This window comes from Pinus tabuliformis, chromosome 9 (genome assembly GCF_031772625.1).
Source record: "Pinus tabuliformis cultivar Carrire ecotype Pingquan chromosome 9, CPIR1, whole genome shotgun sequence".
In the NCBI taxonomy this organism is placed as follows: Eukaryota; Viridiplantae; Streptophyta; class Pinopsida; order Pinales; family Pinaceae; genus Pinus; species Pinus tabuliformis.
This window is the reverse complement of record NC_142307.1, coordinates 1,839,270,364-1,839,414,542: the sequence shown is the minus strand read 5'-3', so window position 1 is coordinate 1,839,414,542 and position 144,179 is coordinate 1,839,270,364. Positions and strand designations below refer to the sequence as shown.

General features: G+C 37.8%; 1 protein-coding gene and 1 pseudogene across 5 annotated transcripts; one reads left to right on the top strand and one right to left on the bottom strand.

Annotated features, from left to right (window-relative positions):
• Nucleotides 1-50,929: 50,929 nt before the first annotated feature.
• LOC149156157 (uncharacterized) lies at nucleotides 50,930-103,358 on the bottom strand (annotated as a pseudogene).
• A 4,109-nt stretch (nucleotides 103,359-107,467) lies between these two features.
• Nucleotides 107,468-112,118, top strand: LOC149156156 (uncharacterized). Of its 5 annotated transcripts, none has more exons than XM_089437953.1 (3): nucleotides 107,468-109,381; nucleotides 109,598-110,088; nucleotides 111,575-111,690. In XM_089437953.1, the coding sequence occupies exons 1-2, from the start codon at nucleotides 107,959-107,961 to the stop codon at nucleotides 110,083-110,085; spliced, it is 1,911 nt and encodes a 636-aa protein (XP_089294079.1). In that variant the 5' UTR covers nucleotides 107,468-107,958; the 3' UTR covers nucleotides 110,086-110,088; nucleotides 111,575-111,690. The 5 variants fall into 5 exon arrangements, 3 of the variants coding, with proteins under 3 accessions (XP_089294079.1, XP_089294078.1, XP_089294077.1); XR_016262209.1 differs by having other exon boundaries at nucleotides 107,470-109,381; nucleotides 109,598-110,408; XR_016262208.1 differs by having other exon boundaries at nucleotides 107,470-109,381; nucleotides 109,598-111,358.
• The last annotated feature ends 32,061 nt before the right edge of the window (nucleotides 112,119-144,179 follow it).

Genomic DNA, 144,179 nt, shown 5'->3' with positions numbered 1-144,179 from the left:
CAGGCTGCAACCTGCAGAGAGCTACAACCCTCTCTCGTTCTCCAGCTTCTCCTGGAAGGGAGCTACAACCCCCTTAGCTCTTGTACTAGTTGAGATACTAGTATGTAGGTGCTGACCTACAGAAGGCTACAACCTTCTCTTCTCTTCCAGGGACCACGTTTCATCAATTTTCAGACTGGATCCATGAATATCAAACAAAAATCAAGCATATGTGCATCAACCAATCTCCTTTCCACAAACAACTACTGAATCAACCAATAACATCTCATAATGTTGTAACCAGAAAACAATACTAGTAACCAGACACCAATTCTGAACTCAGAACACTGCAGCAATCCACAGAAGCAGCTAAAACATATTTCAAGAGACGTACACTAATTCACTATGAATAAACCTGCGTACATATGCAGCTGAATCAAGGTCAACCAGCGTATACGCTTTCTTCTCTTGCTGAACCTGCGTGTATACGCGCCTTTGCAAAACCGAACCTTCATATAGATCTATAAAAGACATTTCACCCTTTACACTTAAACAAACTTCAGTTATACTTATATTATCAGATTTATAGATCTAATTATGCACCGATTATAACAAATCAAATCATAAAAAGATATTACTATTCAAGCCTTGAGATCTCGACCCATCAATAAAACTTATCTATCTTGTAATGCTCAGGTTCCTCCTTGATTCAGATCCAGCCACACAAACCAATAACTTGCACGTCTTCAGATATTCAATACATCAGATGATCCTTGCCTAATGATATCCTTCCTCTTTTATAGTCTTAGGCCTTTCACAATACCACAGTCCAAAACCATAAAAAACCAATACCATGGACCCAATACTTGGGATCAACACATCTGACGAGATACTATGGTCCAAAACCATAGGTTCAAATACCAAGGACTAAATTCCATGGACCAAAAATAATTTCTCCCATATGTATGCGCTTTTCCTTGCGTGAAAGTGCGTGTATACGCATACGCATCTTTGGAAACGTCTAACCCGTGTGTATACGCCTCTTGGTCAAGGTGAACCTACGTATATATCTTTTTCCTTCATTCTAAGAGCCTGAACTGAGATTTGTCATCAGAGTGAGTTGCCATCAAGGACAACATCTGTGCCATAGTTCCAAGCCTGAGTCATAATGCCAACAATCTCCCCCTTTGGACTTGATGGCAACCGCAAGATCCTCAAAGTCATTCTTCCTCTTTGTCATCAAGGGCAAAGGGTTATGCTCCCCCTGAGTACATGCTGAAATCTCTACTCTGTTGTGCTGACCATGCTCCTCCTAACTGTAGGCAAGATCTGCAAAAAAAGGTTCTTCAAGAATAACCATGACTTATACATCATAAAAGACCTTCCTATCACCAAAAGACTCTATACAAACATCCTTCGCTCAACCAAGTGGGGATTGTTAGCGCTTGAAATTTCACCTCAGGCTGAGAAAGGTAAACCTCAAGGCAACATCAAACCACTTAGCCTCGTAGCTAGCCCTACAGGGCAGGAGAGGGCTCTCTCCGGTCTATCTCGATATAGATCTTCAATGGGCGAGATAACCAATAGGGTAACACTGATTTTAGGCTAGTAAACTGATCAAAAGGGTTGATTTGGAATTTTTAGGGTTTTTGGTGGCAAATTGAGGAAATGGCAATTTTAGGTGCGGGGATTGGACACAGTTTTCGCAGGGGGTTCTTTGGGGCGAGGTAGGAAACAGTATTGATGCCTTTAATAGAGATGGATGGATGAGAATGACCGGTGAGGAGTTAAAGAGAGCAAGAAATAACCTTGAATTCCCCTTAAACAGTTGAAAACATTGATATTAAGCAAACTTAAAAGCAGAGCACGACAGTCATGAATTCTACTTTAACACTTCATTTGCCTAATTTGCAGAAGGAAAAGTAAGGAAATGATTCACATAACACACTTACAAGTACAAAGAGAAACACACCATCAATACATGTGACCACAAGAATCCCAAAAAGGACTGCACAACCCTGGTCTTCCTTTGCCAAAAATTGCAGAGATACAGTGAATAATACAATGATAGCTTTTCCCTCAAGAGTCCAACCATGAAAATGAGCAAGAGAGTACATAATATAGATCATCTAACATCTTTCCCTGCCTCTAGGGGTCGAGCTCACTATCCTAGGAGCTGTTTCAACCACTTCTAAACTAAGCACTAAAAACTAGGCAGTCAAAACAACTTGCCTCTATAAGCTAGGAAACCAATTCATTCATTTAATTTTCACCTATTTCATGAATGAATCTTCTAGAAGAGATAAATAAGTGTAAAAGTGTCATAAAATTACATTATTTACATCAAGGAGGATGAAAATCCATTCCAAAAAGTCAAACAGGGTCAAACTGCGTTTTTCTAAGCTGTACACTGAAATTTGGAGAAATTTGCCTGACGGGTCGCGCGCCTCTGCCTGACGGGTCGCGCGCCTTTGGGACCACTTTTGGGGCACTTTCAGGTGTCCAAATTGAGCACGAGTAGGCTTGTTGGAAAGGTCTGTGAGTCTACTTTCCAACTCAACTGGAATTTTTGAATTTGGTGGTCATTTGCCCCTCCAAAATTGCAATCTCCCAAGACTACTTTCTGTGTCTCAAAAATGTGGCAGAAAGTCATTTTTTGCTTGTTTTTTGACTTTCTGGAGGCCCAAAACTTCATAAAATCTCTTGGCCATGGATGAGCATATGTAACTTCTCATGAAAAATCTGGAAATGCTGAGTTTTTGCAAAATGGAGTTGCCAGGATGAAGGGTCGCGCGGGGGGTGAGACCCGTTAATGGAGAAAACCTGTAAATTGCCTGAAAAAACCAAAATTTACCAAAAATGCTCAAAATTTCTTGGGATTTGTGCTGTGGCTAGGCTATTTAGTGCCTTGGTCCTTCAGTGAGGCCTCGACCAAGATATGGAGGGGATCGGGCCTCTTTCTCCTTTTTTGTGCCTTGGCCAACCGCCTTTGGAACATCTTCATCTTTGCCTTGCACACGTGCATTCTCGCCCAATAATGGTTCTTCATGTTTCTCAACAATTTTTTATCTTGGTTGGCCTTAGCCAACAACCTCTCCAAGTGAGCATTGAGCTGGATAAGCATGGACTCTCGCTCAGCGGGCAATGGATCACCGGGTCTTCTTCGATTCAAGTTGCGGTCACTACGGATCCTCCACAACTCATCAAGAGCTTGCTCATCCTCCAACTGTTTGTTGCGTTTCTCTAGATATGAGATTGTCCATTGTACCCCCTCTAATATCCTCTGCAATGCATCATTTTCAGCTCTAAGGTGCTGAATGATCTCCTTCGACTCTAGGCTAGGAGAACTGACATCAAGATCAATAAGCTCGATAGCTGGAACACCTGATGGCCCCTCATCAATCTTGGGCTGCTTGCCCCTCTGTGCTGCCTATGCTACTGAAGAAAGCAAGGCCCCTTCCACCTTATGTGGAGATAACACTCGCTGAGCTGATGAAGAAGGCGAGACCCCTTCCACATGCTGTGGAGAAAGTACTCGCCGAGCTGCTGCAAATAAGACCCTCTGGCCTCTCTGATAAGTAACCAAAGGTGAGGAGCTGACATGTCTAGTGACGGGGATGTCATGCTGTTGTGATGGTCCTCCCTCCTCGTGAATAACCTCAGGATGTGGCGGTGGTGGTGCTGTGAAAAGCTCACGAGAGATGAACTCCTCCCATGAGATGCCCTGCTGAGCCAACTGATGTAACAACACAAGCTGAATCAAACCATAATGGTAAAGGCTCCTATACTGCTGTGCCGGGCTCTTCCTCTACATCATGGACACCATCCTCTCAATGTTCTGATAGAAGAAAACAGGGATGTTCATCATCTGTACCCGTGTGAAGTGCATCAATAGGCGAATATGGTACGAATATACCTGTGAAAATCTGCCCTCACAGGTAAAATAGAGCATGATGAGCCTCATCATGGGAGCATACTCACTCCTGAGAAATCTGAAGGGAAACACTCCTGTCAAGTGTCTCATGAGTGTTGGTCTAACGAAAGGCTCAAAATGAACACTGTCCAACACTTTGCGCTTATTCCATACCTCTCCGACATTAGGTATCCCTGTGGCCTGTGCAATCATCTCGGGTGTGAATGTAAAGTCCACCCCGGCAAGGTTGACATGTCCATCATGCAAGTGTAAAACAAATAGGTGAGCCAACTCTCTGTGGTGCTGAATCCGAGAGATCCTCTCGCAAAACTCATAGCAAGACATGTACTAGAAACATGATACTGCCATAGGACAAGCCTATAAATCTGTCAAAGAAGTGGGCTCCTCTCTCTTATGATGACCACCCTTTCCACCCTTATGAGACCTCCTCTGTACCTCAATCTCTGAAGCTGATGCCTGGTCATCACTCTGCTCATAGGTTTCGGTTTCTGACATTGTTTAAGGAGCAGAGTGGCCAAAATGTACTGTTGTTTCTACCTTGTAAAATGCTGATTTATATGCTGTTTCAAGGGGACAAGGAGCACGAGGGGAATGTTAGGGGAGGGACACCTTTAAAGGGAAAATGGGAATAAATATATAAAACAAGGATTTAAGGGAAATAACATTGCAAAAATCATTGCATATGCATCATTATATACATTGTTTACATGGGTATAATGAGAGGTAGGGTTAGGGCTTGATTCTTCATTTTTTAGGGAAAAGGGGTAGGGTTTAGGTTTTCTTTACACATTTAAAAGGGAAATTTATATAGAAAGACAAGGAAAATGACATGGGAAATGGGAAAAATGATTTACAAGGGAAAAACCTTAAAACAGCATAAAACCCTAGGCATATTTTACAATTTTAAACCACAGCCATATAGAGCTTTTTCTCTTGCACAATGAGATCTTTGAAAATGTATTCATGATGTCTTTAACCATAACAAGCAGCAATTTGTAAGTTGGAGGGCCTACCTTAGGCAATTTGGCGATTTTGTTGGCTCCTTGGATGAATTTGCAGGTGATTTGGTAAGGAGGGCACTGACGGGTCGCGCGCCTCACCCAACGGGTCGCGCGCCACTGACGGGTCGCGCCCGTTAGAAAATAACACTGCTGGAAGGCACTTGACGGGTCGTGCACCTCTGACGGGTCGCGCGCCTGGTCTGACGGGTCGCGCGCCTGTCAAGCTCCCAAACTCAGCTTGAAATCACTTGCAAGCACTTGCTCAACGACTTGGATACACAATGAGGGTCGATGGAGGGAGATTGGGCTTTTATAACTTTGATTTGAATTAATTTCATGCCCAAACCCACTTTATAATTTTTTTCTTTGACACTTTATAAACTTGATGTTTTTGGTTTCCTTTTGTCGTGAAATTGACTAATTTGATGTTTTTGCTCGATACTTTTTGCAGGGATAACATCTGAGTGATCTTGGCAAGGGAGCCAGGGTTACATGCTGTCCTTTGAAGCCTTTTGAAATTTTACCATTTTTTACAAAATTTCGAAAAATGACCTTGGCTTTAAAAACAGGGTTTTTAAATCCAAGGTGAAATTTAACTGTACAAGATAGAAATTTTCAAAGAAACACTTTGAAAAACATCCCTCTGGCTTGCTGGGCACCTATTGACCTTCAGAGACAATGACCTTGAAGACAAACTTGACCAGAACCCTATACCTAGGAATTTGACCTCAAGACAAGACAAGACAAGCTTGAAAGAGATTAAGGACTGAAATGACTTTGATCCAGCAATGCCAAGAGGGGGACAAAGACACCAGCTCCTCCATCAGGGTTATGGCATGCCTAATGGAATGCAAAAATTGACACTGATGAGACACCTACTTATGCAAATGCAAAGAGCTTTGATCGCTGATGGAGGGCTACTAGACCGACTCTAACAGGGATCATCCACCCAACCAAGTGGGGATACATCAGAAATTTACATATGAAAACCAAGTACATTACATCATTCATCCCAGGCATAGTGGGGAAACCAAAAATAGGTCGTTACATGACCTTGATAATAAAAGATATACATGACATAGAGACGAAAAATTTAGATCCAGACTATGAAGGTCACCAATAACTAATATCAACAGCACTATTCAGATCAGCAACCATGTTCTCCTTCTGTTCTCCTTCTGCAGCTGATCCACCTGAACCCAAAACAGCTTGTGTACTCAAACCAAGAGCTTCTAATGTAATGCCAACAATGCATTATTAGAAGATTATCTGCTCCCCCTGAACCTATGCCAGATGGTCTCTCGTCAGACCCATATCAGACTCTCTTCAACCAGAGTTTGTCCCCACTGATTTCCTTCAAACCACCATATACGCGACTCTATCTGCATAAATTGGCGTATGTATGCGGATCCTCCTCATGCAACTCGCATACAACCACATTTCTCTGAAACAGACAGGTTTCAACAGCAAGATGATGCATCAACTACCCCAGCTTCTGTCTGAGGTATTCAAATGTCTCCCTAGGTAGTGGTTTGGTGAGAATATCAGCAACTTGTTCCTTAGAGGGAACATACTCCAACTTGACCTTTTGTTCAAGCACTTGTTCTTGAAGAAAATGGTATTTAATAGGTATGTGCTTGGTCTTTGAATGCATGACAGGATTCTTTGAAATGTTGATTGCACTTGTATTATCACAAAAAATGGAAATAGGTGGAGTACAAGTGATTTGAAGATCTTGCAATGTTTGCATCATCCAAAGGAGTTGTGTGCAGCAAGATGTAGCAGCTACATACTCTGCTTCAGCTGTAGATAATGCAATGGAACTTTGTTTCTTGTTGAACTGTGATACTAATCTAGGGCCCATGAAGAATGCACCACCACTAGTGCTTTTCCTGTCATCCACGCTACCTGCCCAATCTGCATTTGTATATGCATGAAGTGTGATATTTGTATCTCTAGGATACCATAAACCATAGTTTTGAGTCCCTTGAAGGTATTTGAAAATTCTCTTGACTTCCTGAAGATGAGTTTCCTTTGGATTTTCCTGAAACCTTCCAACTATCCCTACTGCATGCATAATGTCTGGTCAGGTACCTGTTAGATAGAGTAGACTACCAACCATGGATCTATAGGTAGGTTGATGTACAGCTGCTGATTCATCATTTGTGCTGAGACTGCATCCTGTAACCATAGGAGTACATACTGGTTTCGAATCCTCCATCCCATATTTCTTCAAGATCTACTTGAGATACTTGGTTTGTGATAGAAAAATGTCGTCTTTGTTTTGTTGGACTTGTAAACCAAGAAAATATGTGAGCTCACCAAGCATGGACATTTCAAACTCCTTTTGCATTACCAAGGAAAAATTTTGACTCATGTCTTCTTCATTGCTGCCAAAGATGATATCATCAACATACACAACAAGTATTAGCAACTTTTCATTGTCAACCTTTATATATAGATTGTTGTCTGTTGATCCTTTTGCAAAACCTTGTTGATGAAGGTACTCATCCAACAGAAAATACCAAGCCCTTGGAGCTTGTTTAAGACCATAGAGAGCCTTTTTGAGTCTGCAGACAAGATTTGGATCATTTCCAAGGATGAACCCATCTGGTTGTTCAATGTACACTTCTTCATTCAAGTCTCCATTCAGAAAGGCAGATTTTACGCCCATATGAAATACTTTGAACTTTTGAAAGCTAGAGAGAGCAAGGAACATTCTTATAGCCTCAAGTCTAGCCACTGGTGCAAATGTTTCTTCAAAGTTTATGCCTTCTTGTTGCGCATATCCTTTACAAACAATTCTTGGCTTGTTTCTAACCACATCTCCATTTTCATTCAGCTTATTTTTGAAAATCCACTTTGTCCCTATGACATTCTTATCTTTTGGTCTAGGAACCAACTCCCAAGTGTTATTCCTTTCAATCTTCTCAAGTTCTTCATTCATTGCCTTGACCCAGCATTCATCTTTGCATGCTTCTCTTACATTTTTGTGGTTCGGTGGAGGAGAGCAATGCTAGAGAGCTTGAAGCTTCTGAAATGGTTCTCCTTGTTTGTACACCTGCCTCTTTCTGCCCCAAAATTTGAGATTCTGGATGATTCTTCTGAACGTATTTGGATGGAGTCTTTTCTTCTATTCTTATTTGTTCTTCTGGTGCCTCATGGGTTTCTTCATCATGAATCTGATTTGATGTTGAGGGATAGTCCTCATCATCTTCGAAAACTTCAGATCTTTCCTGCCTAGAGGTATTTCCTTCTTCATCAATCACTACATCAATACTTTCAATAATTTTTCCAAGTCTTTTATTGTAACACTTATATGCTTTGCTATGGGGAGAGTAACTAAGGAGAATGCCTTCATCTACTCTAGGTTCAAACTTGCCAAGATTTTCATTAGTTTTTTTAATGTAGAATTTGCTTCCAAAAATTTTGAAGTATTTCACTGTGGGAGTCTTACCATACCAAAGTTCATGAGGAGTCTAAGTGTCGTTTACCCGAACATTTGTCTTGTTAAGAATAGTTACTGCAGCAAATGCGGCTTCACCCCAGAAGGTTGTGGGAGTTCCAGATTCGTCGAGCATAGCACGAGCCATTTGTTGAACCGTTATGTTCATCCTTTCCACTACTCCATTTTGATGAGGTGTCCTTGTAGCATAAAATTCCCTTCTTATGCCATGTTCTTCACAAAAATCGAAAAATTCATATGAGGTAAATTCTCCTCCTCGATCAGATCTGAGACATTTGATTCATTGATCTGATTCGTTTTCAACTAAGGCTTTGAATGATTTGAACTTTTCAAAAACTTCATCTTTATACTTCATGAGTCCTAACCAACACATCCTTGAAAAGTCGTCAATAAACAATATGAAGTACTCTTCACCTCGAGGTGACTTCTTCCTAGTTGGCCCACATATGTCAGTATGGACAAGTTCAAGTGGCCTGCTAGCTGATCCTTCCTTCTCAAGGAAATTAGTTCTGGTTTGCTTACCAAACTGACATGATTTTCATATTGTATCTGGAATTCTGATGTCAGGAAGATCACGAACCGCTTGATATTTACTTGCTTTCCTTATCTGAGAAAAGCTAAGATGCCCCAATCTTCTGTGCCATAGCCAATGTTTATCATTCTTGCTTAGATAGCATTGATGTTGTCCTTCTTTGAATATGTATAAATTATTTGGAGTTCTTATGCCTTTGATCACTGTTTTTCTTGTATCAAGATCACGAACACTACATCCATTTGATCGAAATATTACCTCAGTTCCTTGATCGCACATCTGACTGACACTCAATAGATTATGCTTTAAGCCATCAACATACATAACATTTCCAGCTTTGACCTTTTCTTTCAACTGAACAAAACCTTTACCTTTTATGAACGCAGGGGTGTCATTTCCAAATGAGACCTTCTTTGCCTTTTCTAAGGCACTATATGATTGAAGTTTTTCTTTATCACCTGTCATATGTTTCGAACATCCACTGTCGATATACCATTGATTTTCCTGTCCTTCTGCATATAAGGCTATCCCACATCTTTCCGGTTGCAGTTCTTTCATTCTCCATGTTTTGGCACTTGAGACTTGTTCCTTCTGAGTTGTCTGCCGAAACCTGCTCCTGCATTCAAAATCTTCATGACCGAAGTTGTTACAAATAGAACATTCTATTTCATTTTCAAGAGCAGAAAAGTTATTGTAGGTCCTTTTCATGATCCCAGCCATACTTCTTTGTTTTTGAGCTTCTCTAGTCATGATTGTCTTATAGGCAACACATTGAGCTGCTTTGTGACCAAAGCTATGACAAGAGAAACACTGGCCATTGAAGAAACTCTTGTGATTATCAAATCTACCAACCGAATGATTGCAGTTTCTATTGACATCCATTCTTGAGGCAAATTGAGAATGTTTTACCTGTGGCTGGTTGTAGCTTCTGTTCATCCTTAAAGTAGATTGCCCCCGATTTACCTGGTAGTCTCTGTTCATTCTTGAGGTAAATTGTCCCTGATTTACCTGGTGATCTCCATTGTGCCTTTGCTATCGATTGTCAATTTGTTCACTCCTTGCTGCATCAAGATAACTTTTGGAGGTGGATGGCTCCTGCGCTTGAGATGCTTCTTCATTATATCCCAGACCTGTCTTGATTAGTGGAGAACGCTGCACTTTGATAATCTCATCTAAAGTTTCAGATCCTTTAGCAAATCTGAGATTAAGGGCTTTTGTTTTCTCAATTTCTTTTCTAAGTCCCACAATTTCACATTCTAACTTTTCATTGTATTTATCTTTTTCGGCAAGTTGGAATGTTAGAGTATCTATAATCATATTCTTTTCCTCTAAACAAACTTTAAGTCTAGAAATTTCTTCATAAAGACCTTCTTCATTTATAGCATCCAAGAAATCATCATCTTCAAAAGCCATCAAAAGTCTATCATCATTACCTCGTTCATCTTCATCACTATTTGACAATCCATCACTGTCTTCATGTGTGTAATAGCCCTTCTTATTCTACTTTCTATTCCATTTGACAGGTTCCTTACCTTTTTCTAGTTTATCTTTATGAGGACATTTTGCAGCATAATGACCGACTCTTCCACAAGCAAAGCATTTGAAAGGCAGCTTACCTCTGAATCTTCCAGTTCCCCGTTGGAGGTTCTTGACAAAATTTGATTCTTCCTCTTCTTCTGACATATGTCCTGACTCATAGTAATCTCCTTTTCCTGAAGCCTTGAATGCAGCTTCTCTCCTGTCTGATGGTCCTCCTTTTCTCATTTCGTAAGCAGTTAGAATTCCATGCAGCTGTGACATGGTAAGGCTTTGTAGATTCTGCTTTTCTTCTATGGCAGAAACTTTTGATTCAAACTTAGAAGACAAAGATCTTAGAACCTTTTCAACCAAAACAACCTCTTTTATTTCTTCACCCAAGTTTTTCATACAATTAACAATCTCATCTATATGAAGGAAATAGTTAGCCACACTTTCATCATTGTGCATTCTGAGATTTTCATACTGAATTCTGAGGGTTTGAAGTTTTGCTCGTTTTACCTGTTCATCTCCTTCATAGCTCAGAACGATCTTGTCCCATATTTCTTTTGCAGTTTTGAGCTGCATAACCTTGACGAATTCTGTTTGAGATAGACTCCCTAATAGAGTATTGACAGCCTTTGCATTTGTTTCATACTGCTTCTTCCCAGCCGGATCTGTAGGAGTTGTTGATGGAAATGTGTACCCTGTATCTATGATATCCCAGACTTTTGTACCAAGAGATTGAAGATAGGCTGTAATTCTTACCTTCCAATAGACGAAGTTGGTCCCATCAAAAATTGGTGGCCTGATTGAGGCTTCTCTCTCGTAGTTGCTCATGATGATAGATCTTCCTTCAAGCGATCAAGCTTCTTCTAAAGGACCTGCTCTGATACCAATTGTTGGAAATAATACTGAGAGGGGGGGTGAATCAGTATTATTAAGTCAAATATTTTTATTTCACACCCAGATCATATACGCTACTTCAGTTAGAGAAAACTGCGTATATACGCAACTTCAGATAAGAAAACCAGCGTATACCATGCAGACTTATAATTTAATGTATTCTACAGATGTTGATCATTAATCTGTGCATCAAAGTCATATAAACAGTAACCAGGAACAATAAAAACAGAGTAGAAGACAATCACACACAAGAACACAAGATATAAGGTGGAAACCCAATGTGGGTGAAAACCACCTGCTGCAATTCGTCTCTATCTTCTTTTAATTAGAAAATTCTTTTTACAATGATTCTGTATTGGTGCAGACTTATACCAGTACGCAGGATACAACCTGCAGAGAGCTACAACCCTCTCTCGTTCTCCAGCTTCTCCTGGAAGGGAGCTACAACCCCCTTAGCTCTTGTAGTAGCTGAGATACTAGTACGTAGGTGCCGACCTACAGAAGGCTACAACCTTCTCTTCTCTTCCAGGGACCACGTTTCATCAATTTTCAGACTTGACCCATGAATATCAAACAAACATCAAGTATATGTGCATCAACCAATCTCCTTTCCACAAACAACTACTGAATCAACCAATAACTTCTCAGAATGTTATAACCAGAAAACAATACTAGTAACCAGACACCAATGCTGAACTCAGAACACTGCAACAATCCACAGAAGCAGCTAAAACATATTTCAAGAGACGTACACTACTTCACTATGAATAAACATGTGTACATACGCAGCTGAATCAAGGTCAACCAGCGTATACGCTTTCTTCTCTTATTGAACCTGTGTGTATACGTGCCTTTGCAGAGCCGAACCTATGTATAGATCTATAAAAGACAATTCACCCTTTACACTTAAACAAACTTCAGTTATACTCAGATTATCAGATTTATAGATCTAATTATGCACCGATTATAACAGATCAAATCACAAAAATATATTACTATTCAAGCCTTGAGATCTCGACCCATCAATAAAACTTATCTATCTTGTAATGCTCAGGTTCCTCCTTGATTCAGATCCAGCCACACAAACCAATCACTTGCACGTCTTCAAATATTCAATACATCAGATGATCCTTGCCTAATGATCTCCTTCCTCTTTTATAGTCTTAGGCCTTTCATAATACCACGGTCCAAAACCATAACAAACCAATACCATGGACCCAATACTTGGGATCAACACATCTGACGAGATACTATGGTCCAAAACCATAGGCTCAAATACCAAGGACTAAATGCCACGGAACAAAAATAAGTTCTCCCATATGTATGTGCTTTTCCTTGCGTGAAATTGCATGTATATGCATACGCGTCTTTGGAAATGTCTAACTCGCGTGTATACACGTCTTGGTCAAGGTGAACCTGCGTATATATCTTTTTCCTTCATTCTGAGAGCCTGAACTAAGATATGTCATCAGAGTGAGTTTCCATCAAGGACAACACCTATGCCATAGTGCCAAACCTAAGTCATAATGCCAACAGATTAAAAGTTATCTTGAGGACAAATGAATCAGTTTCCTCACTTTTAGAGGCAAGTTGCTAGGATTCCTATATTCCAGTTTCTTGTTCAGTTTTGGTTAGATTAGCTCCTCATCTTAGGGATTCGACCCCTGACGATGGGAGGAGGTTGAATTAATGTCTATATCTTCTTCTTCTTTCTCATTGTAAAGGGTTGGACTCAGTGGGATGCTTAGGCTTTGATAGACATCAATTTGTATCGGTTACAACAAGAGATTAATGAAAAATTGCAGCTATTTCTTTGGGATCCATGTGGTATGATGCTCAGTTTAGTTTTTCTTATGTTTTCATGTGTTAAAATGTATTTTTGATTCCATTTCATCATTTCATGCTCTTTAAAGTGGATGTTTTCAAGTTGATAGGCAAAACCCATAATATTTATGCTCTGTTTTGGGAAAATATTCACAGTCTATGTTTTCTTCAGTTTAGGAAGAATCCATGTTGCTTACATGCTCTTTCTAGCTCCTCACCTGTCTTGAATCACCTCACCCATCAAACCCTAGAGTGTTGAGCCTTGTACCTACCTTGCCCCATTAAACACCCTGCAATTTTGACCTAATTTCCTTGCCCTAACTGTTTGGCTCTTCCTGATCCAGCGAAACCCTTCAAAATCAAATCAAACCTTGTGCTACTATACCTAGCCTAATACCATTTTCTTGATCCAGTCATCTTGGCTGAGATCCTTATAGAGAGAGCCCTCTCCTAGCATAGTACGGTTAGCTACTTGGATAAGCGTGATTTGTGGTTATCCTGGCATTGCCTTCCTTCAGCCTGAGGTTCAATCCAGGTGATAACATAGTGGCGACCATACTAAGGAACGAAAGATCAGAAGTTAATCACCGCAGTAAGATGTTTCATTGAATTCTTAAGCTTGTGGATGATGAGTTTTAGAATTTACTAGGCTGAATTGGAAAGTTGTAAAGCAATATATAAAATTTCAAAATTAGACATATTGGCTTCTTGAAAGTACACCAGATCCAATCCAAATCTGAATCCTCCAACCATTGTCAGTGATCCTCATAAAATTGGGTGAAATCTAAGAAAGTTGTAGAGAAATCCAGTTTAGCCGAAGAAAAATCAAGTGAGGATTTCATTCCTCGTGTTAATTCACTCCCGGGAAGGTTAGACACTTTGCAAGATATTGAGTTTGATGTTAATTTTGAGAAAAGTTTATTTTGCAGTAAATATTTAAGTTGGATTGATCAGACAGTTGTTGATTCTTCTATATCTTTTTACAACCCCATTGAAGACTTGATTTCACAAAATAAATGAGGGTCACAACGTATTCATACTCTTCATCAGTTGCAAAACCTCTCTTCAAATTTAAACACTTGGGTGCAAAATAAGACTCTTAGGCCATCTTTTGATTTTTGAAATATCTCCTTTGCATCTACTGCCACCCAAACCATCTCTCACCCCCTGCCTTCTTCTTCACAGATTGTTCACACCACTCAAGCTATCGTTAATCCCCCTTTGAGTATACTGAGTATCCCAATCCTTGCTTTAAATCCACCACCTCCCCCACCTCCAGTTATGGCTGCCCGATATGCACCCCTGGTCTTACCTCAAAATCCTGGTGCCATGCCCACTAATTATCAAACCAAAATACCTTTCTTTGATAGTACTCAAACCAATACAACTCAACAACACATAGACAAGATGAATGATTTCTTTGACCTCCACGAAGTTGAAATTGAAGATGTGACAATGAGGTTGTTTGTGGAAAGTTTTGGAGGAGAGGTTCGGAAATGGTTCAAAGCCCTACCAGAAGCTTCTATCACTACTCTACCCGTCCTCCATAGGCAGTTCCTAGATCGGTGGGAGGTGAAGAAGAATCCCCTTCAGATTCTGTCCGAATATGAGAACATCAAAAGAAATGTTGGCGAAAGTGTGGAAGATTATTGTGTGAGATTTAATGCAGTGTACAATGTTATCCCTACAAATATCAAACCACCAGAGGGATTGGCTTTACTTAAGTTTCCTAATGGATTTGATGCTGATATGGCATATTACTTGCATGAACATGATCCTATAGCTCTAGAAGACATTCAAAAGGATGTTGTGAGCGTAGAAGCAAACATGCTGGCCAAACGAGAAAGAATGAGATCAGAGAAAAGAGCGACCGTGAAAGAAGAAGCATCCACTTCAGATGTAAAAATGGATACATTGATTCGAACAATGGAAAGGATGGTTGACCGGTTGGCCATCACAGACAGACCTGAACCTCAGTTCCGGAACCCAAACTTTAGAGGGCACTAGCAGCCCCAATTCTGAATCAATCAAAGAGAGTACAAAGCACCAGAACAACCAGCGCAACAACAACAACAAACCAGAACCCCTTTACAGCAGAATTATGTTCAAGGATTAGAAGAAGAAGATGAGGAAGATCCAGTAATCGAAACAAATCACTTTTTCACTGCTAATGGTATGCCTATATTTCTGATCGAAGATGAAGAGTATGCAGAAAGTTCTGACATTCAAAAGGATGAGGATTACATCTTGGCAAATGATGTTGTTTTGGAGGCCGAATCTGATGATTATCAGCGTGGTTACATGAATGCTTTGAGTGCACAATAGAGACAGTATCCTTTGAGGAGAAGAGATGTACCGGTCAATCCTATTCAAAAGAGGAAGGATGTTCAATCAAAGAATGATCCCCCAAACAATCAGAAAAAGGGAAAGGAGCTTGCCGATCAGAATTCCAGCAAGGTAAATCAGCCATCAACAAGTACAGCTGCAAAAGAGAAAGACAATCAGCAAAAGGATAGTGCAACGAAGGAGAAAATAGATAAGAAGGACATCGGTGCCAAAGAGGTAGAAAAAGTCACACCTTTTAATTTAGAAAGTGAAAATACTAAATTGAAAGTGTCCATTCCTTTGACTAAGCTTGTTAAGAATAGCCATTACAAACACCACGTGTCTAGAATAATGCAAATTGATGCTTTGTTTGACATGGTGAATGTTGAGGATGATCACCCTGAACTTATTTTTGGTCTAACTATAGAAGGTTAGCTAGAAGATAGCAAAGTCCCGCCCATTTATTTGAGTCTTAGACTGCATGAGTATATTCTTCATAATGTTATGCTTAATTCTAGAGCTTCCCACAATTTGATGCCTTCATGGAAAAGTTGGGCCTGGATATCACCTGAAAATATCATGATTTGTATTCATTTGATTATGGTAGAGTTCACTGCATTGGTCTCATCAAAGATTTGGTGGTTTCCTTAGATCAAATCCTAGCCAAGAATGTCTTGATGGATGTGGTAGTAGCTAATATACCACCTCGATTTGGTATGTTGTTGTCTAGATCGTGGGGATCCAAACTCAAAGGCACTTTACAACTTGACTTCTCTTATGCTACAATCCCTGTTTTTAGTCAATTGAGGAAGTTGTACCGGGAAAAGAAGATGAAGTATATGATCACTAGTAAATAGAAGCCCATAAATCATCCAATAAATGTTGTACATACAGATTTAGAGTCTTTTGTTTTGTACACTGATAGTGGATTAAATGATGTAGATATTTAGCTTGTAGAAGTAGATGATGTACCAGAAATTTCTGAGAGTTTTAGAGCAGTTCTTAATCAAGAAAAGGAAAAAATGGAAATTCCTTCTGAGCAGCCTCCACAGGAGCATAAAGTCAATGAAGAGCAGGCAAATGAAGCAACCAGCAAAGGTAAGATTGAAACTGAAGAAGAATTCCAACATCTGGAAGATAAAGCCGGCCTTTGGAGCATAGACTTCGATGGTGCTTTGGGTAAAGATGAGGCAGGTATTGGAATTTGGATTCGAAGTCCTATTTTTCAGCCAGACAAAGTCCCAGGTAATGTTAGAGTGTGTTACTATAAATTAGCTTTTGATTGCTCTAATAATGAAGTGGAGTACGAGACATTGATTACAGGTCTAAAATTTTGAAGAAGCTAGGCGCAAAAAAGATTTATGTTTATGGTGATTCAGAGCTAGTGATTAAACAAGTAAAAGGAGAATATCAAGCGAAGCATCCACGGATGAGAGCTTATAGGAATACAGTCCTGGATATCTTGAAAATGTTTCCAGAATATACCTTGTCACCGGTGCCTAGAAGTCAAAACATCATTTTTGATTCACTTGCTACAACAGCGAGCAATCTGAAAATTACAATGAATTCTAGAAATAAATTTGAAATCCATGTCAAACATAGGCCTACTGTTCCTGATAATCTGAGATATTGGCAATTTTTTTGGGATGACAATGAAATTAATTCCTTTTTGCAGAATGAAGGGAAGTTTAAGAATGCTTTCATTGATGATGTTAGTGATTCTGATGAACAAGACATTGACGTAAATCAGATGGATGTTTTACCGCTGAAGGATAATGTTATTCTTAGAGGTCTTATACCTTTAGAGAAGTTGTTTGATCAAGATGATGTAGCAAGAAAACCAACCTTGGTTCCTACTGACAAAGGAGTTGAAGATGTAAACATTGGGACAGCGAACCAGCCCAAGCTTGTTAAGTTATCAAAAACATTATCTCCTGAGTCAAAGGCTAAGTATGTTAAATTTCTTTATGAATTTTCTAATGTTTTTGTGTGGGATTACTCAGATTTGAAGGTATATGACAAGAACATCATTCAACATACCATTCCTATCAAGCCGGATCAAAAAAAAATTAGACAAAAGTTGAGGAGAATCAATCCAAAGCTGCTGCCATCCATCGAGAAAGAGGTAAATAGATTGTTTAAAGCTGGTATCGTTGTTCCAATTAGATTCTCTGATTGGATTTAAAATTTGGTCCCAGTACAAAAAAAGACTGGAGAGATAAGGTTGTGCATTGATTTCTGGAACCTAAATAAAGTATACCTGAAAGATAATTACCCTCTTCCTAAGATGGACCATATTTTGCAAAGAGTAGTTGGAGCATCACGGATGTCACTACTAGGTGGCTACTTAGGTTACAATAAGATCTTGGTGCACAAAAAATACCATGACAAAATTGCCTTCACAACAAAGAATGTAAACTTTGAAATGGGAACTGTTACTGTTACCCATTTTGTAGAGATAACAAAAAAGTGACCTGATTTTGAAAAGGGGTGATGCAGAACACACATGTTTTTTTTAGAGCAAAGTTTTTGGCACTATAGATTTTTTTATGTACATTGCGTTTTAGAATGGCAGTGATTTTGATGCTGATTTAAAAAAGTGGTAATTCTACACCATGTCCTTTTTTTACAAGGCTTTTTTTTTTACTTTTAATTTTCTAATGTATGAAATGTAAAATTTAATAATTTTTGAAGTGGTCTTCTTCTTCCTATTTTCTTGTTTTTATTTAAAAAAAAAAAATTGTAATGAGGTTTTTATTGTTTTGCATATTTAAAGAAAAAGGTCGATATTTTGAATTTTCAATATTCTACATATTTATACTGTTGTAGATCTAACCAAGAAATATATGATAACAGAAATAAACCCAAGAATAATAAGATTGAAATAGATAGAAATGATTCTTTTTATTGATATCAAGACCCTTATGGTAGGGCAACACCATACGTTCACTCCTTAAGGAAGGAGAACATTCCACAAGCCATATGCTTGTTCATACAATAATCCTTCTCTATCTCCCAAGTGGAGTCTCTAGCCTCTATATAGGCCTCATACATACAATACCATGGGTCATTACCATGGTTCCCTCATACCATCAACTAATACCATGGGCCCATTACATTATTATTAACTACTTGTGGTCCCTTACATGACATGGGTTAACCACCTTATTTATTACTATGGCCCATCCCATTATTACATTATTACCTTGGGTACCTCCCTTGGTACCCCATATTATCCCCCCTAGGTATATAACATTCCACCCCCCTAAGCATGTTTCGTCCCCGAAACATGGGAAGAACATAAATAATAAGATCTACTCAAAAGAGTAGTCCACTGGTACCATGCACGTGCATCTAGCCATCCAAGAGAAAGGTGAACCCTCGATCTCGCTGGTGCCTCGCTCGCTTGAGATGGAAGTTGACTGTGGTAGCTCTTTTGTGTGGATGTGTAGTAGGTGGATCTTCGCTCCTCTCGATCTGTCATGTGGGGGTTGTTGTCCATGTGGCTAATTAGTTGCCATCTTGATGGTTGTCTTGCGGGGTGATGTGGGTGATGATATGTTGAAGTTTTAACCCACGATGGCTTTTTCTTTACTTCACCCTGCTGTGGTGCCTGTTGTGGTGTCTTCTTTTTCAATATGACTTCAACCACTGAGCCCTCCTCTGATGTATCATCCCCTCTAACCTTTTCTTCTTCAGCCTCTGTTTTTGTTTGATTGTTGATCATCAAGGGCTCATCATCTGATATGTCAGTCCCTGGAACATCTTCTGCTTCCGCCTCCATGTACTCTACCTGTTTATTGATGGAAATATCCTGTAATGTAATTTTCTTCTTTTTATACCAGAGCTTTAGGAATTTCTTCTGCACATTAATATTGAGAGTACCCGCAGATTCCATCCAAGGATATCCCAAAACAACATCCATATTATCCATCTCTGAAGTATAAAAATCACCATGCAACACATACTTATCCATAGAAAGCTTCAAATCCTTATAAATTTGAACATCCTCATCATCAACCTGTGTATTTTTAATTTGTTTAGCTGGAACTTGCAATTTGTTTGCCAAATTAACATTGATGAAATTATGCTTGCAACTAGGATTTATAGAAACAATGATTTTCTCTTTCTGAATCAATCCATGAACCTGCAATAAAGATATACCAGTAGGAAATAACCCCACATGTTTCCCCTTATCTTGTTTTCTAGTCTGAGACCATTTGTCCATAAGGAGTTTTTCCATTTCTTCATTCAAGAATTTGGACAAGGCTATATGGTCCAATGAGTTCCACTATATGGTGGCCTCTTCTTTCAAAAAAAGTGGTACCATATACTTCCATCTCTCCTCAAATATTTTCTTTATGTTTTGTATGAATTCTTCAATAGTAGGGCTATCATCTTTTCCAGTAAAAGTTTCCATGAAGAGGGTTTGAAAAAATTTCACTTACTTGGCGAAAATTTGAAATTGTCACAGTTTCGTCAATATTGCTCAGAATCTCTATTATAACCTGTTTTTAGAAATTGAACAATCATTCTGCATCTGCCCATGTGGTAGAAATCTTGATCCAGACACTTGAAATTTCAGATTTGTGCTGCTACTCTCCCGCCGTCACCAAAATTTCTGCAAAAAGAGCTGATTTTAAATCAGCGATATCTCCCTCATCCGGACTCCGATTCAACTGTTTTTTTTTTTTGAAATTGGGTATTTTTTCCCAAAGAATCCATATATGCAATTAGATTTTTACAGATCTTGCACCAAAATTTACAGATCTGACCTGTAAAGTCGCCGCCCTCGAAACCCTGCAAAAAATAAAAATAAAAATCTCCACTTTTGTGCCCAAGAAAAAGCTCCGATACCAATTGTTGTAGATCTAACCCAGAAATATATGATAACAGAAATAAACCCAAGAATAATAAGATTGAAATAGATAGAAATGATTCTCTTTATTGATATCAAGACCTTTATGGTAGGGCAACACCATACATTCACTCCTTAAGGAAGGAGAACACTCCACAAGCCATATGCCTGTTCATACAATAATCCTTCTCTATCTCCCAAGTGGAGTCTCTAGCCTCTATATAGGCCTCATACATACAATACCATGGGTCATTACCATGGTTCCCTCATACCATCAACTAATACCATGGGCCCATTACATTATTATTAGCTACTTGTGGTCCATTACATGACATGGGTTAACCACCTTATTTATTACTATGGCCCCTCCCATTATTACATTATTACCTTGGGTACCCCATATTATCCCCCCTAGGTATATAACATATACATTGTTAATTAATTTTTCAATCCACATGAAATAATTGTCTCTAAAACAAATATTTTTTAACAATTGACATAAAAATAACCATTTTTAACATAAATATAACTAAAAAACTACATGTTTGATAATTTTTTGCTAGAAATGACCTGTCAAAATCACAATTTTTATAGGAAATTTTTAACTAAAAATGGTTAAATAATAGTTTTTTTAAATGAATTTCATGTCAAAAAAATAATAATAATCACCTTTTTTTTCAAAAAATGATGATTAACTTAAAAATTAATGCGAAAATCACATAATACAAATATTGAACACATAACAACCTTAATTGAGTGTATATTCTTCTCATAAAATGTCAAAGTCAAAACATTACAAGTATAACTAATTAATAGTTACAAAAAATGAGCTTAATTTCCAAACATAACTTAAATTTAATCAACAATGTCACGTAATCCAAACTCTTCATCCTCTAGAGTTTCATCATTATCTTCTTCCACAATATTTTCTACTTCATTTTGCTCATTTTCCTCTTTTAATGGATCTTTGATGTCTGTGAATCTCCCAATATATGCTTTTCCAATCATTCCGTGTAATGGTGGTTGGGGTTCCTTTACCTTCTTTGCCGCACGTAATTCACTAAAGTCCCCTTTCTTCAACCCAATTTCTTGCATTGCATCTGGAAGAAATTGAAGAGCATTAATTCTTTGCTGAATGAAATTGCATTGTATTGGATCTTTTTCAATTTCAATGCAATTTCTTCCTTTTTGAAGGCAACATGATAGTGTTGTACCTAATTATCAAGCACAAAATAAATATTGAAGTAAATTAGTACAATGACATATTAATTAAGAAATAACATATTGAAATTCAATTCCATATAATAAAACTTACATGAGCTAGAAAATAAATCCAGAACCCAATCTCCTTCATTTGAACATGTGTCTATAAGATAGTTAATCAATAACTCTGTTTTTTGATAAATGTTAACTATCTCTCATTTTGCTTCTTTGTCTTCATATGTTAGTTTTCTCACAACAGCATCATAAGTCAGTATTTGGCTATGACTCTTTCCATCTACCTGATTAAAAATCATAGACATATAGCTATCATCTTTTGCCCAACTATCAATATGGATGAACTCACAATCATTTATAAATAGTTGATCTTCAAGGTTAAGAAGATTTGACTTTTGTCTGTAACATGAAATAGTAAAAGTTCAATTAACTCGTACATAAATGAATTTTTCAACATTAATCAAATATACATTTTAAACATTTTACCATGTAAGCTGCATCCTTGAATTTGTTTTCCCCTTGAAGCTTGACAATAACATTGCCAATTGTGTGTCTGAATGAAATGTCATAAATCTCCATAATGGTGATGACGTGACTTCTAGAAATCTCGCAACCACTTTACTAAGAGCTTGATAAGTATAAGGGTCACTATCATATTCAATGTTTGGAATATTGAAACCATGGGGAATATCTGCAATAATTAGGGCATAATCCCTTGTAGGTATGAGTTTAGCAATGTCTTCACAGTCGCCTTGTATTACTTGATATTGAATAGTGTCTAGCCTATTCCAAATGAAATGAGTAAGATTTGGATCAAGTTCAACATTCTTAATACGTTGCTTATTCAGTCTTTCGATCTTTATTTTTTCAATAAAGGTTATGAAACTATCTAGCGCTCCATTATCATCCTTCTTCATCTTTTATAAAATAAAAAATATTTATGTGTAAGTTATAAATTAAAAATAGTACACAGATGAATAAAAATGAATGTATAAATCAACATACCTTTTTAAATGAAAGATAAAAAAACTTTTAATGTTGACGTAGAACTTGAATCTGGATAGTTGCATACAACATCATCCCAACTATCTTCATTCAACAATTTAACCATTTTTTCTTGAATTTTCATGTAAAATGTGTGACTGCATAGATAAAGTAAAAAAAATTAATATAATCATATGTATAACAAATACTACCAAGAACAATATGTTATATTTAAAAGAAAATTATAATCTATAAATGAATAAAAATAATTCAACAAACTTATTTTTGAAATTCCTCAAACATTTCCTCCAATGATAATTCCCCTGACCTCACACGAGATAATATTTCTTTGACAATTTTTTCATCCTTCAGTCCTTACAATGCTCTCCAAGGTGTGATAGTCATATCTTCTGGAAGCTGTTTCATTTCACGACCTGATTTACTGTTGCTACATATCAATGGCTTAGACTTTTTGACCTTCTAGTTTTTAATGCCAATGTTTTCCCACATGCTAAAAATCTCATTAATTAACTCCCATATCTCTCTAGTTCTAAATGCTAACTGGAAAATGTTATCAACACCTCTAAATAAATCACTAAATTTTCCGCCTTTGCCACCTTTTGAATTGATTTTCTCTTCAATTGGATAGCCTATTTCCATATAAAATTCCTTTCGGAAATCTACAGGAACATTTATCCTATCCCCACCACATTTTTCTTCAAATTCACTATGATTAAATCTGACCCTTTAGATGAAAGTCATAGACATCCTATATTCATTATCTGAATTATGATACCATGCCACTAACTTTGCTTCTGTATCTGTTAAACCAGCATAAATGATACATTTCATTATTTCAAAACGTGGGTTATTGGGATATTCCTCCATCAATTGTCTTTGAGATTCTACAGAATTGCTCCCCCCAAGCACATAATAATTGTATTCAAAACATTTTTACTTATCAATTTCTTCTTTGTTGGGAACTTGAACTGGATCAACAAGAAGCATATAACTAACCACATGAGCATATGGATTGTACCTCATCAATGTCTTCAAATTGTGAACATGCAGATGATGTGGATTTCTGACTTGATATTGACATTGTCCTTCACTTGCCTTATAGATTTGTCTGACATTAAGTTGAAATGTGTGACCACCCTCAATTAAGTTTCTCTTTGTCAAATTCTATCGTATGGCATTTTGTTTTGTTTTGATAATGCCATTCTCTAAATCAGCTCTTGGTGTAATGATTTCTCTATTTTCTTTTGAAGTTTCACTAGGTTCTTGATTGTTGGTAATGACTACTTCAAAATCTTCAACTTTACATTTCTTCTTCATAACATTCTCATCATTAACTGTAACAGATTTATTCTTAGGCATTATTACTTTTGGTCTTTTACAGCTCTTCTCAGTTCCAATGTCATCTTCAGTAATGACAACATATTCTTCACTATCATTTTCAACTTCATCGCCTTCAAAAGTAACTTGTCTACCCTTGCTAGATTTATCCACTTGAGGCCTTTTTTTCTAATCCCTTGGATGTGGTTTTGTAGCATCATCAATTACTACATTTTTCTTGTTTGTCATATCTTCATCTGACACTGAGTAGAAACTGCTGACAACTTTCATAATATCATGCTATATGAAATGAATGCCTCCCAACCTAATTGAACAACTTTCAACAAAATTCTGCCAAACAAAATATCATATGTCAATAAAAACAAAGCTAAAAAAATATAGTGAGACAGTTACAAGAACGCAAAAAAAATATATAAATAACAATACTTACAATATTTTGTTTCATTTCATTTACAATTTGTTTACACAACTTTGTAGATACCTCTCTCATGTCATACAATGAATATGATAACTGGTATTTAATCATTTCATGTGACTTGGGAAGTTTTGTAAGTATGTAAACAACTTCACTGTTCGGTACCGAACACATGTCTATGACTCTTCTCATCACGTCATAAATTCCATTATCATTTGGTATATCAATATATAGATATATATTCACATTTTGGCTTTCTCTTTCTTTCACATACCAGATTCTTGATGGAAGTTTCACTTCTTTTGATTTCTTCCAATATGAAATCATCTTCTTATCATTTGAGGCACTTGAAAGATTTGTAGCCATCTACTCAGGTGGGGTTCGTTCACCAATGTTTTTTGAAGATACGCCTTTAAGAGTCTTTGGTCCAGAAAGATTCACAGATATCTTCTTTGATGCCATTTTTCTGAAAAAACACATAAATCAGTAAATGACGAAAACATATTAACTTAAATTAACAATGAAAACGATAAATGATAATAAATTTTATAAATCATAACAATTTTGAAAAAAAAAAATTAAAAAATACATCACCCTGCCGCCGCACCCTGAAAATCAGTCGACTCAACCACTGCCCTCCACCCAACCCCTCTCGCACCACCTTGGCGGCCCGCCTGCCCCCGGGGTGGCAGGGTGATTCTCGGAATCGCCCCACCACTGCGCAGGTGGGCTGCTAGGGTGGCACAGGGGGAGGTGGAATCGCCCCTCCACCCTGCGGGCGAGCGAGTCACTGAGGTGGCGCAGGGGGGGTTACGACATCGCCTCTCCACCCTACGAGTGGGTGGGCTGCGACAGCCTCCCCACGTGCCACCCCAGCGGCCCTCTCACCACCCTGCGAGCGGACGGGCAAGCCGCCAGGGTGGCATGGGGGGGGGAAGCTGTGGTAACCTCCCCCTGCGAGCGGGTGGGCAACCGGGGTGGCATGGGGGGAGGTTGCCGCAACCCCCCACCTCCCCACACCCCCCCCCCCCGGCTACCCCGGTGACCCACCCGCCCGCCCACGGGGTGGCGGGGCGGCTGTTGTGTTTGGAAACTATGCATGTTCTTTGTGTGGTGTGTTCCTAGCCGAGTTGGGACTGATCCCTTTCAACCTAGAACTCACCTTCACCTTTCTCTCCCTTTGAAGTGTTGGAACCTCTCGTACACATTCCTTGACTCTCTGCATCAGTCACGCCCTTGTTATTGAAAGAGTTGTCTTACTTGCCTCTGTGCGACATCGTGGTCAAGGCATTACCTTAGGACCCACTATTAGGACTCCTACACCAAAATGTCTAAGGTCTAATTGGGACTTCTTACCGGGGAGATCCCCTTGACATGTTGGTGGGTCCAGCACCGTCAACAAAACCCTAGCATGATGTGTTAAAATCTTGGAGAAACTATTGGTAGCTGCTACTAGGCTCCCGCCATTATCATTTAAGCAATTTTGTTTAGTTATTTAAGAGTTCCCATCTCCTAAAGAGATGAATTTATGGCTACTTTTAGTGAATTTAGTCTCTGTCTAATTTTATTTGTTGTATTTGTGAGGGGTTAACCCCTTTTTCAACATGTCACTCCATTCTTTCGCTTCCCCGTGTTTCTTCTTTCTCTACATGCTTAGGAAAATGTTCAAGAAAATAAGATGGATCATTTTCAGTCTGTGTAAATATAATAACTCACACATTTCCTTTTTAAATATTTGTCACGACTAGGATATTCCATGTGAATCCCTTCCTGTTTTGGTTTATCCCTTTGTTTATTCCATATAAATATAAGAACTCACACGTTTAATTTTTTAATCTTTGTCATGGCCTTAAATTATGGGATATTCCATGTGAATCCCTTCCTATTTCTGTTTATCCCTTAGTCTATTCCATATTTGCTCACAAGATTGATACCATCACGTAGGTCTATCTTATCTTTTTTAAAATGAAAATTAACTGATAAAGAGGAAGGATTATGTACCATGGTACACCACCATGTGTTTCCTACTGCAAATAAAAATGCCATCTTGGGGTCCAAAAGAAAACCCAATTCATAAATCGAGTTTTCCATGGCCAAAGAAAAATCTCTTGGGTTTCATCGAGGATTTTATTCTCCCTATCATGCCTTGTCGAGTGGTGGATATTCTTCTCTTGCTTTCTGATTCGTATAGATCACCTCCCTTTTTTTTATAAAAATCATTTTACTCGTACTGATCGCTTATAGGTATATTCTATTGGGGAATTTCACTATGGTAAAAAATCACTCTTTGACTTCATGCAATTTTGTACTCTATTATACAAGTTTTCTGCCACGTAGGCAATCTCTAGAAAATTGTATCCCCTATCTCATGGACCAATTATTATAGGACATCAATCCTTGTCTCAAGCTAAAAGAAAAATATGTATATCAAGCCTCCATTCCTCCCTTGACATTGAAAACAAGTAGAAGCATGAGAAATAAAAGCTTTGAATCATATAGCCATTTCATACAAAGTTTACGAGACAATATATAAAAGGTTTGAGTCACATATCCATTTCATATGGATCTTATGACAAATTATAGTAATTGGATCTGTTAGCATTCTTTCATCCTCATAGTCTTCCATATTAGCACTTTTCACCTCCCAAAGCTAATCTGAAATCCCCTGGCTCACACCAATGATTTGGTTATCTACCTAAAGTGCTCAATTGAAGTATAGCATGTATTTTCTTTCCACAAATTAAGCTTGTATATGCTATTTCAAGCACCCAACATAAAAACTTGATATAATCATTCTCATTTGTACAAAGGGATCACATAGATTACTTCATTTCTCCAAAAAGTTAAAAATTCCCTCTATTGTGTTAAAAAGAGTGAAACAGGGGCATATGTTTCTCCATTGCACATATGACTTCTAGTTGATTTTCCCTATTGTTATTTACACGGGCTTTCAAAGACACGTGCCATTGTTTTTGTGTTGTTAGATCAAGATATAATGAGTTGGTTAATCATGCATGGATGCCTTTCTCTATCTCTCATTATAACTCTCTTTTGTTGAATTTTTCAATGTTGATATTCATCCACACTCTGCTATAGTTGTAAATAAATCAATGGCCCAATAATACTTCTTGCATGTTGATAAATTTGGAGACTTTTGAAAGTCAAATGGGACCATTTAGTTCTGTGATAGTCACTTTTTTACCTATAAGTTAGAATTTGTTATAGCTTTCATATTTTTCTTGTAAAGTCTTAAATGAAAGAGTTGTCTAAGTTATTGGCATGGGTGAATGTCGTCCAGCCATGAGTTCCTCTCTATCATGATACATGTTACAAAATAAATTTCCTTGGACAACATAGTCCCTTTTTCATGCATGATCAATTCCATTCTTGTATATTTTATTGTTCCCATGTATTTTTATCAAGCACTTCAAAATTTACATAAAACGAGATATCAAACAAGATTCTAGTTTGTTGATTGTATGCTCACATTTTGAGATTAATTATTACACAACAATTCTTTTTTGGCTATTGTGCATAATGAGTTTCTTTAGCAGAGGCTCTCAAGGTGACCAAAAAGTTCATGGAAAGAAAACAAATGTGTCCTCGGCAGAGAAAAAAAACAAGAGGATCGGGTTTTCTATACATGTTGATGCACACTCTGAGTTCAACAAGCTAACTCAGATTGGCCATATTTATCTTGGAGGAACTTCACCTCATCCTCCTACTCTATACACCTCACAAAATATGCCTCTACTTCATCCCAGCTTTGTGGAAATATTGAAGCCTCAACCACCTCAATAGCAGGACATGCAGCATGATGGTTGGGATCCCAATATTGTATGATCATCTTCTGGTTATGCACATTGTTGGCATTGTTTTGTGTTGGAATTGATGTTAATGATGATAGCATTAGATCATTGGATATGGATCATGAATGCATCTCCATAACCTAGTTTTCTAACAGTAGTTGATGCAAGTAAATGTTTGGAGCTAGCAGCATTTACGTTGGCTAATATTTGGAGCTTTGCTTAAATTACGTTGAGTTGTATTGTATAGAACGTATAATTTACACTTGGTTCCTAGTTTTAGTCCACGTAGATATTGGTAGGAATTGAAAATGATTTGGCTCGAAATATGTGGTTTTTGATTCATCTTTTATGCTTAGATTTGGTCATACCCATGGTTTTGCATTGGCTTGATTCCTATCAAAGCTTCCATCGGTTTTCCCATAGTATTGAAGATCAGATAGATTCATCAAAGAGGATTGATGACTATAAATAGATCATTATTGATATTGGAAGGGTGTGCATTTTGAATATATTTTGTATGGAGTGGTCTAGAGTTTGGTTTCATATGAGCATTATGGAAAATAACATTCTATGAATCGGTGGTGTGTGTTGCATCTATCCAATGCATATTGACCGATGACATGAAATTCAGGCTTGAGAGGAACAAAAGTATTTTCTTTGTTTTGTGAACACGTGGAATGAATTTATCAGTCTCTAGATCGATGCATTAGCATCTGACTTAGTGTGTATGGGTTCTCAAAGCAAGGTCATGATATATTTGTAGTCGATCTCTTGAGTGTGTGCTCTGGTGTGATCATGCTTGTTCCATTTGATATGGTATGATCAAAGGGCATGAGTGAGAAATCAAGTTCTATATATGTGTGTTAATGGTATCATCTTTAACCTAGTGCATGAATGGTGTTATGTTTGACCTAGTATGTTTATGTTGTTTTCCCTGAGCTCCTACATTAATGGAACTTTATTTGCTCTGATGCACTAGTAGAGTTGATATGGTTTAATGGTTATCTCTAATCTAGAGAAAATATGTTTGGTTGGTGCATTTTTTCCTTCTAAATTGCATATTGATGTGATGAGCGCAATGTGCTATGAATCGATGTGTGCAGATAGTTAGTAATGAATTAGAGTAGAGACAAATTTTAGTCTAAATTAGAACCTCAAAAACTAAGAAAAGCTATGTTTTGGCATTGTGCAAAGATAAACTTTTCAAGTTGGTCAAGGTGATGACATCTCTACAATTATCATTCTTCTCATGCATGTGTGTTGAAATTCTAAATTGAATATTTGTGATTGAAAATTCACCTCCATGAAGTAGAATATAACTTTGAATGAAGACATACGTCATATACTTTCATCTGTAAACCTTGTAGTACTCATTTGTTTTAGAAAGGAGTCATTTTCTTAAAGCTATTGTGTGATGGTGTGAGAGATAACGGATTAGCACGATGAACAATCCTTAGGGTTTCCATGTCACTGGAGCTGATTTATCTAGAACTATTGTCTATCATACTAGAACTAGTTATACCCTACTTATATACGAAGTGAAGATCAACTGAGTTGTTTTGAATTCATAATCTATAATTGTTGTATTTTTCAATAATGAACCTATTCATGGGTTGAGTTGATCCAATCCAAGAGGCCAAGGCTATTATTGCATCGGGGTCAATTTTATCTTCTTTTTTTAATATTAAGTTTCCTTTTAGGCGAAGATTTCTTATTGTGACAGGGTTGAAACTTTGACCAAATAGATGGACAAGATGAGAAATTCCTAGTATTAATATACTGAAAAATGAATTTTGTTTTCCCTAAATGAAGTATAATGCCATAAACATGAATTTTTTTGAGTTATATAACATATGTATAGTTTTTTTCACCATTATGAGACTGGGTTTGCTCAAACGCCTAATCTTCTGAAGATGATTAGTAGTGATTTGAAGCTTGTTTGTGGTTGAGCCTGCAAAGTTGGTTATCCATGGAGTACTGAGTAATGAAGTTTGTCAGGATTGATTTAATCAAGTATGATATTCATGAAATTTATTGTTTTTCTATGCTTTTGTTGATTTAAATCTTAAGTATAATGATTGTTGAGTGTGGCAAAGGTTCATTAGAGGTTTGAAGTTATTCTAACCATTGTATGTCTAGGTTTAAAGTCATTACAGGTTTGAAGTTATTCTATCAATTATATGCCTAGGTTTTAAAGGGAAGGTTGCCATAGGTTCAGATAGGAATGTAAACCCCCAATATATTTGAGCAATGTATCTTTGGAATTCAAATTCACTCCTAATAACAAAGCCCTTTTCCTAAACTCCTGTGTATAATCTTGGATTGTTTGGCCTTTAAGCTGCCTAAAATTATGCTAACTCATAATGGATTTTTGCATATAGGTTAAAGGATAAAACTGTATTTTAATTACATAAAAAAATTCAACCCAAGTGATGGATATCTTACCATGGATTCTCATTTCCTCTTGAGTCTTTGCTTCCCACCAAACTAGTGTAGCTCCTTCTAACCATATTGAAGCCAATTGTATCTCTATGTCATCTTATTGAAGGTTCTGAATTCTGTAGTATAGCTCCAACTGTTGAATCCAATTGTCCAACTTTTCTGCGTTTACCTCTTCATTGTACAGGGGAAGTTCAAATTTTATGTCCAATTTTAGTAATGGAGTCTTTCCTTTTGGGGTTTTTGAATGAGTATGGGCAGTTTCAGTGGTGGTAGTGGAAGATGATGTCGTGTGAGATGATGGAGATGATGAGGAAGATGATGAGGATGGTGGAGATGGAGAGACTAGTAAATGCAAGAAAAAATTGTATGCTTCTCATGATCAAGAAAACATATGATATTGATTATGAATCTTTTGAAGGTTGTGATGATAAATTGAAATCTGATTTGTTTGATGTGGTAAGCAAGCATGGCGAGATGTTTTAGGAACCAAAGGGGTTACCTCCCAAGATGGGAATTTAGCATGAGATTCAGTTGCAACAGGATGTTCCTCTTCCGAACATTGGCATGTATCGCATGTATACTATGGAGAGCTTGGAAATCAAAAATAAAATTCAAGAATTGCTGAGCAAAGGTATCATATGCCCATCTACTTCATCATGTGGTTCGCCCATTGTATTGGTGCCAAAGAAGGATGGAACTTGGCACATGTGTGTGGATTTTCGTGCACTGAACAAAATCACAGTAAAGAATCGTTATCCACTCCCAAGAATTGATGATTTTTTTATCAGTTGAGGTATGCAAAGTATTTCACTAAGTTATATTTATGAAGTGGTTATCATCAAGTTAGGATAGCTGAAGAAGACATTTGGAAAACTACATTTAAAACTAAACAAGGATTGTTTGAGTGGCTTTTTATGCCTTTCGGTCTTACAAATGCTCCAGCGACTTTCATGAGGGTAATGAATGATGTGTTGAGACCATTTCTAGATTATTTTTTCAATGTCTACTTAGATGATATCCTCATATTCATCAAGTCAAGAGATGAACATGGCATGCATGTAAACAAATTACTTGTTGTCTTGAGAAAATAATAGTTGTTTTTAAAGATGTCGAAGTGTAAATTTGGCAAGACTTCTTTGGTGTATTTGGGACACATTGTTGGAGGAGGTGAGCTGAAGATCGACCCCTCTAAGGTTGATTTCATTTTGAATTGGCCCAAGCCCAATACAGTTATAGAGGTAAGAAGCATTTTAGGGGTATCACAATATTGGAGAAACTTTATTGCTAATTTTTCTTCCATTGCAACTCCATTACATGCATTGACAAGCGTCAAGAAAGTCTTCCAATGGGGAGATGTACAGCAGAAAGCATTTGATGCTTTGAAGCAAAAGATAAGTTCAGCACTAGTATTGGTACTGTCGGATCTTAGACAGCCATTAGAGATTCAAACAGATGCAAGCGATTATGCCATGGGAGCAATTTTATTGCAGCATGGCAAGCCCATTTCATTTCATTCTGAAATATTTAATGGAGTTGTAACTAACTACCCCACATATGACAAAGAACTTTATGAATTGGTACAAAGTGTTAAGAAATGGAAGCACTATTTGATGGGAAAGGAGACCATCATCCATACCGACCATCAACCGTTTTAGTATTTACAGTGACATTCAAAGTTGCAGCAGTCACGACATTTCAGATGGATGGGTTTCCTACAACAATTTCATTTGGGCTTGGCTTAATACGTGCTTAGCTTCATCCTGGCTTATGAGTTGATTAGGGGAGGGGGCTTGAGAGGAAAGGAAGGGAAGGGAAGGGGATTGAGGGAAGGAAGAACCAGAGCGACGAAAGGGAATCTACAATAAGGTAGTTGATATGATTTCAAGGCCTATTGTAAATTCATCTATTATACTCAAGCATAATTTTGTTTTGCATGAAAGTTTCATAGAACAATATGCAAATGATAGTGACTTTCAAGACATATATGCAAGCTTGAGTCAAGGAAATCAAACTGAAGAGTTGGATTATCATGTACATAACAGTCTGTTGTATCACTTGGGAAAGTTGTGTATTCCACAAGGAGAAAGAAATAGTATCATAAGGGAGGCGCACACTTCATTGATTACTGGACACTTTGGTGTAGGCAAGACAATAGCAAATATTCAAAGGTATTATTATTGGACACGCATGTTGGATAATGTTTCTCATTTCATAAGAGGATGTTCTTTATGTGCTACAAGTAAGCCTAGCAATAGGAAACTTGGTTTATGCACTCCACTTCCAGTACCTTCATGTCCATGGGAGAGTATCTCAATGGATTTTGTAGAAGGTCTTCCATTATCAAGGAAAGGTCATGATTACTTGTATGTAGTTGTAGACAGGTTCAGCAAGATCTGCATATTAACACCATGTAAAAAGAAAATTATAGTTGAACAAACAACTCATCTTTTCTTCCAAAACATTTGGGTTCATTTTGGTCTTCCTATTTCTATTGTAAGTGATCGAGATTCTCGATTTTTTGGGAATTTTTGGTCAAATTTGTGGGAAATTATGGACAAAAAGTTGAAGAAGAGTACATCCTTTCATCCACAAACAGAGGGACAAACCAAGGTGGTCAATCGAACAGTTATTCATCTTCTTAGAGGATATTGCAGAGGGATGAACAGTTGCATTAGATACAACATGCATACAACAGGGCAAAGTGTTCTTCAACAAACACATCATAATTTGAGGCATGTTATGGGTACTTGCCAAGATCTCCATTGGACTTCATCTTTGAGGAATATGTCGCCATCGAAGGTTACAGTGACATAAATAAGGCAAGGAAGTTCATAGGGAAAATTTAGTTGATACATCATACAGTGCAAGAACAAATTTAGAAAAGTCAAAGAAGCTACAAGGTAAGGCATGACAAACACCAGGTTGATCACAAATTTCAATTTGGCGATGAAGTTTGGTTATATATTAGAAAAGAGAGAATTCAAGGGGATGTAAAAAGCTTAAACCAATCCGTTATGGTCCTTTTAAAATTCTGATTTGGTAACAATGCATTTAAGCTTGATTTGCCTCCTTATATGCAAATATACTCTATTGTTAATGTTGAGAATTTGGGATTGTTTGAGCCTCCTTTGATTAATGATCAAGGAGAGCATGTTTATTTTCCATCAATAGATGATTTATCCCTAGAATATCTAGATGAGCTTTAGCAAGATATCATACTTGACAAAAGAATCAGAACTTCAAAGAAAGGGGATGTTGAATACCTTAGAGTGGGACTCAAGGGACAAAATCCTTCTCAAGCCAAATGGTTGTAGACCGAGAAGGTGAGGGAATTGTACCCTCACCTGTTGAACAATTGATAGTATCTTTTAGGGTCCAAAAGGCTTCTAGTGGGGAGGAATGATTAAGTGCTTAGTATTTAGCTCAAAAATCAAAGTTCTCAGAATGGCTCGAAACCTGAACGACCATGTCTATCTTGGAAAAATGATCCTAATGCAACTTGTTTCGTCGAAAACCAAGTTCATATGAGAAAGTTATTGTGTTCTGATCGCTTTACTAAATAGGTGAAATTTTCAAAAAAAATGTCTAGTCACTGCACAGTCGGTAGTCCATACTGCTAATGTGGCAGGTGACTAGGCATGGTCAACCCAGGTCAATGTCGAATCAGGGATGGACAAGTGGCATTATCTAGGTGGGTTGTATAGGTGATTTTTTGGCACATTCTTATTGGTGCATTTTTGGACCAATGGAAGAATGCCACGTGGCACCTCCCAAAGGCTAGGTTGGAGGTCTACGTATTGGAGAAAAATTATGGTGGGGGTCAGGTTCGAACCCACGACCTCCGGCACACCGTCCGTGATTCTTACCAACTACTCTATCGGGTGTTTCTTAGCACATTACAATTTCGTTTGTATTTAACATTATATGGTTTGAGTTTGGGCAGTTAGGGGAGGGCCAGCCCTCCCTCGATGTGAACACAATATCATAAACCACAAATAGTTGCGGCTTATTCGATGGCTCCAACCATACAAACCCGCAACGGTTAACATTATCCCATGTGAACGTTGTTACAAACCACATGGTGACAATTGAGTTAACCTTAGTGGTCAGTAACCACACCACTCTGTGACTCCATGTGAACGATATCATTGTAACTGTAATGGTCAGTCGATAGTTTCGGTAATGCAATAGTTATCGCATGTGACTAGGCCAATAAAAACCGTTGGAAGTAAAGAATGTGGTTGTGCTAATCACGAGGTTTAACTCTAATTAAGTGTAGTTTAAATATTAATTAACTACAGTTTAGTATGGCAGTAAGTTTGGCGGTGCCCCCAAATTCGGGCCCGCCACCAAATTTAGCGGCGCTAACTAGAGATATTCCAGAATTAGAGGAGAAAATGTAGGAAAAGACTAACTGAGCTCTAGAGAAGTCAATTTTCGACCAAATTGAGCTCATAAATAGGTGTTCTTGGCTAATTTGGACATTCTGAACACATTGGTGCAGGTATCAAGAGCCATAGAGCTTTGTAAAATAGAATTTTTCCACATTGAGCTAATACAGAGGCCCAAGCCATGGAAGTTGGACCAAGGAGATGTAGCCCAGGAGGGGTGAACTCCTTCATCAAAACATTGTGTTAATGTGTCTCTTTGATGGTTTGCTACATTGTGAATGTTTTTTGTTCATTATTTGTTTCTAAAGCCATTTGCTTATGAATTTATTTTTAAACTTAAGGAAATTTACCTGATTGTATGCACAAGCAGCTAATGAAAGCTCAGCACAAGAAGCAATAAGCAAGCACATGTTTATAAATCTGTAATGGTTATTAGCACAACAAAACTAATCATACAAAAACAGATCAGTTGCCCTTTGTTTAAGTGATTATTTTCCTTAGTTGTCATAGTTGAGTCATATTATGAACGTTGAACTTATGAAAAGGTATTGATTGTAACTATGCCAGAAATATTGTTTGGCATCCAAGATCATAGTGGATATGACAGTGTTATTAGTTATTTATTCTCATCCATTTGACAATAAGAACTAATTAACAATGTTTAAGCTCAGAATGTATATTCTAAGGACATAATCATATTTAAATTACTATGACCACTTGTTATCATTAATGATATCTATAGTTTTCTACCGAGAATTAATGCTTGATGATGTGTTAAGGTATCACTGCTCCAAGAGTGTATTATTTTGGAATAAATGTTTTGCTAATATTGAAGACTAAGTATTGCTACTGCTAGGGTATGAATTTTGATGACATGATCAGTTGTTGTTGTTTTTATAGGGTTTGAATTTATGACCATGAGTATGGATGCTAATGAGAGGGTTTAGATTGAAATTAGAATACTGACATTGTGGGATATGTTGAGGGTTCTATTGTTCTGAGTTTATTGTAGGGATGTGTGCATGACAATTACAGGAGTATGTTTATTGATATGTTCATCATTATTCTTATGAAGCACTCAAAGTTGTTGGGTTGAATGAATGATAAGATTTTGTTGTGGCCATAATGCCCCCATAGATATTTTTTTTTAAATTATGGAGACTCTTTATTGATTTTGGTTGGTTTCACTTCTTCCTTGCATTAGTTTTTTATTGTTAGCGGTCCTTTTACCTTGCATTTTGGAAAATTTCCTCCTTTTGTTATACTCTTGACTTGCGAGAATTCATAATACTATAAATACAAAGAAATATAGCCCAAAACACAGAATTATGACATGAAATGAGACAAAATGCAAGATATTTTATTATTCAGAAGCGGATTACAATGTTCACTTGCTTCTTCGAGGGGGAAACCTCCAACAAAGCAGAGCTCAATTACAATAAGACTCGATGATATTTCCCTTACTAACTAAGATTATTTATAGTTTAAATATGACATCCAAAACCCTAACTGCTAGTGGTCCCTTGCATAACACCGGTTAACCACTTTATTTATTAACTATGGCTCGTTTACAACTAATTGTGGTCCCTTTTCTATAATGTGGTCAACCACTTACAATTATTATTAATGAAGGATTTATTGGCTCTTTAACTAACTAAGAATTTGACTTAGACCCTTGGGTTTAGTACATAAATAAAGGGGTTAGGGTTGGACCCTAACATGCCCTCACCCATCAAAAGCAGCGTTGTCTTCAAGGCTGAAGTTGTGGAAACTGTTGAAGAATAGTGGTTGGTTCCCAGGTCGCATCTTCTGGATAGGTGAATTTCCACTTGATGAGGACTTCCTTAATCATGCGACCCCAGAGATGTCTTTCGCAAGTATCGAGGACATGTTCTGGTTAAAGCCAAAGTGAGCCTTCCTCATCCAGTTTTGTTAGAATTGTTTGAACCCTGACATTGTTCTCCACCACTTTCTTGAGGCACGCTACATGGAAGACTAGATGGATTTTTGAAGTAGGTGGTAAGTCTAGTTTGTAAGCGACTACTCCTATGCGTTGAAGTATCTGATAATGTCCATAGAATTTTGGTGTTAATTTCTGGCATCCCTTTTCTTTGGTAGATGTTTTCTTATGTGGTTGGAGTCATAGGAATACTTGATCCCCTTCTTTAAATGAGCGCTCGGAATGATATTGGTCAACCTGTTGCTTCATTCTATTCTGAGCTTGACGTAGATTATTTTTTAGATGAGTGATCATGGCGACACGGTTTTGTAGGAGCTAATCACCTACCTGTACTTTAGAACATCCATGGATATAAGAAACTATTGAAGGTGGGAGTTGGCCATACACTGCCTCATATGGAGTCATCTTGGTAGCCTCATGATAGTTAGTATTATACCACCATTCAGCTAGAGGTATCCACTATACCCATTGATGATGCTTGTCTAAAGTGAAGCACCATAGATAGGTCTCCAAACATTTACTGATCGCTTATATTCGACCATTAATTTCGGGATGATAGGAGGTACTTAGTTGGAGTTGCATGCCCTATAGCTTGAAAAGTTCATGCCAAATTTTTTTGGTGAAAGTGGGGTCTCGATCAAACACAATGGAAGTTGACATGCCATGTAGTTTGAAGATTTGTTCCAAGAAAACTTGAGCCACCAAATTTGGGGTAAATGGGTGTGATAAAGCGCAAAAATGAGCATATTTGTAAAGTCTATCAACAACCACCATGATGACTAATTTGTTGCCTAAATTTGGGAGACTAGTAATGAAATCCATGGAAAAATCTATCCAGAAAAAAGTAGGGAGTGGCAATGGTTATAAGATTCTCGATAACTTGATTTTTTCCCCTTTGTTGAGTTGGCACACATCACATTCAGCTACAAAAGTAAGAATGTCATTCTTCATGCTAGTCAAAAAGAAAGAACGACATGATCATACATAAGTCTTCTAAAAGCATGAATGTCCTACAATCGAAGATGAGTGCAACTCATCCAAGATGTAGTTTTTGAGGGTGGAGGCTGGGGATAGCACTACTCAATCCTTGTAGCAAATAATCTCATCCTTCCAAGAGTAGTTTGTTGAGTAATTAGGATCTTGTCTTAAGTTACTAATGAGTTGGGACAGAGAAGGATGGAAGAACCATTCATTACGGGCCTCTTCAATCCAATCTGGTATGGGTAGAGAGAGTGATAGAAGGGTGCTCTCATCCTCAAATTAGCACAATAAGGCATCGACCATTACATTGTTATGCCCACACTATGCCCCTTCTTGTAAATTATCTCATAATCATATCCTAGCATTTTGGCAAGCCATTTATTTTGTTGTGGCGATGATAGATATTGCTATAGAAAATATTTTAGGCTATGATGGTCCATGTGGATTTGGAAACGTCGCCCCAATAAGTATGGTCGTTAGGTGTCTACTACATGTAAGATGGTCATCATTTCTTTTTCATAAGTAGATTGACCCTGATGTTCTTTACCACTTACTTATTAACTAGTGAAAGCCAATGGTCTACCTTCCTGCATTAATATGACGCCAATACTTGTACCTGAAGCATCATATTCAATCACAAAAGATTTGGTGAAGTTGGGTAAGGCCAATACTGGAGTGGAGCACATGGCCTATTTGAGAGCCAACAAGGCATGCTGAGTTGCGTCAGTCCAGAGAAATTATTTTTTCTTGAGAATATTATTGAGGGGTCTGGCAATGCATCCATAATTTCAGACAAATTTATGATAGTAGCCAGTGATACCCTAACTACTAATGGTCCATTGCATAACACAAGTTAACCACTTTATTTATTAACTATGGCCCATTTACAACTAATTGTGGTCCCTTTTCTATAATGTGGTCAACCACTTACAATTATTATTAATGAAGGAATTATTGGCTCTTTAACTAACTATGAATTTGACTTAGACACTTGGGATTATTACATAAATAAAGGGGTTAGGGTTGGACCCTAACATGCCCTCACCCATCAAAAGCAACCTTGTCTTCAAGGCTGAAGTTGTGGAAACTGTTGAAAAATAGTGGTTGGTTCCCAGGTCGCACCTTCCGGAGAGGTGTATTTCCACTTGATGGGGACTTCCTTAATCATGTGGCCCCAGAGATGTCTTTCACAAGTATCGAGGACATGTTCTGGTTAAACCCAAAGTGAGCCTTCCTCATCTAGTTTGGTTAGAATTGTTTGAACCCTGACATTGTTCTCCACCACTTTCTTGAGGCACGCTACATGGTAGACCAGAAGGAATTTTGAAGTAGGTGGTAAGACCAGTTTGTAAGCGACTCCTCCTATGCATTGAAGTATCTGATAACGCCCTTAGAATTTTGGTGCTAATTTCTGGCATCCCTTTTCTTTGGTAGATGTTTGCTTATATGGTTGGAGTCGTATGAATACCTGATCCCCTTCTTTAAATGAGCGCTCAGAATGATGTTGGTCAACCTGTTGCTTCATACTATTCTGAGCTTGATGTAGATTATTTTTTAGATGAGCGATCATGGCGGCACGGTTTTGTAGGAGCTAATCATCTACCCGTACTTTAGAACATCCAAGGATATAAGAAACTATTGAAGGTGGTAGTTGGCCATACACTGCCTCATATGGAGTCATCTTGGTAGCCTCATGATAGTTAGTATTATACCACCATTCAGCTAAAGGTATCCACTATACCCATTTATGATGCTTGTCTAAAGTGAAGCACCTCAAATAGGTCTCCAAACATTTATTGATTGCTTCTATTCGACCATTAATTTCGAGACGATAGGAGGTACTTAGTTGGAGTTGCATGCCCTGTAGCTTGAAAAGTTCCTGCCCAATTTTTTTGGTGAAAGTGGGGTCTCAATCAAACAAAATGGAAGTCGACATGCCATGTAGTTTGAAGATTTTTTCCAAGAAAACTTGAGCTGCAAAATTTGGGGCAAATGGGTGTGATAAAGCACAAAAATGAGCATATTTGGAAAGTTTATAAACAACCACCATGACGACTAATTTGTTGCCCAAATTTGGGAGACCAGTGATGAAATCCATGGAAACATTTGTCCAGACAGAAGCAGGGAGTGGTAATGGTTATAAGATTATCGATAACTTGATTGTTTCCCCTTTGTTGAGTTGGCACACATCACATTCAGCTACAAAAGTAAGAATGTCATTCTTCATGCCAGTCCAAAAGAAAGAACGACATGATCATACATAAGTCTTCTGAAAGCATGAATGTCCTGTAATCGAAGATGAGTGCAACCCACCCAAGATGTAGTTTTTGAGGGTGGAGGCTGGATATAGCACTACTCGATACTTGTAGCAAATAATCTCATCCTTCCAAGAGTAGTTCGTTGAGGAATTAGGATCTTCTCTTAAGTTACTAATGAGTTGGGACAGAGATGGGTGGAAGAGCCATTCATTACGGGCCTCTTCAATCCAATCTGGTATGGCTAGAGAGAGTGATAGAAGGGTGCTCTCATCCTCAAATTGGTGCAATAAGGCATCAACCACTACATTATTATGCCCACGTTATGCCCCTTCTTGTAAATTATCTCATAATCATATCCTAGCATTTTTGCAAGCCATTTATTTTGTTGTGGCGATGATAGAAATTGCCATAGAAAATATCTTAGGCTATGATGGTCCATGTGGATTTGGAAATGTTGCTCCAGTAAGTATGGTCATCAGGTATCTACTACATGTAAGATGGTCATCATTTCTTTGTCATAAGTAGATTGACCCAGATGTTTTTTGCCACTTAGTTGTTGACTGGTGAAAGCCAATGGTCTACCTTCCTGCATTAATATGACACCAATACTTGTACCTGAAGCATCATATTCAATCACAAAAGATTTGGTGAAGTTGGGTAAGGCCAATATTGGAGTGGAGCACATGGCCTATTTGAGAGCCAATAAGGCATGCTGAGCTGTGTCAGTCCAGAGAAATTATTTTTTCTTGAGAATATTAATGAGGGGTCTGGCAATGCATCCATAATTTCGGAAAAATTTGTGATAGTAGCCAGTGAGACCCAATAATCCCCTCAAACTCTTCAAAGTTTTTGGTTAGGGCCAATCTTGCATTTCCTAAATCATTTTTGGATCAACCCTCACTCCTTCATGACCCACAATGCATCCCAAATACCCTTCTTCTTCCACGCCAAAGGATCACTTAGATAATTTGACAAATAATTTATGATCTTGGAGCATATGCAATATCTGGTCTACATGTTGAAGATGTTTCTCCCAGGTTATGTTGTAGATGAGAATGTCATCGAAGAAGACCAGGATAAATTTTCTGAGATATGGTTTCAGAAGGTGGTTCATGAGGCTTTGAAAAGTGGATGGATCATTAAAGAGACCAAATGGAATGGCTAGGAATTCATAATGGCCTTCATGAGTTCAGAAGGTTGTCTTGGGAATGTCTACTTCCTTCATGCATATTTGGTGATAGCCTGAGCAGAGGTCTAGCTTGGTAAATAATTTAGCACCATGTAGTTCATCAAGTAGATCATCAACAACCAGAATAGGAAATTTGTCCTTGATAGTGAGCTTATTAAGGGCCTGAAATTGCAGACACATTCATCATTATCCATATTTATTTAGAACCATGACCATTAAAGATGAATAAGGGTTGATGTTGGGACAGATAACATTGGATTCAAGGAGTTCCTTGATGATGTTTTTAATTTCATTCTTTTGGGCAAAAGGATATCGATATAGGCAGACATTAGGCTGTTGGGCACCCGGGACCAAAGGGATTCTATGATCATGTTCATCCCTAGAGGGTGGAATCTCTATAAGTTTGTCAAAGACATGCTGGTGTCGATCTAATACATGTTTCATATGAGGATGAATATGACGAGTAGTCGATTCAATAACCTATATGGCATTAAATTAGGTGACTACTCCATGATGGCCCTTTTTTAAAAGCTGCTCCATTCGATGCGAGCTGATGACAATAGGAGCACCTACCTGGAGCCCCCTCAATGTATGAATGTGGTCATTCTAGTTAAATCTCATATATAACTCCTAGAAATTGTGATAGGGCCCAGTGCGCGAATCCATTCAACACCAAGGACAATGTCGCAACCACCCATTTCAATGGAAAACATGTGGGTTTTTAGGCTACTGCATATATATCTCTTCCTCCAAATCCCCATGGAGAAAGGTTGTCTTTACATCTAACTGCTCAAGATGAAAATCTTTAGCTACTACTAGACTTAGAATAGTTATGATTGAAGTCATTTTCATAACAGGAGAAAATATTTCATCAAAGTCTATACCCTTTTTCTGTGCAAACCCTTTCATCACAAGTCTAGCTTTATACCTTTTTCTACCTCCATCTTCTTCCTTCAACTTGTAAACCCATTTATTCTGCAATGATGTTTTACCTGCAGGCAACCTGACTAAGTCCCAAGTCTAGTTATGTGCTAAGGAGTCCATCTCTTCTTTCATGGCTTGCTCCCACTTCTTCCTGGTTTCTACCCGCACTGCTTCTTCATAACATTCTGGTTCACCAGAATCAGTCAACAATACATAATATAATGAAGGAGAGTATCGTTCAGGGGGTCTACTCATCCTAGTAGATCTTCTAACACCACTTTCAAGTGTTTGAAGTGCTTGTTGTTGTTGTGGTTGTTGTTCTGGCTGTTGATCATTATGATTTTCAGGCACCATCACTTTTCTTGTGATCTCATCAAGCACTATGTATTCTCTGTTTTCTTTTTCCTGTAGCTGATCCTTATACAAAACCTTTTCATTGAATATGACATCTCTGCTCCTAATGATTTTATGTTTTTCATAATCATAAAAGCGATAACCAAAATCATTAACACCATATCCAATAAAGGTACATTTCTTTGATTTTGCCTCAAGCTTTGTTCTATTTTCTTTATTAATGTGGACAAATTCTTCACAACCAAAAGTCTTTAAAAAAGAGTAGTTTACCTTTTTACCTGTCCACGCCTCCTCTGGAATACCAGCATCCAAGGAACTTGAAGACCCTCTGTTTATTAGATAAATAGCAGTATCTACAGCATCTGCCCAAAATTGTAAAGGCAATCTTGCATGCAATCTCATGCACCTTGCACGCTCCATGATTGTCTTGTTCATCCTTTCTGGCACACCATTTTCTTGTGGTGTTCCTAGAACTGTCTTTTCTCTGCGAATTCCATTCTCAGAACAGTACCTATCAAACTCTTTGCTGCAATATTCACCTCCATTGTCTGATCTGAGACACTTCAACCTTTTTCCTGTCTCATTTTCAACCAAAGATTTCCATTTCTTGAAAGTATCAAATACATCAGATTTATTTTGAATACAATAAGTCCAGGTTTTTCTGGTTGCATCATCAATAAAAGTAACATAATAATGAGAGCCACCAAGAGATGATACCTGAGCAGGTCCCCATACATCTGTATGCACAAGCTCTAATTTTTCTCTCTTCTTTTCTTTCCCAACTCTAAGGAATCTAGCTCTCTTCTGTTTTCCATAAACACAATTCTCACAGAATTTTAAATCAACATGCTTCAAACCTGGCAACAAATTTCTTGAATGAAGAATCTACATCCCCTTCTCATTCATGTGGCTGAGTCTATGATGCCACAATACCGTATCTTCTCCTATAGAGGTTAAAGCATTAACAGATTTAGAAATACCATTGCATAAATACAATGTACCAACCTTTCCTCCTTTCGCTATTACCAAGGATCCTTTTTTGACCTTCCAGGTTTTATTTGTGAAAGTAGTTACACAACCTTCACCTCCCAACTGCCCTGTTGAAATCAGATTTTTCTTCAGATCCAAAACATTCCTTACCTCCTTCAATAGCCACTGACTTCCATTCTGCTATTTTATGAAAATTGTGCCCATTCCAATGATTTTACAGGGTTTATCATCACCCAATCGAACCTGTCCAAAATCTCCTTGAACATAATCATGAAAATGTTTCTTATCAGGTGTGGCAGGGAATGAGGCCCTCGAATCTACCACCCAGGCATCAATAATATTTTCTAATGAAAGAATCAAAGCATCTTGCAACACATCACCTGTTACATTCGCTTCATGATTAGTTTCTTGCTGCGCGTCTCCTTCTTTTCCCTTCTGAGACTTGCAGTCTTTCTTCAGGTGTCCTTTCTTCCCGAATTTGCAACACACTATCCCTGATCTGGACTTAGATCTAGCTTTTCTTGACTTACTGCAATATCTTGGGCTCTTTCCTCTTTCCCCTTTGATCTGGACTTAGATCTAGCTTTTCTTGACTTACTGCAATATCTTGGGCTCTTTCCTCTTTCCATTTTTCTTCCCCTAGTCTCTGCAATCAAAGCATTACCCGATGTCTCACCAGAGCTTTTTCGTTGCATTTCCTCACTAAGGATTGCACCGACAACATCATCAAACTTTAAAGTACTGATCCAGAGACAAAGTTAACTAAACCATTCCAACTTTCTGGCAATGAGCACAAAAATAATAGAGCCCTAACTTCACCATCAAAAGTTACCCCTACAGAACTTAATTGACTGGTAACTGTATTAAATTCATTTAAATGATCAGCAACAGATCCACCTTCTAACATATTCATATTAAATAAATGCTTCATAAGAAATACCTTATTTGAGGCCGAGGGTTTTTCATATAGTTTGGCTAATGCCGACATTAAACCCTCTGTTGTCATTTCCTTTGAAATATTAAATGCTACTGACGCCGCTAGGCACAGCTGTATTGTTCCAAGTGCCTTTCTGTCGAGAATATCCCATTCTATGTCTGTCATACTCATTGGCTTCTTTGTTTTTCCACTCAATGGTAGGTAGAGATCTCTCTGATACAGGTAATCTTCCATCTGCATCTTCCACAGCTGGTAGTTTTGGCTGTTGAATTTTTCAACCCTAAACCTACCATCTTTCGCCATTGCTCCCACTCGAACTAGGAACCCTTCTCTCCTGCGCATTTATCAGCCAAATAGACCTTCGGCTCTGATACCAGTTGCTAGTAAATTATATATTACAGAGCAATGGAACACAAAAAATATTGCAGAAATATAAACACAGAAAACGCATAAAACAAGAGAGACACAGATATACGTGATTCACCCGGTTTGGGCTACGTCCACGGGGAAACAGCCAGTCCTTCTTTTATTATATTATCCAACAAACTGAAAAGATACAACCTACAGTAGATCTATTGTAGGTTGTATCTTTTCAGTTTGCTGGATAATATAATAAAAGAAGGACTGGCTGTTTCTCTGTGGATGTAGCGCAAAGCGGGTGAACCACCTATATATGTGTCTCTCTTGTTTTATGCATTTTCTGTGTTTATATTTCTGCAATATTTTATGTGTTCCATTGCTCTGTAATATATAATTTACTAAGAGTTGATGTTTAATAAAACCTTGAATTTTGAGAGTCCGGGGTAAAGGAATTCCAACCAAGGCATGTAGCAATATAACCAGCTCATCTCGCACAGTTATGAGATCATTGTTTAGGTCGGTTTGGGTTTCACCTGCTTCTTCCTTGTGCACCTCAAGGGATGAAGCTTCATTTGCTAAGCTATTATCAGTAGCATCAATTTGAAATAATTTTGGTTCTTGCATTTATGCCTAGGCGAGGTACTTGTCATCATAGTAGTAGCACAATCCTTGTTTCCTTCTTTTGGCCATTTCTATCAGTGACACCTTTTGAACCTTAAGTGTTTGGGTAGAGCCTGGAGCCTAGGTGGGATGTGCCTTGGCACAAAAATTTGGATGATTAGACTAGGCATTTGAGATGAATTTCACATCTAAGGCCTTGTGGCATGCATCCAACCAAGTAGTTGGGTGATGCATCCGGACATGGGATTGGATGGCTTCCTTTAGGGCACTAATGAAACATTCCAAGTAAAATTCATCTCGTATGTCATTAGTTCTAATGGCTAATTGTTCAAAGACTGCAATCTAGTCCTTTACTGTACCTATTTGTCGGAGCTTAGTGAGATGGCCCAAAAAATTAGATTCCCGATCAAAGCGATCACATATGGCTTTGGAGAACATGTTCCAAGTTGCTCTCCCTAGATAACATTTCTGATGCCACTGCCGCCACTGTCATCTATCTTGGTCCAAGTAAAGTTCTCCCACATTTATTTTAGTTCCATCATCGTAGATATCATTAATGAAGAAATATTGTTCCATTTTTGTTACCCATACTGTAGGGTTAGAGCCATCAAATTTACACATGTCCAACTTGGGTGTCCGACGGCTCGAAGAGTGGTAATTTCCATAGAAGTGAATGTGATGGTTGGATTCTCCTTCTATGTGTGCATCAACACTAGGCTCCTCCTTAAGAGACGTATTTATAACATTTGCTAGTTGTGAGATTTGGGCGGAAATTTTCTCCTCTAATTCCTCGAATCTTTTCTTAAGTTTGTTGACCTTCTCAACTACCCTTTCTGCAGCCATAGCTTGAGATCTGGTACCGAGCATACACCAGCCCCACAAATTTTTGAGCTTACTTAAGAGTAGTATGCTTGGAAAGAGGGCAATCTCCGGAGTCTAGTAGAGTGGGTCACTTAAAGTTGCGTTGGGAAAAAATTGGGACCACCAAAAAATTTGTTGGCTTACAAGTTAATGGTACCACTGTGACCAGCTCATCATCCTAAAGCTTATGGGATAAGTCTCTTGCAAGTGCCCTGGGATGACCTCAAACTTATTTTTTTATACTTCAAAAGGAGTTCTACCCATCTAATCAATACTACAGTGGCCAAATTCTAGAATGCTTAATACTACCAAATATCCTGCAAAATTTGGGCCTGGACTGTAGTAACAGAAACTCCAAGGTCTTGGTACTACAAAATGTGTTGCAATAATCTGATCTGGACTATGGCAGTCAAAACCATCACTGCACAAAGAGTTTGAACAATGTTGTGAAAACCATAACTATTGAATCTGATTTATATGGTGACAACAGAACCCCAACTTCTAGATCTGATCTGAACAACGGCAGTCGAACCCCAACAACTAAATCTAGTCTGGAAGATAAGTTAAAGGGTGATCTTCAGATAGCAGAGGGAATTATGGTCACAAAGGAGTGTCAGGTGCTACATATCGCAATATATGCAAGGGTCCAACAATAGTACTCGGCCCAATCTTTCATTGCATTAACTAAGAAGGATTGATCGTACCCTTAGTTATACTACCTGACTACCTTATTATACGTGTGATTAATCTCCCCGAGTGTTTTTCTTAGTGTACTGTAGCAGCAAGACAACTGACGGCTTATCTAAGGTTAGGTTTTAGGTTATCCTAGGGGGCTTCTGATATACCCAAGGGTATGTGGAAGACTAGTCTGTGCGCGACTCTATCTAATGCACTCGAAGGGATACTCATAGAGATTACAAGGGAGTCCAACAAGCGTGACCACCTCTTGTAGTTCCTGCATGCATGCCTCCCCAAATGTGTAGGTTTATGCACTCAACGATAGATCTCGTGGTTTAAAGACGCTAGAACACGTCTCTAGCCTAAAAAAACTGCAAAAATTGGAGGTACGTTTGGCCCTAGAAAGTAATTTGATACCACTTGTTATACTCTTGACCTACGAGAATCCAGAATATAGAAATATAAAGAAATATAGCCCAAAACACAGAATTATCACATGAAATGAAACAAACTGCAGGATATTTTATTATTCAAAAGCATATTACAATGTTCACTTGCCTCTTCGAGGGGGCAACCTCCAATAGAGCAAAGCTCAATTACAATAAGACTCGATGATCTTTCCCTTACTAACTAAGACTATTTATAGCTTAATGACATCCAAAACCCTAACTACTAGTGGTCCCTTGCATAACATGGGTTAACCACTTTATTTATTAACTATGGCACGTTTACAACTAATTGTGATCCATTTTCTATAATGTGGATCAACCACTTACAATTATTATTAATGTGGGCTTTATTGACTCTTTAACTAACTATGGCTCTAACTAGACCCCTTGGGCTTATTACATAAATAAAGGGGTTATGGTTGGACCCTAACACCTTTCTTGGTGTTTGGGTAACTCATGACTTTATTGCTTGACTTTGGGATTTTTTCAGAGGTTGATTTGTCTTAGTTGTTGTAATTAGCACCTTTCTTGCTTGATAGTTATCTTTTGTGTTTATGACAACACTAGACAGGAAAAAGTGATGTGGCACCTTTTGTTTCCACATCACTTCATTGTGTTTCGCATGTTATTTATCTGCTAACATAAGAAAAAGGGTGGATCAATAGTTAAGATATAACATTGTAATCACATTATAAATTTATTATAATACACTATAGATTAATTGAAATTTTATTTTAAATTAATATATATTGCAAAACATTTATAAAATATTGTAATATCATAACATTGAAAAATGTTATTTTCTAAATAAGTATGTATTAAAATTATAACATAATAAATATTATATAAATTAATTTCGCAACACATTGTAACATATAACATAAACAAAACTAAGAATTTCTTTGTATTATATGAAACACAACAATACAAATGACATGAATAAGGTCAAGAAAGTTGCATAAGATAATAAAAGAATTATGGTCCTGATGATGAACCACACTTGTTGGTTCAAAACACTCTCGCCAAAAATTTCTCTCATGTAATTTCTACCGAAAGACTTTGCTTAATTTTATATATATATATATATATATATATATATAACCCACTGTAACATAACACTAATAAAGTCAAAAAAATAGCGTAAGATAATAAAAAAAATTCATAGATATAACCCACTATAACATGCTAATGCATAAAAGAACTTTATTTATATATATAACCCACTATAAAATGCCAACGCAAGAGCAACCAAAACATCAACATAAAATAAATATTATAAATGTAATATTAATGCACATAAACAAAACTAACAATTTCTTTGTATTATATGAAACACAACCATACAAATGACACGGATAAGGTCAAGAAGCTAAGGCAAGATAAACAAAACTAATAATTTCTTTATATTATATGAAACACAACCATACAAATAAGGTCAAAATGGTAAGGCAAGATAATAAAATGATATGAATAAAATAGTCGAAATATAATAAAAAGACTTAAAATATATATATATATATATATACACGAAAAACGAATAAAGTGTATTTTGAACTCTTAGTTTGTCCAGTGATGTTATATGAGTTTGAATTGTGCGCTAGCAGCACCTTTGTCTTAAAATGGAAACAAATTGAGAAAATCCAAAAACACTTTATCATGACCAAGTTCAAAATAAAAAATTCAGTACCTTATGAGATAATATTGAGTGAAGGACAACTCTCATCAAAGCAATTGCTATAGTGCAGCTCATAAGATATCTAAAATTAATTGAGCAAATAAGGGTAGGTAGATGGCCTAATGTTATCTTCAATGAAGGCATGAGTGAAAAAAAGAAAACATGGATGAAACAAAACTACACATGGATGCAATAATGGAATATCTACCTCAATGTCTGTCCTACAAATAGCAAGAAGCTAAAGGATTTTGTTATGGAGAAGTTTTGTAAAAAGGTATAGGGAAAAGAGTTGGATAGAAAAAAGAAGTACTACATTGAGGAATTCAACCCTACGTTTGATCTACAACAAAAAGAGTTCACTGGAGCTAGCATTTCATGGAGGGCAAAAGTTCTTATTGCTCAATTAAGGACCAACTCGCATCAACTTCAATGGAAAAGACAAGACGATGGAAAAGGCCTAAAGAAGCTTAGGAAGAATGGGTGTGTACATTTTGCACGTCGGGTAGTGGAATCAGAAAAACATTTCATTTTGGAATGTGATGCATTCAAAGACATGAGAGAAAATTATGAGAACATGTTAGCATCAGTTTCTTGGCATTGTCTTTTTAGCGAGGGGATTGTTAGAAGGTTAGACTAACTCATCATCAATTTAAATCGAAAAAAAAAAAAAAAATTAAACCTTAAAATATCATTTTATTTCATATATAACCCATCCTTTTAACGAGGGGATTGTTAGAAAATTGAACCAACTCATCATCAATTTGAATTAGACAAAAAAAATTATGCGAAAGCAAGAGCCACCAAAACCCACCGCAACACAATTATGCAAAAAAAACCAAAATCCAACCAAACGGTGATACTTTCGAAATAAACTCAAACCAAACGCATACAAAAACCAAACTGTTAGATTCGCCGGTGATGTGCGATAATTCCATAAAGTAAGAAACAAAATTAATTGGAATTCATTCACGCTGATTCATAAGTCAAGGCAGCACATGCCATTACAACAGCACGACCTCTTAATCATGCAGAGAATAGGCAGCTCGGTATCAAGTCATAATGAATTGGATATAAAAAATTTAATAGGCCAATTCCGTGAGATCTCTCCCTCGTTTCGTAAATTTGTTTAACAAACGGTTGTATTATTATTTCTTCCTTGATTCATGAATCAAAAATATGTTTCTGTTAAACCATTTATAATTATTGGTTATGTGGGCGAAGCGAAGTAGATGAAGAGATGTTATGCTGGGTAATGGGGCTAGAATGACTACAAGGTGTGTTTTATTGACATCTCTGGTGGTGCATACTTAGTTGGGCTCTACTATCTCAAAGGACAGCGCTTATCAGTTTGGGAAGGCGGTTTTAGGATACGACTTTGTATTGTGCTCCGTTTTGTTAAACATATAATCATGCTTCAGTTCAGAATGATGCTTTTTCTGCTGCAATGTGATGATTCAATTCAAAATGATGCTTTTTCTGTTGTAGCTCATCTTGCTGAAGCTAAGACTCCAGTGGCAAAAATTCAATGTTTCTTGTACATTTTTCAAACAAGTTTGAATGTCTGGACAATGGCTTTATCAATCATAATTGTATTGTCTATAATAAAATGTATTAGAGTATTCAGTAATTCTAATACAACACCTATTCTATCCATTTCACAATAATATCACCGCAAAAAAAAATTGATTGGCGTACAACTTTGTTTTCAAAAATCTTCAAGTATGTAGGCTCTCATTATACCTCCATATACCATATGACATATTTTTTGCCATGAACATATTCCTTCATGGGTTCCACTCCAAATGCTGATGTTGTTGAAGATCCAAAAAGAGATGGCGCTGAAGAACCTGTCCCAAAAGGGGTGGATGAGGAGGTTGCTCCAAACGGTGAATTAAATGCAGACCTTGATGAAGATGAAAATGTGCTACCACCAAATCTAGGTGGTTTATTACCAAAAGGACTGGAAGAAGATGTAGCCGAAAAAGGATTTGCAGCAGATGCTTGACCAAAGGCAGGTGTTGTTTGACCAAAAGAAGGTGTTGTTTGACCAAAGGGATTAGACTGTCCCGGCTGGGAAAAGATACCGCCCCCTGCAGGTTGTTGGCTTGCCGGATTTGGGCCACCTTTGTCTCACAATTGATAATCCTCCCATCTTAATTCTTCATGACTTTTATCCTTGTATTGTTGCATAGCATATATGGAAATAAGTTTCCCCGATACCTGACCACCTACAGTCTCTGCCTCATTTGTCCTTGTATACGGTGCCACTCTACTACCTCCACGTTGTCCACCAAAGGTAGTTTGTCCAAATCCTGGGCTGCCAAATGTTCGAGTTGTTGACTGAGCTCCAAAAGCCGAACTCTGACCAAAAGGAGATGGAGTGCTTCCAAATGTTGTGCTGCTCCCAAATGTTGGAGTAGATGTTGCACCAAATGATGGAGCCGATTGACCAAAAGTTGTAGTGCTTCCAAAACCAAAGGAAGGAGTACTGGAAGCCCCAAAAGATGGAGTACTGGAAGCCCCAAAGGCAAGTGTAGTTGTTGACCCAAATGCAGGGGTTGTGGTACCAAACGCAAGCGTTGAAGTAGATCCAAATGCAGGTTGGCTACTTGCACCAAAAAGTTGACTCCCAAAAGCTGGTTGCGTCTGTCCAAAAGTGCTTCCAAAAGGACTTGATTGAGCAGGACTTGGTGATCCAAATCCTCCAAATGCACGCTTTTGTCCAAATGTAGATGTTCCACCAAATGGAGTAGATGTCGTAGAACCCAATGCTAGTGTTGAAGTTGCACCAAAAATTGGTGTCGAAGAGGTGCCAAACGCTAGATAGGAGGTGCCAAAAGTTGTATGAATAGTGTTATATGAGTGCGGGGTTGTATGTATGACTAGGGATTAGAAGCGATGCCACAACAGAGAGCGATGTCGCAACAAAGAGCCACGATGAGTTATACCACAACATAGTCAACACAATGTCAGGTTCACCACAACGTATACCACACGCAACAAAATACCATTCAACGCACCGCAACACAATATTATTGCACTAGTCATGCCATTCGTACATCAATCTGATCAGGATTTTACATGTATGGAGGAGGTAAAAACTACACCATAACACCTTCAGGAGGGCAACAAAGCGGAGCAGCGCTTATGTGACTGGAGGACCAAGAATGGCGGAAGTTGGTGAAGTTGAGACCTTTGCCTTCAAGGCTAAGATCAACCAGCTTTTGAGTCTTATTATCAACACTTTTTTTATAGCAACAAGGAAATTTTTCTTAGAGAGCTCATCAGCAATTCCTCAGATGCTTTGGACAAGATCTGGTTTGAGAGTCTCACGGACAAGAGTAAGTAGTCTTTTAGAAGCTAACACTTCCCTCTGAGCCAATCCACCTTCAACAATGCACCGGAGTCAGGGGATGGCCATCTCCTTTGATCGCCATTGAATGGGAAAAGATCAAGAATCCCTCGAAGGTCTATTACAGGGCTCGATATAAGGCACAGGAGAGTGATAATACCCCAGCGGTGTTGGTAAAACACAAGCGACAATTTGGAAAAAACCCAAGGATACAAAAAGCATGAATTTCTCTGTATTCAAAAGAGGAATATTTTCAAACACGACAAAATATGGAATCAAAGAAATTCCTGGACCACAGAGAACAAAATAAAGCTGGAAAGAACGCAGTTCAGTACAATAAAGCTGCTGCAAACCTATGCCAATCGCAGAGGCATATTTGAACTTGAATTACAAGGATTCATGCGTTACAGGAATTTCTCTAGCTGGGTACAGTGCAAACCAAAAGACAGTATTCGTGATTTCCACAGACAAATGCGTTTCTACAAGATGGTGTAATTATGCAGGGAACATTTCTTAGAGCTCCTACAGAACTGGGCAGAAATGGCAACTAGAATTTAGCTGAAAACATATTCATGAAATGCAAAATTGACCTGTACAAAGATGCCACAAAACAAGTGGCTCAAATTGGAGAAAGGCATGTGTACATCCGCTCTGATACCATGTTAAACACATACATGGCAGCGACAGAATATTAAATATAAGCATGAGAGTATATCTATTATTGACAATGATATACATTTATAGTACATTCATATGACATTTGGTTTTGTATTCCAAGGTCTCAGCTTGGACTTCCTTAGACTATTCAGCGTCCACACCAACCCTTAGAGGATTAGGTGTCTAACACGTTTTTTCTTATGTTTCTACCATTATTGATTTTAGGGTGGATATCGGTGGGGTTTTTGCTGCTATTGGATCTTTTTTTATTTCCCTGGTTTTCATGATTATCTTGGATGTTTTCTCATAAATTATTCAATCGGAGGTTGTCCATATTCCGGCATTGTTCATGATTGCAATCTATATATTAATTTGTATGTTTAAAGGTTGGCTCCATCATACCTACAAGTGTTTTGATGCCCTTCTAGACTGACATTCTTAACATTGCTTTCCCATAATTTCGTGTGGGGTGGGATCCTGTCTATATCTCACTGACTACTATACCATATGGAATCGGTGGATTAATTCCTTCATCATATCTAGCGTGCAAGGAATTTGGTTTTAGGATATGCAACTAGTGGCGGACATGTCTCAAGTGTTGTTGTTGTTACTGCTCTGAAGGGTTAGATGGTTGGGTTGGTTGATGGGCAGTGATCTGCATATTCATGGTCATATTGCTTGGTCTGGTTTTTCCTTGTGCTGGGATACTTTTCCAACCACCACCTTTTTCCCTTCCGGTGAGTAATTGAATTTTTCATGTGGCAGGACGCGGGGGTAGCTATTAATTGATTGGACTTGGGTTGTTCATTCATTATCCCTGGTCGTATATTTTCTGCTTTTTTTGGCATTGGACGACATGTTTAGTATGTCCATTTCTAGTTTACTATTTTTCTAATATATGCATCTACTTCATACCTCTTTCGGGTTTATTTTCAGCAGCAGCATTTCTTGTTTGACGATATGTGGGCTGCATTTGCCACCCTGCGGGCGGGCGGGCCACCGGGGTGGCGCAAGGGGAGGTTGCGCAACCCCCCCCCCCCCCCCCCGGTGCCACCCTAGTGGTCCGCCCGTCCGCGGGGTGGTGGATCAATTCCGAGGGCCCGCGGGGGGGGGGGGGGGGGGGTGTTGTAGCCTCCCCCTGCGCCACCCGGAAACCCGCCCACCCGCGGGGTGGCGGGGCCACTGTTGTGTCGGCCGGGCCCACAGGGTGGCAAGGTGACTGTTGTGTTGCCCAATAATCGCCCCGCCACCTAGCAGGCAGGCGGGCCGCCAGGGTGGCACAGGGGGGGTGTTGCGGCAGCCTCCCCCTGCACCACCCCGGCGACCCACCTGCCCATGGGGTGGCGGGGCGACACAACAGTCACCCTACTACCCCGCGGGCGAGCGGGCCGCAGGGGTGGTGTGTGGGGAGGCTGCCACAGCATCCCCCCACGCCATCTCGGCGACCCGCCCGCCCTCAGGGTGGCAGGGTGATTATGAGAATCGCCTTGCCACCTTGCAGGCAGGCAGACCAACCATACTCATCGCCCCTAACCTACAGGCCTGTTTGGCCGTCGTGAGCATTACCGGGCCCATTTGGCCGTCGTGAGCTTTACCGAGCCCACCATGCTCACAACGGACGTAGTGGGTAAATTTGGCCCGCAAAAAGTTTTAATTTAAAAAAAAAAATCTACTTCATTAAACTTATTTAATATTAAAATTTGCAAGGAAAAAAAATTAACTAACCTTTCAATTGCGAGAATTCTCCGTTGAATTACGGAGATATTTTACTGTACGGTTAATGTGAGATTAATTTGTCTTTAAAAAGAATTAACATGTTAATTTTTTTATGGCGATATAGGAAACTATAATAAAGCGAATATTATGGAATGTTTTACAGCGGGTTGAATGTGGGATTAATTTGTTTTAGAGTGTATTATAAAAAATTTAAAAAACATTCAATTGTTTAGTAAATATTATATACTTTAACTATTAAAATAATTTAGGTAAAAGTTGTAGTTTACAATTTTAACTTTAAAGATTTATTTCATAAAAAAAATTAGTTTACATTTTTCAATAAATTGTAGAATAAAATAATGAAGGGAAATAAATCTAACAAAATTTTTGGAGGGAAATATTTTGGCGAAACTTTTTGGAGGGAAAATTTTTGGAGGGAAAATTTCATTCTCTAAGCTATATAATATCTTTAGGAGACTTTGCATTTGTATCATTCAACCTCTTCTATTTGAAAGGGATGGATTCTCCTGATAGTGAAGTTTCGCTTTGTATAGCATCAACATCTTCATCGCGTAACAACTCTATTCATATTGATGAATATAACGGGAATTCTTCCACTATGAATAGAAAGTCAATTCTTCCACTTAGTCCTAATCCTAAGGACTATGAGAGCAGCACTGATGAAAGAGGGGATGGAGAATTTCAAATAAATAAAGAGTTACGGATTCCACTTAGTCCTAATTCTAAGGACTATGAGAGCAGCAGTGATGAAGAGCATAATGACAAATTTCAAAAGAATGGAGTGTCATGGTGTCCACTTAGTCCTAATCCTATGGACTATGAAAGCAACAATGATGAATTTCAAAAGAATGGAGTGTCACGGTGTCCACTTAGTCCTAATTCTAAGGACTATGAGAGTAACAGTGACGAAGAGCATGATGATGAAGTTCAAAAGAATGGAGTGTCACGATGTCCACTTAGTCCTAATTCTAAGGACTATGAGAGCAGCAGTGCTGAAGACATGATGACGGATTTCAAAAGAATGGTGTGTCAGAGTGTCCACTTAGTCATAATTCTAAGGACTATGAGAGTAGCAGTGATGAAGAGCGTGATGACGAATTTCAAAATAATGGAGTGTCACGGTCTCCACTTAGTCCTAATTCTAAGGACTATGAGAGCAGCAGTGATGAAGATGTTCAAAAGAATGGAGTGTCATGGTGTCCACTTAGTCTTAATTCTAAGGACTATGAGAGCAGTAGTGCTGAAGAGCATGATGACGAATTTCAAAAGAATGGAGCGTCAAAGTGTCCACTTAGTCCTAATTCTAAGGACTATGAGAGCAGCAATGATGAAGAGCGTGATGACGAATTTCAAAAGAATGGAGTGTCACGGTCTCCACTTAGTCCTAATTCTAAGGACTATGAGAGCAGCAGTGCTGAAGAGCGTGATGATGAATTTCAAAAGAATGGAGTGTCAGAGTGTCCACTTAGTCCTAATTCTAAGGACTATGAGAGCAGCAGTGATGAAGAGTGTGATGACGAATTTCAAAAGAATGGAGTGTCATGGTCTCCACTTAGTCCTAATTCTAAGGAATATGAGAGCAGCAGTGATGAAGAGCATGATGATGAAGTTCAAAAGAATAGAGTGTCACGGTGTCCACTTAATCCTAATTCTAAGGACTATGAGAGAAATAGTGATGAAGAGCGTGATGATGAATTTCAAAAGAATGGAGTGTCACGGTGTTGGCGAGATAAATCAATCTTGCGGACAAGATCGATCTCCCTAGTATCAGAAGATAGTCTAGCAACAAACAGACAAACAAACCTATCTTTCTCTAGACATATGCGATTTATAATTATATACTACACAAATGCTAAGATCCTACCTTAGATCTAGTGCTTGTTCGTAGTAGTCATCCTCCAATCGTTTGAAAGCGTTACCTTTGAAGACCTGCAATCACAAACAAGCAAACATTAAATAGCACCTGCATAAAAAATATTATAAATCATGTCTATTATGGTGATCAAGGAATCCATAAAATAAACCATGAATTAACAGCTTATTGAGAAAAACAAATATATTTGTATTAACTTTGAATAGTAGCAGAACCTTACAACCTTTTAAGCCTTGATGTTGAACAAGCTCTTCCTGGGATCCGAAACAGGAATTTCTCTTACTTTGACAAGTCTTGCACTCTTCCAAATGAGATAAATAGAGGTATGTAATCTCTCCTCATCAAAACTCAACTAAAGAAGACTAAGTTCCAGCAGCATTTTACCTCAAAAATACTAAGCTTCTCCCACCAGGTAACCAGACCAATGCTTCTTTTCATAGTGCAGAGGAAGAGGTTACTGGTCCACCAATGAAGGGATAGAATCCTCCTTCAAAGGAATAAGCTCCTCACATCAAGGGGTTAGCTCCTTAAGGTATGGGATACATGAACCTTAAAAGAGCGAACTTGCCACCTCAAGATTCCTTCCAAAAGCTTCTGAAATCACTAAAAGTGAGTTTTTCAGAGTATACTCGCGCCTTTTTTACTTTTATAGGGGTCCGCATCTTTAACACAGAGACAGTGCGGTTAGGTGCGCATGAGACATGACCATTAGGTGTGCGAACAGGTAAGACAAAGAGAAAGTGCGGAACCAGAGTTTTAAAAACTTTTGAGGGATTTTCTCTTATTTTCCAGGCTTGATATGAGAAACTGACATTTTAGACTTGCAGAGGAGGAAAGTATGAGTGGTAATGATCTCACACAGATAGTAGAATGTCAAGGTGACAATTTTTAGTGCAACAGATTGCCCCCTAAAGTGCGAAGTCTGTAATAGATGAAGATAGAGTCTGTCATGTATGAATAGTGAATTACTTTATCATTTCAAGGATCATTTTGTGGACACCCCAGTTGGAACCTGTAAAACATTCAATGCAATATATATATATATATATATAGACATATCATCACTGAGGTAGACATTCCCATACTCAGATCAAAACTGACTAGAAAACTGACTAAACTGTTTTGATATAAGAATGATTTTGAATACATCAAGAGTATAGACATGTGTAGACACAGTATGGACGTAGCATTATGTTTATGAATAGTCCACTGTATAATGAATAACAAAATTTCTCATAGCCTGGATGGTAGAAACTAGATCCAGGGTTTTGATTTCCGCTTCCTGAACTAGTACGATTCTATCCATGTGAATGAATGTGTCAAAGTCGAACATGGTAGAAACCACTTGATTACCAGTGAATGATGTGGACCGTTAACAAGTGTGAGAGAAACCACCAGTAATGTCAATGGCTCTCAAAGTACCCAGTACAATCCATGAAATGTGAATAAATGAGCTAAAGTCGAGCATGTCATAGAATCATTCGGTCGAAGATCAATGATGCAACCTATTGTCGAAAGCGAGAAATCTGCCATTAGGGCATGTAGTTTTCAAGGTACTGACGATTTCTAGATCAACTTCCTAGATAATGAGCTGAAGTCGATAGAAGGCGATCCGTCGTAGGCAAGCCCACAACACGAAATCATAGATCAAGTGTTGAAAAAATATATTGGCAAGGACTGACTCAGGGATGGTCAAAATGGATGACAGATATCTTGCATATGAATGGTTTGTTTGAACTATTCTCTTAAACACATAACGACACTGCAGATGGCTTGGTGACAATTGACCCAAAGCTAATACCCAAAAACCAGTTGAAGACTTTCAATGTGGTTTGATTAACTGTTAGGCAAAGGATTTTCCCAACCCGGGTGAACAAAAAGTGTCGTGTTCAAGAGTGGTTGACGACTTTTTTTAAAAACAAAGTGTAACAAACAGGTTCATTTTTCTCTCTTTTCCCCCACTATTTCTAGTAAGTACCTCTTTATTTTTGACAAGATTGAGGAGGATAAAATTTGCTTGTTTATAAGCTCATCCTTCGGATGATTCCAACTTAGTTTAAAATTCAAACCCTAAGAAGGAGTGGTTCGTTCCTGTTTAAAATTGAACAGATCCTTCACTGTTAAATTTTAACGAATCCAGTATAGGAAAAACTCGGTGTTTTTCAATTTTAGGGAGTCAGAAGAAAAACTTAAGAAAACTCCATGGGGGTACTTTTTCATAAATTAATCCCTCAGGTCCGAAAAAGGATAAAATAATACAGGAGGGATGACATTTCCAATACTTTAACGAGCTGGAAAAGACAAGCGCTCGACAATCTTTTCATATTTAACGAGTCTGAAAAGGGTTTAAAGAGGACTCTATTGACCATAATTAGTCAATGTATACCTTTTTCGTAAATAGTCCATTTCAGTCCGTAAAAGGGGTAAACTTATACTGAAGGGACGATTATTCATTTATTTTAACGAGTTCAAACAATCAAGTGCTTGGCAATCTTTTCAATTTTCGAGAGTCTGAAAAGAGCTTAAAGAGGACTCCAATGTTTCGCTTTTTCATAATTTTTGAAAGAGTCCAAAAAAGTGATACAATTATGCTCTTTGTTGAAAAATGATCAATTTTCCCGAAAAATCCAATATTCTGCACAAAAACTCAAAACATTGCACATACCTGTTTAAGACAAATAAAAATGTTTTTAAAGACATACCTTTTTAAAGTGAAAAATAAATAAATTAAAAATTCATTTATTTGAAAAAACTTATAAAAAGGGCTTTTCTAACTTCATTTTTACCATTTGAGTTCAGAGTGAGAAGTGAGAGATTTTGGTTTAAAAAGTTCCTGTGAAGATTCTGGAAAATCCGTCTGTCGAAATCGAAAACCGTCAACTCCAGGTAATCCACGTCTCCTTAACTTGCATTTCATTCATTTACATTTTGCTTTTAGGCTTTAAATTTGATTTTTAAAGGAAAAATAGGTTTAAAAAATCCCTCGCAGGGGTCCATAGGTGCAAAACGCGGGCCCTACAGACCTCAACTTTTTTTTATAAAGAAAAAAGTCGTGGGTCCGCACCTATTGCTCACAACCCATGCAGACCTGCGCACTGTTAGTAAGCAGCGGGTGCGGACCCCGCGCAATGAATTTTAAAACTTAAATTTCTCCATTTTTGCCAAAATTTTTCGAACAAGCTTGTTCTAATATGTCTTTTTATGCATTGTAAGACATTCAAAATGCTTATTTGGCAAGAACACGAGCACAAGGATGTAGATTATGCCGCAATGAATGATATTCCCACATTGCAAGCATTGAGAGCATACAGATTGTATAAGTTTTGGGCCATGCAGGGCATGAGGGCCCAAGTAGACCTCTTGACATGGCTAGTAGACATATGGAACACACAGGACTAGTGCTTTGTGATTGGTGGCCACCGGCTCGAAATCGAGCTGGAGGAAATATACTTTTTGACTGGTTTGTCCAAAAGGGGCGAACAATTATCTCTTTTTGGAACTAGGCCAAGTGGCCAGTCTGTCGCTAGTCTCCGATTGGAGTTTTGCGATGATCAAGCAAACCCCAAGGATAAAAGGATTGATATTAAAACTATCAGCAGTACTGAGCTTAAATTTATTTCATTCACTGTTACCAGACTATGCGGGAGTGTAGCATTGCATGTGGCTACTAGATCCCAGATGTAGATGGCTGTAGACTGTTTTCGAGGCACCATATACAACTGGTGCGAGGCTGTGTTGGCAAATGTGAAAGGCCAACTAACCAGAGCAAAGAATGGACAGCTGAAAAACTTTGGATATGGATTTATCGTAGTCACCTTTTCTCTAGAGAGGATCCCCATGTTAGCCCCGTAGCATATTCCTGTTGATGTTGGTCTTCCTCGAGAGCCTAGAATGGTTCGTTGGGTTGCTTTGATGGCCCGTCACTCTGAGGGCATAGAGGTTGTTCGATTTCCACCTGAATATTTTCGTTGGTTGAACAACCAACTTTTTGTGATTCAGGACTTTCCATACACCGGGATGGATTACCATGGCGACCCAGACATGATTCTTCCACCAGGAGAGCAATGGGATGATTCAGGTAAAAACCATTTTCAACACTTTCTAAGTTTTAATTTTTTTTATATTTTAAATCGTCCAAAACTGACAATCAAAAGTTTAAATGCAGATGTGGGTCCACGACGACCAATTGCTCTCCAGCATTATGAGAGGAGACAACCAGCTATAGCAGCACCAACCCCACAGGACCAATTAGCAGAGATCCTGACCAACTTGGAGCATCATCTAGAGCGTTTGACACTAGATATTCCAGAGACTGATATAGATGACATTCCACTTAGGTTACAGAGATATGTGATTGGGGTCCCAAGACCTTTTAGGAGGTTCCTATGTAGGGTGGCTTGAGCAGTAGTTTCTTATCGTGATCATCACCAGGGATAGGATGATCGATTTTGTAGACTCACGACATTTTGTCTTTTTGTATTATCATTTTTTCTGATCATAAGGTGTTTTTCAACCTATGATCGAAGACGATGTACATTTTGAAACACACTTCTATGCTATGATATATCATTATTACCGGCTATCTCGTGTAACATGTTATCGAATGTTATTAAATTTATTGTTTTGATTATTGCAAATGTTTATTTATCATACTAGAAGCAACTGCATCTACTAATGTATTTAAATGTCTTGGAATATGCTGATATTCAATGTAATCAAATTCACGTTCCAAGAGACGAACTCTCAAAAATAACCTTAATAACACTGGATTTCTAATGGCATAAACCCTGTTAAGTTGTAATACAACGAGTTCAGAATCCAACCTAACAATAAAACTCTGAATCCCAAATGAGATGGATTCAAATAATAAATCACTTCACTACACTCTGCAATGTTATTCGTTGTTTTACCGAGGTTTACCCCATGCATAAACACTAACTCATCAGAGGGTGAATAAATAACCCAAGCTGCGGAAGAAATGTTTCGTGTACTACGACAAGCACCATCAGTAAAACCAATGTATGTTTGAAGAGACATCGACATCTGCAATATCAAGAGTGAAATCAAGATAAGTAGGAATAATGATAAGAGCACTCTCTAAACTAGGCACACTTTTTTAATCTAAAATACACCAACTATCAAGAAACTAATCTAACAAAAAATCTCCACACAGAATTTAAGCATAATATCTATTCAGATAAAGTCCATTTCTGGGTTGACACCGTCAAAATCTATCAATTCATAAGCCCCTTTTGTCAGCTTTCGCTTAACAATGTAAGGACCATGCCACATAGGTACAAATTTTCCAGCCCCTAGCTTATCGTTCACTTGATCATATACTAAAACTAGGTCTCCTTCTGAAAAATTACGAGGTGTAACACTTCTGTCGTACTGAGCTTTTATTCGTTTCGCATGAGTCTCGTTTGCTATTGCAACAGTGCGTCGATTCTCATCTAGCTGAGCTAAGTACAAAAAACTTTTCTCTTCTTTAGAAGTAGCTGGGAGTAATTCTATGGCTAATTGTAATGACGGAATTTCGCATTCAATAGGTAACACTGCTTCCAAATCGTAGACCAGTTGAAAAGGAGTGAAACCAGTCGATGTTTTCACTGAGGTCCGATATGCCCAAAGTGCTGAAAATAGCATGGTATGCCAATTTGACTTATGAATACCAATGATTCGTTTGATCATAGTGACTAAAACTTTATTGATAGCTTCAACCAGACCATTAGCCTATGTGTAATGCGGAGTAGAACTATCGTGGCGCAGGCCAAGTTGATCTGTCAGTCCAGTCATCATGATATTTCGAAAGTAACTTCCATGATCAGTAATAATAGCTTGAGGAACACTGATCCAGAAATTATATGATTGAATACGAAAGTTGCAACAGTTTTTCCGTCTACCGAAAATGTAGGCATTGCCTCGTCCCACTTAGTAAAATAATCTATTGCTAGGATAATATATGCATGCCCCTCGACCGAGTGAGGGTTACATGTAATAAAGTCAATACCCCACTTTGCGAAAGGACCGATAGCAATTATAGGGTGAAGAGGAGCAGGTGGAGCACACATTTTACGATCAAAGATTTGACAATTGTGGCATTTCCGGATTGCATAGATACAATATTTGAATAAGGATGGCCAGAAATAACCAGCGTGCAATATCTTTTGGGTTGTGGCATACCTAGACATATGACCGCCACATGCTCCAGAATGACAGTGATTCAGAACCTTTTCAGCTTCTTCATGAGTTAAACAACATTGGAAAACAGAATCCGCTCCACAACAATAAAGTGTATCACCAATAATATTGTATTTTTGGGATTGGAAGCGTATTTTCCATCGCTGAGATTGTGAGATTTCAGGCTAAAAAGATTGGGCTTGGAGATAAACAATAATATCTCCATACCAAGGATCAAGAGTATTGATAAGAAACAAGGATTCATCCGCAATGGGTTGTTCCACCACAGTTTTAGTATTAGTACGCGGGAAATCACACATCAGTTCGGCAAAAAACAAAGATTTCTTTGCCTTGTATTTTTCAAATTCCAAGTCAAATTCCTGTAGGATAACTATCCATTTGGAATACTGCCCCCTAGCAATTGTTTAGTCAAGATATACATCGTAGGGTTACAGTCAGAAATTACTGTGGTTTTGCATAATAAGATGTAGTGACGAAATCTTTGGACAGCTTGGACAGCTGCCAATGCCAATTTCTCCACTGTTGAGATTGCAACAAGATGATGGAGCTTAGTGAAAAGAGTCGCCTTCACTAAGTGGACCCGCAGGAAAATTATGGTGCAAGTTCTATTTTTGGATCCCAGCAAGGATGATCACAACAGGAGTGACCACAGCAGGGATGATCACAGCAGGAGTGACCACAGCAAGAGTGATCACAGTAGGAGTGACCACAACAGGAGTGATCACAGCAGGAGTGATCAAAGTCTATTTTTAGACTGGCTATCCAAAATAGAAAAGTCAAATATTATTGTCTCATAATAATATTTGGACTATAAACTTGCTCTTATTCTCTTGGTGCACTTCAGTTTGAGCTACAGATGTGGCCCATGTAGCTGTCAGAAGGAAGTACGCTTTTCTTATGAGTCAATTGAGTTGTTGCATGCATGACTTCAGTTAGAACTCAATCAGTTGAGTTTGGTGGAGTTGATTGTGGAGTTGATGGAGTTGTGTTCAGTTTGACTTGGTTAAACTAGTTGTAGTTAGTCTAACTGCAAATAGACTAATGATGAGTTTTTAAACTAATTATTAACTCATAATAAAACTATAGAATACATCAGTTAACTCAGTTGCATGTCAGTGTATGTTTAGTTCAACAGGGACAAGTGTTAGAGGATCAGATTGCTATCAGTTGTGACTATAGTTGTGCATGAGGATTTTCACAATCAAGGGATTGATTATGCCAATGAGTTTGCTCATGTATTTTCCCAGTATCATAGCCTCTGTTCACGTCTAACATAGTGTGAGTGATTCTTTGGAGGTGAAATACGAGTTTGGTAAACCATTCTCATTCATTCTTGAGCAGGTATTGAGCTGTGGGGGCAGGCAAGCAGCGGGGGAGATTTGGAGATCAGATCTGAGCTGTATTGTGTGTAGCATGTGGAGATAGTACTGAGTACTTGGGATGAGTATTGTACTATGTATTGTTACATGATTCAATCACTATAATATACAGATAGTTGGGGTTTTTAGCGAGATTCTTTCCTCGGGAAAATATTGTGTTGATATGTGTGATTGATGCTTCTATATACGTCTGTGAATGTTTCTGCTTCTGTAAACTGATGATCAACATAGAGGAGGTTATGTATTATGCATGCTCCACTTAAAAGTGTATAATCGGGATAATATCTGTGAATATGTGTCATATTATTCAAAATTTCTACATGGTATCAGAGCTAGATAATTGTAGAAAAAGTTTCTACATGGTATCAGAGTTGTTGATCATCAGATCTACTATTCAGGAAGTGTTTACATTCTATTTCTTCAGGCAGAGTCTATAATCGGGTCAAGTAGCCTCTAGATTCATCCTTCCTTCGGAAGGTGAGATATCCGGTGAATGCCCATACAGTCAATATCTGTACGAGAAATATTGTGTTCTCACGAATCTTAGATCCGAGGCAGTTGAATTGGTTGTTGGTGGAATTTGAATTTGCAGCAGTGTTGTTGAAATGTCTTTCAATGGATTGCGAATGTTATTCCAAAGCAAGAGTGACTTGGCGCTCAAGGATAAACTCAGAAACAATAAGTATGAGAATGGATGTTCATCAAAGGTATCTGATGAAGAGAATTGCACTTTGGCTACCAAAGCAAAGAAGGGGAAGAACAAGAAAGCTTCTCATTCTGGTGCGAAAGGAAAGAAGTAGGACATGTCCAAGGTGAAGTTTTTTCACTGTCACCAGCACGAACACTATGCCACTAATTGTCTGCAGAAGAAGAAGAACAAGCAGGCTGCTGGATCGGCAGCAGGAGAGGCTCTAGCCTCACACTTTGAGCTTGATTTTTCATTGATCGCATGCTTGGTTTCAAGTGTGATGGGATCGGTGTGGTTCTTGGACAGTGGTGCGTTTTTTCACATGACGGGAGATAGAGATTTGTTCTCTGATCTGGAGGACAAAGATCTTGGAGTGCACATCGAGATGGGCGATTATGGTAGATACAGTGCGACTGGTATCGGTACCATTTCCTTTGAGAGGGAGTCTGGTAAACCCTTCGTATTGAAGGAAGTCATGCATGTTCCAGGATTGAAGAAGAATCTTATCTCAGTGGCGATGTTAGAAGACAAGGGGTATGATGTTGTTTTCAGCGAGGGAAAGGCTTTCCTGCGCAGCAAGACAACTGGTGAGACCCGCAAGATAGGGGTTCGAGTGAGGAACCTTTATCAGTTGCATGTAGATGGATGCGCAGCAATGGCAGGCAAGGCAGAAGGATTGGTGAGCCGGGATGATGGCGAGTTGAGGCACAGGAGATTGGGTCACCTTCACCATGGAGCCTTGAAGATACTGCAGCAGATCACTACAGGGCTTCCTAAAGGCACACTTGCGCAATCAGATCAGTGCAAGGGGTGTACTTTGGGGAAGTTTGTGAAAGCCACCTTTCACGAGAAGGATAGTCACGCCACGACGATCCTTGAGAGAATTCACACAGACGTGTGTGGACCTTTCTCAGTTGCTTCGATAGCAAAACACAGGTATTATGTGATTTTTGTTGATGATTTCTCTCGTAAGTGCTGGATCTTCTTCATGCAAAAGAAGAGCGAGACATATTCAAAGTTCTGTGAATTCAAAGCACTGGTCGAGAAGGAGTCGGGAAAGAAGGTGAAGGCTCTTAGGAGCGATAATGGTGGTGAATACATCTCGGACGAGTTCAAGGATTTCTGCAAGGCAGAAGGGATACGTAGAGAGCTCATAGCTCCCCATAACCCACAGCAAAATGGGGTAGCTGAGCAAAAGAACAGAACGATTGTGGGTGCTGCACGGGCAATGTTGCATGATCAGAGCCTACCCCTTCACTTGTGGGTGGAAGCATGCAATACAGTAGTTTATGTGCAGAACCGTTGTCCTCATAGGATACTTGGCATGAGTACACCCGAGGAGGCTTATTCTGGTAAGAAGCCTGATCTTTCTCATTTGAGGATTTTTGGTGCTAACGTTTACATGCATGTGACGAAGGATGCCAGGAAGAAGTTGGAGCCGATCGAAAGGTTGGGATATTTGTGGGGTACACTGATACGCCCCACAACTATCGTGTGTATTTGCCAAACAGTGGTAAAACTGTTGTGCGACGGGATATAAAATTTCAAGAGGAGAAAGCCATGAAGTGTTCGCTTGAGAGGGAGCTACACTTACATGCAGATGAGGAGCTATTAGTTCCTAAGGATGAGCTTCAGGATTTGGATCAGCCACAGGATGAGGTTCATGGAGTGGAAGAGTCCACTCATGCAGCGCCAACCATCAGAGGGCGAAAGCGCTTGACATAAGCTGAGCGACTGGCTCAAGATGCAGAGAAAGTTGTAGGACCACCTACAGCCCAACACAGGCAGAGACAGTCACCTGATCGGTACACTGGATACATGGCTCTTATGAGCAAGTGTGTTGTGACTAAGCCATCCTCTTTCGAGGAAGCTGTGGAGGATCCCGCATGGGTAGACGCCATGGTGGAAGAGTATGATTCTATTGTCAGAAACAGTGCATGGGAGATTGTTCCTAGACCGGAAGGGAAATCAGTGGTGGGTTCGAGATTGATCTACAAAGTTAAGCAAGCAGCTGACGGGAGTGTAGAGAAGTACAAGGCAAGATTTGTTGCCCGAGGCTTTTCACAGATAGAGGGGATCGATTATGAGGAAACCTTTGCACCCGTCGCAAGGTATTCTTCCATACGGACGATTCTTGCTCTCTCAGCGCAGATGGGATGGCACATTCATCAGATGGATGTGAAGACTGCGTTCCTCAACGGAGTCATTGAGGAGGAGGTATACATTGAGCAACCCGAAGGCTTTGAGGTATTCAGCAATGAGTCGCATGTGTGCAGGCTCAAGAGAGCGTTGTATGGGTTGAAGCAAGCACCACGTGATTGGTACACACGGATAGACAGCTATTTCACAGGACTTGGATTCTCCAAGAGCGAGGCGGATCCTAACCTATACCAGATTGTGGTGGAGGGTAAGTTGCTTATCATTGTACTGTATGTTGATGATTTGATTCTAACGGGTGATGAGATGTTGATACTGTCATGCAAGAAGGATCTTGCTACAGAGTTTGAGATGAAGGACTTGGGCCTCCTTCACTATTTCCTAGGATTGGAAATATGGCAGCGCAGTGGTGGACTATTTGTTTCTCGGAGCAAGTATACTCGGGAGATACTCGAGAAGTTCAACATGCATGGTTGCAAGCTTGTTGATACTCCTCTTCCTAGAGGTTGGAGGAAGGAGGATGCCACTTCAGGAGAAGAAGTGGATGCCACTGTTTATCGACAGTTGGTGGGATCGCTGATGTATTTGGTCAATACATGACCCGATATATGCTATGCAGTTAACCAGCTTTCACAAGCTATGGTTAAGCCTACCAAGCTCTTCTGGAAGGCGGGCAAGCATGTATTGCGCTACTTGAGAGGCACATCGGGATATGGATCTTGGTACAGACAGGAGGATGCAGATTGGGCAGGGAGCTCAAGAGGCCGAGTATATGGCAGCAAGGACATCAGGTACCATCATATCAGAGATTGTGTGCAGCGGAGGATCATGTTGCTTTCATACATTTCAACGAAGGATCAGGATGTTGATATTCTGACAAAGGCTCTCACCGAGAGCAAATTCGAGTACCACCGAGGCAAGATAGGGGTTGCTGATAATCCATATCTTGTCGAGAGGGAGTGTTGAGATTGCAACAATATGATGGAGCTTAGTGAAAAGAGTCGCCTTCACTAAGTGGGCCCGCAGGCAAATTATGGCGCAAGTTCTATTTTTGGATCCCAGCAGGGATGATAACAGCAGGGATGATCACAGCAGGGATGATCACAGCAGGAGTGACCACAGCAAGAGTGATCACAGTAGGAGTGACCACAGCAGGAGTGATCACAGCAGGAGTGATCAAAGTCTATTTTTAGACTGGCTGTCCAAAATAGAAAAGTCAAATATTATTGTCTCATAATAATATTTGGACTATAAACTTGATCTTATTCTCTTGGAGCACTTTAGTTTGAGCTACAGATGTGGCCCATGCAACTGTCAGAAGGAAGTACACTTTTCTTATGATTCAGTTGAGTTGTTGCATGCATGACTTTAGTTAGAACTCAATCAGTTGAGTTTGGTGGAGTTGATTGTGGAGTTGCTGGAGTTGTGTTCAGTTTGACTTGGTTAAACTAGTTGTAGTTAGTCTAACTGCAAATAGACTAATGATGAGTTGTTAAACTAATTATTAACTCATAATACAACTATAGAATACATCATTTAACTCAGTTGCATGTCAGTGCATGTTCAGTTCAACAGGGATAGGTGTTAGAGGATCAGATTGCTATCAGTTGTGACTATAGTTGTGCATGAGGATTTGCACAATCAAGGGATTGAGTATGCCAATGAGTTTGCTCATGTATTTTCCCAGTATCATAGCCTCTGCTCACATCTAACACAGTGTGAGTGATTCTTTGGAGGTGAAATACAAGTTTGGTAAACCATTCTCATTCATTCTTGAGCAGGTATTGAGCTGTGGAGGCAGGCAAGCAGCGGGGGAGATTTGGAGATCAGATCTGAGCTGTATTGTGTGTAGCATGTGGAGATAGTACTGAGTACTTGGGATGAGTATTGTACTATGTATTGTTACATGATTCAATCACTATAATATAAAGATAGTTGGGGTTTTTAGCGAGATGCTTTCCTCAGGAAAATACTGTGTTGATATGTGTGATTGATGCTTCTATGTACGCCTATGAATGTTTATGCTTCTGTAAATTGATGATCAACGTAGAGGAGGTTATGTATTATGCATGTTCTACTTATAAGTGTATAATCAGGATAATCTCTGTGAATATGTGTCATATTATTCAAAATTTCTACATCCACATGCCAATATTTAAGCTCAGTCAGATGCAGATTTCGACTAAGATAGTAAATCACATGTTCATTGTTGAATCCTGAACTAAAACCGTGCCAATGGTGGAATGAGAAGCGGCGAGATACAAAAAGTAATCCTGGTTGTAATTGGTAGGATGCAGTAATGGTACATGGGTTAACGCATGTTTAAGTGCATCAAAAGATTTATCAGCGATCTCATCCCAAAAGAATGGAATATTCTATTTTAACAACCTGGTAAAACCTTTCGTTATCTCGACGTAGTTAGGAATTAAACGACGTAAAAAGTTCGCTTTCCCTTGCAAACTTTGGAGTTGGCAAAGAGTCGAAGGAGGAGGTATATTGACGATAGCTTCAACCTTCGAGGGTTCGACACGAATGCCAGCCTTTGACACAACAAATCCCAGTAAGCTACCCGTTTCTACACAGAAAAACATTTGTGTGGATTCAGCCGAATTTGATATTGCCTACATCTCATAACGATAGCTCGTAAATGAATGAGATGATCAGCTCTATGCGATCAATGGGTAGGTAAATCATCGAGATAAGGCTACAAAATGTGCTTGATGTCATGAAATGCGTAAGACATAGCCCTTTTAAAAGTTTCTCCATCGTTCTTCAATCCAAAGGGTAATTTGCAATAAGCAAATGTCCCCATGGGCAAATGAAAGTTGTTTTAGGTTGATCAGCAGGGAGTATGTTGATTTTATTCTAACCGAAAAAACCATCCACAAAGGAGAACATTTCACTGCCGGCACAATCATCAATAATTTGATCGACATAGGGGGTTGGATAATTGTCTTTAGGACAAGCTCGATTAATATCCCTATTGTCGATACATATTCTTATCATTCCTTGTTTTTTGTTGACATGAACAATATTTGATACCCAATCGGTTAAAGGAATTGGATAAATGAAACCTGCGCGAAGTAATTTCTCAACTTCGGCTTTGATAGCAACGGCTTTTCTCAGATGTATCTGACATAAGCATTGCCGGACAGGTTTAGCATCTGGGTATGTTTTAATTTCATGGAAAACAATTGATGGATCGATTCCTGACATTTCTTCATATGACCAGGAAAAAACTTCACGGAATTCTTGAAATAGGGCTTTATAAGTTTGGATTTCATCGTCCGAAGTACCTATATGAATGTTTTCAATATCCTGGCTTAACTAAAATTTCAATAGGAACCATTCGAGAGATATTTTCCAAATTTAATTCAGAATCATAATGTTGTAATGGATTCTGTGGTTCTTTGACATAGTCAATAGTAAAAATAGAAGAAAAATCATTTTCAAAATGATCAAGCTCAGGTAAAAACAAAGATCGGTGATGAAGATCTTCCCACGGTAAATCATCAACAGACAAAAATTCATGAATCTGCTCATCAGCATGAACAAGATCAGAAAGTGTTGATGGAGCTGAGGTTGATATCGAAAGTGATTCTCCATGGACCACATTCATTGGATCAGTTTTGGTTGAATAGGAATCAGAAAATGACTGTACAGCTTGATATGCAATTTTAAAGGGACTCAAAGGAATTGAGCTATCAAATGAATCCACCTCAGAATCAGAAGGTACGATCCAAGGATCATGAAAAGTAATAGTATTTGATGAAATCATATGAATATTTGCAATAAAAGGTGATACGTTAGGAGGAGGGAAGGAAAAAGTTCCCAATAAACCAGAATCTTTAATCAAACCTACGCCAACATCCTTGTAAGGGATAGTCGTTTTACCAATGAGCTGAATATTATCTATAGAGGCTGAGTCGAATGAGAAATAAGTCAGCTGGTCTATCGTAATGATCTTTCCAATATGACGAAACTTGATAAGCCGAAAAATCGATGAAACAATAGCAGTCATAGCATAAGACCAACTGCGACCCAGGAGAAGGTTGTAATCTAGAGGGGCATCAACCACTTCCACATCTAGATTTACGGTTTTGCCTTTGACCCCTATAGGTAAATCCTGCAAAATACCAAAAGGATGGAACCCACGGCCATCAAAAGCCTTTAGAATTGTCGGAGACTAATTGAGTGTGGGAGAACCAAGCGATTTCCAAGACTGTATCGACATAATACACGTAGAAGCCCCTTCATCAATCACAGTTCGAAAGCAAGGTCTATTTTTTACTAAAACTAGAATTTGGAAAGCCATTTGATGACATAGGTAGGGTGTACTATTCTCTAAATCGAAGATTATTAGGTTCGAATCCTGAATATCGACAGCTCCTATAGCAGACAATAGAAATTTACGTTGTGCTAGGCATAATTGCAACACTTCCAAAGCTGATATTGCTGAAGGGGAAATAACTAAGTCTTCAAAAATGTTGTAATTCTGAGCAGCTCTCGCATGTGGATTGAAAGCTGATTTACGAAGTACACCTTCAGCAGGTGGTTTGATTACTAAGTCAGGGTTGGGTTTCTCGATCTGTAGTGGATCAGAACCAGGAGAAGGTGTAGTTGATGTGCTTGAATTAGAGGATTCTGCTTCTTTACCACCAACAGGATTTTTACTACTATAATCTTGTGATCACGTCGCAATCCTGACATGAGACATCATCATAATGGGTTCTTCTGAGGCATTCGAGGAAGAACCAATCATCTTACTATCTTGATTAAGAAAAGGATCCTTCAAGACAGCAGGCGTTTGAGAACCTTTAATGAATTTTGAAACTTCTGCTCGATGTGGGCATTATTTGGTAAAATGATCCTCATCGCAAATGAAACAAGGATAGCGGAGTTTCCGTTTTTCATCAGTAGATTCATTTTTATCTGTTTTATCTTTTGAATTTTGTTTGTTTTTCTTCTTCCGCTTCTTTTTACTACCATATTTTGATTTGGTCGTAGATGATTCTACGACATGGATGTCAGCATAAATTTCAACAGAAGAATCTCCTTTCGAGGAATCACGTAAAGTTATTATAGGAGAAGAATTCTTTGAAGATTTCTTCTTACTTTGAGTACTAACTGAACCAATCATACCATCAGCGACATGAGACCCTGAAGGAGCTGCAGTTATTTGACCATGTTTTGGAAGATCAGGGATTTTTTCATGTAAAGTACCTATAGATGAGGTCAATGTACTGAGCCTGAGCAATGACTTGCTCTTTAGTGACAACTCCTCCCTTAGCTACAACTTCAGTGATTTTTGGTAACAATTATTTAATGAACCATTCCGCTAAAATTTGATTCGGAATAAATGCCTTTTACGTCGCCATTCATGAATATGATCAGAAATATATGTGGACGTGGATTGTTTTAGTGAAGTTAACAATTCTGTGCCATTATCGTATTTGACAGGCAACTGAAAATGAGTTAAGAAAGTAGTGGCTAACTGATTGAAATTATTAAAAGAGCCTCGTGGTAACTCAATGTACCATTTGGTGGCAAGACCAATAAGAGTTCGTTGAAAAAGACGCAATCAAATTGAATCATCAATGATTGAATTAGATGCACACCAGAGGTGATAAGTCATAACATGATTTGATGGATCCTCTCCTGACTTACCCTCAAATTTTGGGATATCACTGGGCAACTTACTAGGCATTGGCGGCCAATATGGAAGATAGTAAATCGGATCGTTCGTAAGGCGCGACAAATTAGGTAAATCCAAAGTTGCAATAAATGGTAACTGACGATTAGGGTCGCGAAAACCTTGAGTAATGAGACCAGTTCCAGGAGGAGGATATCCAGGATAACCTGGAATCATATTTGCATTAGGAATGTTATAACCTCCTGGAAAACCAGGATTAACTGGACCAAACTGAGGTTGTTGAGGCTATTAATAAGTATAGCCAGGATACGGTTGATACTGATAAACTGGGTTTTGTACAATAGGACCGAATTGATATTTTCCCTGGTACGGTTGATAGATGAATTATGGTTGACTTATGGCAATCGTACTTGTACCATCTTTTCCTAGAGGCATCTGGACCGAAGTCTGAACTATAGGTCCTGACTATGGCACAGAGACTTGAGGAATTTGCACTAATGTAGGGATAGTAGAAACCGGAGCTACAAATACTCCAGAAATAGGTGTTGTAGGTTGAACAGAAGTTGCAGTAGTTGCAGCAGTTTGAGGCGGAGTACGAGGTGTGCTAGGCCTAGGCTGCTAAACTAAACCAGGTGCAGGGATTTGAATAGTAGGTTGGACAGGTTGCTGGGTTGGACCAGAAACCAAAGGCTTTCTAGGTTGATTAGGTAACTGCACATTCGATTGCATAGTCTGTTGAGTTTGAGACAGATTCCACACCATGTTCATTCCAAACTATGGACCCATAAAAGGTTGTGCATATGGGGGACCATAACCTGGTTGAACATAGGGCTGATAATTAAGCCGTACCATTTCTAGCTCCTTGTAAAAATGATTGACCAGAAGGTGGTTGGAAACTTTGAGTTGGTTACTGACCTTGAGGTTGATAACCCTGAGGCACGTACTGAATTTGGGGTTGACCTTAGGGTATGTACTGAGACTGCGGTTGACCTTGGGGTATGTATTGTCCTGAAGGTTGAAAACCTTGAGGTAGCCCTCCAGGTCGTAACTGACTACCTTGAGGTTTCCCCCCAGGTGGTAATTGACTACCTTGGGGTTGCCCTCGAAGTGGTAATTGACTACCTTGAGGTTGAGGATTTGGAATACTACCAGACATCATGTAGAAATTTGAATAATATAACACTTATTCACAGAGATTATCCTGATTATACACTATTTGCAGAATGCATGCATAATACATAACCTCCTTTACCATTCATCATCAATTTGTGGAATTAAGAAACAATCGCATGCGCACATTGAAACATCAATCACACATATCAACACAGTATGTAATGGGGAAAGCATACAGCTAAAAACCCCCAACTATTTGTATATTATAATGATAGAGAACATGTAACAATACATAGTACAATACTCCTCACAAGTACTCAGTACTATCTCCACCTGCTACACACAAACTAGCTCAGATCTGAACAAGTCATGGGTTCAAATCTCCTCCACTGTTTTCCTGCCTCTACTGTGCAATCCAAGTTGAGAATAGATCAGATCCAAGTTCGAATTCCCTTGGCTTGTACTATTCAATCCTCATTGAAAATCTCAATCAATGATTGTGCAAATCTCATGCACAGCTATAGTCACAACTGATAGTAGTCTCACCCTTTCACCCACCTCTAACACTTGTCTCCACTGAACTGTCCATGCACTGAGTTAACTGATGTATTCTATAGTTGATTTATGAGTTAATAATTAGTGAATTAATTAATAATTAATTCACATCACTCATCACTAGTGTATTTGGTAGTTAGACTAAATATAACTAGTTCAACTAAGTCAAACTGAACACAACTCCATCAACTCCTCAATCAACTCCACCAAACTCAATCACTTGAGTTCTAACTGAAGTCCATCATGCAATAGCTCAACTAACCCATAGGAAAAGTGTATTTCCTTCTGGCAGTTGCATGTGCCACATCCATAGCTCGCACTGAAGTGCTGCAAGAGGATAAGCTAATGTTTATAGTCCAAATATTATTAATAGCTAATAATATTCGACTGTTCTATTTTTAGACTGGCAGTCTAAAAATAGACTCCGCCCATATGTCTAAAAATAGAAGTCCATCTATTTTTACCAACATGACCAATCATCCATAAATAGCATCCTACAACTCATAGACCATGATCCATATGTCTAAAAATAGACTTTGCGCCAAAAATAGCCTGCAGGCCCACTTAGTGAAGGCGACTTCTTTTCACTAAGCTCCATCATCTTGTTGCATTTTCAACACTCCCTCTCAACAAGATATGGATTATCTACAACCCCTATCATGCCTCTGTGGTATTCGAATTTGCTCCTGGTGAGCGCCTTCGTCATGATATCAGCATCCTGATCCTTGGTGGGAATGTATGAAACTAACATGATTCTCCGCTGCACACAATCTCTGATATGATGGTACCTGATGTCGATGTGCTTGGATCTATCATGAAATACTGGATTAGCCGAGAGTTTAATGCAACTCTGGTTATCACAATAAATCACAGTAGGCTCCAAGTGTGACCCGAACAACCCGACCAGGATCTTCCTCATCCATATAGCCTCGCATGCAGCCAAACTTGTTGCCATATACTCGGCCTCTGCTGAACTGAGTGCCACGGATCTCTGCTTCCTGTTGTACCAAGAAACTGTTGTCGACCCGATACTGAAGATCCCTCCAGATGTGCTCTTTCTGTCCGTTGGGCTCCCTGCCCAATCTGCATCCGTGAAGCCACATAGCTTCACCTCATCCTCCTGTTTGTACCACAATCCATATCCCGATGTGCCTCTGAGATAATGCAATACATGCTTGCCTGCCTTCCAAAAGAGCTTGGTTGGCTTAACCATAGCTTGTGAAAGCTGGTTAACATCATAGCATATATCGGGTCGTGTATTGACCAAATACATAAGCGACCCCACCAACTATCGATAAAAAGTGGCATCCACTACCTCTGCTGAAGTAGCCTCCTCCTTCCTCCAACCTCCAGGAATAGGAGTATCAACAGGCTTGCAGCCATGCATGTTGAACATCTCCAGTATCTCCCGGGCATACTTACCCTGAGAAGCAAATAGTCCATCACTGCGCTGCCAAATTTCCAATCCCAGGAAATAATGAAGGAGGCCCAAGTCCTTCATCTCAAACTCTATAGTAAGATCCTCCTTGCATGAAAGTATCAACAGCTCATCTCCCGTCAAAATCAAATCATCTACATAAAGTACAATGATCAGCAACTTACCCTCCGGTCTTGGGACAATCTCCCATGCACTATTTCTGACAATCGAATCATACTCTTCCACCATGGCATCTACCCATGTGGGATCCTCCACAGCTTCCTCGAAAGAGGATGGCTTAGTCACGACACATTTTCTCACAAGAGCCATGTATCCAGTGTACCGATCAGGTGACTGTCTCTATCTGCGCTATGTTGTAGGTGGTCCTACAACCTTCTCTGCATCTTGAGCCAGTCGCTCAGCTTCTGTAGTGCGATTTCGCCCTCTGATGGTTGGCGCTGCATGAGTGGTCTCTTCCACTCCATGAACTTCATCTTATGGCTGATCCACATCCTGAAGCTCATCCTTAGGAACTAATAGCTCCTCATCTGCATGCAAGTTTGGCTCCCTCTCAAGCAAACACTTCATGGCTTTCTCCTCCTAAAATTTGATATCCCGTCGCACAACAGTCTTGCGACTGTCTGGAAAATACAAACGATAGTTGTGGGGCGTATCAGTGTACCCCACAAATATCCCAACCTTTGCGGTTGGCTCCAACTTCTTCCTGGCATCCTTCGTCACATGCATGTAAACAGGAGAACCAAAAATCCTCAAATGGGAAATATCAGGCCTCTTACCAGAATAAGCCTCCTCGGGTGTACTCATGCCAAGTATCTTATGAGGACAACGGTTCTGCACATATACTGCAGTATTGCATGCCTCCACCCACAAGTGAAGGGGTAGACCCTAATCATGCAACATCGCCCGTGCAGCACCCATGATCGTTCTGTTCTTCCACTCAGCCACCCCGTTCTGTTGTGGGTTATGGGGAGCTATGAGCTCTCTTCGAATCCCTTCTGCGCTGCAGAAGTCCTTGAAATTGCCAGAGATGAATTCACCACCATTGTTGCTCCTAAGAGCCTTCACCTTCTTCCCCGATTCCTTCTCAACCAGTGCTTTGAACTCACAGAACTTTGAGTATGTCTTGCTCTTCTTCTGCATGAAGAAGATCCAGCACTTTCGAGAGAAATCATCAACAAAGATCACATCGTACTTGTGCTTTGCTGTTGAATCTACTGAGAAAGGTCCACACACGTCTGTGTGAATTCTCTCAAGGTTCGTCGTGGTGTGACTATCCTTCTCGTGAAAGGTGGCTTTCACAAATTTTCCCAAAGTACACCCCTTGCACTGATTTGACTGCGCAAGAGTGCCTTTAGGAAGCCCAGTAGAAATCTGTTGCAATATCTTCAAGGCTCCATGGTGAAGGTGGCCCAATCTCCGGTGCCACAGCTCGCCATCATCCCAGCTCACCAATCCTTCTGCCTTGCATGCCATTGCTGCGCAGCCATCTACATGCAATTGATAAAGGTTCTTGACTCGAACCCCTATCTTCTGGGTTTCTCCAGTTGTCTTACTGCGCAGGAAAGCCTTTCCCTCGCTAAAGACAACATCATATCCCTTGTCTTCTAACATCGCCACAGAGATAAGATTCTTCTTCAATCCTGGAACATGCATCACTTCCTTCAATACGAAGGGTTTACCAAACTCCCTCTCAAAGGAAATGGTACCGATACCGGTCGCACTGTATCTACCATCATCGCCCATATCGATGTGCACTCCAAGATCTTTCTCATCCAGATCAGAAAACAAATCTCGATCTCTTGTCATGTGAAAAGACGCACCACTGTCCAAGAACCATACCAATCCCATCACACTTGATACCAAGCATGCGATCAACGAAAAATCTAGCTCAAATTGCGAGGCTAAGGCCTCTCCTGTTGCAGATCCAGCAGCTTGCTTATTTTTCTTCTTCTGCGAACAATTTGTGGCATAATGTCTGTGCTGGTGACAGTGAAAGCACTTCACCTTGGACATGTCCTGCTTCTTTCCATTCGCACCAGAATGAGAAGCTTTCTTGTTCTTCCCCTTCTTTGCTTTGGCAGCCAAAGCACAATTTTCTTCATCAGATGCCTTTGATGAAGATTCGTCCCTGGTATTCCCCCTGATCTCCTCTTGCACAAGATCAGACCAAAGTCTCTCCCATCCTAGCAATTTCTCCCGACCATTGACAGAGTCCTGATAGGAATGCCAAATATTCGGAAGACCAAAGAGAGCCAAGCTCACCAAGTCCTCATCATCAACAGTCACCCCCACACTTCCCAGCTCATCCCGGCATTGGGTGAACTTCATGAGATACTTGGGTATACTGTCCCCTTTCTCACACTTAATGTTTCTGAGTTTATCCTTGAGCGCCAACTTCCTCTGGTCGCTCTTGCTTTGGAATAAATCTGTCAACACTTTCCACATCAAGTATGGAGAAGCCTTTCCATGCATGTTGGATAAAATGTGATCCTTCACGCCCTCCAACAGAATCCTTCGACACTTTGTTGTCTTCTTTTGCTAAGCCTTAACTTGAGCAGCATCAGTAGGCTTTGGGACCTCAGCATCTATGAACTCCTTCAACCCATTGTCATCTAACACCACCTCCATCCTATCTTTCCATGCAATATAATTCGAGTTGCCTTCAAGGGAATACTCCAATCGCAATTCGTTGAAAGACATTTCAACTTTGACACCAAGAAAACACTACTGCAAATTCGAATTCCACCAACTCAAAACTCAACTGCTTCTGATGTAAAATTTGTGAGAACAAAGTATTTCTCGTATAGAGATTGACTGTATGGGCATTTACCGGATATCTCACCTTCCAAAAGAAGGATGAATCCAGAGGCTACCTAGCCCGATTACAGACTCTGCCTGAAGAAATAAAATGTAATCACTTTCTGAATAATAGATCTAATGATCAACTTCGCTCTTATACCATGTAGAAATTTTAATAATATAACACTTATTCACAGATATTATCCTGATTATACACTATTTGCAGAATGCATGCATAATACATAACCTCCTCTACCATTCATCATCAATTTACGGAATTAAGAAACAATCGCATGCGCACATTGAAACATCAATCACACATATCAACACAGTATGTAATGGGGAAAGCATACAGCTGAAAACCCCCAACTATTTGTATATTATAATGATAGAGAACATGTAACAATACATAGTACAATACTCCTCACAAGTACTCAGTACTATCTCCACTTGCTACACACAAACTAGCTCAGATCTGAACAAGTCACGGGTTCAAATCTCTTCCACTGTTTGCTTGCCTCTACTGCGCAATCCAAGTTGAGAATAGATCAAATCCAATTTCGAATTCCCTTGACTTATACTACGCAATCCTCATTGGAAATCTCAATCAATAATTGTGCAAATCTCATGCACAGCTATAGTCACAACTGATAGTAGTCTCACCCTTTCACCCACCTCTAATACTTATCTCCACTGAACTGTCAATGCACTGAGTTAACTGATGTATTCTTTAATTGATTTATGAGTTAATAATTAGTGAATTAATTAATAATTAATTCACATCACTCATCACTAGTGTATTTGGCAGTTAGAGCAAATACAACCAGTTCAACTAAGTCAAACTGAACACAACTCCATCAACTCCTCAATCAACTCCACCAAACTCAATCACTTGAGTTCTAACTGAAGTCCATCATGCAATAGCTCAACTAACCCATAGGAAAATTGTATTTCCTTCTGGAAGTTGCATGTGCCACATCCATAGCTCGAACTAAAGTGCTGCAAGAGGATAAGATAATGTTTATAGTCCAAATATTATTAAGAGCTAATAATATTCGACAATTCTATTTTTAGACTGGCAGTCTAAAAATAGACTCCGCCCATATGTCTAAAAATAGAAGTCCATCTACTTTTACCAACATGACCAATCATCCATAAATAGCATCCTGCAACTCATAGACCATGATCCGTATGTCTAAAAATAGACTTTGCGCCAAAAATAGCTTGCGGGCCCACTTAGTGAAGGCGACTTCTTTTCACTAAGCTCCATCATCTTGTTGCATTTTCAACACATCATAAGGATTTGCTCTGAATTTAACGTTTGAGTTCCATTACTACCAGATGATAACTATTGTTTAGTCGGTCGAGGAGTTGCTCCCGAAAAAATACCAGAGAGTGACTGGTACCCCGAAGGAACAGAAGGACTGCCGGATAAAAATGTTTCCAGTGATTGGGAAAACATAGATGGCTGTCTTGACATGATCGATGAAGGATAATAACCTCTTGGTGTAGGATGAAAAGGAATTCGAGGTGGTGAAAAACTAAGACCTAGGTTTTCTAAAAAATTTGTCAATGATAAATACCAAGTGTCACTCCTAAAAGGACTGTAGAATATTGATTCACGCTCACTAATATTTAAAGTCTGCTGGTTTTCGGGAAGAGTTACGTCTTCGTCTAGACTAACAAGTTCTTTAATAGAAATGAGGCTAGAAGGAAGATTTTGAGTAATGGTATTTCTTACCCTAGGTGAACCAAGATCACTAGAAGTTGGAGTAACAAATCCTGAAGATGGTTCCAAAACAACAGGTTCAGTGTCAGGCTCAGAAATTTCAGGTTCTTTAGCTAATTCACTAGAAGGAGAAATACTACCAGTAGCTTTGGAAAATGAAATTGGATCTTGAATATACTTTGTTGTTTGTATTTTATAATCAAGATGAACAATTAAAGATGAGTCTCTAGCTTCTGGTGATCCAACTCTACTGTCACTAGGTGATATGAGAGCTCATAGCCCTTCAAGTTGGCTTGGTGTATACTCAGGAGGTTTCCCCTAAAGTCTACGAGATTGTCTGAGTAATTCGGCCATGATTAAATATTAATTAATCACACGCAAACAAAGAAAATTTCAATAAAAGCACCTAAAGTCTCTAAAGAAACAAATAGCTGAATCACACACCTAAAAAATATAAGAGTTCAAACCACGCACAAACAGTAACTTCCCGTACTAAAAACACTAGTTGGTGATGAAATCCAACTTAGTATAAGTTTAATATAGAAAGGGTGGTTGGAATAGTTACCTCGATGACCTGCTTAATGAAACAGATTGGCACAAGTTTCTTCACAAAACCATCTCGAGTGAAGAGAACCCCCCAGAGAGTCCAAGTGAGTCTAGTCGATGTCTGCTCTAGGTACAGTGATATCTTTCCTTCACCATCACTTTAGGAAATAATCTTAAGTTTATGGACACTAAGGTTACCAACAATAAAAAATACAATTGGGGGAACAGTGTACGATCCGATCTACGTGCAAGGGCAGAGTAACAAAGCTCAATCCCCTTGAAGGCTCCTTGACATGGTCAATCCGAGGTTTACCAACAAGTGACCCCAGGCTCCTCGACAATAGTTAATCTGAGGTTTACCGTTTATAATACGCGCAGATCTTCTATCTTTCCCAATGAAACAGAATTGATTGTCTCAAAGGTTCGGACATGATCTCGTGATTGACTCCTTTAAGAGAAGCTTCCCAGAATGTATCAATTACAATTGGATTTATTTCCTACTACAAGATGTATCTACTTGTTTTTTTTAACTATCTTGGAGAGTTGACTACTCCCTACTCCAAGATACTAGCCTAAGCTATATTGGTGATAAGAGCCCTAGAAATAGAAAAGATTACTAGATCAATTTTAATTAAGCGTTGCTTTTATGGGTTGTTCTTTAAGTCGATAGGTATGGAAATGAAACTTTGATGGTGTGAAGACTCGACTCCAAACACACTAAAAAATGCACCTAAAATGATAAGCAATTCGTTTTTCTTCCAATGAAATTATAGCTAAAATAAAGAGTTCGAGAATGCAATTCTTTAAGAAACAATTCTTTATTTCAACATGGAAATGGAAAAAAAATCTTTTTGTTGTTCAATAAGAACTCAAAATGAGACAAATAATTAATGCTCAAAATAAATCCTTTTCCCTTTTTCAAAACTTGAAACTACAAAAAAAAACAATTTGCTTCAAAAGAGATCTACAAGTTCTAGAAAAACACTCAAAACTACAAAAACTAATTTTGAGATCTCAAAACTTTTAAAAATCTAATTAAATAAAAGTTTCAATTTTTTTTTAGGACATTTTGCTTAGTTGTTCAGTAAACTAAGGATTCATTTGCACAGAATAACAAACCAATCAAAAACATCCAGATATGTTTTCTTTTGTAAAAATGAAATTCAGAACTTATAACAAAGTTTGTTCAAAGATTTGCAACAAGAAAACTAAATCTATTTCTCACGAAGGATAGATTTCACAACCAAGTCAGACTCATCAAGAAAACAAAAAGACACCAGGGTGATCTAAGGTTTCTCAAGCTTCTGGTCTTTGAGTCACTATAGAGACAAAGTGAAAACCACTCCAAGCATGCAAAACTTCTAGAAAATCATTCAAAACAAAAATACTATCGGAACTCACTCATAAAAGATTTTTGATAGGAAAAATACAGATCTGAGTAGACACTAAAAATCCTAAATCAAACCTAAACTTAACTAGAAGAACATATCTTAAGTTTTTCAAAAAAAATTACAGGGTCCACAGGCTCCAGAAGTAACAGGTGTGGTTCCGGAGATGCCTGCACTGTCTGTAAAGATAAAGTGCGGTCCCCAGAAAACTTAAAAACAAAAAAAAACAAAAAATACTTCTAGATTTTGAAAGCTACCCAAGTCAGTATACATCAAGCAAAAATTAGATAAAAAAAAAAGGGAAGAAGAAGAAGAAAAACAAAACAAAAACAAAAACAAAACAAAAAAACAAAAACAAAACAAAACAAAAAACAAAACAAAACAAAAGCAAAAAAACAAAAAACAAAACAAAAAAAACAATTTTCTCAAGTCAAAACAAAGGAAAATCAAAAATTAAATACGATTCCCCAGTGGAGTCGCCAATTTGTTGGCCGGATAAATCGATTTTGTAGACAAGACCGATCTCCCTAATATCAGAAGATAGTCTAGCAACAAACAGACAAACAAACCTATCTTTCTCTAGACATATTTGATTTATAAGTAAATACTACAAAGGTGTTAAGATCCTACCTTAGATCCAGTGCTTGTTTGTAGTAGTCATCCTCCAATCGTTCGAAAGCGTTACCTTTGAAGACCTGCAATCACAAACAAGCAAACCTTAAATAGCACCTACATAGCAAATATTATAAATCATGTCTATTATGGTGATCAAGGAATCCATAAAATAAACCATGAATTAACAGCTTATTGAGAAAAACAAATATATTTATATTAACTTTGAATAGTAGAAGGACCTTACAACCTTTTTAGCCTTGATGTTGAACAAGCTCTTCCTGGGGTCCGCAATAGGAATTTCCTTTACTTTGACAAGTCTTGTACTCTTCCAAATGAGATAAATAGAGGTATGTAATCTCTCCTCATAAAAACTCAACTAAAGAAGACTAAGTTCCAGTAGCATTTTACCTCAAAAATACTAAGCTTCTCCCTCCAAGTAAGCAGCCCAATGCTTCTTTTTATAGTGCAGAGGAGGAGCTTATTGGTCCACCTATGAAGGGATAGAATCCTCCTTCAAAGGAATAAGCTCCTCACATCAAGGGGTTAGCTCCTTAAGGTATGGGATACATGAACCTTAAAAGAGGGAACTTGCCACCTCAATATTCCTTCCAGAAGCTTCTAGAAATAACTGAAAGTGATTTTTTAGAGTATACTCGCACCTTTTTAACTTTTACAGGGGTCCGCACCTTTAACACAGAGACAGTGCGGTTAGGTGCGCAGGAGACATGACCATTAGGTACGGGATTGCAGGTAAGACAAAGATAAAGTGCGGAACTAGAGTTTTAAAAACTTTTGAGGGATTTTCTCTTATTTTCCAGGCTTGATATGAGGAACTGATGTTTTAGACTTGCAAAGGAGGAAAGTATGAGTGGTAATGAACTCACACAGATAGCAGAATGTCAAGGAGACAATTTTTAGTGCAACACATGGTGTCCTCTTAGTCCTAATTCTAATGACTATGAGAGCAGCAGTGATGAAGAGCGTGATGAAAAATTTCAAAAGAATGGAGTGTCATGGTGTCCTCTTAGTCCTAATCCAATGGACTATGAGACCAACAGTGCTAAAGAGCATGACGAAAAATTTCAAAAGAATGGAGTGTCACGGTGTCCATTTAGTCCTAATTCTAAGGACTATGAGAGCAGCAGCGATGAAGAGCATGATGATGAATTTCAAAAGAATGGAGTGTCACAGTGTCCTCTAAGTCCTAATTCTAAGGACTATAAAAGTAGTAGTGATGAAGAGCGTGATGATGGATTTCAAAAGAATGGAGTGTCACGGTGTTCTCTTAGTCCTAATTCTAAGGACTATGAGAGCAACAGTGATGAAGGATAGAATGATGCACTTAGTCTTAATTCTAATGACTATAAAGGTAGCAGTGACAAAGGATAGGATGTAGCATTTTCAATAAGTAAATAGTCACGTTTTCGACGTAGTCCAAATTCTATGGACTATGAGAGCAGCACTGACAATGCACATGAGGAAGAATATCCAGTAAACATCAACTCAAATTTTCCATTTAGTCCGAATTCTAAGGACTATGATAGTAGCACTAAAGAAGGAGAAGATGAAGAATATCCTCCAAGTCAGTATTTTAAAATCACAGCTAATCATAGTGTGGATAACACTTCTCTTAATGATGATGAAAATCCTTATACAAATGATGATCCAATGATGGAGATGTTGCCAATAAATATTGTATCGAGGAGTAGGAGCAGACCTTTTCGTATCAATGCAAGATGTTCTAGTTATACAAGGGGTAGAGAAGAATATCTAACGAGAAGAAGTTCTATCAGCGTTCTCATTTCAAGTGAATGTTGTCAAAAAGATTGCTTGAAACATATGGATTTCAAATTTGCATTAGAGAGCAGGAAGAGATATTTGTCAATGAATAAAAGCATGCAAAATTGATATTTAGTTGGGTGCAAGCAATTTACATTGTCAGGTTATGATTATCATATTGGGTCTTTATTTATCTATAGAAAGGCTTTCAAAATGTTTCATTCGATTGGGAATTTTCGTCTCTCGAGAATTCAAAAAAATTTGGAAAATGATCCCACATTTTATTCAGAAGTATGTCATAAAAGACAGCTTGGACCATTATCAAATACTGCAATGTCATGGATGAAAGATTTCTTTTCAAAGCATGGAGAGTGTATGCCAAATAGAGAGACAATACGTATTCTAAATAAATTTTCAAGACGATAAAACTACAACTTATACAAAGAATATGCAGAACGTGTTGAGGGACATGGCCGGTTTATTACATATCAATATTTTGTGAAGGTATGGAAGAAAGAATTCAACAATGTCCGTATTCCTAAGAAGACAAGGATGGGGATTTGCAGTACATGTGCTTCTCTTAAATAAAAAAGGGACAAATGTGAAGGGTCGGAAAGAGGTAAGCATTCATAACTTTAACTTTTAAAATTGTATAGTCATCAACTATGAAAACATATTTCTTAATGGCTTTCTTTTATGTTGTGTAGATTCAATTGTCAAGGAACTTTAGGAGCATCACGAACAACAAACAAGTGAAAGGAAAAAGTTGTAAAAGCATCAAAAGAAGTGTTATTATAATCCAAATAAATATTTGGGTTTGTTAATTGATGGTATGGACCAAAAGAAAACACTTTTACCACATTTTGTTCGCACAACCAAAAATTTACAAGAGGAAATTTTTATTCAGTATCACTTGGTCGGTTGTATGGTCTTCAATGGGAAAATGTTGCCAAGGGTATACTTCACATCTCCAAATATTCATAATGATGAAAATCTGACCATAACCATAATTCATGATGTGCTTTCTCATGGTCTGGTAATCTTCCTGAAGTTTTGTATCTACAATTGGACAACACTTACTGTGAAAACAAAAATCGGGTTGTTTTTGGATATCTAAACATGCTTGTTGAATTGAGAATTTTTCAGAAGGTAAAGGTCGATTTCCTTCTTGTTGGGCACACTCATGACCATATTGATCAGATGTTCAATCATTTTTCAGTCACATTGAGGAGGAAGGAAGTTGGGAGTGTGCCATCATTAATTGAATGTATTAAGAAATCATACATGCCAGAGCCTACTTTTGATGTGTTGGAAGAAACTATTGACATGCGAAGGTTTATTCTGGGATCACATGGTGAGGGGAAATGCATTGAACAACTTGATGACATTAGCTTCCAACATCAATTTCGTATCAAAAAATTTGATGGGAAAACACTAATATGGGGCAAGAAGTATTCAACTACTACAAAATGGGCACCGTCATCAGGTTTGGATTTTTGAAGTTCGTTCCAGGTCATCCAATATTTGCATCAAAAATATTGTTATTACAATCAGTTGGTGAAGTTCATAATGCACACAAACAGAATAGAGATATAAATTATTCTGATTGCCTAGAAGAAATTAAAAAATGTATTATATATACATATGAGTACTTTGACATTGTTGATTCAGTTTGGTGGGAATAATTTTTCGATAATCAAAGCGATATCATTTCAACAACAAAAAATGAAAATATACCTTTGAAAAATCCATTTATTTCGCCACAAAATGTGTCGAATGAACATGAGGAAATAAACATTGTTGAACAACAACAACTCAAGGTATTATTAATTCTTCACAGGCAGAGGAAAGAGAGATGTATATTGGTTCCAGAAGATCTCGTGCACAACGTGAACCCATGGAAGACCTTTACAGGGGTTCAGTGCAGGATGTTAAGGAGGGTTGCATGATCGTAGTGCTAGCAGATGGAGATCCCAATGGCTATACATTCTGGGTTGCTAAAGTTATAAATGTATTTACAGAAAATGAGGATGTTGCAGGTGTTGAAGTACATTGGTATGCCACAAATACACACCCAATCAATGGTGTGTATAAGCCATAGATGGTAGTTGACAAAAAAAGGGCGGAAAGAGAAAAAAAGGGTACAAATATAAATCACCGCCGCACAGACATATTAAAATTGGAGGATGTTGACATAATTGTTTATGACTTCAATTTAAAAAAGAGAGGAACTCTTCGCTTCAAGACAATAGAGATTCTGAAAAGATTGTTACCAGAAGGAACAATGTTGAGATGGGAGTCTACTAAAACCAGTCGTAAATCTAGAAGAATTTTGAAACTTGAAATGGTGGGCATGCATGTGGACTTAGATGGGGCACTAGTTGATGAAAGAGAAGAATATGGAGCATCTTCGTCAGCATCCAGTCACTCATTTGAAGATGTGAATTCTGATGGCGTGCAAAAAAATATGAGTGGTTTTGAATCATTGTTTAAGGCAGTTTATATAACTTATGTTTGCATCGTATCTTGAAATAAAATTTTTGATTTCCATATGGTGTTAAATGAGAAGTTATGACTCAGTTTTATGTTGTTCGATTATATGTCTTAATTATAATAATTTTTATGGTTTAGAATATCTACAATGCAACATTAAATTAGAGATATAATGTATGTTTCATTCAATATACAAATAATGATTCATTTAGTCATGTAATGTGTTCATAATGTCATGGTTTTCTAATTTTATGGTTGAAAAAATTCCAATTTCTTTTGTATCTAGCATGTTATGGTTGAAAACATGTTGAATATATACTTAGGAAAGAAAAATGTTATTCTACCAAAAACATTAGGGTGTTTTTTTCCTCATAAACAACTTTTTTTGACACATAAAAATTCGGTTTTACTAGCATTTTTTAAAAATGTGAAAATTGACCCTAAAAAAAATCATCATTCTAGTATCATCACTTTTTTGTTTTTAAGATGTTTTTTGCGCAAAAATTTTGTTTACACTGCCATTTTTAAAACATGTTGAAAATTGACCCTTAAAAAAAAAACATCGTTCCAGTATACACACTTTTCGTTTTTAACACTGTTTTTGATGTTTTTTTCGGGGTTTTTTGGCCAGAGTTCCCGTTTTGAGTTTATAGTTCCCGTTTCAAATTTTACATTGTTAACACCATGGGGAAATTTTCAGTATTCCAAGATGCCATTTGGGCTGAAGAATGTCAAGGCCACTTTTCAGCGGGCCATGGATATAGCTTTCGCTAATGAGAAGGATGTTTTCTTGGTAGTTTATTTAGATGACTTGACAGTATTTTCTAGTTTTGATGATGAACATTTACACCACCTGAGGATTGTTTTTCAGAAATGCAGGAAGTTCAGGATTTCGTTAAATCCAAAGAAGAGTCTTTTTGCCATGGAGGAAGGTAAACTCCTCGGTCATATAATTTCTAAAGATGGTATTCGCATTGATCCTTCAAGGGTGGATGCAATCCAGCAAATAGACTTTCCGCGCAACAAAAAGGAAATTCAAGCTTTCAACGGTAAGATGAACTTCTTACGCAGCTTTATACCAAATTTGGTTGAGCATTTACATGAGTTAACTAATATGTTAAAGAAGGACAGCACTATGAAATGGACTGAGGATGGCATGAAATCTTTCAACTTGGTAAATCTTTCTTTGACCATAGCCCCAATTTTGATCAGTCTCGATTATACTCATGATTTTATTATATTTTCATTCGCATCTGAGCACACTTTGGCTGTGGGTGTTGATGCAAAAGAAGGATCAAGTGGAATATCCCATTGCATTTTTCAGTCAGACTATCAAAGATGTTGCTTTTCCCTATAACATCATTAAGAAACAAGCTTTGGCTCTTATAAAGGCATTGAAGGATTTTCGAGTTTACATTCTGCATTCACATACCATAGCATATGTTCCTACCGTAGCTGTCAAAGATGTCCTCATGCAAACTGATCCGAAGGGAAGAAGGGGTAAGTGGATGGCAGTGATGTTATAGTATGATCTTGAGATTAAGCCTACCAAATTGATCAAAGGTCAAGGCTTGACAAAACTCATGGTTGAGTTGAATCTTCATGCTCTAGACATAAATCTCATTGCAGCAATGTCAGATGAAGAAGATGGTGGCATACTCATTCAGGTATCAGAGATGTTTCTCAACTCACCTTGGTATTCCAATATAGTATATGTTCTTCAACATCTTTTTCCTCCTCCTGGAATGTCAAGAAGTAAAGGTAGATCACTAAAACTAAAGTCTACAAAATTCTGCATTTTAGATGGTGCTCTCTATTGGAAAGATCCAGGAGGGGTTCTCCTTAATTGTTTGGTTGAAAATGAAGCTCAGTAGGTAATGAATGATTTCCATAGAGGAGATTGTGGGGGTCACTTGTTTTGGAAACAACAGAGAATAAAATATTGAGAGCAGGATATTATTGGCCATCTTTGTTTTCAAATTTATATAATACAGTCATGAGTTGCCACGAATGTCAAGTTTTTTAGGGAAAAAGGAAGTTGCTTCCTCTTCCTCTGAAACCGATTGTAGTTAATTCACCTTTCCAACAGTGGGGGCTTGATTTCATAGGAGAAATTCATCCTACATCATCAACACAACACAGATGGATTTTGATGGCTATTGATTACTTCACCAAATGGATAGAAGCCATTCCGACAAGGCAAGTTATGGACACGGTAATCATTCAGTTTTTAGAGTCCAATATCTTGTCTCATTTTGGTTGCCCTCATAATATTATTATAGATAATGCGGCAGCATTTAAGTCGAAGAGAATGGTTGAGCTTTGCAACAAATACAACATCACATTAGGTCATTCCATGACATACTACCCGCAGGGCAACGACTAGCTGAGTCTTCAAATAAATCCTTGGTAGACATTATTAAGAAGATGTTGGAAGCAAATAAAAGAATTGGCATCGAAAGCTTTTCAATGCTTTGTGGGCACATAGAGTGAGTAAAAAGAAATCAATAGGTATGTTTCCTTTTGAATTGGTTTATGGTATTGATACAATGTTTCCCACATCCCTTCCAATCCCGGTCATGAGATTGTTGCAAGAAGCCGGCAGTGAAGAGGATGATATTCAGCACTGGATCAATCAAATGATTCACCTTCAACAAACAAGAGAAGAGCTTTCTCAAAACACTTTCCAACTGCAAGAGAAGATAAATAAGGTTTATGACCGCAAAACCAAGGCAGAAAAGTTTCAGCTGGAAGACATAGTGTTGCAATGGGATGCAGGAAATGAAGAAAAAGGAAAGCATGGTAAGTTTGAAAATCTATGGAAAGGACCATATAAAATCTCAGCCTATCGAGGATAGAATGAATTTTTATTAAAGGAAATGGATGGTCAAGAATGCTCAGGAGGACCAATGAATGGTAGGCTCTTGAAACACTACTATTTCTGATGCAGTTTGTTGAAGTAGCTTCACTGTCATTGTATATACCAGTTTGCTTTCCTTGCAAGATTTGAAGTACAATGTCATTTGAGCTTGGGGCCCGAAGTGAAGGCTATAAAGCTTAAATGATTTGTGCTGAGTTTAGTTGGTTTTTGAGTCAGTTTAGAGTCGGTTGTGAGTCAGTCTTCAATTTGTATCGAGTCATCATTTTTCAAAATTTTCAAAAAAGTTTTTAGTCTTTCATTTGTTTGACCGTATTGGCCCAATCAGCTAGGCACTTGGTCTATGGTGTTCTTGACACCTCCAAGGAGTTGCCATCCCCAATAAGGCCAATGTTAGTGTCAGTATATGCATACTTCCATCAGGGATCAAATCTTCTCTTTGCATTTTCATTTTAGGTGTCTCATACTGAATTTTGGATCATTCCATTAGGTCATGTTAAAATGGTCCACTGATGGTTGTCTTTTTCTTAGAAAATCAAATCTTCCCTCATGAGGTACATTTGCTGACCCATTTCCATGTTGTATTCAGTTGAGGTTTCAAATATGTTACTTTAGGTGTCAAGGCAGTTGTCTTTCCATTAGGTTTTAGGGTTCATTTCCAAGGTATTTCCATTAGGTCTTAGGGTTCATTTCCAAGGTCAAAAGCATGATTTCAAGTGTAAATAAAGGGCAGCAAAGGTATGAGGATGACCAATAAACAAAGAGTGATTTCCAGTAAGTCATGATGATTGTACAAAGATCTTTTGTCACTAATGTAATTTTCATCTCAAAAACATGTTTTTGAGATGAAAACAAAGTATTTTTAGTTAATTTATATTATTTTGATGTAATTCAATCCATTTTGTGTAATAAGTGTTCCCAGCTGCCCCAAACATTTCTCCTTGCTGCAAGAAAATGAAACCATTGAAGAAATCAGTTCAATCCAAGCATCATCCACCTGAAAAGAGACAAAGAGAGAAAGGTATTAAACAAAGATTTGGAGGAAAGAAGAAAAAGTTCCAAAACATTAGAAAGTGGGTTTTTCTAATGAAAAATAAAAATCAACCTCTATATAAGATGTCAAATTCCTTTTCCAAATTCATCACTTTCATTTGACAAAGAGAAAGAAGAGCCTTGAAGGAGAGAAGGGAATTGAGGCCAATTGGTGGCTAAGCAAAGGAGAGGCACTGTGCATAGGAGAGAGAGGCATTGTGCATAGGAGAGAGAGGCGTTGGACATAGGAGAGAGGACGTTGCACATAGAAGACAGAGCACTGCACACAGAGGCCGGAGCGTTGCACATAAGGCAGTTTCTCCAGTGCAAATTTGAACGGCAATGCGCATAGAGTCAGAGCTCTGTGCACACGTAGGTGGCGCTACGCATAGGGCCAGCAAGTGCCAAAATAGCCTATGAACCATCCAAATCATGTTTTTTTCCTCTTAGCACTTCTAAACAAGTAAGTGTAACCTTTGAGCTATCCTCCCAGCATTCAATTCATCATTTTGAAGTTGGTTTACTAGTTCAAAATTCAAACCCTAGATTTCCTATAAATCCCTCCACCTATTCCTTTTACCCTAATTCCCTCAAAAAAATCCCTCCATATCCCTTATTCCCTAATCCCAAGAGAAAAATCCTAAAACCCTATTTTCTAAACAGTCCTTACCTAGAAAAATTACCCTCCTTCTCACTCTCATATCATATATATTTCATCCTACATTACATAAGTTCATCTCCCCTTCCCTTTTCCCTAATCGCCAATACTCACTCCTTCATTACCTTCTCTAGGGTTACATAGCTTCAAAATTCGACAAACATGGACAAAGAGGATAGAGATTATGAGGAGGAGGAAAACAATGGTAGCGAAAGCATGGGAGATGAACCTCAGCATTAGAGAAAACAACATAAGGGAGGTAGAATTATTAGAGAGGAACCATCCAACATCAAAGAGTTACAGGCTTCTCATATGACCGTCACTTGTTTCACGCATCTAGGGTGTTATGAGTTTTGTGAGAAGGTGGAGAGAGTTCAACATCATCATGAGCTGACCATGCTTTTTGTAGCCAATCTCCATGATAACAAGGTAACTCTTGGTGGGGTGACATTTACAGTTTCATCCTCCATCATCGTTGATGCTACAGGGATTCCAAATGTGGGGGAAAAATGGTATGAGGCACAAGATTTGGATGAGCACTACTATGAGCCATACATCAAATCCAGGTACGTAAATGAAAAGAAGAGGACCTTTCCTTTCAAGTTCCTCGAAGACATGTATGCCCCGATTATGAGGATCATTGTGCAATATTTTACATGTACACCTATCACATTAGGCTTCTTATGCACTTTACAAGGGTAAAAATGTTGAGCATCACGTATTTCTTATTCAGGAACATTGAGAAGATGGCCTACATTGTACAGAAAAATCCATACCCTGAGCAGATGAGTAGTATCTATCACTATTCCTTGATTAAGATGATTGTGCTACATCATCTCAACCTCCTCAACATCTCCTGGGATACATTTATTGCCAATGACATCTTCAATGGTCCTCGGGTTCCTCCACCGGTGCCTCAAGAAGTAGAAAGGATTTCTAGCAGTGCTAAAGGAAAGAAAGATGAGAAGGTTAAAGAGACTAAAGTTGTTGAGTATCCAGAAGCCTACAAGACATATGAGAGAGGGGCTAGAAATTTGTTTGCAGTAGATAGGCAAGTGTTTACTCCACTTGATGTGGAAGGGGCCTTGCCTTCTTCATTAGCTCATAGGCAAATGCTTTCTCCACAAAATGTGGAAGGGGCTTTGCCTTCTTCATCGACACAACAGGTACAACAGGTGCAGCAGTTGCATAAAGGGAAAGAAAAGGTGCTAGAGGAAAGCCTTGATGATGAGGAGGAAAGGGATTTTGATTTGATGGAAGATGATGAACCAGAACAGCCACACATCCATCATGGCATTGAGATAGTTGACTTGGAGGCCCAAGATGAGGCAACAAACGAAAACATAACCATAAGGGAAAAAGATGCACAGATCCAAGCATTGATGGACAACTTGGCGAGAGCTAAGTATGTCATTTCATACCTTGAGCAAGAGAACAAGTAGCTAAGTGAAAAATAGGTCCTCATGAAGCTGGAACTTCTCAAAGCAAAGAGGCAAAGTGACAAGGACAATTCAGTAATGTAAGAGGAAGAAACACCAGCTACCTTGACTGCAAAACAAAGAATTGAGAAGGATCGAGGAGGATAGAGAAACTTGGATTGACAGGGCCAATTTGCATTTGGAGAAGTTGCTACAAAAGGCCAACAGGGACAATTAAATCATCAGGCACATGGTTCGCCATTACATGACCTGGAACAAGATTTGCAACATAAGGGTCAAGCAAATGAAAAGAAGGCTAAAATAAGCACTCAGAGGCAAAAAGGAGGATGATAGGCTTAGGTTGCTTGTTGAAGATTCCTTGGCTAACCAAGACACTTGATGGTGGTGTTCTCCACAAATTTTGAGAAAGTTTTGAAGAATTTTTGCCTTCTGAAGAATTTGGCAATTTTTGACATAGAAATTTTGGCTCTATGGGCAGCGCCACTGGCGCTGTGCTTTTCCTAGGGGCATCCAATGATGGAATGGTTGGAATTTTTGGATTCATAATGATGAGTACATGCACTCTGAGCATTTTCTAAGCTTTTAGATCAAAACTGGCCAACCAAAAGGTCAAAAAACACCTACAAAATGAACATTTTGCCGTTTTTTTGGACACACAGAAGCAGTCTTGGGAGAATCCGTTTTTGAGGGGTCAAATGAGCTTCAAATGACAAAATTAAAGATGTTCTAGAAAGAATACTTGAATATATTTCCAATGAGCTATCATGAGCTCAATTTTGACACCGGGAAGGCCTCCAAAATGGCCCTGCAAAAAGCGTTGCACATAGGACAAAAATTGTGCTGAGTTTCCATTTCACTGTGCCTTGACTGTAATTTTGGGTTTCCTCTCATGGATGGTGTTTTACTGATGTAAATGATGACTAGGCATGTAAATATGATGGATAATAAGTACTAGAAGGTAGATTCATTATATTAAAAGTTATCTTGAGGACAAATGAATCAGTTTCCTCACTTTTAGAGGCAAGTTGTTAGGATGCCTAGATTCCAGTTTCTTGTTCAGTTTTGGTTAGATTAGCTCCTCATCTTAGGGATTCGACCCCTGAGGATGGGAGGAGGTTGAATAAATGTCTATATCTTCTTCTTCTTTCTCATTGTAAAGGGTTGGACTCAGTGGGATGCTTAAGCTTTGATAGACATCATTTTGTATCAGTTACAGCAGGAGAGTAATGAAAAATTGCAGCTATTTTTTTGGGATCCATGTGGTATGATGCTCGATTTAGTTTTTCTTATTTTTTTATGTGTTAAAATGTATTTTTGATTCCATTTCATCATTTCATGCTCTTTAAAGTGGATGTTTCCAAGTTGATAGGCAGAACCCATAATATTTATGCTATGTTTTGGGAAAATATTCACAGTCTATGTTTTCTTTAGTTTAGGAAGAACCCATGTTGCTTACATGCTCTTTCTAGCTCTTCACCTATCTTGAATCACCTCACCCATCAAACCCTAGAGTTTTGAGCCTTGTGCCTACCTTGCCCCATTGAACACCCTACAATTTTGACCTAATTTCCTTGCCCTAACTGTTTGGCTCCTCCTGATCCAGCAAAACCCTTCAAAATAAAATCAAATCTTGTGCTACTATACCTAGCCTAATATCATTTTCTTGATCCAGTCATCTTGGCTGAGATCATTGTGGAGAGAGCCCTCACCTAGCCTAGTACGGCTAGCTACTTGGCTAAGTGTGGTTTGTGGTTACCCTGGCATTGCCTTCCTTCAGCCTGAGGTTCAATCTAGGTGATAACATTTCCATGAGAGGTGATCATCTCCTTCTTGAAACATCCTTCAAGAGCCATCATTGTCCATTGTACTTTAATATTTACACCAACTTTATCAGCAACTAGGCCTAATAGAGACTATCCCATATGGGGCTTCATCAAATCTATCACGAGTTCTTGAGCATCTTCACATTGTCCATGCTAGGGTTTCTAGATTTCATATCTAAAATATTTGCATCATCTAGGGTTTATCTGAAACCCTAAGCTCATAATATCCATCAAACCCTAATACGCAAATTTCCTAGAGCTTCCTTAAAACGCTAGAATTCTTTTAGGTCTCCTCCATCTTCTCATGCTTCCATCAAAGGTGTATTCCTAGAGGTGATCTTCAATGACTTTTATTCAACCCAGCTCTAATACCATGTTAATTTTTATTAGGGATCTATTTTTCTTTGCTTTGATAATTGCATTTATTCATTTACACATTAAATTCACCCCTTAACATCATAACATTATTCAAATTTACATAGTTATTCAGCAACATATGAAAATATGTAGAAAGAACAATATCATTGTCATAAATGCAACGAACATAAATGAATAATAGAAGAAATGCATCCAGACATAGAGACACTAGCAAAAACCCACTATGGGGAAAACCCTTTCAAATTATTCTTCTTATTAGATTGTCATTGAATGATTCAGCAAAAGAGAGTACAATGATCCATATCTTCATCCATACAACTATCCAGAAAAAATAAACTAAAAAATATCCATGAGATGAACTCAGCCATGCTCATACTCAAAGACCCTGATTGATAAGGTTGTAATGAATTCTCATTGTCTACGATCAACTGTCGAATACTATGGTCAATGAGCAAAATATTCGGTCAACAAAAAAATACAAATTTAGGTTCCAATCAAGGGAGGAAGTGGGAATGTGAGAGACTGGGATATTTCAATCACTGCCTTGTGCCTGAAATCCAATGACCAATCGTATATGTCCTTTGGAAATCCTACGACTGAGAAACAAAACCCTAGAAAAATATGTGTGAGCTTCAGACCCTGTAATTTCACCTTCGAGCGAACCCATTTCTCCACGAACCTGCCTCAGACCTAAGCGAGCCAAAATCAAGAAAGATGATATAATAATTATCCATAATGGTGTCCAAATAAGATAGAGGTAACTTATATTTATTGCCTTCCAAGAGTGTCCAATTTTCTTTTGGGCCAACGTGATCAAATATGCACATGTGGGCTCATAATTCAAAAATATACTTTCCCTTGTCCAAATTTGATGATATTTAGGTCGATTTTGGTCCTCTCAAAAAGAGAATCCAATGAAATAATAATCTCCATAAAATGAGATATATAAAGTTGAATTTGGTCCTTGTTACCAATTTTAACAAAAATTAAAAGTTAACTTAATGAATAGATTCATTATAAAGTAGTGATATCCTCTAACTTCCCAAGGAGAATACAAAATCTGCTAGAGGGCACAAATAGATGGATGGAAAAAATAGTGAGGAAATGTATGCATAGGTTCTAAGTTGTCATTTCCCCTTGACAAATTCTACTCTTGAAAACAAGGGCCTACATGTTTTGGTGACAGCGAAGTCTTTCAAAGCATGATAAGGAGGGAACAATCACATCATTTTGAGACTAATTTTATCAAGTTTTTCTTTATTGTCATGCATCATTTAATGTTGTTATAAGGTCTGATATGTCTTATACCAATGCTAACTAGCACAATTTGTTCATAACGTTTTGTTGATTCAATCTTATCAGAGAGGTCCAAGTTGGCCCAACCATATTATTTTTCTTATTTTTTGTTATTCAAATGTCTATGTATGAAACTGTAACATTTTAGACATTTCATAATGGACTTTTGTTCAAGGTTCTAGTAAGAGTTGGCCAAAACAGTTAGTTGTACTCCATTTTTTAATAAAATCAACATTTGACAACCTTCATTTTTTGACATATTTCTTTGAAATTTTTACTCAAATTTCATGAGATTTATGAGCATATTTGTTCATATTTATTATTGATATCTATGATTAATTTGATTGATGATATACTTGCATGTTCTCATGGATGGCAGAGTATTATTATAAATTTGCCTAAAAATTTCCTTACTATTTTATTTAATGTTCAATTTATAATTTGTTACTATCATATATTGTGCATGTTGTACATATTTTTGTTCTTTAATTAGTTTACATGTCGTATATAGTTTCCTTTTCTTTTTTCAGCATATTATTTTACTATGTATTAATAGATTCAGTACACTTAGGGCATTAAGCACCATCATTTTTCCCATTGTCTCGCTCACCTTGTGAGATTCAAGGGAGATGTTAGTGAAGCATAAAAAGAAAAATTCACTTGTCAATACGTTTTTGGCGACTATATTATGGATCAAACTCAAGGGATTCGATTAATTAATCTTTGGTTTTATAACTTTTCCTTCCTTCATGATCATACCATTTGCAAGTCATCCTAACCTTAATAATCATCTAAACAATCAACAAAGTATTGCTCATCTATTATTCAATTCCATACTTGATAACTCCAACTCTCTTGCTGAATTGGAGAAATCTTGGGTTGTCATAGCTCAGGATATTGATTTATAAGAATGGAGAAAATCCCTTGAAAGGTGTCTCTAGGATCATGCTACTCAAATGTAAGTGGCTTATGATTAGTGAACCTCGTTCCTCTAGGAGAATTTGTTGTTGGAGTCTTGAATATAAACCATTAGATAAAATCCAAAGATGAAAATTTATCCTTGCTCATATTAAGTTCTATCAGGATCTCACTTGTTCTTTTAGAAAAACCTCTCCTTCAAATAGATTCATGTCATGAACTTAGTCTCCATCCTAATCTACTTCCCCTGCTCTACAGTCTTCATCAATTGTGTCTTCATCCATTTGAATTGGAATTTTATATCCATCCTTTAATCCAATTTAATATACTGCCAACCATTCCAAGGTGATCAATAAATATGGTTTATTTCACTTTAAGGAGATGCAAATGGCACTCCTTGGCATGTACCCTCCCCATTAAATTTAATGCATATCAATATGTTGTTACCTAAATTTATAAATCATTTTCCCAAGTTCTGAGTTGATGGTACCATTACTACAAATGAACATCTAATTGTTTTTCTTAATATGTTTCATAACATTAGTGTTAATGATAATGAGACATGTATGTGTTTGTTTATTAATTCTTTAGGAGGAAAGGTGGCAGCTAACTTTTTTGAACTTCCTCCAAAGGCCTTCTATACCTAGATGGAGCTTTGTTACTGGTTCAAATCTACTTACGTCCCTTAGAGCCCCGTTGATCTCCTTCTAGAGTATAATAATGATACCTTTACAAACGGTGAAACAATTAAATCATTCAATCTTCAATCCACCAAATTTCACAATCAAAACCCTGAGATCATCAAGCCATAAAATAAATCATCAATGATTAATTACTATAGTACTCTACCTTCTGCTTACCGCCATGGGAAAAATGCCAATAATTTTTTCTCTGCTTTACAAATATGTTTGGAATATGAAGAAGAGTTGTGTTAAACTAGTCTTCCACTTGAAGACTTAGCTAACCAATTTGATATATCTTCCATCCTTCAACTCATGCAAGACATAAGGAACCATTTAATATCTTTCAAAAAGAAGGTGGCAGTGTAACCCCACGCTAAGGCTTCTAACTCATCTCTTATAATAAACTCTTCTCAAACATATCAACTAAATTCTCTTCTTTCTTGACCATGGTGCAACCATTGCGAAGAGTACAATGATGAAAAAACTTGTGAAGTTAAAAAGAACGCTTATGAGAGAATTTTTGGTAAGAGAATTAACCTCATTATTTCAACCTTGTATTGGGCCGATGATAATGACATAATTATGGTTGACACAAGAAATGCTTTTAGAGCTAGAAATTCCAAGAACTATCCATCTAAGGAGACTGAGAATTGAAAAAAACCCTGATGCCATGCCCTCACATACAAATATAAATCCTACAAACCCTTTCTCTTTGGTTGTATCTCAATTTAATATCTTAAAACAAAAGGAAAACGTTAAATCCAATGCTTTGTTGCTTTATATGGCCACCATTCCCAAGCAACGATAACACTTGAATATTTTTCTCAAAGGAAAATCCTTTCTCCTATCCATTTCCTTGAGGTTCACCCAAAAGAGGATTCTCCCGAAGACAAAGTCTTCGTTGTATTTATAATTCTAGAAATTTTGTTAAAACCCCTCCTTTTTATGTTTCTATGGAGTTATGTGATAAGATCGCCCATTGTTGCATAGTTGAAGGTGATTTGAGTCCTAATGTTATTCCTAATATCATCATGGAGGAATCTGGCTTGTAATTCTCTGAAGAAAGACCCAAGAAAATGGTAGCCTACAACAATTCTTAACAAGTAACTACAGGCGATATTAAGGATGTCATTTTAGCCCTGTATGCTCATCATGAAATAAGAACCTCCTGTAATATATAGGTAATGGACATGTCAGTGCGTAACTATTCAATTACTTTAGGCAAAGACTAACAGAACATAACTAGCATAAACATGTATTTAGATGGGACTCATATGACCCTACCCAAAGATGGTAAGAATATTACTATTCTTAAAGAAGGGAGGATCATTTACAATGTAATAATTGTAGATAAGTTAGTTTGTATATGGTTTATTCTCTATTGTAATTAGGTGTATATTATTTAATTTGTACATGGATTAGTTTCTATCAAGTTCAAATATAATGGGAAGGGATTGAGGGTGGTAGCCATCTATGGGATAAAATGGTAAGGGGTTGAGTTTGGGACCACTTGTGGGGATAAAAATAGGTGATCGAGCCTCACACAATCCTAGTGATAGCCCTCCATCCTAAAGGGAATATTGATCTTCCATCTAACATTGAGGTTAGCACTAAACTAAGCTTAACCTAAACGGGGAAAAAAATCATTAACAATATATTTGAAATATTATTATATTTTCAAAGTAACTTCCTAACTTGTAATTGAAGTTATGAAATAAGGTTGGAATTTCAACATAAACCCATCTATCAAATTTAACAATTTTGTTAAATTTCATTATCAGTTTTAATACTTTTAATGAAAATTAATGATTAAATTTTTTCAACCATATTGAAGAGACAATTTAACAATCAAATTGCATCCCAAAGGCTTAGTCAAACAACCACCACTCTAATAAATTCAAATCTATAATTAAATTAAGGATGCTATCTTTGGTTTTACAAAAGAGTTATTTAATCCATGTGCATAAAACTGAGCATGAAAATATTTTTTTCCCATAGTTAAAAAAAATTATCGTAAAATTTGGAAATAAACTTGTTTTCTTTAATTAAAACGTTTGTAAAAAACTGAGTTTTTAATTATTATAGTTTGTATGTTTAAAAAAACAATTAGTGTATGAGTTACGCAAACTCCTATGTTTACTAAAAGGGTGGAAATTATATTACTAGCATTTGCACCACATGTTGCAAAGGAAACGCCGTAAGGCAATGATATAAAAAACAATATCATAGAAGAAAGAAGTCAAAATTTTATGCAAATGACATAAGAAACAACAGCATAGAAGAAAGAAGTCAAATTTTTATGCAATTTTGTTTCTTTACCGGTGTTTATTTGTTATCATCAACAAATGGCTAGATCATCTATTCATATTACCAAGTGCTTTCAGTTCATAAGGTTTATCCTAAGGTCCTTGATGGATGCCAAAACTGTCTTCTGACATTGCTTGATGAACATTTGACAAAGGATGAGAACAATGATGTAATTGAAATTCAAAGATTATGAATAAATAAGGAAGACCTTTATATAAGGGAAATTAACTCAATATGTTCATTTTAAAGATATGCTATCACCAATATTAATATTCATTAGGTTGGGGACAAATAGAAAATTAGCATTAGGTTTCTAACATCCAAATGGTCTCACCATTGTTTGAATTAAGCACTCCTAGTGATAAAAAGAGTGAAAATATGTTAAAAATTGGATTCTATGAGCTTCTAGACGCCATTATGTTGTCAAAGATTGCCCGGTGAGAATTAATCAAGTGTCGGATACCCAAAAAACCAGCCATTGGATTTAGTAAACTACAAGTAAAGCTTGTTCAAGGTGTAAGATCGAATTTACCATAATGAGCATAGACAAACTAATTAGTGGACAGGTAGTCAAACAAACTATGTGCTTCTAAAGGCATTATGTCGTCAAATATTGCAGATGCCCCAACATGAGAATTAAACAGGTGGATGATACTAGAATTAGGTGGATGATACTAGAATTTGAATGTGTAACATCAAAGTTCCAAATGGCTAGTTTATAAAGAGAAAATTAGTAAGAAAGGAGCAGGGTAATCTTATATAATTTCATTGGCTTCACATTTGAACATTATGTTGTTCTGAACCATGATACCCTTAATTCATATATTAATTCAATGGAGTTGCCCTCTGTCAGGCTTGCCTGGGCATGTATTTATTTATGTGAGGTTGTGGCTAGTATCACAGTCACATGTCTCTGCCTTTCGTTTGCATGGATCTATGCTGGGCCCTGGCCGACCAGTAGTCTGCTCTACTTTCCATTGGTGCAACAGTGAGACAGAGCCTTGAACAAAAGTTCAGTCTGGTAACGTAATAGAAAAGGCATATGTTCTTGACTTAAAGGGATGACCGGCTGGTGATCTCATATGTCGTTTTCCCATTTTCTGAGCATTCACATCCACCACTTCTTTAAGTATCGCTTGTGTTACAAGCGAAAGTTAGATTGCTTCTCTGTGTTGAATGATCCACTCAGGAGATTAATTTGGGTGTTAGGATGTTTAGCCAGTTTATAATTGAAATCGTGTAGAAAATTAATGAGAATTTGAAATCACTATTTTATTTCTGAAACGAAAAAACGATTTAAACACATTAATTTTTTTCACCATATTCCGATGAGAACTGGGCCATCGGGGCAAAATTGTAGTTTCAATAGATAATGCATCTCCTCAATCGCGTAGTCTAAACAAATCACAATTTTGCTCGAAAAAAAAATAGAAATTCTAATATGATTTTGAGAAAATTTCACAGAATTTTTTGAGAATCTCGGATACCACTGTCAAGATTCAGGATTTTGGGGTGCCCTCCTCTGTTTTCAAAGTCTTAATTTATATTGGAGAAGGGAATGACCAATGTCTTTTTATTTGCATTTTTGTTATACACTAAAAGAACTACTAGTACCCTTTTATCCACAATTTCTCTATACAAGGAGCATAGATTTAAATTTCCCAAAAAAAATAACCTGTTACAATTTTACAAAATGTTAAAAGACACAACAACATGAATACAGGGTATGCCAGCTTCCTTTAAAAGCTTTGCACATGAAATCGAGCTCGAAACCAGATCTGCATAATCTTATATAATGTGACCATGATCTTGCAACTGATGCATGAACTCCCTCTCCTGGGTAACAAATCTGGCTAAAGCAAACTTCCCAGCACTTTTATAGGCATCTATAACTGCCTTGAACATGAATTTGTTTGACTGAAAACCCTTATGTTTCATTTTGTAAAACATTCCCCTAACACCGTCTACCAACCCTAGCTTCCCATAGCTAATTGTCATACTTGCATAAGTAATTGTATCTGGTTCAAGACCTTTGGCTTGCATGATCATGAACATGTTGTAAGCTTCATTAATCCTCCCAGCACTACCAAGTGCATATATAACAGCATTGTAATAAGACACATCAAAATCCAACCCAGAAGCTCTCAGTTAATCACAAGCTTCCAAAGCTTCAGCATGCATCCCCACTGCAGAAAAGATTGTCATTCTCAAGGCCTGAATACCATGTGGAAGCTATACAAGGAGCATAGATTTAAATTTCCCAAAAAAAAATAACCTGTTACAATTTTACAAAATGTTAAAAGACACAACAGCATGAATACAGGGTATGCCAACTTCCTTTTAAAAGATGTGCACATGAAATCGAGCTCGAAACCAGATCTGCATAATCTTATATAATGTGACCATGATCTTGCAACTGATGCATGAACTCCCTCTCCTGGGTAACAAATCTGGCTAAAGCAAACTTCCCAGCACTTTTATAGGCATCTATAACTGCCTTGAACATGAATTCGTTTGGCTGAAAACCCTTCTGTTTCATTTTGTAAAACATTCTCCTAACACCGTCTACCAACCCTAGCTTCCCATAGCTAATTGTCATACTTGCATAAGTAATTGTATCTGGTTCAAGACCTTTGGCTTGCATGATCATGAACATGTTGTAAGCTTCATTAATCCTCCCAGCACTACCAAGTGCATATATAACAGCATTGTAAGAAGACACATCAAAATCCAACCCAGAAGCTCTCAGTTCATCACAAGCTTCCAAAGCTTCAGCATGCATCCCCACTGCAGAAAAGATTGTCATTCTCAAGGCCTGAATACCATGTGGAAGCTATACAAGGAGCATAGATTTAAATTTCCCAAAAAAAAATAACCTGTTACAATTTTACAAAATGTTAAAAGACACAACAGCATGAATACAGGGTATGCCAGCTTCCTTTTAAAAGTTGTGCACATGAAATCGAGCTCGAAACCAGATCTGCATAATCTTATATAATGTGACCATGATCTTGCAACTGATGCATGAACTCCCTCTCCTGGGTAACAAATCTGGCTAAAGCAAACTTCCCAGCACTTTTATAGGCATCTATAACTGCCTTGAACATGAATTCGTTTGGCTGAAAACCCTTCTGTTTCATTTTGTAAAACATTCTCCTAACACCGTCTACCAACCCTAGCTTCCCATAGCTAATTGTCATACTTGCATAAGTAATTGTATCTGGTTCAAGACCTTTGGCTTGCATGATCATGAACATGTTGTAAGCTTCATTAATCCTCCCAGTCCTACCAAGTGCATATATAACAGCATTGTAAGAAGACACATCAAAATCCAACCCAGAAGCTCTCAGTTCATCACAAGCTTCCAAAGCTTCAGCATGCATCCCCACTGCAGAAAAGATTGTCATTCTCAAGGCCTGAATACCATGTGGAAGCCCACTTTTACGTGCAACATCGAGCTGCTCTACTGTATCCCTTGAAATGCCTCCTCTCTTCAGAAGAATGCCCAGTGTTTTATATGTATTCTCATTGGGTGAAGCCTTTAGTTTTAACATTTGATGAAAAACTTCAGCAGCCTCTCTCAATCTTCCATCTACAATGAACAGGCTAATGACGCTATTAAAAGAAAGAACGTTAGTAAGAAATCCCGATTGTAACATTTCCTTTGCAATTTCAGTGGCTTCATTAAGCCTTCCATTCTTTTTGTATAAGGACAACATCATGGAAAAAGAAAATTCATTTGCCTGCTGCTTTTCCTTCAAGACTTTGAATACTTCTTGTGCTTCAGTCACCATATCAGTGCGAGCATAAAGGTCAAGCATACAACCTGATAAAAAGGCATCTGGTTCAACACCCAATTTCTTTATGCGTTTGTACGTTTCTTGTGCTTCCTTAAAAAAACCACGTTTACTATAAACCTTAATCAAAGAACTATACACCACAAAGTTCCCTGCAAAATCAGCGTTTTGCATTATTTGAAAGTAACGTACAGCTTCTTCCACACATCCAGCTTCAGCAAATGCATTTATCAAGGCACCATAAACAAAAACATCTAGCTCCACACCTGCGCTAACCATCTTTTCAAACATCTTCTCTGCCTCTGCAGCTCGACCCAATCTTCCATAGGCGGAAATAACAGCACAAAATGATGAACCCTAGAGGTTGGGAGTGGATCATAAGCTCCCGGAAGAAACTTGGAAACTGAGGAGGCCAGGCTATAATGACACTGGGTAGCAGACCCCGCAATTACAAAGGAAAAGAACATACAGTAGGTAATGTTAAACGTATGTAACTGGTAAACAAGCTGCAATTATTAAACGGAGATCAGGTTGGCTGATACCACATATCCAAATCAAAGATTTATAACTCTTTATAACGTAGACAACTCCTTGAAATATGTAAACGATATAACATACGGGAAAACACGAGTAAGCAAGAAATTGAGTATACATCACATTATTTTCTGAAGATATAACCGAAGACGCAAACCCCGAACTGGGTATACATATTTAGCAAAGATTCAAAAACAAATTTAAGCAAATGTGCCGTCGACTACTGGCCATGGTAGCCATATCAAACCGCAGAATAATTAACCGACACAACTCTATAAACCTTCATCGTCACAAAAGAGAATAACAGGAAACTACATAATTTCAGAGCAGAATAAGCTCTGGGTAATATCTGAAATGATAATCACATTGTCATAGCAAAATTTATTTACATTTGGGAAAAACCCCATTAAAAGCTCTAACCCTCTTCTAAATTGAGCTTTTTGGCTACGAAACAGGAATCCCATATATGCAGAGAGCCATAGCCACGCTTTAAGTTTCCCCTCCAACCAGGGCAAGTTCTTACCCATAACTGGAAACTCCGCCACTGTAGACACGTCGCCCTACCAAGCAGGTTGAGCCAGCTCCGGGTCCCAACATCCTGCGTTGCATTTCAAATACAGGAAAATTGATTAGGGTATCTGATAGGGCTTGAACGCCTACAGTCACGAAGAACAAGGAAATAAGAGCAGAACAAGGAAATAAGAGCAGAGAACCAGCTGAAAGATAAAACCAAAGCTTTTACCTGTAAACATTTCTGATCCACCGCCAGACCATCAAACAGGACCCAAACAGAATTACCGACCACCGAAACAGCACTGCGGAAAATGGCCGCATCAGAGCAACCTTCGCGGGTGGAATGCAAAACAAATGAAGTCATTCTCTCCACAGTTGGAGATGAGGAAACTCTGGCAAAAGCTCCACCATTGGGTCGCATTGGAGCCACGCTTTAAATTTCCCCTCAAACTATGGCAAGTTCTTACCCGTAAGGAAACTCCGCCACTGTAGACACGTCGCCCTACCAAGCAGGTTGAGCCAGCTCGGGGTCCCAACGTCCTGCGTTGCATTTCAAATACAGGAAAACTGATTAGGGTATCTGATAGGGCTTGAACGCCTACAGTCACGAAGAACAAAGAAATAAGAGCGGAGAACCAGCTGAAAGATAAAACTAAAGCTTTTTACCTGTAAACATTTCTGATCTACCGCCAGACCATCAAACATGACCCAAGCAGAGTTACCGACCACCGAAACAGCACTGCGGAAAATGGCCGCATCAGAGCAAACTTCGCGAGTGGAATGCAAAACAAATGAAGTCATTCTCTCCACAGTTGGAGGATCTGAATCTGGCATCTTCGTTCATAATCCAGTCCGTCCTCTGTCTGTAAGGGGATTTTCCTTCATAAAACGCGGGAAATTTCTTGTGATCGATGCAGGATTTCTCTTCCGATGGAGGAAATTTGAAGCCCTGAAGATCCATTGAAAACTTTGCCTGCAAAACCCTCACTGGAGATAAAAGCTCATCAAGCTCCAAGCTCCTAGAGTCGGATGCCCAGAGACGCTGCCTGCTCAGGGAGATTTGAAGTAGCGAAAAAAACTGTGCGGCGATTTGAAGCTGCGAGAAAAACTGTGCCGAAAAAATATAAAAAACTAACCTAAACTACATCCAACGGTCTGGAACGTTTCAATCATCTAACATCTAATCTGATGGCTCAAACAAGGACACGGTGGCAATTGGGGGAGTTGATTTCAGAGAGAAAGGCGTAAAAATGTGTATCACAAAAAAATTAATTATTTCATTATTTAATCAATTTATCTAATAAAAAGACTCAAAATTCATTACAACCCTAAATTCTAAAATAAATTTGGACTTACCTCTCAATGTTACCTCAGACCCCAAATTCTCAGATAAGATTAATTTGTTTCTCAATCCCCAAATTCTCAGATAGGATTAATTTGTTTTTCAATTCTTCTTCAAACTTTCGATAAAAAAACTCAATTATATGGAATAGTGCTAGAAAAAGGGAATAATGTTAGGAAGAGGTAAAACTAATAATTCATGTGCCTCACAAGGTTAGTGTGAAATAAACATGCTTATTTTGATTCATTAACTTTGAGGTAAATAATACTTATTTGTTTTGATTCATTAACTCTGAGATGAATATTTCTGAAAATTACTCCAATGCAATTCTTTCCCGTACTTCCCTTTGAAAATACCTAATAAAATATATCGGGTACTTTTTATAACGTCTAAAAGTTTAAATTATTTTACCACAAAATCAACCCTGGTATCGAGTTATATGGTGGTGATAACCAGATGAACAGGGGTTTTTCAAAATATATCTTTGGATCCAAGATACTGTTCCAGCGCTTACTGGCATTTATACATGTAAGGGGGAGTGGATTTGGAGTTGATAAAGTGAGTACCCTTTCCGTTTACAAGAACGGATCTACGAGCGCTGAGAGGATTGAAAATTTTTCAAAATATATCTTTGGATCCAAGATACTGTTCCAGCGCTTACTGGCATTTATACATGTAAGGGGGAGTGGATTTGGAGTTGATAAAGTGAGTACCCTTTCCGTTTACAAGAACGGATCTACGAGCGCTGAGAGGATTGAAAATTTTTATTTGAGCCATCCTTCTTGATGACCATCAAATGCGGGTGGAGCCGAGTAGGGCAAATCGATTTCACTGCGTGTATAACGAACATGATCATAGATGGCCGTATGGTATACATTACCAATCAAATGAACTCTGAGATGTTGGACGCCAGTGTTTTTTTATGTTTGTACACGACACTTCCAACCGGGTATGAGTTTTTCTCCACTTTTTAAACATTTCCAAGTTCGGAGTTCCCTGGTGCATAGAAACCAATGAAAGCAATTCAATTAAAACTCCATACAAGACTTCCGCACAGTATTTATTACAACACCCACCTCAACAACAAATTTTACTCCACAAGTGCAGTAAGTGAAACCCTATCTAAAAATGAATCCCAAGTGGACATGGGCAACATTCCAGATTCAGAATTCATTCAAAATGTCTTCAAAGTGGTTATGGAGGGGACATGGAACTGTTTGTCCAAAGCCCAAATCGCCTCCAGGCTAAATCCCTGCATTATGAGCGAGATCCTTCTGCAGATTGGTAGGCATGATGGAAACCTGGCATGGAGATTCTTCAAGTGGGTTGCCTACTTGCCACACTACCAGCACGCCACCCGCCCTTACTGGACCATAATCCATATTCTCACTAAGAACAATAAGTTCAAAACTGCACAGTCATTGTTACAATCCATTTCCCATAAAGGCTTCCTATCTTCTCCAGTAGTCTTAGATGTTATGATAAATGATTATAGCAATTTGGGCACCAATTCTGCAGTTCTGAGTATGCTGATCAATTCATATGCGCAATCCAAAATGACCCAAGATGCAATCCAAGTATTTTATCAGTTGGGTTCTTATGGAATCAACCCCACCGTACACTCTTGTAATATCCTTCTAAACAGTCTAGTCAAGGCCAAATTGCCAACTATGGCCTGGAAAATCTATAGGGAAATGTTGTGTAGAGGGATCGAGGCTGATTCTCGGACTTTCAATGTCATGATCCATGCCTGCTGCAAACAAGGTGATCTGCAAAATGCCGAAGAACTTGTAAATCAGATGAAGAAGCATGGATTCAATCCAGATTTGTTCACATATAATAGTCTTATTTCCCTTCTTTCCAAGAAAGGAATGCATTATGAAGCTTTAAGCATCCAAGACACGATGTTAGAGAAGGGCATTCAACCCGATATTGTAACATATAACACTCTAATACACGGGTTTTGCAAAGAGGGCAGATTGAGGGATGCATTGAAGATTTTGAACGAAATGGGTGATCTGGTTCCAAATAATGTAACATATACTACCCTGATTGATGGTTATTGCAGAGAAAATAATCTGACTGAGGCTTTCAGACTGCGGGATGAAATGATAAGGAAAGGGCTGGTGCCAGGAACGGTGACATACAATGTCCTCCTCCATAAGCTCTGCGAGGAAGGGAAATTGGAAGAAGCAAATGATCTCTTGAATGAATTGGCGGAAAAGGGTCTTGAACCTGATCACTTTACATGCAATACCTTGATCAATTCGCAGTGCAAGAGAGGTAACATGGCTGATGCCTGGAAACTTCGCAACAAGATGTTACAAACCGGGCTAGTTTTTGATGTGTATACTTACAAGGCTCTTATTCATGGCTTTTGCAAGTCTGGGAAAACAGATGAAGCAAAGGATGTCCTGTTTGAAATGATTATTGCAGGTTTGTAATTTCCAACAAGATTTTATAATTAAAGAATTTTACTTCCTCTTATAATCCTGATTTTTACCCGCAACTATAGGTCTGGGTTTTTTTCATGTACAGTGACCAACTTCACCAATAGGATTTGTTGTATCCATTTCCGTTTGTGAGAAATGGGCCTGTTGCAATACTGAACATTGTATATTAATAAATCAGTTTGTTGTCTGTTGAGTGCAGGTTTTATGCCTAATTTTAGTGTGTACTCATGGCTAATTGATGGTTATTGTGTCCAACACAATGAAGAGGAAGCCCTGAAGCTGCCTGATGAATTTGTCAAAAGAGGTTTATCTGAAGATGTTTTTCTCTATAGTAGCATCATTCGAGGTTTGTGCAGGAAAGCCAAGCTGAGAAGTGCCGAAAAAGCATTCAATAAAATGTCTAGGAGGGGTCTTGTTGGTGATGCCCTTGTTTATACTACTCTTATTTATGCATACTTGGGAGCAGGTGAGCTAAATAAAGCTTCAGAACTTTGCGAAGAAATGGCTTCAAAAAGGATTCTGATCAATCTTAAAACATTTTATGTATTTGATAAGTATTCTCTAGAGATGGATGGCAGACCTGAGGTTTTCTGGAATGGGATGATAGAGAGAGGCTTAGTTGTGAAAAGTGTTGCTCAGAAAGTGAAAACTATTGCACAAGCTTCCACTTCCAGTATGCTATTTTGATATGTAACATTAAGGCTCTATGACCTCTTTTGAGTAAAATATTTGAGGTCCAATAGCTTGGGATGCCTCTCTGGAATTTTCTGAATGGTGTTTCCAACACAGAAGGAAAGTGCTTGAATATTGTTGAAAAAAAAGAAAGTGGTTTAATGATTCCAGAAGGGAATTGTAACTAATGTTGCACGCTTAGGCACTTTAAAGAACGAGATACATGAACTTGGGCTTCCGAAGAATATTAAAATAAGTCCGTGCCATCCACATCCATTTATCAGCATTTGACATGGGGCACTTAGTTTGCCCTATTTTTGGTTAGCCCTGTTTTTCTGGTGAGTCTCATTTCTGCACATTCTGATCATGTTTTCAGAAATCCGACGTTCTGGGTTGTCTTAAAATTGGCCAAAATACCTAGGGCCTAGTTTCATGGACAAAACTCCCCTTGCAGAGGTAGTACTCGGAGTTCCAGGATAGTTTCAAGTTTCAACGAGATTTAGAGTGAAAATTAGCCGGAAAAGTGGGGTACTTTGAGTGCCAGATATCCCATGCTCCATTTATCAGTTTGGTATGTAGACATCTATGTGATTCAAGTTTACATAGAGGCTGATATAATGTTTGAAGTTCTCATGCTTGTGAAATTGTATTTCATGCAATGTATAAACGAAAGTCCCCTGGAAAAATTGCAGCATGCTCTTTGGGCCAGTTTTAATGTTTCTCTTGAGTTTAAAGGAAGCACTTTCAAAAAATCCAGGAGGTTGTCACCGCAAAATATAAACTTCTTTCATGGTTATTCTGTGTATTTCTCTAATAGAAGAAATTGTCACCAGGGGGCAGGGGGTTGCACAGAACTTTGAAATAGACAAGATATTCTATAATGAAAGATCAATATTGTGAATAGACCAGTCTGTACAGAGTAAAACAACAGGGGAAAAAGCAACGGTTTATCTCACAACCAAGTAATTCCTGTAAAGTACAATTCAAGATCATAATGATCCTGATAATTCATCTGACAAAACCTTTCCTTCAGAAAAAATGATTTTAGTGGAGAAATTCCCTAGTTTCCATCCTTAAAGATGCACGAATATATTGAGACCAGGAAACTCCTTGACCCACATAATTTGCAAACAGGATTAGCAATGATCCAGTTGCAAACATAGACACATTTGTTTTTTTCAGGAAACGAAAAAGCATAATTATATTATATAAGCTATATAATGAGCAGATAATACATTGCCAGATATAGATGAAGCAAAGGATGTCCTGTTTGAAATGATTATTGCAGGTTTGTAATTTCCAACAAGATTTTATAATTAAAGAATTTTACTTCCTCTTATAATCCTGATTTTTACCCGCAACTATAGGTCTGGGTTTTTTTCATGTACAGTGACCAACTTCACCAATAGGATTTGTTGTATCCATTTCCGTTTGTGAGAAATGGGCCTGTTGCAATACTGAACATTGTATATTAATAAATCAGTTTGTTGTCTGTTGAGTGCAGGTTTTATGCCTAATTTTAGTGTGTACTCATGGCTAATTGATGGTTATTGTGTCCAACACAATGAAGAGGAAGCCCTGAAGCTGCCTGATGAATTTGTCAAAAGAGGTTTATCTGAAGATGTTTTTCTCTATAGTAGCATCATTCGAGGTTTGTGCAGGAAAGCCAAGCTGAGAAGTGCCGAAAAAGCATTCAATAAAATGTCTAGGAGGGGTCTTGTTGGTGATGCCCTTGTTTATACTACTCTTATTTATGCATACTTGGGAGCAGGTGAGCTAAATAAAGCTTCAGAACTTTGCGAAGAAATGGCTTCAAAAAGGATTCTGATCAATCTTAAAACATTTTATGTATTTGATAAGTATTCTCTAGAGATGGATGGCAGACCTGAGGTGTTCTGGAATGGGATGATAGAGAGAGGCTTAGCTGTGAAAAGTGTTGCTCAGAAAGTGAAAACTATTGCACAAGCTTCCACTTCCAGTATGCTATTTTGATATGTAACATTAAGGCTCTATGACCTCTTTTGAGTAAAATATTTGAGGTCCAATAATTTGGGATGCCTCTCTGGAATTTTCTGAATGGTGTTTCCAACACAGAAGGAAAGTGCTTGAATATTGTTGAAAAAAAAGAAAGTGGTTTAATGATTCCAGAAGGGAATTGTAACTAATGTTGCACGCTTAGGCACTTTAAAGAACGAGATACATGAACTTGGGCTTCCGAAGAATATTAAAATAAGTCCGTGCCATCCACATCCATTTATCAGCATTTGACATGGGGCACTTAGTTTGCCCTATTTTTGGTTAGCCCTGTTTTTCTGGTGAGTCTCATTTCTGCACATTCTGATCATGTTTTCAGAAATCCGACGTTCTGGGTTGTCTTAAAATTGGCCAAAATACCTAGGGCCTAGTTTCATGGACAAAACTCCCCTTGCAGAGGTAGTACTCGAAGTTCCAGGATAGTTTCAAGTTTCAACGAGATTTAGAGTGAAAATTAGCCGGAAAAGTGGGGTACTTTGAGTGCCAGATATCCCATGCTCCATTTATCAGTTTGGTATGTAGACATCTATGTGATTCAAGTTTACATAGAGGCTGATATAATGTTTGAAGTTCTCATGCTTGTGAAATTGTATTTCATGCAATGTATAAACGAAAGTCCCCTGGAAAAATTGCAGCATGCTCTTTGGGCCAGTTTTAATGTTTCTCTTGAGTTTAAAGGAAGCACTTTCAAAAATCCAGGAGGTTGTCACCGCAAAATATAAACTTCTTTCATGGTTATTCTGTGTATTTCTCTAATAGAAGAAATTGTCACCTGGGGGCAGGGGGTTGCACAGAACTTTGAAATAGACAAGATATTCTATAATGAAAGATCAATATTGTGAATAGACCAGTCTGTACAGAGTAAAACTACAGGGGAAAAAGCAACGGTTTATCTCACAACCAAGTAATTCCTGTAAAGTACAATTCAAGATCATAATGATCCTGATAATTCATCTGACAAAACCTTTCCTTCAGAAAAAATGATTTTAGTGGAGAAATTTCCTAGTTTCCATCCTTAAAGATGTACGAATATATTGAGACCAGGAAACTCCTTGACCCACATAATTTGCAAACAGGATTAGCAATGATCCAGTTGCAAACATAGACACATTTGTTTTTTTCAGGAAACGAAAAAGCATAATTATATTATATAAGCTATATAATGAGCAGATAATACATTGCCAGATATAAACTTCATATGGGCAGAAGACGGACGCATGGACAATCCGTAGCAGAAGAGTCTGAAAGTAGGAGGGAGACTAGTCCCAAACAGAAAGTTTCTGGAGTTCATCCTGATAGACACATTTGTTAGGCTCACCTTTTCTATCGCTCTCACAGATTGTAATCTTGGCAAGGTAGAACTGACATGTCTAGAATCATAGTGCTTTCACAAGTTACAATTCTTTGAACATCGCCAATTTTGTAGCTCATTTCTATATTGGCAATAATATGTATATTTGAGCAATCTGTGACATTTTGCCTGTCATTCTCCGGTTAATGGTTCATTTCATGATTCCACACAGACAAGTTACACATTTGATCTTAATACACTAGCGAACACACCTAAGTGTGATTTTTAGTACGTTAAGATCATACTGTGCGCTGTTATTATTGTTCCTTTCATTATCGATTGTATTTTGCAATACATTGTTTTCTTGATATTCTGCTCATACTTTTTACTCCCCTTCTGTTGATCTCATGCATTTTCATTACTCACCTCCATTCTTAAATTGCTTTGTATATGCTTCGCCTTGGTCTCTTTCGTATGCTCGTGGGTGGGCAAAATCCAAACTTGCGCTCGTCCCATCAGTACCACTTCACTACCGAAAGGAACAATGACAGCCTTGTTCTTTTTCAGGAATTCTTGTCCTAGAACCATGTCGAGGTCTTCCATCTCCATCGCTATGAAGTCTTCCTGACCTCTCCATTCTTTTATCTGTACCCGTACGTCGTGTACCCGTCCTGCTACCTTGGTCTTAGAATTCGCGGCTTTAATTTCCAACCTTGCTGGAGTAATTGTCAGTCCGAATTCTTTTGCCAACCGTGTCGCTATAAAGTTGTGTTTGGTTCCTGTGTCCACCAATGCTTCGATGGTTTTGCCATACAATGTCAAGTCCACGAACTCCAAGCGATTCATCCCCACTTTTCTCATGGTCTTGTTTGTATGCAGATTCACCTTCAATTTTTCTTCTCAAACCAGCTAGCTGACCGGGCTGCTTTCCATGTGAGTGTCCTCACTCCTCCATGTTGATAAGCCACCCGATCCTGGTCCGCCTTGAACACCTTCAAATGCTACCTCCATCGGATCATCATCATAAAGGTCCACCCATGTCTCCAACCAGCACGATTCGGACTTAGCTTGATTATCTCCAAGCCAATCCTCTATCATAGTCAAGTCTTCCGCATCCTTGGTTCCCGTGACCTCTTCCTCTTGGTCTGCAACTCCATCCGGTTCGATTGTCTGATCAATCTGAAGAAGTCCCTCTTGCCCAAGTATTACATCAATACCATCGGTATTGACCACCACGAAAGTCAGCTGTCCTCTATATCCTTCGAACTGCACAGGCACGTCTTGAACCACGGCCAAGCCCCATTCCCAGTTCTCCACGGTAGATGTCAGCCCCACTTCCTCAATCAATCGCAAAGATATGAGGTTATACAACCCACCTGTTTTTGCCAATGCTGGAACATCTCTGCCACAGACGTTCAAGATTACAAAATCTTGGTTGTTCTCCATAACCGTATCTTCACTTGCCAACTGCTCACTGCTACAACGCCCGGGTCCGTTCGGGCTCTGATACCACCTCGGCCGTATTTCTATATTGGCAATAATATGTATATTTGAGCAATCTGTGACATTTTGCCTGTCATTCTCCGGTTAATGGTTCATTTCATGATTCCACACAGACAAGTTACACATTTGATCTTAATACACTAGCGAACACACCTAAGTGTGATTTTTAGTACGTTAAGATCATACTGTGCGCTGTTATTATTGTTCCTTTCATTATCGATTGTATTTTGCAATACACTGTTTTCTTGATATTCTGCTCATACTTTTTACTCCCCTTCTGTTGATCTCATGCATTTTCATTACTCACCTCCATTCTTAAATTGCTTTGTTGCACTTAACTTCCTTGATAAATTATTCACCTTTGTCTCTCATCTTTAAAATATCGCCTCCTCTCTTCAGAAGAATGCGCAGTGTTTTGTATGTATTCTCATTGGGTGAAGCCTTTAGTTTTAACATTTGATGAAAAACTTCAGCAGCCTCTCTCAATCTTCCATCTGCAATGAACAGGCTAATGACGCTATTAAAAGAAAGAACGTTAGTAAGAAATCCCGATTCTAACATTTCCTTTGCAGTGAATGCTTTCGACAACTGCACCTACAATTAAAAATACATACGACTAATAACTGGGTTTTATTTTCATTTTCACAGGAGCTAAAAACCCGGAAAGCTATCGATAAGCAGATGAGAATGAGAAGCTAATCACCCCGAAAACTGTCTGCTAAGCAGATGAATCATAAACAAGATTCACCAAATACTTAACGGGAAGTTTCCTCGGCTGCCTCTTCTACTCCATTCGGCATCGGGATCCAACCACAATAACTTCTCAATATTACCGCTGTGGAAAATCTCAGTAAGAATTAAAAGGGGCCACAACATATTTAAAAGGGGCTTTCTCGGCTAGTTCCTCAACTCTTCACTGCATTGCAAATCAACCACAAAAAAATTTAATTACATTTTAACAGACTTATGATTTGAAAAAATCAAACCAGAATGAAAAATACTCGGCCAAAGTAGAGGACGAATCCGATGATGCTTGAGAAGCGGCCAGGTTCGAAGGTGAGACGCTTTAAAACGTTACGCAGGACACTAGGTCATCTAACAGAATAACACCACCTCTCAATATTACCGTGTAAAAGTTTAATTACATATTAAAAAATTTAACAGACTTTTGATGAAAAGAATCAAACCAGAATGAAAAATACTTAGTCAAAAATAACGAATCCGAAGATGCTTGAGAAGCGGCCAGGCTCGCAGGCAAGTCGCGTTAAACACTAGGTCGTCTCAAAGAATAAAACCGCCTTGGATTAATCACATAACCTGCATGCATATAGCGGAAGATGGCCCAATGAGATATACGGCTACTGCAATGTGCAATGAAACCCTGCACTGGTAAGAAACGGCATCAAGAAATCGTCCAGCCATTAGACTACTAGAAAATCCCGTTCAGCTGCGCGGATGAAACTATTCGACCCGATGCCAAATGAAACGCCCAAACCATTTGGGCAACCCCTTTGAATGAACGATCAACGGCTGAAATTGTTGCTATCGTCTAACATATGATCGTGTGGCTTACAAGATGACATGTAGGCAGAGAGGGGAGTTGATTTCAGAGGGAAACGCCTTACGGCGTAAATATTATTGTTTTATTAATAAAAAAATGTTGGTGATATTTTTGTTACCAAGTTTTATATTCAATTTGTTAAATATAAAGTTTTCATTTATAATGGATTTATTATTTAGAAATGCTTCACAGTTAGATCTTCAACCTAGGTACATTGTTCAACTATAATAATATTTTCTTCACTGAGTTGAAGCTTTCAGGGCTTTCCAAATGGTTGGTTGGAGAATGCGTAGCAAACTAAAATCCAATCACTAATTGGACTCAGTTTGTGGAATCCCTTAGTCTCATCTTCTAACCTTATGGGTGCTTCACATGTATCAAGGATTGAACAATTATGTTTGCGTAAAACTATATCCACCACTTCAACCAATTATGAATTCTTCTTGGCACTATTGATCAATTTGAAAAATTTGTCTCCAAGGTTAAAAAGAGGCTGTAGGAACATTTGTATCATGAGTTTAAGTACATGGAAAACACCCCCCTTGATGCAAGATATAATCAAGTATATTTGGCTGAAGAAAATTTTGTAAATCAACACAAAATTTAGCACTCTTCATCCTCCAATCTTTCAATATTCACACCTTTAAAGTGCACACCTCTTGCTAATACATGTTCAAGATATTTTTTGTATTTTGATTTATCTTCTTCTCCTTATATTAAGTTTTTATAAACATTGTAAGAAATAAGTACATAATAAATCTAATGTTTCCAATTGAATAAGAAAACTTTGGTTATATAATCTTCTATAAAGGAAGATAACGATGCTCTCGTTGATCTTTTTAGTGATAATAGAACTTATGAAGAGTTAAGGTGACTCAATATAGCCACCTTATTGTGGTACTTTACTCCAAAATCTCAAGATGTTTTATTTATCACACATGCACATCTCTCCCATGATTTCTCCACTACGTGTATACTTGAAAATAGTACACAAAAGAATTCAAATGCCAAATCCATCATTAATAGGCTACAGTTTCTAATGGACCCTCATACTCATCCTTATGCACTTTGATGAAGGGATAATGGTTCCTCTTCAAATATCACACAAAAATGCATGGTCCCATTTGATTCAAGTCTTACATTTTTAGGTAAAATCACGTGTAACATGGGGCGGTGCACAACATGATGGCCCCAAAAGTGGAATGAGGCCATCATGAATGTGCACTAGCAAGAAAGTGTGTTCATTTCTAGGAATGTGTGGGAATTCCTGGGCATCCAGGCTCGACAAAGCCTAAGTTGCTAACCAAGATGCCAGCTAAGCCACTAGCTCAACATGGCTCAAGAGTATGCACAGGTTCCTAGGAATGCACACGCATTCTTAGGACTGTGCACATGTTCTTAGGAATGTGCATGAATTGTTACAATAATGCATGTGTTCAGGGTGTAATTCATATTTTATGCACCCACAACCCCATTTTTTACTAGTTTGGGACCACGCAACACATTTTTAGGTGTCACTGGGGCAAAAAAATATTCTTAGTCTACGTCAAGCACCTGGGTCAACATAATACCTCATCTATGGATTCCAATTAAGCATTCTAATGGTTGTTTTTTGTTTCTTTCATTTATTTGGTTAAAATTGAAAAAATACCTAAGTAATACCCTAAATATTGTCACCATCTTGAATCGCAGAGAAATTGGTTAATATGGAACCTAGTCATAACCCATATCCACCATCACCAAACCAAAATTTAGAACAATGAACTCAAACCAAGAACAAAGAAATGTAAATTATGAAATTAATGCATCATTGGCTACTTTTGAGTTCACCGATATAGGATCCCCAAAACACCAGAGTGTTGTCATTAAACTTAAGTGTGTCATCCATCTCCAATGCCCAAAGATAGTTAACCAACATTTCTAATTATAGGGCTAGAATGTATGAACACTATACAACTAGTCTAAATAAAGACCAAATCAAAGCCCTCAACATTACTAGAACAATATTTTTTGTCTTTGTAACCCAAGAAACAAACAACCATACAAGTAAAACAAAAACACATTCATATGGACTAGTCTACCTACTAACCATTTCAAGACCATTGGGTGGAAAAGTAGTTCATGGTATTTGATAAACATCCTTGTAATAATAGGGAGGTACCTCTATATTTCTTGAGGAAGTTATGTGCATAGTTTAGGCTAGAACTCTATGTCAATTACTTTAAAATGGGAGAATTCCAAGGGGTGGGTCATGGCTCTGCACAAGATAAACAAAATGCTAGGCATAAGCCAACATTAGGTCCCCGTCCACATAGACGAAGGCCTAACCCCCTTGCCCAACATCCTCTAGTAATGGATAGCATATTGAAACTAAATAGAAATAGCCACATTGATTCACACCCTAGTGTATCATGGCATCTTGTTAGCATGGTCGTGCCAAGAGCCGCTAGCAATTGATATGTGATAGGGGTTAGACCATCTAACTCTACAACATAGTTTGACCAACAGAGGCTACATGGAGGCTCATGTGAGCCTAATATGTACTAGCTATGGAAAAACTTGCTATGAGAAGATGGAGGGTATGAGGTAGTATATTTTTATGGAGGAGGCTATTATCTTAACCCTCTTTACATTCTTATCTATATATATATATATATATATATATAGAGAGAGAGAGAGAGAGAGAGAGAGAGAGATTGTATTGTGTGCTTTATCTATATTCTAATTATATATTGTTTGTAGGTGTTATGCCATAATAGCACTCGCCCCACCACTACAAATGAATCAGTGCTAGTTTGTGCCATTAATGTTGTAGTGGATGTTGCTTTCTCATTTGGTGTATCACATAATCGGGCATGACGAATTAAAACTATTTGTCCTTACAAAACATTTCATATGTTTTTAGTCCATAAGATAGATCTTTTTAGTTTGGATACAATTGTAGTATTCATTTAATGTTTTTATAGATTGTGATGATGACATGCCCACTTGGAGTGAACATATAATCCCTTTCCCAGGTATCATGTGTCAAATTAAATTTTTTTAAATGTTTATTTCATTACCCTATTTTGGTTAAGTAATGAAAATATTACAAACACATATGCAAGTTCCTTCATTTTCCTAGTTTTCCACTCTATCCCCTACATATCATTCACCACCATCCATTATTCCCCCATAAATTGTATGTTAATATCATCACATTGCCTCAATTTTGGTATTCATATTACTTCCATTAAGGAGCTTCATTAATACAACCCATGGGTGTTGATCGTCACCCACCTCCAACACCTTTGCAATCCCATCCACCCATAGAGGTGGCATCCATAGACCATCTGGTAGCATCCCTTGCCACCGCCCCCACCACCCCCCCCCACCCCGCCCCCAAACAAATTTTCACTACCATTGTTCCATCCCCGATGGTTTCTCCAAATAGCCCCCATGTAGTCCCCTGGTCATCAACCCATGATGGCAATTTAGTGGATGCAATAGTAGATGTTGCCTTTGAGAAGGTTGCGCTTTCTTTATGATAAAACAAATTGCTTCTAGAAATTTTTTGTTTAAATTATATGCTTTGACTCTTGTAACTATTACATGGTGATATAATAGAGAGGTTGGCACATGGAGGATGACAACACCCTCACAACTGATTATATCATCTGTGGAGAGTTTATTGGGCTTGAATTATAAAGTATTAGTTTGTAAGCATGATAATTCATTGTGGAAAAAAAAACAACCTAATGAGAATTTTGTTTCTTTTTTCAATCCACGGAGAGACAAAGAATGCCCCAAAAGGAAAAAAAGTCAAGCTCCTTCTTCTACTAAGAGGAGAAATATCAACTTCCAAGATGCAAATGATGGTGGTGAGGTGGAAGTGGTCAATAAGTAACTAATGAGACCCATTTTGTATTTGTGACATCATATGTTATACTTTCAGGTTTGGGTATTATATGTTGTTTGTATATTAGATCCATTTTCTATATAGTTCATCATATGCCATACTTCCATGTTTATGCATGAGATGTTGTTTTTGTATATTGGGCATGTTGTGCCATTTTGTTGAATATGTCTATTTGAGACAATTTTGAGTGTCTGCATATATATATATATATATATATATATATATATATATATATATATAATGGAACATGTTTTATGAAGTGTTATATTTCTAGGTTGAATTTGCATGTATGTAGTGATGATGCAATATCAACTATGGTGAAGTGAACATTCTAATATGTTGTATCGTTGAAGGTGTTTGGCGTGGGTTTTTAAACATGTAGTAGTTAGGCATATTCTTGGTGATACATGTAGTTAATGATCATGCAAAATTAGCAAGGTTGCAATATTAAGTTTTAAAAATATGTATTAACACAACTTTTTGTTGATAAGGTAATATTATTTTGTTACCCCACACAAAAACCAAGATTTAATCCCTTATATTGGTTCATACGATTTTTCATTTATTTTCATATGTATCTCTTTCTCTTAGAGATGTTAATTTTTTGTGTTGTGTATAAAATAATGTGTGGCTTTGTTAGGCCCCTATACTACTAGTGTAACCCCTTATTGTTATTAGTACAACCCACTTATTATATTGATGTACCCATGTAGTGCCCATATTGTTACTATTGTGCCACATAGAAGCCCACTATTGTTATTGTTGTGCCCTACAATATTATTGTTATGTAGGCTTTGATTGTATTGGGACCACTTAGACTCCTATATATAGAAAGGAGGTATTTTCATTTGTATCAGAAAAGAATTGTTCATTTATGTAATGTAAAGGAGGTTGCCCCCTCGAAGAGGCTAAATTCTAAGGTGTGGATTTATCTTTTCTATCTTTTCTTGAGCTGGTTTCATAACATTTGGTATCAGAGCTTTGGATTCTAGGGTTTCGCTGCTCCAAACAGGTCATCGTGGCATTTTCGCTATAACTTTTTTTCTGTGACGTTTCAGAAGTCGCAAAAAAAACCCACTTGAGAAGAAATCGCACTGAACCTTGGGTCCGAATTTCAGAGCTTTTCGTACGATATTTTCAGAGATATGATCTGAGGAAGTTGGTCTTTTGGCAGACTCCTGAATTACACTCAAAACAGGTGACCTGGGGAAAATCGTCATAACTTTCTTTCTGAGCATCGGATTGAAATTTCGTAAGAAGGTACAGAAAGAGGACAGACTGTAGTTTTCTTTTATGTATTTTTCAGAGTCAAAGGTTGAAGCAGTGACTCGTGGCACGTCGTACAAGTTTTCTCTACTGAACTAGTCTAAAAGCAAGTCATTGTGGGAGATTTCACATAACTTTTTCTTGGAGAATCCAATTTGGATCAGACTGGTGGCATTGGAAAGAGGACACAGAGGGCTACTACAGGTCACAATTTCAGAACTTAAAGATCCAAAAGTACAGAGTTACAGTCGTTTCAAGGTCGAGCTCCTAAAATCAAGAAAAAGCAAGATGAGGAAGTTTGATGGCAAGGATCCGTAAATTGGATACTTCAGATGGAGCAATATTTTGATCTACATGGTGTACAACTGTTACAAAAGGTATGTATTGCATCTTCATATTTAGAACCAGATCAATTTTTATGGTACAAAGGGCTTTGTTCTCATAAACAACTTGTTACGTGGTCAATTTTCACGGAGGAAATGATAGCACATTATGAGGATACAAAGAGCAACACCTTCTTTAGAGCAACACCACAACAATTGGAAAGAGTAAAAGGGCTTTGTGACATAGTGGAAAGAAAAATTATGGAAACCAGGAAGTGTACCCCTCACAACTATAAAGATGGAAGTGTTGTTTCTCCTAGCCTTCCACAACCTACAAGGGTTACACCACAACAATTGGAAGAAAAAAGAGAAAAAGGGCTTTGTTACAATTGTGATAGAAAATGCACTAAAGGTCATAAGTGTGGTGAGAAGAAATTATTTTACATAGAATATGAAGAGGAGGAAGAAAAAGATCAAGAAACAACAAAAGAAGAAGATATACGCCAGGACCCCACCCCAGAGAAAGAATAAATGAATCAGACGATATCTTGTAATTCATTGTTCGAAATTACCACTCCTCAAACTATCAAGATAGAAGGACATATAAAGAAGAAAAATGTTCAAGTAGTGAAAGACCACATCGAGCATCAAGAAATGAATCTGACCACATCTTATAAAGGATTGGAAGAAATTACCACTCCTCAAACTCTAGAGATAGAAGGACATATCAAGAAGAAAAAGGTTCAAGCAGTGAAGGATCACATCGAGCATCACCAACAAGTTCTCCAACTTTTAAAGGATAACGTCACTTCAGTGCAAAATCAAACGAAACAACAGGTAGATCAACATCATAGTGAAAAATGTTTTGATGTAGGTGATTGGGTATTTTTACTGCTACATCTCAAGTAAGCTATTTATGAGAAGGAAATGTTGGCAATACTACATGCACTTAAAAATGGCAACCTTACCGAATGGGAAGACTCTTCAAGGATGAGGATGTGGAAGCATTGTTTTGTGCTATTTATATTATCCAACCAGATTGGATAAACGAAGCAAGGGATGAATGGAAGAAGGACGAAGAAGTATGGCCACTTATTCAAAAGTTGCAAAAGATCCCAATTCAAACAATATTGCCAGAAATTGAAGAGGAAAGAAAAATCATATTGGAACCAGGAGCAGTCACAGAAACAAGAACCCGACAGCTACGAAATCGATCAATTTCAGAGTATCTCATCAAGTGGAAGAACTTACCCGCTGAAGATTCCACATGGGAGGACAAGAATCTTATACAGAAGCATCAAGAACTACTCAAGCGTTGAGGACAACGCTTTTTGAAGGAGAGGGGCATGTTAGGCCCCTATACTACTAGTGTAACCCCTTATTGTTATTAGTACAACCCACTTATTATATTGATGTACCCATGTAGTGCCCATATTGTTACTATTGTGCCACATAGAAGCCCACTATTGTTATTGTTGTGCCCTACAATATTATTGTTATGTAGGCTTTGATTGTATTGGGACCACTTAGACTCCTATATATAGAAAGGAGGTATTTTCATTTGTATCAGAAAAGAATTGTTCATTTATGTAATGTAAAGGAGGTTGCCCCCTCGAAGAGGCTAAATTCTAAGGCGTGGATTTATCTTTTCTATCTTTTCTTGAGCTGGTTTCATAACAGGCTTAAAGCATGAGAGAACAACTCCCAAAAACGATGCCTCATTAATGGTGACTAACTCCTATTAGGGATGTGCTTGCACCAACACATCGCTCTTAAGATTGGATTTCCATATACCTATCATTATTCATGTATAGTTAGTTGCATGTTTCGTCATTTAAGTTCCCTGCATATGCAAACCAAGGGCACGTAGTTCATATTTTATTATTTATTTTATCATTTGAGCCACGTTCAACTAGTTAAATAGTAAATTTATGGACAATTTGTAAAACAACAAAGACACCTTTCCTAAGATGACTAAATTTTGGTAGTTATTTATTATATCACATTCATTTCTTATTTTATTTTTTTTAAATATAATTATATTTTTCTCATCATTTTGTACTACAGGTTTTCAGCGAGATCTGTTTTCCACTCTTTAGCTCAAATCGTTCCCAACATTCAATAGATTTATGTTTCTTGGATGCCACTCTCCCATCTAACACATCATCTAGCATATATTTGGTTCCATTCAAGTACACCCCCCAACCAAACCTTTCCTAGTGTGAAGCCCACAAAAATATCCATCTAGTTCTTATTTCTATTGGCTCAATGCCCACCAAGTATACCATATTTTAGTAATATAGAGAAATTTAGACTTGGTGACCTTGGTGTCCAACAATGACCAAAGGCTCAACCAGAATGTGCTTAGGAACCTACTATCTCGATATGATATAATGGTCTATGGGATCCCAAAATATGCCCACACTCATTCAAATAAGAGCTTGGAAGTGGCTTCTATTGTGATACTCTTCTTGCAGGCAACCAATATGGCCATCTTAGAAAATATATCAATGACCATAAACACGCAATCATTACCATTATTGGTAGAAGGAAGGTCAAACATATAGTCCATGGAGATTGATTCCCAAGGTTATCTGGGAGTAATTAGAGGGGTTTACAAGTCTTTTTTTTATTGGTTGGCTTGGAAATGGCACAAGCAATGTAGGATCTAATATATTTGCCAACATCCTGATAGAGTTTTGGCCAGTAAAACTACTTTTGTTGTATTTCCATTGTCTTCTCCACACCAAAGTAGCCTGCTACACAACTATAATGTGCCTCCCAAATCATCTTGGCGCGCTCTCTTGAAGGAACACAAAGGTGTCCCAAGTAGCATAACAGTCCATCCTAGAGGTGTAAGTTTGGAACTTTCTTGTTGTCAATTGTCATATGGTATATGGTGGTGAATTCTAGGCCATTTTTGTATATTTTCAGCCATCCATAGGTATTGTGCCCATAAGGTTTTGGCCAATAAAACTACTTTTGTTGTATTTCCATTGTCTTCTCCACACCAAAGTACCCTGCTACACAACTATAATGTGCCTCCCAAATCATCTTGGTGTGCTCTCTTGAAGGAACACAGAGGTGTCCCAAGTAGCATAACAGTGCATCCTAGAGGTGTAAGTCTGGAACTTTCTTGTTGTCAATTGTCATATGGTATATGGTGGTGAATTCTAGGCCATTTTTGTATATTTTCAGCCATCCATAGGTATTGTGCCCATAATATTTGATAATTATTCCCAATGCCACAATTGGGGTTGGATAAGGAAACTTGCAACGTGATTGGTGCTGCAGTCCTTCTTATATTTAATGTTCAAATGGAATTGTTGTAGATATGTGGACCATTTATTATGGTGATCATTATGAAACTTTCCCTATGTCTGCATAAATTGAAGAGGTCAGTGATCTATGTGGATGATCATATCCTTCCACATAATATAATGTTTCCATTGTCAGCAAGCCTACTGTCGAATAGTATGAGAGAGTGTCTCACTTTGATAGGCCACTGGATGCCCTTATTGTGTGAGGATTGCACTAATAACATAATCATAGGCATCCATCTCAATTGTTAGGGAATTATATATTACAGAGCAAAGGAACACATAAAATATTGCAGAAATATAAACACAGAAAACGCATAAAACAATAGAGACACAGATATACGTGATTCACCTAGTTTGGGCTACATCCACGGAGAAACAGCCAGTCCTTCTTTTTATATTATCTAGCAAACTGAAGAGATACAATCTACAGCAGATTCGTTGTAATTCCCTCTTCGCTCTCAATCTCCTCTCTCTTCCTCACTCAAAATACAGATATGCGTAGACGCAATACAATTCCCTCATATATAGCAAGGGGTTGACTTCTAGGGAAAAAAATCCAAAATTAAACATAGCTTCTACCTTCAGATCTCCACCTAATGAATGGCCCAGATTGACTACGAAATTACAACATTTTACAAGGCAATTTTACATCTATTCTTAGCTTCGGGGGCACTGCCCCCAATCCCCCCACCAGGGGGGGGCTCCCAAAGGTCGCAGTTGCACCCCCCCTGGACCCCCCCTACAACGAATATTTTACGGGCGGCAACGTTACGAATTGGGGTCCAATGCGGCGATACCTTTGAATACATAAGATAATCAGGCTCCACACCCAACATCAATCTCAAATAGTGATTGTAGGTCTTACATGGTGAGGACTGGTGAAGAGAAAAGGTGGTGTTTTAGTTTAATGAATACATTTTTCTATGACTTAGATCAAAAAAACTTTTATTTTTCTCCACCCTTTGTAACTTGACTTAAGGGCCAAGTGATATGAGATAACCCCAACATGAATCTTTGATAGAAATTAGAAAGGCCCAAGAATTTGTGTAGCTCTATAAGAGTCATCAAGGGCATCCAATCCCAAATGAATTGGATCTTAGTTGGATAAGCATGCACTCCTTTCCCATCAATTATGTAGCCTAGATATTGGACCTAGTCCATGCCAAAGGATCATTTATCTATATTAGAACATAGCTTGAGTTGTTGCAAGGTTTGAAGGACTTGTTGAATATGTTGTAAGTTCTCTTCCCAACTCTCACTAAAGATGAGGATATCATCCAGATATACAACCACAAATGAGTTGGTGAAAGGTTACAAGATTCCATCCATCAGCCTCATGAAATTTGTGGGGGAATTTGTCAACTTGAAGGGCATGACCAACCATTGGAAGAGACCCTTCTTGGACTTGAAGGTGGTCTTCCATACATCCATGGGTTCTATTGGAACTTGGTGACAGAAAAACTTCAAATCAATCTTGTTGAAGTACTTAGCTCCCTTGAGTTGGTCAAGAAGGTCATCAATTTGTGGGATTGAGTATCTATTTTTTACCGTGAATTTGATCAGTGCCCAATAATCAGTGCAGAGTCTTCAGGTCCCAAGTTTCTTTTAGGAGTACAATTGGGCTCCGACAAGGTGAGGAACTTGGTTGGACGTGCCCTTTTGTAGCAACTCTTGGATCTTCCACCTAATTTCCCCGTTTTCCAAAAGAGATCGATGGTAGATTGGCCCATTCGATATAGGTGCATTAGGGGTTAGATTGATCGAATGCTTGACCTGATAGTGCAAAGGTACCCCAGTGGGTGAGGAGAAGATGTTCCTATACTCTTCCACAACCTTATCCACTTGCTTTTGTTGCATGGAGGAGCCCTTTTATAAAGGCCATGGATGTGGTCAAAATATTTCCCTTACTTTGGGAAAATAATCAGTAAGAAAACAAATTTCCTAGTTTGGGGAATGATCTTATTGCATTTCTTATCAAAGATCAAAGAAATGGTGGTAGGCGAGGCTACCTCTGGTATCTTGTATAGTTTTATGCCTAAATTAATAATAATATGAGGTTTGGACTCATACACAGCATGACGCTTCCACAAGTATGGTTGACCTAATAAAACATCACAGACTTCAAGGGGAGAAACATCACACAATACCTCATCCATGAAAGGCTTGATGTTGTAGGGAAGGCATTACTATCAACTGACATGGAGATCTTGCCCTTGGTGGAGCCTCCCAATGGTGTATGGTTAAGAGTGCAGTGTTTTCAATAGGTCCAACCACTTCATGACCTATACTAAGATGAGGTTCCTTTGACTCCCACTATTCATAATGAATTGTATCATAGCACCCTTCAACCACATTTGTGCGTGGAATATATTTTCATCGTCCTCTGAATATTCAGGATCATTTTTCTTAACCTTAGTGGTTTAAATAGTGGCATTCGGTTCTACATCAATGATTTGTTCCCCTTGTCAGGTTCTGGTTTAAAGTTGGAACATGTGTCTGACTCGAAATCTTTCATCTCAACCACCAGTGACTGCTTTGCACAACATTCATTTTTGTTATGATTGGGGCTCTTGTGGAACTCGCACCACTTTCTTGTGCCTTTCTTCATCTTCCTATTGCTATTATTTTCTTATGACTTTGACAGGTTGTCTTGGGTCATTCCACCTTGGATTTGTCCTTCGTTTTTCAGTTTGGGGTGCCCTTGCCCTGCTTCAAACTTGTTGGTCCAAAGTCTCTCTTCTTCTGTTTAAATTTATGATCAATCTTGATATCATATTGGTGTGTTGCGCCAAAAGAGAATATATCTAAGAACTTAATTTCTAGCTAGATGTATTTGTGTAAACAACCAGAATACTTCAACACCAAATTTCGCTCAGATTCCTTGATACACAGCTTCATACGTAGGGTATGAAAGATATTCATGAGCTATGGCACTTCTTGGTCCCTTTCTCGTCATAGTTTGTTCCATATTATGTACTTGTCTTCATAGCTCCCAATAGGATAATATTATTCCTTAGCAGCATCTTGGAAAGATTCCTAAGAGGATGCGACTAAAATTAGTGAGCATTCCTCCTCAGCCCTTTGCTCACAATAATTTTCCCACCAGTGCTTGACATGGGGGGTAGCCTTGAGGAGTGAAAAAGTAATATTTTCTTTGTCAAAAAATTATGGACCGAGAAATATCCTTCCAGCAGATTTGACCATTTATCTAGAGCATTTGAATCTATCAAGCCTTCAAATATAGGAATGTCAAAATAAACTTGTACCTTAAAGGGGGCAATGCCTTTGAAGTGATTTCTGGATGAATATGTTTCGCCCATTGGTATCCATCAAAGGATCTGGGAAAAAGTATCCATCATCTCATTCCTTTTATCACTCGAGGGCTTCTTCGAGCAATAATTTGATACGATCTCCTGCTCCTCATCTTTCTTTTCTTCCGCCATGGGAGGCCATCGAGGTCGGTGAAGCTAGTCTTGCAAGGGTTCAAGTAATGCAAATCCCAACTCCTTATACCCCAACATTGTTGCGGACATGCACAGAAAAATAGAGAGAGAAAACCGCTCTAATACCACTGATCCATATGTATGAAGGAACTAAATGAAATACATATTTAAAACAAAAACATAGAGAATCAGTGAAACTAAACCTTAATTAATAAATAGCAAATGCTAAAAAATTGTTTACATGCAAAAGCAAACTAGCTCGGGCGATGGTAGATTATCTCTGAGAATAGATGTGGTGAATGCATTCCTTGTGAATTGTGTTATAATGAGGCTTGAAGGCCTTTTTATCATGAAAAAACAATGGGAAACCCTAAGCATCCAAAAAACTAACCCTAAGAGATGAAGCACCAAAATTTATGGGCCTAGATGGGGTTAGTTGGAATTTCAACTTCCCAAGGTCATAACTTTGGCACACGATCATTTAGCGTGCAAAATAACCCATTAGAAAGTTCTATCTGAGGATAACAACTTTTGAATACAAACATCGATCTTCAATTGATGTTTTCCTGTTTCCCCAAAAAACGTTGTTTAGGGCCTCAAAACAGTTATGGAAGTTCAAGACCTCAAAACTTCCAACAATAGAAATCTATCGAAATAGGAAAATGTGTTGAAAAATAGGAAACTTATATAAAACAGTGTTGGGGGTCTAAGTGGAACAGATAGGTGGCCACCAATATCCACCTAGATCAACCTAGCCATGTTGCATAATACAAGTGCATGACAAGACAACTCTAGTGCTAATCTCCATATATACTTGTCCATCCTAGGGTTTGTGGAGTCAAATCCTTGGCCTTAAACTCTTACATCAACATAAACAACAACACCTCCATGGATCATGAAATATATAATAACCAACTTGTATTCTAAGAAAGGAATCACACCATACTCAAGACTCATTAATTTCATCTCACCATCGCCTTTCCCTAGCATCACTTTCGATAAGAACAAAGTTTTAATATCATGCAAGGTGTTAGTTCCATTATCCATGTCTTTTATTAGGGTAAAAAATATGGTATTACAACAAGGTCTAACATAGTAATCATCATGAATCAAACCAAATACATGTTCTTCTCTTGGGTTTACATGCATAGCATAAACCCTAACATCACATGAGAAAACATAAAATTCACTCAAAATAAATATCTCCATGAAACATACAAGGCATCTCTCTTTTCCCTTTTCTTATTATAGATTTTCCTCATGCACCTTAATGCCATACTACTAGGGTTTCCTCATGAACCTAACATCTTTCTCCCTACAAGACTTCTCTAGGGCAATTCAACAAAGAGAGTACAATTATGAAAACAAATACAACTCCTCTACCCTCCCTTATATATACAAAAAGTTAGGGAGGCTAACATAATAGTAACATAATTTCATATAATTGAAACACCCTCCAAGCATGATCCCAAGGATCTCTAGGACAATTCAACAAAGAGAGTACAATTATGAAAAAAATACAACTCCTCTATCGTCCCTTATATATACAAAAGGTGAGGGGGCTAACATAATAAGGACATAATTTCATATAATTGAAACACCCTCCAAGCATTATCCTCCTTGGGATCAACACCCCTCCTCTAATATGGTGCACTCTCTAATAATATATTAATCCAAAGCTTCTTCTTCTATGGTTTACTATCCAAGTGGCCTAATGCCAGATGATTCTCCTCTAACTATGTGAAACATGTCCCTAATGTTATTTTTATTTGATTAATATATTTAGAACCACACTTAAGAACATTAAGAATCCCCCCATCGTATTGGGCAGCGAAATTATTTTACTAGATGCTTATATCTTCGCATTGTATTTCCATTCACATCGTAAAATTATATTGTTGTATACTAGCTATATTTTTCAATAGCTTGCCAAATGTATGTGAGAGAAATCCTTGGGGTCGAAGACTCCCATGTTACACGTGTCATGACACCCCTCTAATAGTGCATTCTTTATTATTCTTTCTCAAATATTATCATAAACGTACCACCATAAATCATTTGATAAGAAGTTACAAAAAATTACATTGTTTTATGCCTTTGAAAGAAGGATCTTGTTCCTATTATCTTATGTGTGTAATAAATTTCCCACTTTTTTTTAGAAGCATTTATACCATATAATAAGATTTTCACAAGGGTACTTGCATTTTCCTACCCATTCAAGGTGTCTTCTACAATCCACCGCTATTTCATATTAATGCATGACCCATCTAATGATGATACCATACCATTCAACTATTATTGCAATGTCATGGAACATATAACTTGAGCCACTTTCACCTTAACCTAGATATTGGACCTCAATAGTATGTTTATTACTTAGGTAGGTTCTTTAGCTCGTTAGTCTCTAAACCTGGGTAACTTTTTTCAACAAGTATAAAAACCAAACCAAGTAGGAAAAATGAGTCCCATAAGATTTGGAAATTGTGTTTGGCCAAGTCTTGTGCAAGCATAGTACACATGATTACTTGAGCAAGTTCATTGCAAAATCCACCCCCTACGCAAAATTTGCATTTCCCTTTACTAAACAAAATCCTAGCTCCAAAAATCTTCAATAAATAATTTGTTGGCCTATGAAATCCTAGGAGAGGGTGCCCCTAAATGTGCCAAGAGTCCAACAGAATTGATGGTTTGCAAATACGAATTCCATATTGTATTTTATGGCCAATTGTGTCTCACTTGCTCAAGCCATTCAAGGACACATTTTGTATTTTGTCTGTGGATATAAAAACTAAGTTGAGTATCAAAAATGAGTTCCCTAAGTTTTGGAAAGTGTGTTTTTCTAAGGCCCATGTGATTACACTACTCATGATCACTCGAGAAAGTGTTTTTCAAAATATCCCTTTGTGAAAAATTTGCATTGGCCTTTATTGAAAAAACACTAGCTCTGAAGATACTCAATAAATCATTTTCTAGCCTATGGAATCCGAGGAGTGGGGGTTCTCATAGTTGTAACCCAGTCAGGAGTCCAATGGAATATATGGGTAGCCCATCCAAATCAAAGTTTGTATTTTATGGCTAGTTTCATCTCTCTTGAGAGAATCATTAAGCGACATGTTATGAATTTTTTCCGTGGGTATAAAAACCAAAAACAAAAATTATTTCCATAAGCTTTGAAAATTATGTTTGGCAAAGGCCCATACAGGCACACTACCCATGATCACTCGAGCAAGGATTTTACAAAATCCAACCCTTCTGCAAAATTTGCATTGATCTTTACTAAACAAAACTCTAGCTCTGAAGATACTCAAACCAATAAATATTTTACCTATGGAGTCCTAGGAGGGGGGTGTCCCTATTTGTAACCTAGTGCCAGGAGTCTAATAGAACCAACAATTTTCCCATCCAAGTCATGGTTTGAATTTCACAACGAGTTTCAACTTGCTTCCAAGATCCATTTAGGGACATATTGTGAATATTGTCTAGGGGTATGAAAACCAAATTGAGTGGCTTAAATTATTTTTGCAAGTTCAATAATTTGCATTTGGCCAAGGCCTGTGTGAGAACACTACCCAGGATTGCTCAGGCAAGTGTTTTGCAAAATCCAACTCCTTGTGCAAATTTTACATTGATATTTATTAAACAAACCATAGATCTAAATATCCTCAAATAAATCAATGTTTAACCTATGGAGTCATGAGTGGGTGGATATCCCTAGCTATAATCCTAGTCCTAGTTTGAATTTTATGGCAAGTTGCAACTCACTTCTAAGAGCCATTTAGGGACATATTGTGAATTTTTCCAGGGTTATAAAAAATAAACCTAGTATCATAAACAAGTCTCATAATTTTTAGCATTTACATTTGGCCAAGGCCCATGCAAGTGCACTACCCACAATCACTCAAGAAAGCATTTTGCAAAATCCAACCCCTTATGCAAATTGTGTGTTGATTATTAATAAACAAATCCCTAGCTCTGAATATCCTTAAATAAATCAAATTTTGACCTATGGAGTCCTAAGACAAGGGTGTCCCTAGTTGTAACCTAGTGATACGACTCCAACAGAATTGACAGTTTCCCATCTAAGTGTCAATTTGAATTTTATGGCAAGTTGCAACTCACTTCCAAGAGTCATTTAAGACATATTGTGAATTTTATCTGAGAGTATAAAAAACAAACCTAGTAGTAGAAATAAGTTTCATAAGCTTTAGACTTTATGTTTGGCCAAGTCCGTACCAACACACTACCATGATCGCTCGAGCAATTGCTTTGTAAAATCAAATCTCTTGTGCAAATTTCACATTGATCTTTACTGAACAAAACCATAGCTCTAAATATCCTCAAATAAATCAATTCTCGTCTTATGGATACCTAGGAGGCGGGTGTACCTAGTTGTAACCCCTTCCTAACAATCTAACAGAATCAATGGTTTTCCCATTTGAGTCTTGGTTTGAATTTTTTGGTGAGTTAAAACTTGCTTCCAACAACCATTTAGGGACATATTGTGAATTTTGTTTAGGGGTATTAAAAAATAGCAGTAGAAACAAGTTTCATAAGCTACATCATTTATGTTTTTCCAAGGCCCGTGTGAGCACACTAACCATTATCACTTGAGAAAACATTTTTCAAAATCCAACCCTCTATGCAAAATTTGTGTTGATCATTATTAAACAAAAACCTAACTCTGAAGATCCTAAAAATCTCAACTTTCAACATATGAAGTCCTAAGAGGGGTTGTCGCTAGCTTTAACTTGATTCTAGGAGTTCGACAAATTGATGATTTTCCATATGAGTCTTATTTTGAATTTTATGCAAAGTTGCAACCCACTTCCATGTCATTTAGTGACATAATGTGAATTTTTTCTGCGAGTGTAAAAACAAAGATACATCATTTATCTTCAAGCCTTTCTTGTTTATTTGGCTTCTAACAAATAGTTTTTATTCTTTTTTGGTTTTCAACATCCATTGCTTGATTCAAAAAATATATATAATGGAAACTAAAGGAATAAGAACAAAACCATGTATGTACGTATGACTTTCAATCAACTTTTTTGTAGTTGCAATATTGAATTCAGCCTTGGATTGGACTAGTTTTTGGGATCATAGTTAAAATAAGTGTGGGGATTTTGCATAAACATGGAAAAATAATTTTGCAATTTGAAAACCCTAGTTTTGTGCAATTTTAAAACCCTAATAATGTGGAATTTGGAAACTCCAACCTAGTGAGTTCAAAGTTGAGTGCATAATTAGACAATGTAACTAAACACACCAAATTGACCTTACATTGTAAGTCGACAATGTTTTTCAATGTATATTGAATTGTAATTTGAAAACTATAGCTTTTTGAAAACCCTATTTTGTGGAATTTGAAAATCCTAGTGATGTCGAATTTGATGGAATAGAATTGCATAGCTTTCACCCACCCCATGACTAATATGGATTATTTTGGTATGTCGTTTGATTGACCCTATCAAGATAATCATATAGCCTAATGTGAGGAATTAAAACAAACTTGTATATGGCACAAAGATAATATATATATATATATCCCATAATACACTTGAACTACTGCAGTATATTGTTCCTTTAATCAAAAAATTTGTATTTAACCTTCATCCACCAAACTTCAAGAAACATCATTTAGTCCCACATTTGTAGTTTCATTTATCTTGAATAGTTTTAGATGACTCGTGTACACCTTTTCCTATCATGTTGTATCCTATGACATTTTATTTGCTTTCTCATGTCTTTATTTGTTGACCTTTATTGCTTCCAAACACCACCTTAGGAGGAAGGTCTAAAGAGTTCAACATTTCTAACATATTACAAAGTGATCTCCTATTGGAATTTAAATTTGGTTCATATATTTTCATAGTTCCTAAGCATGTTAACATCATTCACTTAAATCTTCCCTTTACATTGGCATTGATATCAGCATAAATGTTTACAAAGATTTCACTACTTCATGCCTTTTTACTATATAAGAAAAACTTTCACACAATACTTTTCCCCTCTTCTAAAAACATTAGAGGTGAATACTCTTATTATTAAGAGAAATGATAAGAATATTGTTTAGTTATATTTTTCAATTTATATATTATTAGCATAGCCATATAAAGTTCGAAATGAGCTCATTTCGGGTAAAAGAAGCCAACAATGGCCATGTACATGGAGGAGGCTACGAAGGTTTTAGTGGGGGTTACTGACACAGATATGGAATAGAATAGAGAGGACAAGGTGGTGGTTACGAGCTGGTAAATTTCGATAGGAATCAATCCATGATAATCATCAAAACACCTAATACATAATACATCTCACATTGCCAATATTTAAAAAAATCATAAAAATTAACTAAATTGTAACTTTATATTAAATTATTTTTATTATTATTATTGTGATTGTTATAATTATTTTATTATAAAAAAAATATATATATAAATAAAATATATATACATTTAGAAAAGCATGTGACAAGATTCTTAACCATGGAGATTCACCCCATGTAAATAGGGTTTATTATAAATACTATGGGCCAATACCATGACTTATCAATACCACATGCTCAAAAACTTATCAAATGACTTTTTTTAACTAATCAATAGAATTAAAGGGAAAGAAAGGGCATAACTACTTTTAAAATAAATCTCAACCTTTAATTTATGACTACTACCAAGAATATTCTAAATATATTCTATTGAGATTAAATCCCTACCATCCACTTAATAATTATTAATAATTAAATAAGAATTCTAAAAACCTATTCTAAAATAAATACACCTATTGACATAATAAATAATATTATAAATTATAATTTACTCATGTACATAATATTTAAAAATGAATACATTCACTTTGATTTGAATGAAAAATGTTTGAAGCTTAAGTAGATCTTCACTTGTGTCTTTGAAATGCCACCAACAAATGTTTATAATACATTGTATATAAAGGTCATTTAATCATATCAAGTAAGTTATTGTTGGTATCCTATATTGCCCTATTTTCTATCCCATTTCCATCAATATCAACCTTTGCTTTTTCTTAATAAAAGACCCTTCTTTCCTGCACTAGTACAAGATGGTTACCCTTTTCCTACACATGCTCATATTTTATATTAAGATTTATTACAGCACTTTATTAATCTTTTTATATAGATTTCGTGCCTATTTACATATTTCTTGTAACTCATATTGATTTCCTAGAGTAATCATGGAACTTAGTATTAATGATGAATGAGTTGACTAGTGCAGGTAGATTCCTGCACTACCACTGTCTAAGATTTCCGAGAAGTTATCTTCCACGAGGACGGATCTCAATATTCGACTCCAAGTCTAACTGCTGATGAACTGAAGTAGGATAATAGGTGGCGTGCATTCAGGGATTTTTCTCCAAAGTTAGGTTATGACCAAGCAAAGTTATAACCACTGGCCAAAGTTGTAATTTTGGTTTTCTAAGTTTGTTCGGCCGAGAGGCCTAAACGAGAATTATCTGTAATTAGTGTAAATGGCCTAGAGCCGAAAGGATATATATGATGTAGATCGTAGATAGGAAGCTAGCGAACCATTGACTATCATTTTGGTTTATGTAATTTGGTTATCACCTTGCTCTGGGGCTGGACTGCTCTGTAATGTAATTTTCCAAATCGAGTAATACAAGGAACCGTTATGATTTGCATGTGCAGCATTTAAATTCGTCTTTGATGTATCTTTGAAGTGTTGATCTCTTTCATTCCTTAGAAGGGGAACGAGCTGGTTGGCTAGGGCCCAACCAACCCAACTCGTTTACCCCTCTCGCTTTCGTTATTCAGAAAGACGGTGTGGTTATTTATTTTGCAGCTGTGTGATGTAATAGTTTAATCGTTAATCTTTAAGTTCTGAATTAAAATATCTTCTGTAGCCTATGTGTGAAACGGATCCGTGGTTTGAAGAGTAGTTGTGCTTGTTTTACTTATAAAATATCTTTCTCGCGTTTCCTTTACTCTTGTTTTCTGTTTTAATTCATTTTCAAACAGATTGTGCAAGGAACTCCTTCCTGCACCAGTGCAAGTTGTTACCTGCACCTTGGTTTAGTCATTCGTTGCAACAAAAATTTAATCACTTACTTGCATTTTAATTTCAGCTATTTCCAAAGCGAATGAATCATTAATTTCGTAACTGTTTTTGGTATTAAAAGTTCATCTCTAAAAGATCTAGAAGCAGTTACCACATTATACTTGCAAAGAATATCATCATTGTGGGAAAAGTACCAACATTGATTAACACATGCAAAGTACTTAGGCTACTGTTCGATTCTTTTAAAGCGCTTTTATTTCATGAAGTTTATTTCCTCTACAAAGTTCAATGAGTTGAATCATTTCCTTTTTCACAGATAGTTTACTTCAGAATTTCATTTACAGTTGCAATTCTTTTCCAGCACATCTTTCAACTTTCAAAAGTAATTTGGGAACTGAGTAAAGGGAACTCTGTTTCAGTGCAAGAGAAAGTCTCTTGACATAGAAACAGAGTGATCTAAGCCTTGAATCTTAGAGCACCTTCACTCAGACATAAGTCTTCAATAAGGAAGGTCAAATATACTCTTACACAGAAATATTGTACCTGCACTAGTGCAAGTAGATTGCAACAGTGCAAGGACAGGTTGTTTGTGTGAGAGGAAGATCAGAAGGAAGATATGATTTTGCAAGGGCCCACTTGTCAGACTATTTACCATCCATCTGAAGATGAACATAGCATTTCATTCCAACATTTAAGATTGTTTCTGTCGTGTGGGATTTCTTTACTTGATTTACTTGCAAATTGTCTTTTACATTCCAGCACTAGAGTTGCCTTGGTGTTAATTGCCTTTTCAATTGTTTTCTATCTGATTCTGCAAAGCATTTCCTTTAAGAAGTAGGATTAGAAATAGGAAAAGTTCATACCATTTCTGGCATTGCTTGTGCTTCATCTCTAAGTTTACGAAACCCTCGGGTTGACAATTAAGTGTTGAGGAGTTTGCTCCAGCGCAATTCCTGCACCCAATAGTTACATCCACCATTGGTAATGGCATACATGGTTATGGTATATTTCTTATAGAAAAATAATGAGTTTTCTTAATGTCGGTTGACTAGTTTATTAGTTTGTGTGAAGTTTAGTTTAGCTTCACTGTTGCTATCCTAGTTTCATGATATTTATTTTGTTAAAATGATTCATATTGTTGAAAATGGCAACAAGAAATTGCTAAAAATAGAAGTGCTAAAAATAGCAGTTTGGGTACTAGTGCTGGATTGGGAAACAAGGAATGAAAAATGGAAGTGCTAAAAATAGAAGTTCTATTTTTAGTAGTTCGGGATGGATTCCTATTTTAGTCAATCCCAGGACTAAACATAAGAAGTAAAATTCAAATTTGATATTAACAACAGTTTGTAAATTAATTAAATAATTCAGTTTGAGTTAATTAGTTACGCCGTAAGGCGTTTCCCTCTGAAATGAACTCCCCAAACTGCTTTCGTGTCAAAATATGTGCCATTCGATTTTGTTGTTAGACGATTAGGTGATCATTAACCGTTGATTTGAATTGAACAATGCCAACCGTGACGCTTGTTACTGGGTCATTCAACATTCCACAATGTTTCGTCTCTCTGGCTCACTCTGTACCGGAATATGCAAGGAAAATTATAGGAAGACATCCATTCAGCCCCTGTACCAGGGGTTGCCAATGGTCTGGGTAAATTGTTCTACTACCTTGACAGCTATCTTGCCTCCGCCCAGCTACCAGTCACAAACGTGAATATTTGTCTCAAATTTCTATTGTGTGAAGGTATTAAATCCAATTACCCTAACTTAATGCTTTGTTGCAGGAGGTAAGGTGATCAAGATTTATCAGATTTTCTTTTCAATTGTAATGTCATGCGGATGGATGTTTACAGTCCTGGGGTTTTACATTCGCTTTGAAGATGACAATGTGGAGTCGAGGCAGTGGAATGTGAAGATAGTTTCGGTATGAGATTTAGACTTTTCTGTTACTGTTTCGAGTATTGTCAAGTTTCCTAGCTCTGCTTTTATAACACGCTGCTTATGGATTTGTCTTGTTCTAGATGATGGGATAAATTTTAGTCTATTAGAGCTTATTGTATCATATACGCTCATTTATTTTGCCATTAATTTTGTCTGCTTATTGTTTAGCTCGTGTAATTTACCTGCAGATTAGCAGCTTATTGTTTAGCTCGTGTAATTTACCTGCAGATTAGCAAACATAAGCGGCATCTAGATAAAGCTGCAGCAATAGAGATTTGGGAGAAGCTGGATGCATACATGCGGGCTAGGAGGTCGGCCTCAATGCTTCTGCCAGCAGTTGCTCTAAACGTACGATTCTGCATCAAACCCCATTTTCTCTTCAAAAGTTACCATTTTTTTAGTTTTTGTGAGACCTTATGGTTTCTTTCTTTGTTGTTTTGACAGTTGGTGAAAGCAGCACCTCTTCAGGTTTAGTTTTTTTCTTCTCCTTTTTATTAATAAAGTTTTTGTTTGTTTTGTTGGCATAAACATAGATATTTTTTATTTCCGATTTTGTTGTTAGGGGCTTGAATGAATCAGATGTGAGAGTTAGGTGCAAAGACACTTGGATCTGAATCTGTTATATAATGTGATTTGTGGTTGTGGGCATGCAGGATCTGCTTCAGCTCCTAACGCTAACACTTCTTCTGCCAGTAGTAAAAAGAGAGCAGTATCTGTGCAGACTATTTCTGAGATATTGCGTCTGCTGGCTTTCCTTCTGCTTGGATTGGCTGCCCAAGTATACTAGTAGCAGTTTCAAAATATAATTTCCGCTATTTGGAAGGACTTAGGTGTTTACTTGGTTCTGTGAGTAGTAGAGCTGCAATTCGTTGTCTTACTTGGATATTTAGTATTAGCAATAAAAGGTCAAGTTTTATCTTCATTTTATGAGTCAGATAGATGGCCTGGTTTTGGAATTGAATTATTGTGCTCTACACCTCATATTCTCACATTAGGTTTTCCTAACATTCTCACATTACGTTTTCCAATTTCAATAAAATATAAAAGAATCGCCTAGGATTTCATTTGCTTAGGTTTGATTTTGTAGGGACATGTCTTGGTCCTATAAGAAAAGAATCTTTTAGGATTTCATTTGTTTAGGTTTGATTGTGTAGGGATCTGTTTTGGTCTTTATAATTAGATAGCTTTGGGAGAAATATTGGACAAATAATATATATGATGTGTGTATAGATGTCTCTTAATTACAATTTATATCAGTGATTTAAGAAAATGAATGTACCAGTAGAAGAAAGAAGAATGGGGATGTGGCCTTGTGTGAGGGAATGAAGGAAGAAAGAAAAAACCTCCTACCCTGCTCCTGGCTTTGACTTTGTAACTAAATCAACTAGCTCTGAGTGCCCTACTTCAACTGCTACCTGAGTGTTCGATGTGGAAAACACTTACCAGATCCCAGTAAGACAATAGATGTTGCCTTGTGTGAGGAAAAGAAGGAAGAAAGAAAGAACCTCTTATCCTGCTCCTGCCTTTGACCTTGTAACTCAATAAACTAGCTCTGAGTGCCCTGCTTCAACTGGTACATGAGTGTTCGGTGAGGGAAACAAAAAATTCTCTTACCAGATCCCAGTAAGACAATAGCATAAGCAACTACTTTGGCAGATGGAGACTACAAAAGGATTGCGATCTAATTAATTAGTATTATGTATCAAAGAGCTAGCTTTGAAATGCCTGGTAGACCTGGTTCTATGTCAATCTCAATCTAATTAATTAGTATTGTGTATCAAAGAGCTAGCTTTGAAGCACATGGATTAGGTAGTTTTCTATCCCATTATTATAATGTTGCAAATTCCAATTCACAGATACTCTTGAGCTGCTCAGCTCAAAGCAGATTGGAATGGTCATATGCAACTGAAAGCTGTTTACACCACTACGTAAAGGTAGAATATACCTTTTTTCCTGGCAGCAAAATGCGGTATAGTATCAGACACTGTTTGGAATTTGCTCTGTACATCCTGCTTGTTGAATTGTATCCACTAAAAGGCCCTTGTTAGGTGGGGCCTACATTTGGTGCATGTAAATGTCAGGTAAAGGTTTTTGAGGGCTTACTTACCTCATAATGTTGTTTAGAATGATGTAAAATTTGAAGTTCTATGCACTGAAGTCCTGAAACAATTGTCATAGGCGAGTTAGAGGCTTCATCGCTATAAATTGAGAGTTTTTGGTGAGATGGTTAAGTCTCTATCTCGCTATAAATTGTGAGAAAGTTTTTGGTAAGATGGTTCTGTTGGCTAAAACTTTTACATGCGAATTCGCTGTAAATTGAGAGTTTTTTGGTAACATGGTTCTGTTGGCTGAAAATTTTACATACGAACTCGCTATAAATTTAGAGTTTCTGATAAGATGGTTATGTTGGCTGAAATATTTGTATGCCCTGTTTTCCAGGGTTATCTTATACTTGATTTCTTGGGCTTGTATCCAGTATTTTCCGAAAAATGCTATTCAAAAGTGCCTGACTACGTCTTGTCCAAATTCCTTTTGCTTTTGTAGGGTGTGTTAGCTTCCATCTGACAAGCATAAACATTCTCACCGAAGACATCTTTTACAGAGTTTATTTTACAGAGTTTAGTCTGCTATATAATGCACAAATTATGTGAACTTCCTATCATGTTATCACTTAATTAAGATTAGCATAAGCATGCTGTAGCATTTATAGTGTGGGGATTCTTTTAGAAGCTGTAAAAGATTGCATTTTGTTATGTAATAATTCTTTTTTATTCAACAAGTTCAAATTTTTGAGACATTCGTAGAAGGAAGGAAGACATAGGCATTTATAAAAGAAAGGGAGACATTCCAGAGATGGGATGAAGAAAGGGAGACATATTTAGATTTAGTGATATGAGGAAAGGGAGAAATATAAGAGATATTTAGATTTAGTGATATGGAGGAAAGGGAGAAATATGAGTGATATTTAGATTCAGTGATATGGAGGAAAGGGAGAAATATGTGAGATATTTAGATTCAGTGATATGGAGGAAAGGGAGAAATATGAGAGATATTTAGATTCAGTGATATGGAGGAAATGGTGATATTCCAGATATTTAAACGTAGGGGTATATATTCTAATTAAACTTACCTTTTTTTTTTCAAAGCATTTAAATAATAATATTGGACACAATAATATCTATGCAAGAAAAGATTGAATTCGGACAATCAAGAGTATTTCTTGTACTATAAGCCAAATGTTCTCTAGCATTGAATTCGGACAATCAACCAATGCACTGCACTTTGACTACTTTTTCCCGATATTGGTTGAGTTACCTTATTTTCACCTCCTAGTTCTGCTGTGAATTGAACCACTTCTATGGTCTTGATTGGTTCTTTAGCTACATGGGTATTTGGACATTTTAGTAGGCGAAGCAATAAGTGAATGAAAAATCAATTACCTAATCAACGGCAAGAGTTAGTGACCTCATTTCTTTGCACTGTCGACTATTCCTGGGTGCCAAATTATATTTACTGGAAATGAAGCAACATATATCATTGTTGGTAAATAAAATCGACACCTCTACTTTATGCACAATAAAATCACTATTGAATAAATAAAAAATAGTAGTCCTTTCTTTAAACAAAAAATTAATTTGGAAGCCATCTAAATATTATATTTAAAATGAATTGATAACCTGTCCCATTAACCGTGTTCAGAGGCATATTCCCACACATATCATTGTTGGTATATAATATCAAAATCTCTATCTTATGCACAATAAAATCAGTATCAAATAAATAAAAATTTGTAGTGCTTCCTTTAAACCAAAATTTGAATTTGAAGCCATGAAAACATTGTATTTAAAATAAATTGATAGCATGTCCCATCAACCCTGTTCGGAGGCAGATTACCAGTAGCAGTTTCAGAATATACTTGGTTCTGTGAGTAGTAGAGCTGCAATTCCTTGTCTTACTTGGATATTCAGTTTTAGCAATAAAAGGTCAAGTTTTATCTTCATTTTATGAGTCAGATAGATGGCCTGGTTTTGGAATTGAATTATTGTGCTCTACACCTCATATTCTCACATTAGGAATTGGATTTGCGGCAGAGTGCTTTGAAGCTAGTTGATAAAAGTGCTGGCCCATTTTGGTTGTCCTCACGCTGTCCTTGTGTCTCCCTGGAATTGGATTTGTGGCAGAGTTCTTTGAAGTTTCTTGTTGATAAATAAAAGTGCTGGCCCATCTTGGTTGTCCTCACACTGTCCTTTTGTCTCCCAACCCAATGGCCTCTCTGTCTTCAGAGTTATTATATTAAACATGAATCTGAATATACATGAGAACTTGTTAAGACAATGGCACAAATGGCTGAAGATACAAATGACCTCTCCTATGAATTTGCTGGTGCCCAATGAGAAACCTGGATGGCTCCTCCAAGACTAGCTAGGGTTGAGTCTTTTGCCACCAAAGACTAGTTATTTTAATCAACTAGGGTGGGTAATTTCTCCACCGAAGAAGATCATGCTCAGGGTTATAAACCCTCAAGCAAGCTCCAAGAGTCAAATTAAACAATCCATCAGATATCCAGACATGCCTAAAGAATGATCTTGAGCTCTCTTTTATAATCTTTCGCCACCCCAATATCTGTGGATACCAATACCATGGATACCAATATCATGGGCAAGTAAATACATAATAATGTGACTTTATAAAGTCCCCCCTTTGTTCTCCTGACCACATTTAAATCTAATCAGATCAATTGTTCTCCTACAGTGATTACTCGGAAAAGAGACATGGCATTACATGAACTCTGAAAGCAAATGGCTACCATCCATGACTATTGGCTCGTGCATCAGTGAATTTTGGCCCTAGAGAAATAAATGCTCCTGCTTTTGAAGAGTATGGTATAAAATCAGATTCATCAAGCACTCTTGGAGTATCTCAAGTTATTGAGTGGGAGGGCCAATCTTTTAGTACAGCCAGTGCAATGGCATTGTTTTTCTATGGGGCAGGATCTGATTTTATTAAGAAACATGTCTCGGTTCAGAGTGAAAGTAATGTCCCATTTGAGAATTTGGTCAGAACCTACTGCACAATGGCAGGCCATCCAAAACATAAGGCTAATGAAGGAAAACGAAACTTTTTTGGAGAGGCATGTATTCATGCTGGTACAGTAGGGCTTACAGATTTGATTGCTCCACCATTTGATTCTCCCAGCTCAGAAACACAAGTGGATTATAACAGCCCTCATGCTGATCCACTTTCAGAGACTGGAGGTATGGCATAAGTTTGGATTGCAAGCAAAATAAACAAAATACAGTGTACCATATGAAGAGAGGAGTGTGACCACTGTTGTATGCTCAGCAGAATCAATCATTCATGTAATGCATTAGCTACAGAAGACTTGAGGTATGGCATAAGATTGTATTGCAAACAAAATGTGCAAAATACAAACCATTCATGTAATGTTTTAGCTACAGAAGACTTGAGGTATGGCATAAGATT

Bases quoted from the DNA above. Each gene is read 5' to 3' on its own strand.
- LOC149156156 (XM_089437951.1), top strand. From the start codon at position 107,959: ATGAAAGCAATTCAATTAAAACTCCATACAAGACTTCCGCACAGTATT. The intron at 109,382-109,597 runs GTTTGTAATTTC...TGTTGAGTGCAG, and splicing joins GTTTGAAATGATTATTGCAG to GTTTTATGCCTAATTTTAGT. The intron at 110,072-111,574 runs GTATGCTATTTT...TGTTGAGTGCAG, and splicing joins TGCACAAGCTTCCACTTCCA to GTTTTATGCCTAATTTTAGT.